At 29.3% G+C, this 139357-nt stretch overlaps 1 protein-coding gene and 1 long non-coding RNA gene across 2 annotated transcripts; one reads left to right on the forward strand and one right to left on the reverse strand.

The window, feature by feature from the left end:
- Positions 1 to 5798: 5798 nt before the first annotated feature.
- On the forward strand, positions 5799 to 72206 carry LOC147801111 (coatomer subunit gamma-1-like). The gene is made up of 10 exons (XM_087155852.1): positions 5799 to 5873; positions 24472 to 24652; positions 27229 to 27358; positions 28668 to 28730; positions 31558 to 31658; positions 35962 to 36017; positions 41758 to 41817; positions 47035 to 49068; positions 50157 to 50216; positions 70142 to 72206. The coding sequence occupies exons 3-6, from the start codon at positions 27322 to 27324 to the stop codon at positions 35980 to 35982; spliced, it is 222 nt and encodes a 73-aa protein (XP_087011978.1). The 5' UTR covers positions 5799 to 5873; positions 24472 to 24652; positions 27229 to 27321; the 3' UTR covers positions 35983 to 36017; positions 41758 to 41817; positions 47035 to 49068; positions 50157 to 50216; positions 70142 to 72206.
- A 31976-nt stretch (positions 72207 to 104182) lies between these two features.
- LOC147801112 (uncharacterized) lies at positions 104183 to 117514 on the reverse strand. The gene is made up of 4 exons (XR_015430769.1): positions 117391 to 117514; positions 114282 to 114357; positions 109755 to 109868; positions 104183 to 104288 (listed from the first exon to the last, which is right to left on the reverse strand). It is a non-coding gene; the product is annotated as an uncharacterized LOC147801112 (long non-coding RNA).
- Positions 117515 to 139357: the final 21843 nt, after the last annotated feature.

Below are 139357 nucleotides of genomic sequence, written 5' to 3' on the forward strand. Positions count from 1 at the left end.
AAACCGCTCATTTAGGACGAAAATACTTACACACACATTTGTAAATTTTAAATGTAAATATCTATTCTCAGGTGGTTGCGGCAGACAAACCTCAATTTTCTCATTGAACATTTTGTGTGCTACTATGTAAGTTTTAATACCAACCTTTTTAAAGTTTTATATCTTAACAATTAGATATCTGTTGCCCATAAATTGTTTATACATGGGTGCACGCACATTGAAGTTATTGTAGCCCGAACTTTTTAATATGCAATTAAATATTTTTAAAAATCTACTTCTTATTTTAATTTGCAATTCTTATTTATTTTAATTTGTAATTCTTTTGTTGTGTGCAACTTGGTAAAAATCTGACAGTAATATTTAATATTCCTACAAACATAAGAGAGTCCTACATAAAATTTTGATAAAGTTGCGGCCCGCCATTTGATTTGTGTTTTTAATTGCGGACCCCGGCCTCATGTAAGTTGGAAACCCCTGGTCTACAGCATATGAAAGCGCCAATCATTTTACATGTCTGATAAAAAAAATAAAAAAAATTGCGAAACCGCATGTGCCCCTACTGATCTTGGTTCGGTGAGTTTCTTGCACTCTCACGTTCAACTCTGCTGTATTTTGTAAAATATTCTCAATTTCAGTTTCCACCTTCTGAAATCGAACCGAAAAATCTCTCAATCGTTCTATAGTGGCTAATATTATCAAGAAAAAAGTTCTTTGTCAGGAACTAGTTATTTTATCATGATCATGTAATGTCTTATTTTGCATTTTATTAATGTATATAGTGCTTAAGAGTGCTTAAATAGTACTTTGAAGGTGCTTATTTTTAGTTGAAAGATTTGGTTTCGCACCCTGCGATAGCTTCACGTCATCAGATTAACAAATCAAGTTTTAACAAATTCATTCCATCAAATTAAAGCAAACACTCTATTTAGAATCATTTGGCATGATGCTCGAGATCAACTTATGCTAGTCGAAATTTAACACCATCGAGAGATCCCTTTAAAGAGATCCAAAAAAACTTTCTTTCCACAGCATCTGTATTAAAGCTTCCCAGTACTGATGCCCTAAATCTTCGTGCATGTAATACCTATTAAAATTGCATCAATTAACATATTACATATAATATGTCTATAATTAAAATTAGGCATCATTGGTATCAATAATGATATGGCGGTTTTTTTACATTTCTCCACAACTAATTAATGGCACTTCTCTATTAATTTTGCTTAATTGTTCATAAAAAATATAGTCCCGCAGTGGACTGATCGTTAAGACAAGGTTCCCAGTAGATCACCGAAGTAGAGCATCACTGCCTGCGGTCAGTGTGCGTAGGGTATTGGTACTCGTTAAACTGTTCTACCGTAAAGTGCTCGACTTCGCGTGCAGGTCGTCGGGCTACCGAAGCGGGGTGCCATCCCGTCTGCAGAGGATCAAAATTGTGATGGCATGCCTTCGGATCATCCTGAGGGATGTTTTCCAGACAGTCGCCAGTAGCCCAGTGTTCAGCTCTATTGCGACGTAAATGAACTACAACAACATAAAATATATAGCTTATTTTATTAATTTCATTTTGTTCTTACTACCGGAATTTTTGGTTTTAGTGCACAGTTTATTTTGTTTTATTTAAATTTGTACAAATTACCAAAATTAACCTTCTTTGGAGTCGATAATAGTATGGCGATTTTTCACCAATCCCTTTGAAGAACAAGTACCTTTTCTTACGACAAACTTTTTTTTAAAATTTCAATTAGAACCTATTACCAAGTGCGTCATGGCATCGTTCCTGTCAATAATAGTATGGCAATTCTTTATGCCTTTCCTATATAAATTAGTAGATTCTCCAGTAATTTTGCTTTTCAATGCATATTTTTCATTTTAATTACTATTGATTTTAAATTATTTAGTTACATAGATTCACGTTTTAAAAACATAGCAATAAATAAAATAAACATGAATTAAATTTTGAACTTGTAGTTTATTATTCAAGGTTTAAAAAAAAACTCATTTCGGCCATTTCTTTTTTAACGCTATCACTTGTAAAATTTAAACTTTTTTGAAAAAAAGTGGGCTAAAAATTATTTTGAATGTTACTCTTTTACCTATTAGCAAAATGGGTCTTTAGTTTGGATTTCATGGTGTCCGCACTTTTCAACTGCAATAATCACTGTGCGCATACAGGGGTCTGTTTAGAAGAAATTTGAGTCCGTTAACGGACCCTTCACAAAATATCTTTTCATAAAAACGAACCCTTCTCAAAATATCTTTTCATAAAAACGGACCCTTCACAAAATGATTGTTCTTTTAATCGGACCCTTCACAAATTTGTTTATCTTCATTATTATTTTGTTAATCGAATAAACCCTTCCAAGGGCAGAAAACAAGAAAGATGAATGTAAACGAATGATGTTTTGTCTTCGGCAGACGATTCTTCCATTATTAGGCCGAAATGAATATTCTGCGTTCAGCAGTATAGGCTAAATACGAAATATTTGTATGTTGCATCTCTAATTTAGAAGCAGCAATAGCTGTTTATTTTTGAAAATTTAATTTTTTTTATTATAATTTTACAGTGCCGAGCATAATCTTGCATCTATTTACAATTTAAAAACTCATTGAAAAAGTTTTTTGCAATAACCGGACCCTATTTGCACAAATTCATAAAAAGGGACCCTGGTTGAAAGAATGTGAGTAATTTTTTCCCAATTTCACGAAAAACGGACCTTTCACAAAATGTCTGGACAGACCCCTGGCATGCGTTGCTATGGCGACTGCTGCTGTTTGATAATTTTTTTAGAATTCTTTTTTCACTTTTAATTTTGTTATGCATTAAGTTGGTCAGTTTATTTTTGAAATATGGGACCAGAGAGATCCCCTAAATACTTTTTGAGTTGTGAATAAAAAATAATTTTTATCTTGAACGATATTTTTTGTTTTATTGTTTTAATTAAGAGTCAGAAATTCTAACCTACAGTTCAAATTGGATCGTTCTCAATACTAACTCAGATGGATAGGTTAACGATTTTCTAGCATAGTCTAACGTATTAAAACAATATTTTAACTTTGTGGTTTCCAGGTCAAAAGTTCGTTAAAAGATTTTTATAAATTAAACTTTTTTTTGTCTCTTTTCTTAATAAAGTTGGCTGGAACTAATCGCATTCCTTTAAGCAGTGCGAACCGTACTTTTTTTGAGCTGGCTAAGAAAACATTTTTTAAGTGCTTGCGCTGGCAAACGATTTACTACAAAATTTGAGAGCGAAATTCAAGCCTTTTACTTTTTCTGTCGCTCTTAAAAATTTTAGCTAAATTTCGACTAACTATTTATTACAATTGGCCAATATTTGGAAATAGAATTCGGACTTGTGAGTCTCTGTTACAAAAGTTATCATAAATATTTTTTTGACCCTAAATTATTTTGGCGAACGGACGAAGGAAAATTTATCATTGGCTGACGATTTTATATCATGGTCTAACGTTTGAAGGCCATTTTCAAACTTTCAAAGCAAATGTTAGCTGAAACTTGTTTTTGCAATACCTTTTTTTGTTTCTAGATTAAAGAAAATATTTGTTGAGCTAACAGTTACGTTCATTGAGCTAAGGTTTTGAAGGCAAAATTTAAAATTGTTTTATCAAAGTTAAAATATATATAAAATTTGTTTTGGTTATATTTTTAAGCGATTTAGCGTAGAAAAGTTTTGCGACTTAAGCGATTTAGCTAAGAAAAAAAATTTGTTTGGCTAACGTGGACAACGATTTGGCTATAGTAGGCTAGAGTTTATAGCAATTATTCAAACTTGTAATTTCAATGTTATGCTTAACTTGTGACGAACGAAAATGTTTGCCCGAATTATGTATAACTGCAATTCTCTTCTATAGGCCAACGTGTTACCCAATTCAGAAGTCAAGGGAACTTCTGGATCAAGTATTAGAAGAAATTTGTCTTCGTGGAGGACTTTTTTAAGGGAACTAACCCGCATTTGCGTTACATAAAGAGGAAGACCACGAGAATCTCCCACTGTTAGCCTCACGGCAAGGGGACTCTAACCCATGATCCGTCTACCACTGAGGATATTTCTCGTCAGCACTGTGGTCCTTGCAAGCTGGATGCGGAATTCGTATCTACCATCCATTACCGGGGTTCGAACCCGGTTCACCTCATTGGAAATCCTTGTCTTCTAGATTGGTTCAAAATTACAATGCTACGGAGTTGAACATTAGTAATCGTAAACCAAAAATTAGGTCGGCTGTTCAACGACGGATATAAGAAGGGGAAACGTTTTGTAGGGATAATGGTTTTCAACAATAGTCTTAAGTTTGGTGACAAAATTCAAACACGCGATTTCTATGTAAAACACTACTTTTTTCGCTCATAACATTTTATTGGTGATTGGGCTATCTAACATTTTAAGAACGAACGATTTCCTATATTGGGCAAACGTTTGTTAAAATTCAATGTTGAAATAAAACTGCTTTCGATATCTTGAAAATTCAAAAGTAAGCAAATTTTAAATATATCTGTTTTCATAATAGTGAAGCATCACCATAAAAAATTTTAAACATTATATCTTATTAAGTTTTTTTAATGAACATACCATATCTGCCTACTGTCACTGCCATTAGTTGGACTATGTGCTTTAATTTTATTATTATTTTTAAGTGATGAAATTTTCCGAAACCTTACAGCTATTACATTTTTTTTTTATTTGGCCTGCAGTTTCCTATTATGGGTTAGTTACGGGTTAGTATTATGCGTTATAAAAACGAAGGTCAAACTTGCAGTTTCTAAATCATAAACTAACTAAAACTTGATTCTGTCATGACTTTTTTGGCGGGTGGGCTACCAGAAAATTCTCTAGATTTCTCACAATGCGCTCTTATTTGGAGTAAAAATGAATTTTTCTAAATTAAAAGTAAGCTAAAAATTTATTTAACATAACTCCTTGATTTAACAAAAAAATTTTATTGGACTACTGATTTCATATAATGGCCTAGAAATTGGTAATTTCGTACAAACAATTTTGATGGGCTAACATAGTACTAACGTTTTTATGTAATACTTGAACTCTTAAAAGAAATATCAAACTTGCGACTTTTAGATCATAAATTAGCTTTCATTGTTTCATTATGTAATTTATAAATTGTTTTAGCCTTCTTTCGGTGTTTAACTAACGAAAATACTTGCTGGACTAACGTTTGGTAGAACAATTTAAATTTGTGCTTTCTTGTTCGAAAGTTAGCACCCAGGCTCTTTATAATACAATACCACAATAAATTCTTTAAAAAAAATTATTTACCATGGGCTACGTATGTAAAAAAATTGCATTGGTTTTAAGTCAAACGGTTATTAAAACTTGATTTTGCTCTAGTTTTATTTAGTTTGATGGTTCAACACTATTTATCAGGACTAACGTGTGCTAAAAAATCTATTCAGTAGCCTAACGTCTGAAGGCAAAATTAAAATTCTCTAACTCAAAAGTTAGATTTGACCTTTTTTGGTCGGTAGGCTTACAAGAGTATTTTATTAGGTTAACGATTTATTACTACGGGCTAACCATTGAAGACAAAATTTTAATACTTCTTATTTTATGCTATGAATTAACTAAAACTTGTTTTTCTTAGTGTGCTAATTTTGGTTATCAGAGGTATGGGAGTGTAAGTGCTTCATTTAATTATATTTTTTTCCCTATCAAATAAAAAATTCTTATTGACATTGTATAAATTAACAGTGGTTATTTCTATTTATATGTTTCTTTAGAAATGTTGATAATTTCATTTGGAATCTTATTCTTTCTTGCATTTTACAGGAGAGTTTGTATTGGTCTTCGTGAAGAGTCATGGCATTGACTTCACTGGTATTTTGTGATACACCACTAGTTCTGGTAAGAATTTTACTATGCTTCAGCAATTGTAGGATCTTCAAATATACAGTGTACTTCAAAATAAATATAGCAATTACAAACGGCTCTAACTATTTAATAAAAAAGAATTTATCGATAAACTTTACACAAAATATAGAAGTAACTTCAAATTTTTGTATACTTGCGGCCCAGATTTTCTATAGGACTTCAATTGGTCACACGGACAAAATCTAGGCCAGGGGTCCCCAACCCTATGTCCGCCGGCACTATGGCGCCCGTCGATCGATCTAGGTGCGCCCGCTGCTTGTGCCCAACGATAAAATAATTCCATTTTCCCTTAAAATGCTATACAAATACATACTGAAGTACGCTGGCTCATTAAAGGCAAAGTACTTGATAGATTTCTACATTTAATTGAAGAAATAAAAAATTATATTTCAACCGAAAATCAAATATTTTTAGAGCTAAGAGATCCTCTTTGCCTCGCAGATTTATCTCTCCTGACCGACATAATGGAAAAACTAAATAATTTAAACTTGGAGCTGCAGGGAAAGGACAGACATATAGCAAGAATGACAGGGGCTATAAACTCATTCAGAGATAAGTTATTTTTGTGTACATCTCATTTGAAAATGAAGTCTCTTGTGTATTTTCTAAACATGAAAAAATGATAGGTGACAGTGAAATTGGCTTAGCAACGCTTCAAGAACAATTTAAAAAGCGCTTTCAACAATTTAATATAATCGAGCCTTTGATCACCTTTTTTGTAAATCCTTTTACTAACCAAATAAACATACCGTAATAGCAACATACATTTCAGAATTTCTTCAAGTAAGGCGAGAAGAAGGGGAGATCGAAGTTTTGGATCTTCAGGATGATATTATCCTCAAAACTATTGTATCAGATGAGAAATTCTGTAATATAGTTGACAGAAATAAATTCCATTCTTAAAAGGAACAGCGTGGTGCGTTGCGACTCAAAGAATTCTAATCAACGGTGTGATTAAGAAATTTTAATGGGACAAAGGGCATAAAATTGTAAGTTACAAGTCACAAAACATCACAAAATAAAGCATTAATACAATCAGTGAGAAAACAAAACTTAAGTGGGGGGAATTTTAAACCTACATGTTTTCGGTTCGAGAGATGGAGTTAAACTAACTTAGAACTGCTCTATTTGAGTCTCTTTAGTGTTTATAGATGGCGTTTCTAGTGAACTGGAGTGTGCTTTGATGTACCGTCCTTTATTTATGTGTGAGACTTCTTGAGAATACCATCTGAATTTACTGATAAGGGTTGGGAGACTTAACTTTGTGAAAAATGCACTTAATTTTTAGTACGGTAAGTACTGATTTTCCTGTTTTGACTATATTTTCAAAATTTTCTCCAGAAAAAAAAAATACCCTCAAACATAACTTTAACACTTACTTGATTCTTGTATATCCTCAACTTTCATTCTTTGGGGATCTTACCGGCATGGTGCTTAGCTTTTTCAAAAAGTGCTTAAAGGTGCTTATTTTCGATTTTCGTTTCTTAAAAGCCCGTAAAAGTGCTTTTTTCATTGGGTGTATTTAAAAAGTGCTTAATTTTTCCCTTTTCAAAAATGAGATTTTTTTCCTTTACCATGTCTCTTTTCACCACGTATAACAAAACCGTGCTTTCCACATTGTTCTATTCAACGTTTTCACAATTCATTCAACCACAATCTATTTCGGCTTACCGTCGTCCATACCTTGAGAAAGCACCAATCATTTTACATGTTTGATGAAATACTCGCGAAACCGCATGTGCGCCTACTCATCTGGATTTGGTGAGATTCTTACACTCTCATGTGCTATTGCATTTTGCAAGATAATCTCAGTTTCAGACTTCATTTTCCACCCTCTGATATTGAACTGGAAAATCTCGCAATCATAATGGCTAATATAATCAAGAAAAGAGTTTTTTGTCAGAAAACTAGTTATTTTATCCTGATCATGTAAAATCTTTCAAAATTATTTTGCCTTTTGTTAGTGTATATAGTGCTTAAAAATATTTTTGACTGCTTAAAAAGTACTTAAAAGGTGCTTATTTTTTGTTGAAAGATTTGGCTACGAACTCTGACCGGCTTTCGCTAATCCACTTGTACAAACAATTTATTTTAAGTGAGATCAGTAGATGTACAGATTCAGTAATTTATGACAGTGATGCATAGTTACCGACTCCTTATTTCTTTTTATTCATTGAAGAACGTGGAAACTTAAGTATGCTATCAAATTAGAGATTAAACGAACATTGGGCCACTATTCTACATTCGGTAAAGCTCATTTTTTTGGTTGGGGGGAGGATGATTTGAATAGATTTAACAAAGAATACTCTAAAATTATGTGTTTTTATACACCATGGAAATACTTTTTACATATATTTTTTAATTTCTAAAATTTGTTCATTTAATTTCTTAAATGCAAATGGAAAAGCGAAATTTGAAGGATTCAAACTAGATTAATTTATATAGAATCATGAGCTTTGTATTGCTGATTTTTTTAAAAATATATTCAGACAAGGTAATTTCGTCGTCTTTTCAACACTTTTTTGTTTAAGAATTGAGAACCTTTTTTTTTAATCCTGCTTTTGTTGTTTTTTATGTTTTAATTATAGCGCAGCATTTTAACACAGCATTTTTACTTTCAATTTTTTTCCTGTTAGATAAGACAGATAACAAGTAATGCAGGAAATTGTGATTCTCAAACTTTAAGTTAAATTTCAGAACTAATAACTTTTTTTCTGTTTCTTTCTTACATGGTAGAAAAGAATGTCTTGCTTTTTCTTTTTTTCAGATTAATAATTTTGGGTCTCCCTTGCATGTCAGAATAGTTTTTTTAAGATCTTAGTTGAAAGTGATAATTTAAATGAATTTCACCTCATTATTTAACATTCTTATGATGCAGTCCTTAAAACGTATAAATCGTTTTTAGGAAAATAAAGCTATCGAATATTTTTTACTGTCATCCATTTATAATTTATATCTGTTGATTAAAAATTTTATATTTTTCATAATCCACTTTAAACTGAAGAATTTTTTTTTAAAAAAAAATATGTAAATAATGCAACAAAAGATTACATTATTTTATGATACAATTTTTGCGCAAAAAATTATATTGCTTTACTTTCTTTCCACATCATTATTATGTAAAGAATAAATTTCAATTAAAAAAATAATACATCCTGTTAATAATACGTAATGTAATCTTTTCCTGCTAAAACTATAAACCATATGAAGCAAATATTTCTTAAAATTAAACCCATACAAAGATACTAAAGATTGGAAAAGTTTTTATTCACAATAATGCTGATAAACTGTACAAAAATAAAGATTTTTGTACTATATTAAAAAATGCAATACACATAAATAAAAATGAAAATATTATCCTTTTTATGAATGACAATCCACTGTTCTGGCAGCTTCTTTTCAAAATTTTATGTAAAATCTTCATAATCTTTAATTTCTTCATCAGCAGACCATTGCTTAAATTCTTCTTCCCTTCTTTATTCAAGAGCAATAATTCTTCCTTCTGTTGCTTTTCTTTTTGGGGGCCTTAATTCCTTAGTTAAGTAATGATGAGGTAAATTTGGAAAAATAGAAGAGAAGGCATCAGAAGTTAAGTCTGTGCTCTTTCGTGGTACAACAAGTATCGAGCCATCTGCTCGTACTGCTTTATGTTCTCTTTCAATAAAGCGTTCTTCAAAGTTTTTGAGACAGATAACTGTAGAATCACTAGCTGGAAAGTCTTTTCGATGAGAGAGTTTCTCCCATTGATTCCTTCATTCTAAATCTTTTGGGAAACTAGTGATATTTGTATATGCGTCTCCTTCGTAACTAGAACGGTACCCAGGTACACAGCATGATCGTGGCATCTGCAAAAGAAATACATATAGCACGTTCCATTAATTTACGAAAAAATAAATATCTAATTTGAGATGAATTTAAGAAACAAATAAAAAATAATAAAAAAACTCAATTTTATATACTTCTAATTGAAAAGGCATCTAAAATTATAAATTAAATCTCATCATTATAATCTCATATTATAATTCAATATATTTATAAACAGTTTTAACAAATTCATAACATATGGGTCAAGCTAACGCTTGAAAAGTAAGAAATAAAAAAAAAGTATATGAAACAGATTCAAAATATCATGGCAAAATAGCCACATAATTTGTTTTAAAATAGTCACTTTCTGTAACTAAAATGGTGAAAAAATATCTTATTGCTTTTCATACTTATTTCATGTAAAATTATGAGCAAAACTAGTTCCTGTAATAGCTTTTATAGTCAGTGATATCTTTTCTTGGTGAGATTTATTTATTACAAGTAAAAAAATAAATTTTAAAGATTTTTTACTTATTTATTGTAAAAACAACAATAACAGAATTACTGTTATTTAATTAAAATTACGACTTAATGTCTGTTAATTTTTTACACAGACAATTACACCTATGGATATTAGTGTAGTAGATAATATCACTTGATAGCATGTAAGGCATAAAATAATTGAAGAAAAAAATTTTACAAGTTGACTAAGTTTAAAAAAAATTTACGGCTTCATGCGCATAATGTTTTGAAATAAACTAAAGATGCAAAGTAATATTAAACCTATATTTAAATATTTAGCAAAAATATATAAAGTCATAGCACATCATAAAATAATATGCTATGTTTAATCTATTGAAATTAGTTTTTATTATTTTCATTAAAAAATTATTTTATTGTTTTCACTGTCATTTATAGTACAATCATATGTGTTAGTCTTCATAAAATGTATATATAAATTTCAAAAATATTTGCTAGTAAAACAAAATTAAAACTATATGTATTTCTAGTTTTGCTTTATTGTGTATTTAAATTATTTGAAGTACTAGAAACAGTTACTTTATTGTTTTTTAATGTTATTAAAAAAATGTCAGGTAATTAAAAGAAAAGCAAAACAGTAATATAAGATTTATGTTTACAAAATGCTTCAAACCAAAACTAATATGCAAATCAAAATAAAGCTGCTTAAAATTTTAAATGTAGATAAAATTAGGTTTTAAGTTAGTAAAATCAGAAAATTTATTAATTTTTGAAAACTGGAAATAGACTAATTAAGAAATAATTAAACAGCAATTGGTTTGATGTTTAAAACACTTTTATGCACATTGATAAATACTTGCTTTTTATTTTAGAAGTTACGTAATAAGAAAATACTCAATAGAAAATACTTAAAAATTAAATAATACCTGATGTTTATATAATGTTTCAAACCAAACCAAATGGAAAATCTGAACTAAAACTACAGTATAATTTTAAGAACATAAATTAAAATTTTGTATGTATGAGTAATCTGTGTTTCAAGAATTTAAAATTAGAAAAATTATACTAATAATTCAAAATTGAAAACAAAAATATATAAAAACAATTGTTTTTATATGCATGTGTAAAAAATTAAATTTATAGGTACCAGACCTTAGTAAATATTTATGGATCAAGCATTGCCTACTATATTACATACCTGGTAACAAATAAAACTATTTAATAAAAGATACTTAATAATAAAATATGACTTCATCTTTGCTTAATGTACTTAATCGAATTAAAGCTGCAAAGAATTTTTAAAAATTTGAATTAAACAAGAAACTATAACAATTAGTCACTAATGAAAATTTAAATTAAAAATTCAAACATTTAATATTTTATACATATAATTTATATAAATCAATTGAGAGATACTTATGTAAATATTATTAATATTTATTCATTACTATGTTAAATGTCAAATAATTATAAAAAAATCAACTTAATACTAAAACTGCAAACCAAAATAAAGATGCTATAATTTTAAAAACGCATATTAAGTCTTAAAGGAAGGTATAAAAATGATATCTTCTCAATGGAAGGTATCTTCTCAAAATTTAAATCTGAAAACTAATTATTCAAGACTGGAATTAGAAGAATAAGAAAATTTATAAAAAAATTATTTTAGCTTATATGTAAATGAATAAGTATTATTGCTTGATCTTCAATATTGCATGCAAGATTAGTAAAACAGTATGACATAAAATCTCATGTTTATGTTTCAAAGCAGAACTATTTTTTATTAACATAACTATTTGTCATTGATATGTAGATAAATAAGATATTCAACCGAAATGTACTGTAAATTTTGTTTGTACTTAATATATTACAAACAATAAATTATACAATATGGAAAATATTGTAAAAATAAGAATTACAGGCTTTTTACATCAAATAAGAGAAAAATGCAATATAACATCGAATAATCCAATATTTATACGATGTAAAGCTAAAAAATAGATTTAATGTAATCTAAAGTAATTTAACTAATCTCAATTACTATGAAATCTATAAAATATCTATCTAATAAATCATATTAGCAACTTTTATACAAAATAAACAGATGGAGTTAGCATTTTAGTAACTTGAAAAAGGAATGAACAATTTATTTAGAATAAAATCTAGAAGGGTAAACAAACCAGTGAAGGAACAACCTTTTAAAAATTCTTATTAATTTCAAAATTCGTAATTTTAGTTAATTGACAGTGTCAACATATTTGTTACTAATTGCAAATTATGTAAACGAAAATGTAGAGACCTTACATAATATTGTTTTAAAGTTTTGGAGGTTCAAATAACAAGTAGTAAGAAGACCAAGTGAAGGAACAGCTCTTACCAGTGACTGAACACCCAGTAAAGGAACACTTAATTTTAGTTATTTTTTAATGCTCTTCATGAATTTATAAGCCATATAAATATTTAAAAACAAGCCTATTCTTGAAATTATAACATATAAATACTTGGAAAATGTTAACTTTTTTTCGTAATCATGAATTGAAAATTAAAGTGTCAATATATTGACACATACTGTTCATTGACTGGGAAATTTATGCCCAGTAAAGGAACATGCCTGTTCCCTCACAGGTTAGAAGTTGTTTTTTGTATTTTTAACATACTTTTAATGCGGAACATCACTAAAGGTACAAGAAAATTAAAGTTTATTATTTATTTTCATTAACTTAGAAAAAAAAACAATAAAGGAACACTTGTTCCTTCACTGGTTTTTCATCGTTTGGTGATCCAGTGAATAAACACCCCCTTATCTCAGTACTTTATTATGCTATGATGCTTAAAAAATGAAACGCAACTTCAATAACTATATTTTGAATTCTCTTTTTCACAGTGAGAAAAATAAAACTACTACATGCAATTAATTCAACTTCAAACATATAAATACAAACACTCCCCTTATAATTTTTTCAAAGAAAGAAGGTGTTGCAGAGATAATAATAAATTCAAAACTTTTTCCAGAGAAGTCTATTTGACCAGGTAAACCGAAACATTGCTAGATGATTACTGTTTGGCAGTAAGCTATCGTTACCAATCAATCTAAAGAAAAACTTTCAAATTCATATTTTTAATCAATATATATGAAATGTTCCTTCACTGGGTAGTGTTCCTTCACTGGTTGGTTTACTCTACGTAACAAAGAATAATTTTTTTCGATAAGTTACTCATTGTTACAGGGTGTGATTATAATTAATAAGCTTTTAATTTAAACATTAAATTTGATTTAAACAACACAATCTCTCTAATACATTAGAAGAAACATTTCAATGTATTTAAATAAGATAAAGTGAACTTACTTCTCAAAAGGTTTGCTTTTCAAAGATGAACACTTTTCAAATAGGTCGCTTCCTATCGGTTTAAATGACTACCTCAGTCCGCTGTCTTTCTTTTCGACCTTCGTCTACTTAAAATCTAACCCCCCAGAGAGTGACATCACAACTAGAGAGTAGAAATAATATTTCGGCTGGAACACCCTATCTCGGAGGCTTTGAGCTAACCCGCAGTTGCGTTACATGGAGAGAAAGACCGCGAGTACCTCCCACGGTTAGCCTTACGGCAAGGGGACTCTAACCCATGATCCGTGTACCGCTGAGGATATTTAACGTCAGCACTGTGACTGGGGCAAGCTGGATGCGGAATTCATATCGCCTGGGTTCGCATTATTGGAAAACGAACGCTCTGTCTCCTGAGCAATCACGACTCGTGATTTTCTCATTTTATTTTATTTTGAACCCATCGTTGAACAGCCGTAGCCTTGTAATTTTGAACCCAATCCAGAAGACAAGTGAACTCCTGGATCGGTACCCCCGTAGGTATGGATTTGTTATAGGAACATGGAGGACTTTAAGACTCGACATATTTAACGTGCATCAGTCACCATATACTACCATTTTCATTCATTCATTCTTCAGCTGGCGAGGATTGAACCCGCGACCTCTTGGACATCAGGCCAGCACCCTACCGACCAGGCTTTCCCGATGTTTACACTGGCCAGGATAGCCTGGTACTCCCGGTATAGTAAATGGTTACTGCTATACGTTAAATCTGCCGGGTCACAAAGACCTCCATGTTCCCATAACAAATCATACCCCTAGGGATACTGATCCAGAAGTTTCTTTGTCTTCTGGATTGGGCTTAAAATTATAAGGCTACTGAGTTGAACATTAGTAGTCGTAAAACCAAAATTGGGTAGGCTGTTCAACGACTGTTTTATAATTATAATATAACATTTAACGTTTACGCAATTCGGTCGACTACGATCCATTTCGACTTACCGTCAGTCTGCCAATCATTTTACACGCTTAATAAAATATTTGCTTGTCCGCATATGCGTATGCTGAGCTGAATTCGATAGGAAGGATTCTCGTACTCTCATGTATAGCGGCCTTTTGAAAGAGATTCTCAATTTCAGAATTTTCAGGCTTCATTTTCCGACCTCTGAAATTGAATCGAAAAATTCTCTCATTTTTACTGATCACTGGGATTAAATAAACATAGCCATTTTTTCTCCCAATAGCAAAGGAAAAAAATTTTTCTCTTGTTAATTTCATCGTTGATGAAGTGCTGTCGTCTTCCTCACTGGCAAGCTAAATGGCCTTCTCGCGCTCATTATGTATAGATCAGTACCATAATCCTTGACTCTGACATGGGGATCATTCACTAATTACGTATTTTGATGGTTATCCCCAGAGCAATCAAGAATTACAAAACTTTATTGCCTCTAAATTCCCGTCTTGTATTTATTCCTTAATTTAATAAAGATAAAAATTGATTGAGATTTTTAGTTACAATATTTTTATCTGAGGGACCATCCACCTATAATTTACCACATTTAAAAAAAAATTCTTGCATTTAATTAATTTTTTTATTATTTTTTGTTGTTGTATTAATACTTTTAAAAATTTTCAGTGCTCTTAATTTGGTTTATGAAAAAACTCAATAATACTTAAAGCAGGGGTCTGTTTAGAAGAAATTTGAGTCCGTTAACGGACCCTTCACAAAATATCTTTTCATAAAAACGAACCCTTCACAAAATATCTTTTCATAAAAACGGACCCTTCACAAAATGATTGTTCTTTTAATCGGACCCTTCACAAATTTGTTTATCTTCATTATTATTTTGTTAATCGAATAAACCCTTCCCAGGGCAGAAAACAAGAAAGATGAATGTAAACGAATGATGTTTTGTCTTCGGCAGACGATTCTTCCATTATTAGGCCGAAATGAATATTCTGCGTTCAGCAGCAAGGGCTAAATACCAAATATTTGCATGTTGCATCTCTAATTTAGAAGCAGCAATTGCTGTTTATTTTTGAAAATTTTCATTTTTTTTATTATAATTTTACAGTGCCGAGCATAATCTTGTATCTATTAACAATTTAAAAACTCCTTGAAAAAGTTATTTGCAATAACCGGACCCTATTTGCACAAATTCATAAAAGCGGACCCTGGTTGAAAGAATGTGAGTAATTTTTTCACAATTTCACGAAAAACGGACCTTTTACAAAATGTCTGTACAGACCCCTGCTTAAAGGCAAGATTTAAAAAAGTATGGATTGTTTTCCGCAGCATGTCCTTATTTAGAATTTGTGCAATTAAACCCTACATTCAATCAATAAATCAATCAATTAAAAAAGTATGAAGTTAGGGGCTTTCACTATTTTAAATGCAGCAGAAAATCTTATGTTATTCCAAAAAACTCTAAATTCATTTCTTCATTATTTGATTTAAAAACAATTGAGATAAAAAAATTCAATCATCTCAAGTTTGTTAAATATTATGAATTTAGGGGGGCCACATAATAATTTACTCCTGACAAAAATGTTTTGTTTCAAAACTCGTTTATTTACATTTCAAAATTATTATTTTTTAATCATTACATGAGAGAAGTGCTTAAACCAAGTAACAAATTTTAATAAAAATTATTAGGGGTCATACTCTAATCTACATTTGTAATACCAATTTATTTAAATTTTCTTAATTTGCTTAATTCTTTACTTATCTCTATAAATTCGATATAATCAATAACATAATCTTGTCAATGTTTTGTTGAATATGCTTTTATAAATAACTTATATTTAAATCTAAAAAATACACTTGTGATCCTTTATGAATAATAGTTAAATTAATTATAATTTTTAATAAATTTCTTTACCTTATTAAATAAAGTAATTAGTACTGATTTAAGAAATATAATGGGTCGCTCAATATTAAATATGCTTAAAATTGGGAATTAGTTTTTTTTATGGTGGCAAATGTAATCAAGAAAAGAGTTCTTTGTTAGAAACTAACTATTTAATCATGATCACATGAAGTTCTTGAAAATTATTTTGCATTTTGTTAATGCATATGAGGAACTTCCAACAATAGGAAGAGAAAATTTTTATTAGTGCTCATATCCTAATTATGATATTTTTTAAAGTGCTCACAAATATTTTTTGAGCACTTAAAAAGTGTTTATTTTTTGTTGAATTTGGCTACGCACTCTGGTTTTAGCACATGAAAATCGATGATTAGATCAAAATCATTAAGGGTGTACTCTTTTTAATTTTTCGCACTCTACATGCCATGTACACTTAATTTTTAAAAAAATTTTATTAAAACAATAAAAACTTTTTATGAAAGTTTTCTTCAAAATTATAAGGTCATTAATGCTAATTTCACCCTTTGCGTATTTCGTCAGATCTCGAAAATATTTTAAATCCAACAAAAATTTTACCCACATTAAAAAAAGGGTTAGATTCAAAACACATTTTCACTGACCAAGAAAACACAAAACCACAAACGTAGGCGCAATGTGAGAAATCGTTAGACCACACGACAAAAAGTTCTGTCTAAAACAAGTTTTAACATATTTATGATCTAGAAAGAAAGGTTTGAGTTTAACCTCCTTATAATTTTTCTCTTCAAATAAAATTTCTGGCCGCAGCTGTCAACTGGTAGGCTCCTTAAGGATCAAGTACAGGGCTGCTGTTATTATTATCTAACCTCCTTATTTTGAAACAACAAAACTATTTGTTAAATATGAATAAAAATATGTCTTAGCCCATTAACCGACCAAACAACCACGTGTTTTAATTTTTCTCGGAACATTAACATCTAGTGAGCGATTGTCAGCCTGTGAAAAAATTTTTGTTATTGCAAGCGCCAAAAAGGTTACGACCCAAAACATCCTGTATCCAACTTCTAATAAATTGATTATTTTGGTTAATTAAAAGTTTTTATTTGAAAGTAACATTTGAAATTATACGTTATCCTAGCAGTTCACAATTTTTTTTTCCGTTTGTGGAACCCTTAATAATCAAACTTCTATCTGTGGAACCCCGATTTCATAAATTAAGTTCATGAGGTGAATGTACAAACTAATTATTAAAAATTACTAACATGAAAGACTGCTAATTATGAAAAACTACTAAAAGACAATTATACATTTATTAACCAATAAAGTGCGATTTCAATTTCGAAATATTTAATAGTAGGAATAAAATTTTTTCGTTTCTTAAATTAGGTTTGTAATCCGACAGTTGAATTAGCAAGCTGAATCTAATCTAGGCATAGATTTGTTTTCAGTCTAAAAATGAATGAAATAGGTCGTTGAAATGAAAATTAAAAGGAACTTAAGTTGAAATTAGTTGTTAGGGAATTGAATTGAATTGAATGTAGGGTTTAGTGGCGCAAGGTCCAGATGAGGACTTAGTTGTTAGGAAAGCACATTTCTTTATTACCGACTTTAGTTTTGATTTGAAGATCGCAATGGGACATACTAATGCAAATTAGTGTAAGTCCATCAATAAGTTGTTTGTATTTATTTTTTCATGAGTATGTGCCTTTTCTTTTGTCAATTTACTTTAAATAATTCAGTAAAGACATCCGAAATATTAAGTAAATAATGATTGTAATAATGATAATGATGATGTAAATAATGATTAAGTAAATAATGATTAATGTACCGAAATATAATTATAGGTTTCAAAAATGTTATAAAGTTCAAAGTCTCGGTACCCCTTTAAATCTTCTACGGAACCATAAGGTTCGGCGGAACACCATTAGGGAGCAGCAACTTTAGCCCATCGAAGAAAATCGTGATCGCTCTAAACATTTTCCTCGATCATCATGCAGACATAAGTTACGGTCATAACAAGCGAATTTCTTATCTACGTGGTTTTTAAAAAGCGCTTTAAGGTGTAAATTTTTAATTTTCGTTTTCCAAAAGCCCTGACAGGTGCTGCTTTTGTATTGGGTGTTTTTAAAAAATGCTTAATTTTCCCTTTTCGAAAATAAGATTTTTTTCTTGACCATGTCGATTTTCGCCACGTATTATGCAAAAGCGTGGTTTTCACATTGTTCTATTCAACGTTTTCACAGTTCATTCAAACATAATGCATTTCCGCTTTCCGTCGGTCCGTAGCGTATGAAAACGCCTATCATTTTACATGTTTGATGAAATGCTTACGGGTCCGCACGTACCTTTACTGAACTGGATTTGGTGAGATTCTTGCACTCTCATGTGGAACTCTGCTGCAATTTGCAAGATATTCTCACTTTCAAGCTTTCATTTACCACCCTCTGAAATCGAAACCGAAAAATCTCTCGATTATTTTTTAATGGCTAATATAATCAAGAGAAGAGTTCTTTGTCAGAAACTAGTTATTTTATCATGATCATGAAAAGTCTTTGATAACTAGTTTGCATTTTGTAAATATTTTTAGCTCTTAAAAAAAGATTTCTAGTACTTACAAAGTATTTAAAAAGTGCTTATTTTTTGGTGAAAGATTTGTCTACCAACCTTGATCTAATAAACAAAAGAACAAATCGCACATAGAAAACTGGAAATTTACACAAAAAGAAAATTTATACAAACCTGTAAGTCAGCTTGTCTTTACCTATTAAATAGTAAATCGCATGCATGCATTGTGAGGGAAAGAAAAAGCAATATTTAAGTTTAATGATTTTTAATTCATTAAACTTGTTCAGTGTATATCTTCTAGAAATAATTAATCAAGTCTTATAAAAACGCAGTAAAAACTTATGCCACCTCTTCTATATTACTCACATGTTTTTTTTTTTTTGCACCATGCACATTCGTTATTTTAATTAAAAGTGTTGTGAACATATTAATAAATTTTTATTTCATTTTGTGATTTGAAATGCTTAGTAAAACTTTGCTTATGCTTTTTGTTATCTTTTCAATTTAAGCAGGACAATTTGTGGCCCTTAATTTTTGGACAGGGAAGTTAGGGTGTAAGATGAGCTGTCGAATGTGGAGTAACATAATTCTGGAAAAAAAATTTCCTCTTGTTTCATAAATTAAGATGTCCAAGTAACTTTTATTTATCAATCATGGTTCTAAAAAAAATTTAGTTTTGTTCTACTTGCAATGAAAATATTTTTTTTTTGATTTTTTAAAAGATTTTGATGCTACTTGTCAACTTTTGATGCATGTTTCTTTTGCTAGCTTTCTTTTCATCTCAAAACTGCAACACAAACATTTTCTCTGAAACTACTTCTCCAATAAACTTTAATTTTGTTGAACGCATTTTTTATATTCAATGAAAAATTTCTGGAGTGATATAACCTATAGAAAATTACTAAAGATAATTGAATTAATATTTTGAAAAACACCCTCGCGTGCGCGTTAAATTAATGAAAAGCGTATACTAATTACTAAAAAACAGCGATCATTCATCTAGTGAGGGATCTTAAGTGTAAAAATCTTAAAATGTGCCTCTTTATTTTAATTTTTAAAATCAACTGAAATAAAATTTGCAGTAAAAAAAATCAATCAGGTTTAACCATTTGACTCAGATAGAACATTGGTTTCCCTTTTATACATTTTTTTCTGACAATCTAATTACAAGCAAAAATATATTTTGGTATTTTTTAATTATAACATATCAGTCTAATGGTTACTAAAAAAATCTCTTACTTTATCGGAATTATATTTGTGCTAAAAAATACAATCTGAAAAAGTAGTTTAAAATTTTTTATCCTTGATATTCAAAAATTTATCAAAAATTGATTTTAAAATTATATTTCAATGATGAATAACTGTTTCTCTTCGATCTGAATAACTGCGAAGAAACGAAAATTTGAAAAATTGTTTGGACTTGAGCCATCCGACATTTCATGCTGTATTTCATAATCATAAATTGTTAAAATGCTAAATATGATATTTTCACTCATTTTGATCTAAATAAATACAAAATTTTATGAAAAATGTGTTTAATAAAAATTCTGCGTCATTGCTAAATTTTAAAGAAAGTAGTAATATGAGACACGAAACTAAGAAATAGTTTATTTTTTATACTTAAATATTACAGATTTTTATTTTGTTACTAAACATTTAGTTGAATTATGATGGAAATTAAAATGTAAAATAAGTGTATAAATCATTTCCAATGAGCAAGAAAATGTGATGGGCTGATTCTTACTTTTTTTAGCAATTATTTAGCGTGTACAAATAACAAAGTTGAAACATTTTACACCGATGACTTTTTTAATTTTCATCAATTCTTCGATGCATAATCTGAAGTTGAAAATGGTTAAAGGATTTTAAGATCTTCATCAATGAATAATGAACGGTATTTACTTTTAGCAATGCTTATTATGAATTAGCAATAGGTAGGTGACGCATATTCATAAACTGAAATTATTAATAATGATTTTATAATAAACGCTAAAAAATTTAGCACCCCAGGCACTAAATATATTTATGACCAAAAACAAGTTCAGCTGATTTCTGACCATGAAATTGAACGGGAAATTGGACTTGGCATTCAAAAATTAGCCTATCGTAGAAAACAATTAATGAATCTTTTTGATACCTACCCCACCAAAAAAAGTTATTAAAAAAATATTAACTAAACTAGAAGGCCTGGATAGCTTTGTTGGTGGGGCACTGGACCCATATCCAAGAGGTCTAGAGTTCGATCCCCAACGACCCAAGACTCCCCGTGTAGTAAACGGTGACTGATGCCAGTTAAATCTGTTGAGTCACAAAGTCCTCCATGTTCCCATAACAAATCAATACCTTTGGGGGTACTGATCCAGGAGTTTCCTTGTCTTCTGGATTGGCTCAAAATTTCAAGGCTACGGAGTTGAACATTAGTAGTCGTAAACCCCAAAACTGGGTCGACTGTTCCTCGACAGTTATAAAATAAAATAACTCAATTAAAGAGAGCAGCGAAAACAGTTTCTTAATAAATTTTTTGTTAACTAAAAATCCAAAACTTTTCAAGGGAAATTTCAAGTTTAACAACGCAAAGTTAGCCCATAACAGTAAGCCTATATTTGGCATCAAAAACTTTAATTTCAAGAACGTTAGTTTTTGTAAAAATAAAAAAAATTAGAAGAAAATATTTTTAAAAAAACATTGCTCCAAAATCTTTGGTTAGCAGCCTCGCCAATAAAAAGTAATGGCCAAAACGTTACTCAAGCATCAGTTTTAATTTGGCCCCAGTTTTGAAGTACATTTGAAAAAACAACGTGAAAAGTGGCTTCGCAACTATTTTTCTTTGTATTGCTATAAACGCTAAAATAGAATTTTCGAAAATTGATAAAAACAAAATTTATTTTTGAAAATATTTCGTTGCAATATGTAGCGTATCATGCGAAGATGCCAAATATAACTCAACTTTGATTTTTTTTTCTTTTGCACTTCAGAGTTGGGTTAAAATTTGCTTCAATAAGAACATGCACCGAGGGTTGGTTTAACATTGGGATGTCTGGGTTTTTAAGTATTGGTCCTAGAAGGACTTCCATTATTGAAACAAGATTCCTTTCTATCTAGGACCAATATTAAAAATTATAGACACCCCAATATTTAACCAACATTATAAGCCTATAAGGGACCTAGATAGAAATGATATTACAAAGCTTAAACACTTCAAACTCAGTTCAATATCGGAAACTATTCTAAGCAGGGTATCTGCGCACCTGGAAAATCTTGAAAGTCATGGATTTCAGTATTGAACAAAATTTGTCCTGAAATGTCGTGATTTTTAACTATTTTTCTTTTAAAAAAAATAATGGATTTAGGTCGCCGAAAAATCTTATTTTTAAAAGGGAATTTACACCCCTCCCCCTCCAATTTCATGAAGTTCCGAATATCTAAATTCGTATCAAAATCCCCATTCATAGTTATATCTTATTAAAATATAAAATGTTTTTATCCTGTTCTTTAAAAATTATGGTGTTCTTTCAAAAAATGAAAGAAAATACATTATTTCTAGAGTGAATTTATCTTTTAAATTTGTGTGATTTCAAAATTTTTGTTATTTTTTATTTTATCAATTTAAAATTCTAGCTAAAACAATATTTAGTGGTTGCTCTTTGTGATATTCTCTCCATTCAGCTCTTTATTCAAATTAAGTAATCTTTTTAAAAAGGAGTCATCTCGATTTACTTTTCAAAAATATTAAGAAATCTTAGATGAAAAATCATCTGCTGGAGGGTCTCTACTACTGGGGACATAACTGTAGAAATTTTTCCTTAAACGTAATTGCATAGTTAAATTTAATTATCATTTTAATTTATAATTTGTTAAACACGACAAGAAGAAAAATCAATATCGCTAAGAATAATTGAGCAAAACATTTTTTTAACCTGTGAAATAAAAATCAAGAAACTAAACTGGAAGATAAGTTTAAAACGGAAGATAAGTTTAAGGATAAAAACTTTTTACTTTACAAATAAAAATTGCACTAAAACATAAGCAGAGGAACATTGTTTGAGCCAGCAGTGACTGCTAGTTTTCATCTCCAACCCAGTTTGTAGTTTGCAGAGTCTGCTTATTGGTTTGGTAAACTGCTACACTCATTGACTTCAGGAAAAATAGACAGCTTCTCTTCTTTGGCTCCATGGTCAACCTATCAAACATTGTTTTGCTAGTGTGAGGGAAATTCGTGTTTTGTCTATCTACGAATTAAAAAGTACCAAAATAATTAGTGCAAATTAATAAGTGTAGATCATCGTGGAATAAAGTGTTTGATACCTAACCATCACATTATTGTTTAACACTACATATATTAAACATTTTTATTAAAGATTTAAATGTTTACAACTCGTTTCATTTATGAGCATGGTAGCTAGGTTGAGATATTGATATTTTTTTTTTACAAACTAATATAACTTTATTAGGAACAAAAACAAACACATAAATACAAAGAATATATATTCGTCGTCAAGAGGCCTGTCCAGGCGACAAAGAAAAGTAATACAATAAATTTAAATTAGAAATTTAAAAAAAAGGGGGGGATATTACAATTATGAATTATTTTGCTCATCACAAGACCTCATATATTGTTGAACACTGTAATAATAGAAAGAAAACATGAAACTATATAAAAAAATTCATTATCCATGTACATTAAAGCATAATAATATTTATAACTTTAACATAAAATTATTTTTATAAACTTTTCGAAATGAAAAAAAGAATGAACAACCTTATTTAATAATTGTGTTTTTTGTTCTCACTGCCCCTTATCTCTTGTGAAGCAAAACGATATTTTCGAATTTTATTATTACCATACCTGCCAAGTGTTTTGCTTTACTCCTGTATTTTACGACTATAACCTGTCAACCCATATATTCTAAAATTTCTCGGTATTTTCTGAAGAAAGTTTTTTTTTAAAAATTTTACCCAATAAAATATCCGCTGATGGCAAAAATATTTCTCTTATTCCTCAACAGATAGTGCTATTGCTAGCACTGCAGTACGTTGAGTGTTAATAGTTTAAGTACTCCTTGTAGTCAGGCTAATTGTTGGACGTTTTCGTGGTTTTCCTCTCTATGTAATGCAAATGCGGGTTAGTTCCTTCAAAAAGTTCTCCACGAAGGCAAATTTTGCCCAGTTCTTGATTGATCTAGGAGTTCCAATGTCTTCTAGATTGGGTTCAAAATGACAAGGATACAGAGTTGAACATTAGAAGCCGTAAACTTAAAATTGGATTGGCTGTTTAACAAAATAATTTATAAATAATGGTTTAAAAAATCATCTTTAGATTAAGATTTATATACATATCATTTTGCTAAATGTAAGTTCTTATATTATTTTCAATTTTAAATCTCTCGTTTTGACTTACATGATTATGCATGATGTATCAAAACTTTACTCGTAGCCTAATAAATGTCGATAGTAAAATATCTGTTATTTTATTTGTTCAATGTTGTCAGGTATGTATTACATTCATGTGATTGATCATTGTTTTGAAAGTATATACAATTTATTTTGCAGCTGCTGTCAGTTCCTTGGCTTAGTTTGGCACTCACTGTGAGGAGTTTCTCCCAAATATTTTAGTCCTTTCTGCAGAGGAGCCTCCTGGATTGTGATGATGAAGTGAGAGACAGAGCAACCTACTATTTAAATATCCTAAATCAGAAGCAAAAAGGAATTTACTCCTAATTCATATTAAATGGTACATCTCTTTTCTTTATTTAATTTATAAATAAAGCTTTGAAATTTATATTTGCAATAGTTTAGTGGAAGTAGGTATGAAGTGATGTTTTAAGAAAAGCTTAATTTTTTAGTGCAGAATCAACTATGCCAGAAATGGTTTCCAAATAGTAAATATGTACAGTTTCCTAATTATCCAGGGTTTCCACTTCACAGGGGAAATACAGGGAATTTTAAAATCACCTGAAATAACAGGGAATTTTATTTTTTTATCTACAATTTTGGAAAATACAGGGAAGTTAGTTTCTTTTCGTCTCTGACAAAATGGTGACCCACTCAATGCATAATCTGTGAGATAGGATGATATTCCAACTATACTAAACTATTTCATTTACTATAGCATTATTTAAATATGTTCATCTGTTCCTTTTTTTATCTTAGTTTTTCCAGCAATTAAAACTAGCATAGTTAAGACTAATATAGCTCACACAAGAGCACAGTAATTGCATTTCCTTTTATGATATTGTCTATAATGCATGGTGCATAGCGTTTTTTTTAAAGTTCTTAAAGGTGCTTATTTAAGATTTTCGTTTTTTTAAAAGCAATTAAAACTGCTTTTTTCATGAGGTAATTTTAAAAAGTGCTTAACTTTCCCTTCTCGAAGATTTTTTCTTCTTTACCATGTTGCTTTTCGCTGCGTATTATGTAAAAGCTTGGTTTTCACATTGTTCTATTCAACGTTTTCATAATTCATTCAGCCACAATTCGTTTCGGCATGCTGTTTGTCCGTAGCGTATAATAGCACCCATCATGATGACATATTTGATGAAATACTTGGGGGTCTGCATGTGCGTCTACTGAGCTGAATTAGTTGAGATTCTTGCACTCTCATGTACAACTCTGTTGCATTTTCTCAAGATATTCTCAATTTCAGGCGTCATTTTCCACTCTCTGATGAAATGAAAAATCTCTCAATCTTTTTATGGTGGCTAATATAATCAAAAAAAGAGTTCTTTGTCAGAAACTGGTTATTATGATCATGTAAAGTCTTTGAAAATTCTTTTGCATATAGTGCTTAAAAATATTTTTTGAGTGCTTAAAAAAAGTAATTTAAAGATGCTTATTTTTTTATGGGAGATTTGGCTACGCATCCTACAATGTGCACAGAGAATTTTTTTCTTCCCAGATTTGAGTGGAAACCCTTTTAAAGTTTTGAAATTTAAATTAGCAATAGTTTAGAGAAAAAAGATTTGAATATACAAGGTTATATTTTGAAAAAGCACAATTGTTTAGTTTAAAGATGGTTCCCAAAAATGGTTTCTAATGTGAACAGTTACCTACTAATGCTATATTGTTTCAAGCTGATGTTACTAAATCCACGTAAATGCTGTTTGTCTTCTTTCACTAACACATGAAGTACACATCTGTACAGTTTCTATTAAAAAGAAATTAATCTTAAATACAAAAGTATGGTTGAAAGCAATAGATAGGGTAAAAGTTAACTGTTGGTTCTTCCCCTGTTAAATAAGTCACATTAAGGTTTCAGTTCATTTAAACTAACAATGTGGGGATTTGTAGTTTAATGGTTAGGCTATCCACTTTCAGCAGTTGTGGGGGGGGGGGGGTCAAGTTTCAGATGGGCATTTGATTTTTATCTCTAGATTTCTGTTCTGAGATCCATTTGGTATATTTTATTCAGTTTATATAATATTTTAATTTAAATTATTTAAAAAAAATTTAAAATTCCAAAAGCAAAAAAAAAACTAAGTATTTAATATGTGGATTTTTTTTTAAATTGTCGTCTAAAATTTTTTGATAAACTAACTGAATTTTTTTCAATTTTATAATAAATAATTTAAATTTTTATTAAATTTAATTATGAAAATGTAGACAAAAGTATGTTGGACTAGTTTTTAAAAAAAGGGAAACTATTTGTTACATAACTAGAAAATCATTCTATTAAAAATACAAAATTTATTTCGAATGCATTCTGATTATTTGAAATTCAATGGATTATAGTTAAGTAATAAATAGTCCTTTTTATCTTTTTTAAACAAGCGTGATAATATAGTTTTGTTTAGATTTTCATAATTAAGTTTAATGAGAACTTAAATTTATTATAAATTTAAAAAAATTTAGTTATTAAAACATATTTATTACAACTTTTTAAAAAAAATATAATCCTTAGGTTTTTAATTAAAAATATTGAACATCGATTCATTTTTTTTGCTCTTATAAATTTTAAGTTTTTAAAAAAATTATTTAAATTCAAAAATAACTTATAAATTGAATAAAATATTGTAAAAAAATATCCACTTGCGAAATGATAGTTGATAAATTCTTTCTCCTCAGGTGTGATACAAACCCCCGACCTCTCTTGTATAACTTGAACAGACTAGCATTTACACTACAAACCATAATGAGCTGGAAAGTTTGTTAGCTTAAGATTAACTGAAACTATGATGAGGCATATTTTAACCTAGGGGCAGAGCTGGCAGCTAATTTTTACCCTGTCTAAGGTTTTCAACTCTGCTCTTTAAATGTTCCACATGATTACAATAGCTCCCTTTAATTTCTCATCAACACATTTTTTTTAAGGTTTGTCAATTGCTATAGTTGGTTTGGAAAAATCTTTGCATCAGTACACATTTAGAACCTTCAGAATTGCCCTTCGATATCAAAAGTGTGCCCATGGCTACTCAACCTTTGATAGAAAATAAGAGAGCTGGTAAGTTTCTTTCAAATGGAATTTAAGTGTATTTATTATGTGTATGCAGGGTATCTGAGCACCTGGAAAGTCATGAGAAATCATGGAAACTCATAAAGTACGTTATTGAACAAAATTTGTCATGAAACTATTTTTTTACAAAAAATCATCTAAAGTCATGGTTTTTGGTCACCAAAAAAATCTAGTTTTTGAAATGGAATTTACCCCTACCCTTCTCCAATTTTTATGGTGCTGTGAATATCTGAATTTGTAACAAAATCCCTACAAACAGTCATATTTTATTAAATTATGAAATGTTTTCATCATGTTCTTTGAAAATTATGGCGTTTTTTTTTAAAAAAAAACAGAGATGATTGTGCTCCGGAAAAATCCGTATTTTCGGATTTTTCGATAAACGCGATCCTGAAGTTTCCGGAAATCCAAGGTTCAAAAGTTTCAAGAAATTATTGATCACATTTATGCATAAAAAAAATTTATGTTTTATTTAGAAATATTAGAACTCGAATTTATACTTGGCATCACTTTCATTTGTAAGTATTCTTTCGGGTAGAATAATAAATGTGATTATAGATAAAAGTAAACTTATTCATTTAAATTATGCTGCATATAATTATTTAGAATTTCATGTTTTGAAAATAACAATGATTTAAACGCATAAAGACGTTAATTTTTTGAAATATGTAATTAATGACTTAATTGGAGAAATTTTCAGGATTTTTGAGTTGAGCTTTTAATTACCCCTTAAAATATGAAAGAAAAAACATCATTTCTAGAGCGAATTATCTTTTTAACTTCTGTGATTTCAGAATTCTTGTTATTATTACTTTTTTTATGTTATCAATTCAAAATTCTAACTGAAGCAAGCCAGTCATTGACGATTTTTTTTTATTCCGAGATGAGAGCAGAAAAATTATGAGTCCTTTCTTTCAAGTATGAGCAAGAAAAGTATCTTTAGAATATAATTCTGCAGAAAAAAAAAGAAATATATATATTTGCTTTTTATACTTTTTTCAGCTATTTTATTGTTTCAACACTTTCAATTATCTGTTTTATTAAATTTGAAATCTATAAATATGAAGATGCAGAGCATAACAGTTTTGGCTATACCTATAATTTCAAATAATGTTATTGTAATGCTTTTTTAAATTTATTGCTGCGTTTTTTTTTCGGAGAAAATAGTAACTTGGTTAAGTCATGAAAAACTCTTCCAATTAGTCATGGACAGCCATGAATTTGAAAGTCTAAAATGTTGAAGATATCCTGTGTATGTAAGTATGATTATTTGATATTGTTGATTTGTTATTTTCAGATGTTCCCATCATTGGGAAGTCCAAAGATAAAGTTGCTGCTTCACGTCAAGATATATTTGCAGGTGATGTATTTATCCTTATCTTTATTTATTTTAACACTATTTTTTAAAGGTCTTGCTCCAAGAAAAATAAAGCCACAGTATAAGTGCCTTAAATTTTATACTGCATGTGAAACATTCTCCGGTTAATCCGACATTTGTGCCCTTCTCCTTTATTGAATTATTATTTCCACTGCAAGTGATGCTGAAAAAGTTAGTTAATTTGTTTTTCAATAACAATTAATAATTCTGCATACAGCTTGATGCTTATTTTGGCAGCCTACTGCTTCGTAGGAAATAGCTGTCTAATTTGTTTTCCAGATAAAAATTGTGTTTTTCTAGAGCGTCTGGAGTGCATGGTTTCTAAGCTCAATTTAAAGCATATGCCAGTGCACCGGTATAGCAGCTATCATCTTTGATGCATCGGAGCTCTGATTAAGCGGCCAACATGAAAAGACGCACGCCATGTAGCGTTATAAGGGTTTAACTTTTATTTTTTCTGTTTTTATTGTACTTTTTAACGGAACATTTCTGGTAACCAATTGATTTATTATGATTTTGTTTAATGTATATTGATATATAAACCTGTCACAATGGGTTATAGACAACTTAAAACTTGAATGTCTAATAATATGGTAATAAAGAATGAGATTTTTGAAATCTCGTTGAAAAGTTGTAATAACTGCTTAAGAGTCATTAAGATTTACGATAACATCAGAAAAAACTCGTGAAGAAGCTATTATTTAAAATCTCGTGGAAAAGCGTGGAAATAACTATTTGAAAAAAAATCCGTCATTTTAACGATAAAGCTTACAAAGAAAGTGTAGTGAAATAAGATTATTTGAATGCGTGATTCAACTTCAGGATTAATAATATTATCACATTAAAAATTTCAAGATTTTTAAAACTTTGTGAAAATACGTTGTTATAACTGCCGAATAATCCAGAGATAATCGATGAAATCGACAGAAGTAAATCGCGTCAAAAAATGATTAATCAAATATGCGATAGATAACTGACTAGACAAAAAATTGTATTAAACGTTTCGGGATTTTAAAAAATGTAACGATATAGGTAGAGTTGTAACTGACGAAAGAAGGATCGAAACGTCACTTGGATTTACGATGTAAAAAAATTTTTTTTTTAAAAAGCTAGTTTAGAAATGATTACTAAAATTTAAAGTTCGTGTATCGTACTATCGTGTTAAAAATATTGGGTTTCTTTTAGCAATTACAAAAATTGTAATTGTTTATCTTTTATTCACATAAAGGTCCATGTAAGTCTTAATTATTGCAATCTGTTAACATATATAAAAGAAATTCTAATTGCAACTTATTTCATATATTAAATACATTGCTTACATTTCTGTTCTAATTTTATATATAATTTTTAAAAATAATTATCAAACATCTAAGTGACAACATCTAAAGACAATTCCCTTTTTTTTACAAGATAACAAATTTCTGGTATGTTGGGAGTATATGTCGTTTGCGGAAAACGAAACCTAAGATAAAAGCTTTTGAAATTTAAAAAGCATGAAAAAATATCAAGTCTCCAAAATTTTCTATTCAAACCGTTACAGAGTGGGACACTGCTAACTTATTGATTCCAATGCATGTGATGTCCGTGAATCTTAAAATTTCTAGCTTTATGGTATGTTTAAAACAAACATTTTCATCATTTTTTATTTTTTTAAAATACTCTTGAAAAAAATATGTTGATTTTTTTTTTAATTTTTTTCATGTTTTTTTCTGGTTATGAGTATTGTTTTTTAAAAGAAAACTTTAATATGTAAGAAAAATATTATGAAAGAAATGAATATCTATTAATGTCCATCAATTAATGTCCATCTTCACTACTGGTGTATAAATAGAGGCCCTGATTTTTGTAAAATTTTAGGGGTTCAAAAATTCGATATATACAATTTGATATATGGTATTTTAATAATTCTACTCTTGTGTGTTTCTTTAAAAGACAGCACCTTAGAGCGTCCCTTTTATTAATAAGTACTGGTCACATGACTTAGACCTAGTCATATTTAGTTAGTTTTGATAATTGTTACATTTGTGTTTGGTGCAGCATGACCAATTCTAATTCTTCTGTCATTAAGTTTTACATATATTGTAATCCATAAAAAAATAGTTGGTATTATCGACTATATGGGCGTTTATTTTATTTTAACAATTTTTTAATTTTTATTCTCTCCTTTATTGAATGCATTGTATCATATTTCATACATTCAATGGTTTGTGTTACTTTCATTTCATAAGTAAGGGGAAAATTTTCTTGTGGAGTATGATTAAAAATATACACTAAGTGCAAGTGCAGAAAAAAAATTCCATACTTTTTAACTATTAAAATTCTTTTATGAGTCTGGACTTTTCAACTTTATTCGATGTTCAATCTTTTTTTCATGTTCAAAAGGTAGTTTTCAAGTGTTTACTGTAATCAACTTGAAGAAAATAGTGAATGAACTATGAAGTATTCGATATAATCACTTTACTATTTCACAAATGTGCAAGAAGTGCCTGACTGCATCAGAGATGTATAAAAAATGTGTTTTGTTTCAAAAAGTTAGTTTTCAGTTCATACATCATTTAATCCCTCTTCTAGAAACAAAAATGGTTTATATTTCTCAGAAAATATTTGTTTATACAATGATATTTATTAAATTTTTATTATTGTTGTTTTTTGTTATTGAATTGGCAGATGTTAAATTAGTTGGATTATACAAAGTCTTTTTTTAGAGTATAGAAGTTTTGCCATCAGCGATTTACCTGAGTGTTTTTAATTTTGCGTTAAAAAGCAAGTTGTTTTGTGTACTTATATTGCAACTTATAATGTCTTTCAGTACTTGGAACATTAAGTAACACATTAAAGTACTTAGTTAAAGATTGTGATCCAAATAGTGGGGAACAAGATGATGAAGAAGGCTATGAAAATGAATATGTAGTGAGTATTCTTATTTATCTTAAAATGATGGCTCAAGGAATGACTCTATAACAGTTGTGTACATTCCTTTTTGCTGCAATGATGGTGTGTGTATGAATTTTCTATGGAGTGTCTGAACAATATATATCTATGCACGTAAGTTAAAAATGAACAGAAAATATGGAAAATATTAAAGATTAATGAAAAGTAAAGAAGAAAAAATAATGGAATAAATTAAAAAAAAAAAATTTTTAATCTAAATTTTATAGGAATGAATTGGTTATGAGTCTTATTAATATTGGATGAGCTATTTGTTTCGAATCTCGCGCCTAATTTGACTGATTTTTTGAAGAAAAAATAATGAATAAAAATATCGCTTCATCAGCTCACACGATTATGTCCGCAAAAATAGCAAATAGCCTCCTTTTTTAGGATATAATTGTGAGAGCTGATGAGGAGACTATATCCTTTTTGTTTTCCGGCTTTTAAATATATATATATATATATATATATATATTTTTAAATATTTTATTGTAATAATTTCTCCTCTTCTCTTTTCATCAATCTTTAATATTTTCCCTGTTTTCTCTATATTTTGAAGTTATTTTATGAGTTCTATATAATTGCAGCTTATGCGCAGCAAATAAAACTTATTAGTTTTCTTAATTTTCTCTTTTTATCATTTTGTCTTTATTGGGCTATTTATACATATGTATAGATGTTTAAAAGATAAAAATGCGAAGAAAAATATGTTTTAAGAAAGAAAACATTATTAAATAAATTTTAAAAAGAAATTAAAAGCCAGAAAATAAAATAATGAAAGGATATAATTTTGCCATCAGCTCACATGATTATATCCGTAAATGACAGTATTTTATTGTATTAATATAGCCAAAGAAAAACAAAACTTTTTTGTCTTGTTATTGTAATTCATCTCCAAGTAGAATTTATCGTCAGTTGAAATGTTGACAATTGATTAAACTAGATGAGGTGCGGGGGTGATTGTCATCTAGATATACTCCAGATTTCAGGGTTTTTCGTATCATCCCTCCAGGTCTAAACACTAGGAGCAGGACATGTGATTTTTTCAGGGAATTTTCGCATATCTGAAACCCATTGATTTTGAGAAACTTGTATTGGCCATAAGTTTTCCTGGTGGGAGTGCTAGTTTTGTTATAAGTTTTGTTAAAGCAGCGTATGCTCTAACAATTTTGTGAAGTGAGCCTATGTTTTGAGGCGAAATTTCTTTCTAGATTAAGAGGTTGTGAAAGCTTGTTTTAGCCATGTTTTTTCCTGGGTGGGATATGACATCCGTCGTTGAACAGCCAACCCAATTTTAAGTTTAAGACTACTAATGTTCAATGTAATTTTGAACCAATCCAGAAGACAAGGAAACTCCTGGATCAGTACCCCCAGAGGTTTTGAATTGTTATGGGAACATGGAGGATTTTGTGACTTGACAGATTTAACGTGCGTCAGTCACCATTTACTACATGGGGAGTTTTCGGCAGGTGGGGATTGAACCCACGACCTTTTGGACATGGACCCAGTGCCCTACCAACCAGGTTATCCCGGCTAGGTGGGATATTGAAATTTTTTGTTGTGCCAACAATTTTCTACAATTTTGGGCAACATTTTATAGTTTTTCTGTAGTAAATTAGCTAAACCTTATTTTGGCCATAATTTTTTTATATTTTTGGTTGGGCTAACAAGACTGTTAGGATAACTATTTCCTACAATGGATGGATATTTGAAAGCATTATTCCAAAATTTTAAAGCAAAAGTTATCTTACTCTTATTTTTCCTATAACCTAATTTTGGTTGATGTGATAATGAAAATTTCCGTTGGGATGACAATTTTGTTCAATGAGGTAATTTCTGGAGGTGAAATTAAAACTTGCGTTTTCTAGGTGAAAATTAAGGTAAATTTTGCGTTGATTGTTCTTAGAGTCCTGCAGTGGACTGATCGTAAGGACTTGGTTCCCAGTAGAACACCGAAGTCAAGCATCACTGGCGGCGGTCAGTAAGTGGGTGGTTGACCACTTTAATCAGTCTGCGTAGGGACCGAGGGTGTGCGGTATTGGTACTCGTTAAACTGTTCTAACGTAAAGTGCTCGACTTTGCGTGCAGGTCGTTGGGCAACCGAAGCGGGGGTGCCATCTCCTCTGCAGAGGATCAAAATTGTGATAGCTTGTCTTCGGATCATCCTCGGAAATGTTTCCCAGACCGTCGCCTATAGCCCATTGGCAGCTCTAGTGTGACGTAAATGAACTGAATTCTGCGTCTTACAAAAGACAAATTATGACAATCAACGCTTATAAAAAATTGTAACGATTAAGAGAGAAAAAACTATCATAGTTTTCCCTAAATATTAAGTAAATTAAATTAATAGAAATTATTAAATGGCTGGAAAAAAGTAAGAAGAATATACAAATACTTTACTTGATTTTCGTCTATATTTATTAAGCATTTTAGAGCAAATTATCAACGTTTCATGTTAGCTTACATAACATACTAAAAAACAGTACGATTAAGAAAAAAGTTTACATTTATTGAAGTAGATAGAAACAAAAAATTACAAGTAAAGAATTTAAAAAAAGAAAAAAAAACAATTCTAAGAATCTCAGTTTTTCATATTACCACAATTTCAGGAAAAACTAGCCATAAAAGATTAAAATTCTAGTATAAACAGTTAAAAAAACAGCGTCATTATATAAACAGACATAATAAAAAAATTAAGGAAAAAGAAAAAATGGAACAAAATAATTCTTAATTCTTAAAACAAAACTTAAAAGTAAAAAATTTTAGAAAAAAGCGATGATAGAAAAAGTTTATCAAAAATAAGACCTAAAAAATGCGCTTGAATAAAATCGCCGTTGAAAGTAGTAATTTAGAATTTAATTCTAATAAAAAAAATTTATAATTCTCTTAAGAAACCTTAATCACTGTAAATCTCGCTTTTCGTATTACCACAAGTGGGGAGGATTAAAAAAAGAATAGTTTTATTCGTCATTAAATTTTTTTTATGTAATCTTGTAACGTTTACGAATGAAGTTGATAGAGCGTTGAACTAGGGCTCGAAATACCGCCCGTCCTCGGCAGTCAAAAATTCCCAGCTGACAACGAATTACTCGAATCCGACGTCCACGTGGACTGCCATTTTCCCGTTAATGTTCGTGACACATTTTCAAATTTTATTTTCTTGGAAGAGTCTAGCGCCTCACTTCTAAAATGACCCTCAAATCTAGAAATCCCGTTAATTCCTTCGTCAGACCAAATGCACATGCTCACGTAATCGGTAAACAAAAGAAAAGTTGCTTGTGATTGTGCATTTGTACTTCTAACGATGAACTTACAAAAAAACACAATACGTACTGGTCTTAAGCAAAAAGCGTTAAACGCAATCATGAATATCTACCTAAATGGAAAACCGATTTCAGATTTCTGTGCAGAAACCCCTGTAAATCATTGGAGAGTAATAAATAAGAGAAAATTATATTTTTATTTATTTAGAAGCTACGGGTTAGTTTCAAAGGAGGACGGGTACATTATTGGACAAGCCGTCCTCGGGGACGGGTAAAATTTCTGAGTTTTTTCGAGCCCTGAACCCATGTCCAAGTGATCGTGAATTCGATTCCTAACCACCAAAGGCTCCCCGTACAGTAAATGGTGACTAGTGCACGTTAAATCTGACGGGTCACAGAATCCTCCATGTTTCCTTAACAAATCATACTTCTAGAGGAACTGAATTGGAAATATAGTTCTCTGGTTCAGGTCAAAATTATGATCAGTAGATGTATGAATGGATCCACCCTTCAAACGGGCTTCGACGTGTGTGTCTGAAGTCGCATTCTTGATCATAGATGGCTCCCTGTGCTTTAAAATTCATTTAGTTTCACCCAGCAGGCTTTCTGGTATACGCACTTTGCATTAGATACAAAACCAACAAGATAGCTTGGAATGAAAATTTCGGAGAAAATAGCATCTCTCTCGCGTTATTACAAGAAGTCGAAATCATTGGTTTTGGAGCACATGGCGCAATTTTGGTGAAAAAAAGCTCCAGGGGCAGGCATTCGTTCCATCGCCATATTTTATATATTCAGTTTCCCTATGGCTGGTGGCGACTGATCTTTATGTTTAGAGGGCTAACTTAGATTGACAGAGGTATGGAAAAAAATTGAACGCATATAGCAGTTTTGTAATGAAATTTTTCTTCGAACAATTTAATAATAGTGACTACATATTCATATGTGTTGCAAATTTATTATTATTTTAAAAGGCTGATATTTTATTCATATCTTATTGATTACTTTGCATTTTATAGGACAGGATGTTGTCTTTATAATGGAGAGTAGTATTTTGGGATTCATCATAGATCTGGTAAGAATTATACTCTACAACTTCAATATATTTTCGGACCGTTCAATTATAACGAAAGCATCTAAAGTCAGAAAGGGATTTGCTCACTTTTTCGGGCAGAGTTTGAGAAAGATTATGAGCGATGTCTTATAAAGAAAATTGAAATTATTTCATGCTCAAATTTACTAATATAGCATAACTTACATATGTTATGAATATTTCAAATGCATCTTGTATTTGTATAACGTGTAAATTTGGTTTAAAGGTGCGACAAGTAAGCCCCCTGACAGTTCCTACACTCTTCAGATTTCTAACTCTGTCCCTAATTATGAGCATTGTTAACATGCGGCACTAAAATCCCATTATTTTTATAGTTTGTACTCCAAGAGTTGGCACTTGGTTCCGCCTTCTTCGCGTGGTATCCGGCGATACTAATTCGCTTTTTTTTGGGAGAGGGTTGTAAACAATCCTGAAAAAGGTTGCTATTTGGCGATAATATGACAAAAATATTTCTTTCGCAATCTTTATGTGCATTTTTTTCACATTAATATTTCATAAATTTGATGATATTTCTCTCTTTCGAGTGAATAGTTTGACCTTTTTGATATAATAGCAAAGTACAATAATAACGTATAATAGCAGAGGATAAAGCGAATTAAGTGACTGAAAAAGAATTCGATGTTTGCGTTTGGGCACGCTTTAAGGTTCGTTTCAATTTCAAGCGCGGTAATGTTTCTCCTCTTACTCTCACCCGAAAATTAACTCTCCATCCGAGGAGGTAGAACTAAGTGCCAACTCCTGGTGAACGAACTGTAGTTCGGATCACAAGTTTACTACAATCGACTTTCGTTGTAGTGAAAATTTTCGTTGGGATGACAATTTTTTTAATGGGTGAGTTTTGGAGGTAAAATAGAAACTTACTGCTTCTTGGTATAAAAATTAAGGTAAACTTAGCTTTGATTGTTTTTGGAATCCCTAGTGGTCTGATCGTAAAGACACGGGTCCCAGTAGAACACCGAAGTCAAGCATCTCTGGCTGTGGTCACTAGGTGACCACTTTGATCAGCCTGCGTAGGGACTGAGGGGGCACGGTACCGGTTCTCGTTAAACTGTTCTACCGAAGAGTGCACGACTTCACGTGCAGGTCGTTGAGCTACCAAATCAGGGGAGTCACCCTCTCTGCAGGGGATCAAAATTGCGATGGCACGTCTTCGGATCATTCTCAGGGATGTTTCCCAGACCGTCGCCAATAGCCCATTATGCAGCTCTAGTGCAGCGTTAAATAAGTACCTACCTTGTTTTTGGATTATTCCTATAATTTTCTATAATGGGAAAACATTTGAGCGCGAAATTCAAGATTGAAGTTTCTAAATAATAAATTGGCTGAAATTTGTTTTAGTTAAAACTAATTTTGCAGATGTTTTTGTAATTGTTGTTTTTATAATTTTGTCGCTAACAAATATTTACGTTAATGTTATGATTTTGATGAAGGGACAAATGCGTAGAGGTGAAATTTCAACGCGTAGTTTATTGATCAGGAATCAGTTAAAGCATGTTTTGACCATAACTTTTTTATTTGATAATTTTGCAAAATTCAAGTTTTATTTTCTATGCTATAAAATAGCTAAAGTTTTCCTTACTTTTGTTGGATGAGATTCCGTTACTTTTTGGTGCTAACGTGTGTTAACGAATTTGTACAATGCGCTGACATTTGGAGGCAAAATTCTAGCTTGCGATTTTTAGAACATAAGTTAGCTATAACTTGTTTTGCTTAGCTGACAAACTTAGGTTATCGTAGACTTGTCATAAAAGTGCTCATGTAATCTAATTCTTACAGTATTTGTTTTCAAACATATAAATTATACCAGTAGACGAATATTAATTATGCAAATCAACGGTACTAAATTTATTAATCATTTTTTTATTTAAAATCCTTTTGAAATAATAATTACTTATATGAAATCTAATTGTTTCCCATACATTTTACAAAATCGATTGTTTTTATGATGAGATTAAGTTACGTAATAGAATTGATCGGTATTTTGTAAGACCGATAGTTTTATGGAGAATTTCAACTTCATGCTACATCAATTTTTATCTTTTTACAAATATAACGAAAACTTCTAAATTTATTTTTTCTGACAAAGAGGGAGGAAGATAACAAGCAATGCTTATGAAAGATACAAAATTTCCCCTCATTTTTACAGACTAACGACTTACTGCAATGAGCTAATGTTATACACTTGCCGCCGGGCCGTGGTTTTCTTCTCCATGTAACGCAAATGTTGGCTAATTCCATCAAAATTTCTTCACTAAGACTAATTTGTCCCAATGCTTGATCGTATATTGTAGCTGAGACTGGTAGTGAATTCAATGTTCAACGCCGGACTTTAATATAAATTGAGATAATGTTTAAAGGTAAAATATTAACTTAGGTCAAAAGTTATCTAAAACTTATTTTGACAAGAACCATTTTGTCACTTATCGTTTGACGATAAAATACAAATTTGTTGTTTTATGTTTAAGTGCTATAGGTTCTTGTCTAGTTTATAGGTTTTGTGATTTATTTTTTGCGAGAAAGAATAGCTAAAGCACTGTTCCCTATTATATATTATACCACTAAGCCAAATATTCGATTTGTACATTGGATACCGAAAACTATCCTAACAATTTTATCCTTCTTAGAAAAATATATATATAGTTGATTCTGTAGATTGCGTGATTGCCATTATTTAAAAATTGAAATATGAAATATAAGATAAAAAATTTTCTTTAAAAATATGTAAAATTTTATCTAAAGGTAAAATTATTTTTAAACTCCTTAACATTGGTATACATTACAAATGAGAAAAATAGTCTTCATATATTTAATATTTGTTTATTAAGACCTGTTAATAGAATGTCACTATATTTTAAACCACAAGGTTTATAAATTTATTAAATTACCAGTATTTATATGTTTATCATTTTATAAAGAAAATATTTGGGATAATATAGCAACAAGTTACACTTTATTTTTTCCAAATGTGACATTTCTGCATCAAACTGTTCCTATTAATTGTTTGGGAAGATTCTTTCAACATATTTCCCGAAGTTCCATTTAATGACAACAAATATCGAATATATCTTTTCACCTACACAGAAAACCGCAAACGTTACATCGCGAGAAAAACCATGAAAACCTTTTATGATTAGCCCAACGGTAAAGTGATTTAACACATGACCCATTTACAGGGATGATATTTTATTTAAAATTTCTGGTCGGTGGAAGCCGGCAGTAGAACCCATATAAACCAGTCATCGAACCCAAGAAACCAAGAGGAAATTCTTTTTTTTTTTGCTGAGCCAACGTGACTCGTTTTACAATTTTATTTTATAACCATCGTTGTACAATCGACCCAATGTTGGACTTATGAACTAACTCATGATTCGTCTGCCACTGCGGATACTTTACGCCAGCACTGTGATCGATGCGAGCTAGGTGCGGAATTCGAATCGACTAGCCATCACCGGGATTCGAACCTTGTTCACCTCATTGGAAGGCCAGCACTCTATCCCCTGAACCATCACGGCATTAAAACTATGTCTTACATATTGCCTTTAAATATACCAACTGTGCGATTTTCCTATTAATTTTTTAGTAGTAACATATTTAAACACGCCGTGAATAACTGGAACTGTGAGTAACAATTAAGTATAAAACTATACTTCGCAAGAGCTTAAAGTTGGTAATGAGTAAAAGCCAACATGAGAGAAAAAATATAATTAATTGATTAGATCTTAGGGTCCTAATCAGCCACTTAGCAAAGCAAAAATTTTCAACGCCCTTTAAAAAAGAAGTATTTGAATTCTTTTTTGCAAATTGTTTACTAGATTTGATATGATAATTTTTTTATACTGTTAAGTGTTATTAACTAATTATCTCACATAAACATTAATTTCGTGGCTAATTGTTCCTTACTATAAGGCTATAAATTTTTAACAAAAAATTGCACAACAGTTTGTTTTTCAAAAAAAGATAAAAGCGTTGAAATTCAGAAGTAAATCCTATTCGGTTGCGAAGAAATATTTACAAAAGTTGAAGTATTTGGGACGTTTTCGTTTTGTAAATTTTTCTCTAAGGCCATATTGAGAAGACAAATTTTAGCTTGATCATTAATTTTTTTTCTCCAATGCTCACCTTGATAATGGCCTAGGTCATACAGGCACCTGGCAGATTTGTTGGCTACTCTTTCATGGGTACCTTATTAGGTGGGCCAACGTTGTTCCTTCAGTAAGGACCGATAGTACAGAGAAGGAAAGAACTTCCATGCCTTGTCCGTGATTCGAACCCATAACCTCTCTGATGCAACGGTAATTCCCTAACTCTTACACAGGCCGGTCGGCGCTTGATCTTTAAATAACGTAAATAAAAATTGCAATTTCTAATTCTTTTCAAAATAACGTGGTTCTAGAAAATAAACCTACTTTAAGTAATAAAAAGCTACTTTAAGTAATAATTAGGCTCAATGTGATGTCAAAGTCATAAACTCAGCTAATACGGTGAAATGCAGGAATTTTAAACTTTTTCATTTTTTTTTTAAATGATTCCGTCTTTGAAACGTTTGATACCTTCTTTTTTCATGATATAAATCGTTGGGATAAAATAAGTACAAAAGCAACTAAAAATTTATCATGGAAAATAATATTTGGAGAATAATATCTCCATAATGAACCATCTTTAGAAATAAAAAAGAAAATATTTTGATTTACTCGTATATGGAGACATATACAAATAAAGTATTGTTTTTTTTTTCTTTCAATTTTTGGCACCCCTTTCTCTCCCCCCTCACTCCTAGTCACAAAAATCAAGCAAATCTTATCCTATGATTACGTAAGAAAGTAACAACACACCACCTGGATCTAACTTTGAGTTTTCCTGAAGTAATATAATTTTAGCTAAAAACATTAGGTAGGGTATTTCAATTGATTTTATAAAAGTTTGGGAAGAATATTCTTTAGAAATATTTCCTGATTTTCCTGAAATGGTTATAAATGGTAACATAAAAGTGATTTGAGTCCAACTTTTTCCTTATTCGTACTGAACTTCTGTTTTAAATGTGATGTAATTTTAATTGTAATTTTCCCTCAATCATTGTTCTACTTTTTATATTTTTTTTAATTTTTAAAAATGATGTGATTTAAATGCCTTACGTAGGCGTTGCTCGTTTCCCGCGTGCTACTTGTCACAAAAAAGAAAGTAAATCACAAATCTACATCCCTCTTATATCATAAAGTTTGAAAGATCCCTATGAAGCCGGGATGAGTCAGGGGATAGAGCGTACGCCTTTCAGTGAGATGAACCGGGGTTCGATCCCGGCGATGACTGGTCGATACGAATTCCGCATCCCGCTTGCACCGACCACTGTGATGACGTGATATATCCTAAGTGTTAGACAGATCGTGGGTTAGATTCCCCTTACCGTCTGGCTAACCGTGGGAGGTTTTCGTGTTCTTCCTCTCCATATAACGCAAATGGGGGTTTGTTCCATCAGAGTCTTCCAACAAGGCAAATTTCTCCCAATACTTGATCCAGGAGTTTCCTTGTCTTCTGGATTGGGTTCGAAATTACGAGGCTATGGAATTGAACATTTGTATTCGTAAACCCAAAAATTGAATCGGCTGTTCAACGACGGTTATAAAATAAAATATAAAATAGAAAGGTTTCTATAGTGTTGCATAAATATTTATATAATTTTAACCAATGTGTCGTGTTTTTTCAGGTTTTGGACACTATATGGTATACAAATCCATCTAAGAGTCGATGTCTTAGATTATTAAAAGTAAGTCATGTAAAATATAATCTTCATGTTCTTATTAAACGGCATTTATATAAGTTTTCAAAAAAATAAAAAGAATACGCAATAAAGATATATATTAATAGCGAACATAGTTTCGTATACATAAAAGAAATTACATTTAAGACTTGCCACATATCTGAAAAGAAGACAACATATATTAACGACATAAAAAAACTGTATTTTTAGTCAAGAAAATGTATGAGGCTTTCTAATTATGTTAAAACCATTTTTTAAAAAAACAAGAAATTTCATAACGGAAAAAAGCCACGATATAAGCAGATTAAAATAATTATTTTTTCTGCTGAAAGCATTTAATATCTTGACGTAGACTTAAGAAAAATAGGTTAAAAAAACTTTAATCAATGAATTATAAATAACAATTGTAACTTTAGCGTCGTGATAGGGAATAAGGTTTTCTAATAATGATAATAAAACCATTTCGTGATTCATCCCCTGTAGTATTAAATAATTTAAGTTTTATTGAAATGTCTCGATAAAAAATGGTACATTCTCCAATTAAAATAAAGCTGTTTCTAAAAAAATTGCAATGTAGCGAATAATAAAATTAATTGAACTTAATACTATCATAACTGTCCTAAAATGCGATAAAAAAATAAAGATAAAATCTTGTTTATAAATAAGCAGAAGTCATTTTGTCGTATCTTCGAATATGGGTTAATTTTGCGTGAAAAATGATCAATGAATTTCAGATGCAAATGTCTTACTACATCGTCTAAATAATAAATGATGCGTAATCAAAGTATGAAGCTAAGCGTACAATTAAATAAAGAATAAAATTTAATATTAAGCGCTAAATAAAAATTGCATACAATAAATGCATAAAACATAAAGTAAAGCGAAAATATAAGGTGTAAAATATTTAATGAAGTAAAAAGAAAGCTTAATATGAAGTAATACTTAATACATTGAGTAGCAATTGTAACAGAGAATAAAGAATAGTAAAGTTTGAAGTATCAGGGAAATTTAAAGCGTAATATATGAAGTATAAGATAAAGTGTTACGTAAAGAGTGAGATATAAAGTGAAGCAAAAAATAAATTTAAAAAAGAGTCACGCGTAAGTAACTGAAAGCGCAAAATATGAAAGTAAAGCTTAAAGTAAAAAGGTGATGGTAAAAATCTGAAAGAATAAAAAGGGAAATATAGAAAAAAAAGTAAAGCATAGTAGAAAGTATATCGTAAAGTAATGTGTAAAACATAAAGAAACTCGTAAAACGTATAAAGTGTAAACTCAAGTAAAGCGTGTAGTATATAGTAAAAGTGTAAAAAAACGTGTTAAATATAAAATAAAATAGAGAATAATATAAAGCAGAAGATATAAAAAAAAACAGCTATGTGTAAAAAATGAAATAAAGTAAATATTGAACTATAAAGCAAAGCGTAAGGTAGAAAGTATATTATATTTTTGAAATATAATAAAAAGGAAAGTGTAAAGTAAAGAAGACACAAAAATATAATATAGTAAAAAGTACAGCTTAGTACAAGTATTAAGTAAAACAAAATGTGGTATATAAATTAAATCATAAAATGTAAAGTAAAGAAAACAGCTAGTAAAGTATCGCGTAAAGTAAAAAGCGGAAAGCATAATGTGAAAATTGTGTACACTAAAATGTAAGTGTAGAGTTAAATGTAAAGTAAGATGCGTGTCAGGTAGAAAGTATAGCTAACGATAGAGTATAAATTATAGTGTAAATTAAAGTATAATGTAAGACTAAGTTTTGACTAGTCTAGTCTAATTTTGACTGAAACTAATGTAAGACCAAGATTAAACCAAGTTTAAAATTACGTGTAAAATATAAAGTTTAAAGTAAAGAGTAAAATATAAAGAGAAAAGTAAACTAAAGCAGAAGGTCAAATAAAACGTGAAGTATAATTTACAGCCTAAGATATAAATTGAAGTGTAAAATTAAGTGAAGTGTAAAATGTAAAGTAAAACGAGAAATATAAACTATAATGTAAAGTATGAAGTCAAGTGCAAAATTTAGCGTAAAGTCTGAAGAGTAATGTGAAACATATGAAAATATAAAACCATATATAAAAGTTCAGTAATAAGTAAAGAGATTGAAGAAAATATTAAGTAAACTGAATGAGTTAAAATAAATTAAAATTAAAATGTTACTGAATTGTCTTAAACCTGTAATGTTTGGCTTCATGGAAATTTTTTATAAGTATGTGAAGGAATCGGTCATTTTTTTCCTCATTGTAGAGAGTCGATGTTATTGGAATAATAAAGGAGTCAGAGATATTGAAATATGAGAGAATAATTTAAGGTAGAATTTTTATAAGAAGGTAATTTCAATACCACATGTTGAATACTTGATATATGAAACACGTTTATGAAACGATTCATCTTTCGACTAACAAGTCTTACGAAAAATGGTGAATAGCACTTTTGGGATTCATTTTCAAATTTCACAAATCAAGTCGCATCGAGGTATTATGAAATAAATATATCAAATTGAATTTAGTGAATAATTTCTTAAACATACAAAAATTGTTTGTCTTTTGAACAAGTAGTAATAATGCTCTTAGTACCATTTACAACATTTAATCAGGCAAACAATAAGTAAATTCCGTGCTGATAGAGAAGCAAAAGAAAAGGATATGTGTAAATATGACGCTTAATGGAAAGTAAACGTTTTAATGTATAAGAAGTATAACAGAGTAAGAGTAAAGCATAAAAAGTTATAAACATATAAGAAAAATAAATGTGAAACAAATTACATGATGAAAAGAAACACGTAAAATCTATTGCGTATAGCACGTAAAAGTAAAAGGAAGGTATAAGGAAAATTAACCCATAAAATTGCCCGCTAAAGAAAAGTGAAGCACGGAAAATTTAAAAAAGAAAAATAACGCTTAAAATTTAATTAAAATTTTTACAAAGAAAAATAAATGCCTAAAAACTATGCGTAAAGTAACGCGCTAAAAAGTAAGTTATAAGAATGATATGCACGCAAAAGTAACGCAAGAGAAAATAAACGCGTTAATTTAGAGCTGAGGAAATGTGAACGCATAAAAGATACGTAGAAAAGAGGAAAAAATAATGCGTGGACAGGAAAACTCGAAAAAATAACACGTTATAAAAAGTAAAGCATAAAATATTTTTTTAAAAAATCTATAAATGATATATATAGTACATAAAGTAAGCCTTACGCTTTACTTTTTTGTAAAGCATAAAATTTGCGAAAATTATTAAAAACACATCAGAGAAAAAGATGCATAATAAAATTTATTTAAAACCGCTTAATTAAACACTAAAGTTACGCTTCAGAAAGTAGAGGCTTAAATATAAAGCGTATTAAAATATTAAGTGACTGAAGTAGAAAAACGTGTAAAAGTAAAGTATAAAAAATAACCATGTAAAAATGACGCATAGAATAGCATGCAAAGTAAAGCATGAGAAATGTAATGAGATAAATTGAAGCGTAGAACGCGTAAATGTAACGCATAAAAAAGTAAAAGAAACTTATAAAAAATTAAGACATACAAGAAAAAGTAGAAGATATAAAGTAAAAAGTGCGTAATATAAGCAAATTGAAAAAAGGAAAGACGCTTCGGAAAATAATAAATAAAATTTACAAAAAACTTTAACGCATAAAGTGAAATAAAACTGTAATATATATCGTGCTAAATTAAAAATAATGCACAAGAAAAATAGACTTTAAAATGTAACGCACGGGAAAAGGAAAAGTTTCCCGCTGAGCAAAATGACGTTTAAAAGTTATGCATTAGAGTAAACTCGTAAAAGAAAAATAAAGCTTAAAAATAACACAGAAAAAATAAATGAGTGAAAGTAACACTTAGAAGTAAATTTATGCATATGAAAAGCAAACGCGTAAAGGAAACGTAACGCATAAAGATGTAAACGCATAAAAGAGGTAAGGCGAAAATTTGAATAATGGGCAAATTTAAAAGTAACGTCTAAGGTAAGACAACTTCTTAAATGAAAATTTAAGAAAAAAAAGCGTAAAAGTAAAGCAGAATTAAAGTAAACGTAATGCTCAGAAAAATAAAGTAACGCAACAAGAAAAGTAACTTGCAAAAAATACACATAAGTAAAGTCTTAAGAGAAAAGTAAGGCGTTGCAATAAACTTTAAAAAGAACGGATAAAAATGAAAGAATTATAGTAACCCATAAAGAAAAGTAAAGCGTAAAAATTAATTGATGCATGAGAAAAACACGCGTAAAATACAAAAATGCGTGAAATTAACTCCCAAGAAAGGTAAACACGTTAAAGTTATTGTAAAGAAAAGTAACACATAGAAAAAAAGGAGCGAGTAAAATAGAGAGTAAAGGAAAGCGTTAAATATGGAGTAAAAAATAGAGTAGATAAACGCATAAAAGTGAAAGCAGCGCATAAGAGAAGAAAAAAAACGTAAAAGTACTGCATAATAAAAATAAATGCTTAGATGTAACGCATAGGATAAGTAGAAATGAAGCAGATGAAACGTAAGAAAAATAAACGAGTAAATTTAAGGAAAGTGTATTAAAATATTAAGGGAAAAATGAAGTAAAGCAACGTGTAAATGCAACGTATCAAAAAAGTAAAAGTGTAAATGTTTTGCTTAAAAAAAAGTAAGGCGAAAAAGTATTGCAAAGAAAAGTAAACGCTTAAATTTAGTGCGAATTATATCATAAAGCGTAAAAATAAAAATAATACATAAGAAATATAAAAGCATGAGTGTAACGTTTAACATTGTAAATGTAACGCATAAAAGTAAATGTGTAACATAACGCATAAAGAAAAGTAACGCGTAAAATAAACGATAAAATTAAACATATAAGGAAAAATTAGACGTGAAATATTATGCGCAAAATTAAAAGTATCGTGAAAGAAAAGAAAATTGTTTAAGTAACTCATAGGAAAAGTTAGAATTGCGCATAATAAAAGTAAACACTCAAATGTAACACAAATTAGATACCAAATGAATGTACTAAATAGATACCAAATTTATATACTATGCATTATTAGGCAAACTTTGAAGGAATGGTGTAAACAGTCCTTGGTAAAGCTTAAAGATAAGCTTTACCACAAGAATAGTTAAATTATATTCTTTTATTCAGGTAAAAGTTTTATTGATATATTGTGTATTGTTTTATTAATTCCTCTAAGTTTTAATGAGTTATATTAAGTTTATTTGAAAGCTTTCAATTATATAAAAGGGTTGTTTTTCAGGATCCAAAGAAAAAAGTGTATCTGCTAGTATTTTAATATTAGAATAATATTGGTAAGTGTTAATTTCGATTTTATGATCGACTTGATAGGCCAGTTCCACTTACTGTTTTACGTATTCACATGAAGGTATGTATTTCCTTACATAAGGTAAGCTTTTACTGTTTGATGAGATAGGTTTCTTTTTTCCCTTTTTTTAAAGTTACGTAACGTACCTAATGCGATTCTATTAATTCGTAATTCTAAAGAAGTAAAATAGTTTTTGCGTTGTTAAAAACAATAGACCAAGTTTAGTCGAGTTTTTTTCTCCGGTTTTTAACATTTTTGTTCAAACGTTTATCCTTTCTCGCGTTTATTGTTGCATTGTCCCCCCTTTTTTTTGTGGATTCGTCTATTTAATTTTTTATAGTTTTCGTCTATTTAATTATTCGTTCATCTGTGTATTTTAACGGTAATTTACGTTCCTGTAAATTTTTGACTCGAATTCATCAATTTTTGTTACAGCCACTTGAATTATGCGTTTAGATTAATCTTTAACGCCTTTTCTGTAAAATTTTTATCACTGCTATATTTCTTTAATACATTTTTCCATGTTTTAATACGTTCCCGTGAAATTTATTTTTGTTTCCTTTTTCCATTCTAGTTGTTCCTCATCTTTTTATGATAGTAGTATTCTGCTTTTTAGAGTTCGATTTTTCACTTATTCATTTATCCGGGTTTTTTTTTCTTTTTGAGTTTCTCTTAAATTCATTTCCTTCCATTTAGCCATATTTTAGTTCGTTTCGGTGAGTTTGGTTTTGGTGTCTATTTTTCACTTTATCATTGGTTTTCCGAAGGTCATTGGTGTTTTTCTTTTCATCTCGATTTCGTGTTTGTCTTCCATTTATTCCTGGTGTTTTGTTTATCTCCTTTTCTTAGTGTTCATTTTCAGTGCTTCCATTGTTTTTGTTTTAATTTTTTTATTATGTTTATTTTCCATTTGTTGTTGGTATTTCATCTTGTTCGTCTTCCATTTCTCGTGGAGGGGTTTTCTATTGACCTTTTAATTGTATTTGGCTTTTCGTTTGTTCACGGTGCTTTGTTTTTCGTCTTTTCATTGTGTTTTCAGTTTATTCATGGTATTTTCCGGTTTTCAGTTGGGGAGTTTTTTTCTTTCATTTTTTCGTTGTTTGTTATCCATTTTTTTTGTTGTTGTTGCTTTTGTTCATGATATCTCGGTTTAATATTTTCAATGTATTTGTGTTTATTCGCAATGTGTTTGTTCACAGTGCCTTTTTTTGTTCACAGTTCTTGGTGTTTTCCGCTTTTTTTTTTTTTCTCTTTCAATATGTTTCTTTTCTGTTTGCTTATGGTATATTATTTTCACTTTATTCATGGTGCTTAATTTTTCGTCTTTTAATTGTGCTCGTTTTTCGGTTGTTCATTGTTTGTTTGTTTTTTTCTTTTTATTGTGTTCCCTTTTTCATTGTTAGTTTTAGGTTTTTCATTGTTTTCCATTTTTGCATTTTTTCCCCCTCGTTTTACATTGTTTTTTCCGTATTTTTATTGTTTATTTCTTTTTTTTTTTTCTTCACGCTGATTTCTTTTTCGTCTTTTCATTATATTTCTCTTTCAATTGTCCATAGCTGTTTATTTTTCGTCTTTTCTTTGTGTTTCTTTTATTGGTTTATGGTGGGTTTTTTAATGTTTGCATTTAGTTTGACTTACATTTCCTAATTTATTATTTCCATTTTCTTCGTATTGTTTTTCAGTTTTCCTTCCATCATTCGTTTTTGCATGCTTCTTGCACTTAATTTTTAAATAGTTTAATATTTCGAAGTTTGCTTCCCATCTTCTACGAAATGAATAATTTTTAACACTTTATGGCAAGGTGATTTTAATACAACATGTTTTAGTTTTTATAGGATCATTTTGCTCAGTAGTCCGAGTCATTAGGACCGGTTTGGATGATTTAAACATGGATAATCGAGTTGCTGTACATATTTAGATGCCGATCTATCGAATCGAATCACATTTGAAGACTCTAAAACTTTTGCTGTAAGTATAGAATTTTCGTTCGGTTTCATTTTTTTAACTGCTTTTGAAACCTGCAGACAATAAATTAAACTTTATACTTTTTAAACCAATTTTTCGCAACCTTAGGCGCAGTAAAATAGTTTACTTTTGACCATTCTTGCATGAGTGAAAATCCGAGATGATTGTCTGTATTATTCTGTTCTGATAAAATCTGCTCTAGTTCAAAAATAAATCTTACTTAGTTCCGAAAAAAATACGTACTCCAAAGAGTTTTATAAAAGTTTAAAGTACCTGCAGCATTCTCGTTTTTTATATTTTAATAAAGATCAAACTGAGAAAACAAACGATAATGTATTATTTAGTTTAATGAATAATTGAGTTGATAAAAATTGGAATTTCTAATTCTTTTCAAGATAACGTTGTTCCAGAAAATATTAAGCTGAAATGTACTTTCCTTTGTATGTTTGACACCTTTTTCAAATGGTAAGGTTAAGAAATAGTGCAAAAAAAACTTACAAATTATCAAGGGGGGAAATATAGAAAGAAATTATTACAATATTAACTTTTTTCCATAAAAATTTTTGACTTGATATTTTTCATTGTTAGTGTCACTGAAAATAAGCAAATCACATCCTATGCTTAAGTGAGAACGAAACAAAGCACTATCTTGCTCTAATTTTAGCTTTTCTTGAAGTAATCAAATTTTAGAATTCTAAAAAACGAGTTAACTATTCAAAAAAATACAATTAGTAGATATTTCAATTCATTTTATAAAAGTTTGTAAACAGTATTCATTATTTCTGTTTTTCTGTTAAAATTCCGAAACACATAATTAATGTTAAATTTCCGAAACACATAACAGCAATTATTGTCCAATTTTTTCTTTTTTCAAACTTCTTTTTATAATTTGAAGTTATTTCAACTGATATTTTTTAGGAAAAATTTAGAAGATAGTGATTTAAATGACGTAAGCATGGCTCATAAACTTGTCTGATAAAATTAGTAAATCACAAACCCACCATCTTATGTCCTTACAAAGCAATTAAAATATTCCCATAATATTGCATAAGTGTTTATGTAATAATAATCAATATGTGATATTTTTTCAGCTTTTGAAAACTTCATGAAAGACAAATTCAACCAAGACTTGACATCTTAGCTTTTTAAAGGTAAGCAATATAAGAGAAGAACTTAATAATTTTCACGTTCATACTATCCAGCATTGATATAAATTTTCAAGCAAACAAAAAGAGTATGCAATAAAAAGAAAGTTGAAAACATAAGCTCACCGGACAAAAAATTAGTCACCCAAGCGCCAATCACCGCGATGAATCTTTAGGTTTCGTTAGAAGACGCAGCGGTCAAATAATGTGCTCAACTGCTTGCACACTGCTTCAACGCAATCAAAGTCAAGCAGCTATCAGCGAGATATTTTTTCTGAAGTGAAATTATGTGTAAATATAGGTAAGTGTAAGGATGTAATAGAGTGGCAAAACGGAGCAATTGTGTTTGGCCATGCCCATGGTCATAAGGTGAATTAAGTGACTGAATTTTTTAGTTTTTTAATTCTGACTGTTAATGTGTCTACAAGCAGTGGTGTAATACATGTGGTCACGAAAAAGATCCTGCATGAAAGGGATCAGAAACGTGTTTCTTGACTTCTCAATCAAAATCACTTCCAAACCCAACAGGAATTGCTTCAGTAAGTAAATGAAGGTCCATTCCAAACTGTCAGTGTGAGAAAATATTGCGACGGGAGCTGCATGCGTAGAACATTTGGAGTCGAACCTCTTGTAAGAGGCCATTGTTCGCAAAGGCACTTGCTGACTGGCCGAATGAATTGTGGTATGACGAATCACGTTTTTGCCTTTATTCAAAAGACGCATGTCATCGAGTGCAACAGAGAGCAGATGAAGCATTTCATCCTGACTGTGCACAAGGTCAGTTTCAGGCAGAAGGTGAGTCTGTCATGTTTTGGGGGAGTTTTTCTTATTATGGATGGGGCTCCCTCACTAAGGAGGCCACTAACACGAGCCAGCCTGTTTGAGTATTCTGGATAATCAGATGATGCCTTTCAGTCAACATCTTTATGAAAAGAGTGTGCCGACATCCCTATTTTTCAAGATGAAAACAGCAAAGTTCATAGGGCTGGAAGAATATGTGACTGATTTTATGAACGAACACTCAGACACTCAAATGCATCTCGTATGGCACGCAAAGCTACCCGAGATCAATCCCATTGAAAATTTGTGGGACATGTTGGAACAACAGGTAAAACGCCGAAATCAGCATCCTCGCAATTTGGTTACTTGGCAATTTGGCTCGCAATTTGGTTTGGTGTTACATGCTATAAAATGACGTATTTCATGATTTCACTAAGATTGACTAATTTTTTGTCCGGTGTGATTAACTTCGTATACTGAAAAGAAATTGCACTTAAACATTTCAACAATAACTTAAAACATTTTCAACAATAAGACAGCAAATTCTTCAGAATTGAAACAAAAAACAGTAGTTTCGTCCAGAAAATATTTGCGGCCTTCTAAACGTGTTAAGGCGATTTTTGAAAACATGGGCTCCCTTTGTGGAAAAAAAAAATCACGATATAAGTAAATAAAAACAATTTGTCTGCTGAAAGCATTTAAAATCTTAACGTAAGTTGAGTAATATATAAAAGCAGCACGCAAAATACAATAAATGGTAAAATTAAACATAACCTTTTATGCGAAAGAAAAATAAATGCGTGAAGAAAGCGAAAAAATAACTCAAAAGAAAAATAAGGCAGATATTCTGTTAATTAAATAAAAAAAAAAAAAATAGCGGGAAAAATAATGCATAAAAATATAAAGTAGATATTGTGTTAATTTAGTAAAAAAAAAAGACAAATATAGCGGGAAAAATAATGCATAAAGAAGTAAACGTGGAAATAAAATGCTTAAGAAAAGGAGAAGCGTAAATATAGGGAGTAAAAAAAATAAAAACGTAAAATGTACGGTAAAGGATAGCAATATAAATGAAAGCAGTGCGTAAAATTAATTATAAGAAAAGGGAAAGAAAGTATTACATGAAGAAAAAAAAAGGTAAATTATAATAAGGAGTAAATTTAGTATTAAATAAACTTAGAAACGAGTAAATGTGGCGCATGAAAAAACGAAGAAACAAAAGCAGCGCATAAAAATGTCAGCCATGTACAAGACGAAAAAACGCTTCGAGTAAAGTATAAAAGCTATGTCCAAAATACAATAAAATGTAAAATTAAACGTAACTTTTTATGCGCAAGAAAAATAAATGCGTGAAGACAGGCGAAAAAATAACTCATAAAAAAATATATATATATATATAAAGTAGGTATTGTGTTAATTAAATAAAAAAAAATATAGCGGGAAAAATAATGCATAAAAAATTAAGCGCGAAAATAAAATGCTTAAGAAAAGGAGAAGCGTAAATATAGGGCGTAAAAAAAATGAAAACGTAAAATGTACGGTAAAGGATAGCGATATAAATAAAAGCAATGCGTAAAATTAAAGGTAAGAAAAGGAAACAAAAGTATAACATAAAGAAAAAAAAACGTAAATTATAATAAGGAGTAAATTTACTATTAAATAAACTATTAAATAAACGTAGAAACGAGTAAATGTGGCGCATAAAAGAACGAAATAGAAGCAGCGCATAAAAATGTCAGCCATGTACAAAAAGAAAAACGGTTCGAGTATAGTATAAAAGCTATGTCCAAAATACAATAAAATGTAAAATTAAACATAACTTTTTATGCGTGAAGACAGGCGAAAAAATAACTCATAAAAAAAATATATATATATATAAAGTAGGTATTGTGTTAATTAAATAAAAAAAAAAACAAATATAGCGGGAAAAATAATGCATAAAAAAGTAAACGTGAAAATAAAACGCTTAAGAGAAGGAGAAGCGTAAATATAGGGCGTAAGAAAAATAAAAACGTAAAATGTACGGTAAAGGATGCGATATAAATAAAAGCAATGCGTAAAATTAAATATAAGAAAAGGAAACAAAAGTATAACATAAAGAAAAAAAAACGTAAATTATAATAAGGAGTAAATTTAGTATTAAATAAACGTAGAAACGAGTAAATGTGGCGCATAAAAAAACGAGGAAATAAAAGCAGCGCATAAAAATGTCAGCTATGTACAAGAAGAAAAAACGGTTCGAGTATAGTATAAAAGCTATGTCCAAAATACTATAAAATGTAAAATTAAACGTAACTTTTTATGCGCAAGAAAAATAAATGCGTAAAGACCGGCGAAAAAATAACTCATAAAATATATATATATATATATATATAAAATAGGTATTGTGTTAATTAAATAAAAAAAACAAATATAGCGGGAAAAATAATGCATAAAAAAGTAAACGTGAAAATAAAGCGCTTAAGAAAAGGAGAAGCGTAAATATAGGGCGTAAGAAAAATAAAAACGTAAAATGTACGGTAAAGGATAGCGATATAAATAAAAGCAATGCGTAAAATTAAATATAAGAAAAGGAAACAAAAGTATAACATCAAGAAAAAAAAACGTAAATTATAATAAGGAGTAAATTTAGTATTAAATAAACGTAGAAACGAGTAAATGTGGCGCATAAAGAAACGAAGAAATAAAAGCAGCGCATAAAAATGTCAGTCATGTACAAGAAGAAAAAACGGTTCGAGTATAGTATAAAAGCTATGTCCAAAATACAATAAAATGTAAAATTAAACATAACTTTTTATGCGCAAGAAAAATAAATGCGTAAAGACCGGCGAAAAAATAACTCATAAAATATATATATATATATATACAGGGTGTCTATAAAAGAACTCCGGGGTTTTGAGGCAAAATATTTTAATGAAATAAAAAACATACATACATGTTTTATACATGACTGAAAAGCTTACATTTTCAAGTTTTTTTTAACACTTAGTAAAGTTCTATATGAGCCCCGTTAGTGGCACGACAGACGTCTAAACGGTATTCTACCTCTTCCCATGTCCTGGCGAGCATGTCTGGGGGGACGGTTGCCACACAATTCGTTCCCTGAGATGTTGAACATCACGAATTTTCTCTGCATACACAAGATTTTTGATATGCCCCCAGAAGAAAAAATCCAACGGAGTCAGATCCTTGGAGGCCATGGAATAGGTCCCTCCCTTCCGATCCACCTGTTGCCGAGCCGAGCGTCCAATACCTCACGCACACGTAAACTGAAGTGTGGCGGGGCCCCATCTTGTTGAAAGTAAACTAAACCCTTCTCCGCCTCAATGTCATCTAACTGAGGAAAAAGATACTCCTCCAACATATCACAGTAGACATCACCTACCCGGCGACTTTTGCTTCAAAACACTTCCTGTTTCCTTAAATGCACTGAACCATTGACGAATGGTTTTGTCAGAAGGCGGGTTAACACCATAGTTACGTCGAAAGTTTCTTTGTACGGTAACTAAAGACTTCGTTTCTATGAGCCAAATAACACATTGAGCCTTTTGTTGCGGAGTCGCCATCATTTCAAATTTCGCGAAGTCATTTCAAGGTCAACGCCCTGCAGCTCCGCCAACAGTTTATACAAACATTCCCAATTGGTATGAGTAAAACTTTTTGAGCTACTCTTTACAGAGAAATCGACTAAATTTTGCTATCTTTTATAGTTAGTGAGATATGAATTTTTAAAACCCCGGAGTTCTTTTATAGACACCCTGTATATAAAGTAGGTATTGTGTTAATTAAATAAAAAAAACAAATATAGCGGGAAAAATAATGCATAAAAAAGTAAACGTGAAAATAAAACGCTTAAGAAAAGGAGAAGCGTAAATATAGGGCGTAAGAAGAAAAAAAACGTAAAATGTACGGTAAAGGATAGCGATATAAATAAAAGCAATGCGTAAAATTAAATACAAGAAAAGGAAACAAAAGTATAACATAAAGAAAAAAAACGTAAATTATAATAAGGAATAAATTTAGTATTAAATAAACGTAGAAACGAGTAAATGTGGCGCATAAAAAAAACGAGGAAATAAAAGCAGCACATAAAAATGTCAGCTATGTACAAGAAGAAAAAACGGTTCGAGTATAGTATAAGAGCTATGTCCAAAATACAATAAAATGTAAAATTAAACATAACTTTTTATGCGCAAGAAAAATAAATGCGTGAAGACAGGCGAAAAAATAACTCATAAAAAAATATATATATATAAAGTAGGTATTGTGTTAATTAAATAAAAAAAACAAATATAGCGGAAAAAATAATGCATAAAAAAGTAAACGTGAAAATAAAACGCTTAAGAGAAGGAGAAGCGTAAATATAAGGCGTAAGAAAAATAAAAACGTAAAATGTACGGTAAAGGATAGCGATATAAATAAAACCATTGCGTAAAATTAAATATAAGAAAAGGAAACAAAAGTATAACATAAAGAAAAAAAAACGTAAATTATAATAAGGAATAAATTTAGTATTAAATAAACGTAGAAACGAGTAAATGTGGCGCATAAAAAAACGAGGAAATAAAAGCAGCGCATAAAAATGTCAGCTATGTACAAGAAGAAAAAACGGTTCGAGTATAGTATAAGAGCTATGTCCAAAATACAATAAAATGTAAAATTAAACATGCAGTGGCGTAGCGAAGGGGGAGCAAGGGGGGGCATCATGCCCCGGGCGCTACTCACAAAGGGGCGCCAAATGGTCAACAAAACAAAATTGTTGGATAATTTTTATTTTCATTATAATTTATTTCTGGAAAATATATTTTAAATTTAGTGCCAGTGAAATATAATAAATGTTAATTCGTAAATAAAAAGGAACACTAATCAAACTGTAATAATATATTAATAATAGAAATGACACGTCTTTTCTAATGGCAGGGCTGACTCGACCTGTGTCTGTCAGCACTTCCTTATGGCATCTACGCTGTGTGGTTACATATATTATCTCCAAATATTTGCAGGGTGGGGTGCTCCAATTCTGTTGCGAAATATACTAACTTTTAGTTTCATAACTTCAGTTCATTTCTGATATGAAATCTTAAGGAGGAATGATCGTGTGCAGCTCAGATTACAAGATCCTAGAATGAATTTTAGAGAAGCGTTCCATGATCTTGAATCATTAGCGACTGAACTAGCCGAAATTCGAGACAAGCTCTGTGAAGAGGCAATAGAAAAAGCGAAGTCTCTTTGTGAAAAATGGGATATTGATGCAACAATACGTGTAAGACGCCGCAAAATGCCCGGAGAATTGGCTAGAGATGTCAGTCTTTCCGCAGAAAGTGAAATTTCTCGCGTTATGAAAAGCGTTCTTGATCATCTCCAACAAGAAATATATACAGGATTTACACGATTAAGTGACCTTAATTTCAAATTTGGATTTCTACTAGAGGTTGAAAATTTATTAAACAAGGATAATGTTGATAACGACCTTGAAAATTTTTTTTAAAAATTTGGGGGAATTTTATAATACAGATTTCAATGAAATAGAACTCTTTATCGAAGTATGTGACTGCAAAATGCTACTCCTCAGTAGAAAAGAAATAGAACTTAAAACTCCATTACAATCTCTTACTTTTATAATCCCGTATGGAGAAGATGTTTTTCCGAACCTGAGAGTGGCACTTCAAATACTCCTGACTATCTCAGTATCAATTGCTAACTGCGAATGGTCATTCAGCAAATTAAAATTAATTTTGACATATCTATGATCAACGATGGGACAAGATCGCCTAAGTGACTTAGCATTTTTAAGTGTGGAAAGAAAAAAATTTGAAATGATCAACTTTGATGAAAAGGAAATTTGCTTAAACAAAAGCGGAAAATTTATACATAGTAATTAGTTTTATTAATGTATTATAATCATATTATTAAATATATGTGTCTCCTTAAAGATAATAAATATTTACTTTTTTATTGTTTTAAAACTGCGTATTTTTAAAATATTTCTTTATAAATATGTAAAATAAATAATGGGTATCTTTTGAACTAATTCTAGATGATCATATACATTTCAAAATCTAGTCTTGTTTTTTCAACTACATTTTTTGTCTCAAATTTAATGCCTAGCTTGAGCCTATGACTTTATTTATTTTATTTAATTTATTTATTACTTTGCGAGTATATTTTGCTTATAATATTAGATGGTTTTCGAGTGAGGGGGGGGGCGCTAAAAAGGTATTGTGCCCCGGGCGCGAGTTAAGCTCGCTACGGCACTGTAAACATAACTTTTTATGCGCAAGAAAAATAAATGCGTGAAGACAGGCGAAAAAATAACTCATAAAAAAATATCTATATATATATCAAGTAGGTATTGTGTTAATTAAATAAAAAAAAAACAAATATAGCGGGAAAAGTAATGCATAAGAATGTAAACGCGAAAATAAAATGCTTTAGAAAAGGAGAAGCGTAAAAAAAAAATAAAAGCGTAAAATGTACGGTAAAGGATTGCGATATAAATAAAAGCAATGCGTAAAATTAAATATAAGAAAAGGAAACAAAAGTATAACATAAAGAAAAAAAAACGTAAATTATAATAAGGAGTAAATTTAGTATTAAATAAACGTAGAAACGAGTAAATGTGGCGCATAAAGAAACGAAGAAATAAAAGCAGCGCATAAAAATGTCAGCCATGTACAAGAAGAAAAAACGGTTCGAGTATAGTATAAAAGCTATGTCCAAAATACAATAAAATGTAAAATTAAACATAACTTTTTATGCGCAAGAAAAATAAATGCGTGAAGACCGGCGAAAAAATAACTCATAAAAAAAAAATATATATATATATAAAGTAGGTATTGTGTTAATTAAATAAAAAAAACAAATATAGCGGGAAAAATAATGCATAAAAAAGTAAACGTGAAAATAAAGCGCGTAAGAAAAGGAGAAGCGTAAATGTAGGGCGTAAGAAAAATAAAAACGTAAAATGTACGGTAAAGGATAGCGATATAAATAAAAGCAATGCGTAAAATTAAATATAAGAAAAGGAAACAAAAGTATAACATAAAGAAAAAAAAAACGTAAATTATAATAAGGAGTAAATTTAGTATTAAATAAACGTAGAAACGAGTAAATGTGGCGCATAAAGAAACGAAGAAATAATAGCAGCGCATAAAAATGTCAGCCATGTACAAGAAGAAAAAACGGTTCGAGTATAGTATAAAAGCTATGTCCAAAATACAATAAAATGTAAAATTAAACATAACTTTTTATGCGCAAGAAAAATAAATGCGTAAAGACCGGCGAAAAAATAACTCATAAAATATATATATATATATATATATATATATAAAGTAGGTATTGTGTTAATTAAATAAAAAAAACAAATATAGCGGGAAAAATAATGCATAAAAAAGTAAACGTGAAAATAAAACGCTTAAGAGAAGGAGAAGCGTAAATATAAGGCGTAAGAAAAATAAAAACGTAAAATGTACGGTAAAGGATAGCGATATAAATAAAACCATTGCGTAAAATTAAATATAAGAAAAGGAAACAAAAGTATAACATAAAGAAAAAAAAACGTAAATTATAATAAGGAATAAATTTAGTATTAAATAAACGTAGAAACGAGTAAATGTGGCGCATAAAAAAACGAGGAAATAAAAGCAGCGCATAAAAATGTCAGCTATGTACAAGAAGAAAAAACGGTTCGAGTATAGTATAAGAGCTATGTCCAAAATACAATAAAATGTAAAATTAAACATAACTTTTTATGCGCAAGAAAAATAAATGCGTGAAGACAGGCGAAAAAATAACTCATAAAAAAATATCTATATATATATCAAGTAGGTATTGTGTTAATTAAATAAAAAAAAAAACAAATATAGCGGGAAAAGTAATGCATAAGAATGTAAACGCGAAAATAAAATGCTTTAGAAAAGGAGAAGCGTAAAAAAAAAATAAAAGCGTAAAATGTACGGTAAAGGATTGCGATATAAATAAAAGCAATGCGTAAAATTAAATATAAGAAAAGGAAACAAAAGTATAACATAAAGAAAAAAAAACGTAAATTATAATAAGGAGTAAATTTAGTATTAAATAAACGTAGAAACGAGTAAATGTGGCGCATAAAGAAACGAAGAAATAAAAGCAGCGCATAAAAATGTCAGCCATGTACAAGAAGAAAAAACGGTTCGAGTATAGTATAAAAGCTATGTCCAAAATACAATAAAATGTAAAATTAAACATAACTTTTTATGCGCAAGAAAAATAAATGCGTGAAGACCGGCGAAAAAATAACTCATAAAAAAAAATATATATATATATATAAAGTAGGTATTGTGTTAATTAAATAAAAAAAACAAATATAGCGGGAAAAATAATGCATAAAAAAGTAAACGTGAAAATAAAGCGCGTAAGAAAAGGAGAAGCGTAAATGTAGGGCGTAAGAAAAATAAAAACGTAAAATGTACGGTAAAGGATAGCGATATAAATAAAAGCAATGCGTAAAATTAAATATAAGAAAAGGAAACAAAAGTATAACATAAAGAAAAAAAAACGTAAATTATAATAAGGAGTAAATTTAGTATTAAATAAACGTAGAAACGAGTAAATGTGGCGCATAAAGAAACGAAGAAATAATAGCAGCGCATAAAAATGTCAGCCATGTACAAGAAGAAAAAACGGTTCGAGTATAGTATAAAAGCTATGTCCAAAATACGATAAAATGTAAAATTAAACATAACTTTTTATGCGCAAGAAAAATAAATGCGTAAAGACCGGCGAAAAAATAACTCATAAAATATATATATATATATATATATATATATAAAGTAGGTATTGTGTTAATTAAATAAAAAAAACAAATATAGCGGGAAAAATAATGCATAAAAAAGTAAACGTGAAAATAAAACGCTTAAGAAAAGGAGAAGCGTAAATATAGGGCGTAAGAAGAAAAAAAACGTAAAATGTAAGGTGAAGGATAGCGATATAAATAAAAGCAATGCGTAAAATTAAATACAAGAAAAGGAAACAAAAGTATAACATAAAGAAAAAAAACGTAAATTATAATAAGGAATAAATTTAGTATTAAATAAACGTAGAAACGAGTAAATGTGGCGCATAAAAAAAACGAGGAAATAAAAGCAGCACATAAAAATGTCAGCTATGTACAAGAAGAAAAAACGGTTCGAGTATAGTATAAGAGCTATGTCCAAAATACAATAAAATGTAAAATTAAACATAACTTTTTATGCGCAAGAAAAATAAATGCGTGAAGACAGCCTAAAAATAACTCATAAAAAAAATATCTATATATATATAAAGTAGGTATTGTGTTAATTAAATAAAAAAAAACAAATATAGCGGGAAAAGTAATGCATAAGAAAGTAAACGCGAAAATAAAATGCTTTAGAAAAGGAGAAGCGTAAAAAAAATAATAAAAACGTAAAATGTACGGTAAAGGATTGCGATATAAATAAAAGCAATGCGTAAAATTAAATATAAGAAAAGGAAACGTAAATTATAATAAGGAGTAAATTTAGTATTAAATAAACGTAGAAACGAGTAAATGTGGCGCATAAAGAAACGAAGAAATAAAAGCAGCGCATAAAAATGTCAGCCATGTACAAGAAGAAAAAACGGTTCGAGTATAGTATAAAAGCTATGTCCAAAATACAATAAAATGTAAAATTAAACATAACTTTTTATGCGCAAGAAAAATAAATGCGTGAAGACAGGCGAAAAAATAACTCATAAGAAAAATATCTATATATATATAAAGTAGGTATTGTGTTAATTAAATAAAAAAAAACAAATATAGCGGGAAAAGTAATGCATAAGAAAGTAAACGCGAAAATAAAATGCTTTAGAAAAGGAGAAGCGTAAAAAAAAAAATAAAAACGTAAAATGTACGGTAAAGGATTGCGATATAAATAAAAGCAATGCGTAAAATTAAATATAAGAAAAGGAAACAAAAGTATAACATAAAGAAAAAAAACGTAAATTATAATAAGGAGTAAATTTAGTATTAAATAAACGTAGAAACGAGTAAATGTGGCGCATAAAGAAACTGCTGGCAGAGTTTAGTGCGTTGTGGAAAATGCCCAGCAAGCATAATGAAAAAGTCATCTTTTAAATAATCATAAATTTTATTAAGCAAGTAAAATCATAACTTAACTTAAACATCATAAAGGAAAACAATCTTCTCCATAACATGAGGTAACGAATTCAATAACATACAGTCATGAAAATTAAACGAAACAAAACTCCCAAATCCAATCTTGATTTGTTATATATATACAAAATAACAGTTGCATAATGAGGGTACTTACACACTCAAAATTAATACTATGCAAATTCTGTCTTTAAACTATTTTTAAATGTTCGAACTCCCTCTTTCAGAGGTTTTTCGAACTCGTGATCTCTGACTCTTACTCGAACCTTGTTCATTGAAATCCATAGTCTGACATGCGGCCCCATCGAACATTTCAAAATAAGTTCCTTTAATTTTATTTAATTCAGTCTTAGTTAAAACCTTAGTCAAAAAATCAGTCAAATTACTTTTACTTTTAATATACTTAATTTCGAATTTTCCCTCATTAAGCAAATTTCTCACGAAATGAAATCTAATATCAATATGCTTCGTCTTTAAATTTTCAACATTATTTTTACAATAATAAATTGCAGATTGATTGTCACAATACAAAACAGGTTTTTCAATTTTTGATATTATGTTTAACTCATTACATATGTTTGTAAACCATAAAAGTTCTTTAACCGTATCTGTTAAAGCTATAAATTCTGATTCCATGCTACTTAATGCAATACATTTTTGTTTGCTACATTTCCAACTAAAAGGAATACCTCCTAAGCATGTCAAATAACCTGATGTAGAAAATCTGTTTGTTAAATGACAACCCCAATTTGCATCTGAATAAGCTATCAAAGAAGAATTATTAAGATTTGATAAACAAAGTTTATGTTCTTTAGTATTTATTACATAATTCATTAAATCTACAACTACAGTCCAATGTTGGTAATTATAGCAATTCGAGAATTGTGACATAACGTTCACAGCATATGAAATATCTGGTCTGCTACGATTTGCTATAAAAGATAAGCATCCTATCAATGTACGATAAGGAAATTTCTTCATTATTTTATTTTCAACAATTTCATTTACTTTATTTGGCAATTTAAAACCTACTTTAATTGGTAACGTAACATGAGTTTTAGGTAATTCATTAAATCGTTTATATAATTTTTCAATATAAGTTTTTTGATGTAAATACAAATTACCGTTTTTGTTCTCAAAGTTAACACCTAACAAATATTTGACTTTTCCTAAATTTTGAATATCAAGTTTACTCTTAATCAATTTAATAGTTTCATCTAAAATAGTTTTAGTCTTACAAAATAACACCATGTCATCAACGTATACTAATAAAATAATGTTATTCATTTTATACACACAATTACAACATTTGAATTTTTCGAAACCAATCGATTTTAATATAGTATCTAACTCAGAATTCCATTCTCTACCTGATTGTTTAAGTCCATATATCGACTTTTTAAGTAAACATACTTTATTCATTTCACCTTCGATTTCAAAACCTGGAGGTTGCTTCATATAAATTACCTCACTAAGATTTCCATACAAATATGCTGCTTTCACATCTAGCTGTGCATACCTCCAACATAACATAGACACAAGAATAATAAATAGTAATCTAATAACAGAAAAATTCACAACTGGTGAAAATACATCAAGAAAGTCAACACCATGCTGTTGTCTAAAACCTTGTGCTACAAGTCTAGCTTTATATTGTTTAACTTTATTGTTTTCATCTCTTTTTACTGCATAAACCCACCTATTTCCTATTACTTTAGCATTGGGAGGTTTATCAACTATTTCCCATACCTTTCTTTCGTTCATAATATTTAACTCTTTTTCCATTGCCTTATTCCACTGATTTCTTTCTGGTAGTTTTTGTGCATCAGAAAAGTTTTTCGGTATTTCTACATTATATACCTCACCCTCAAATATATCACTTATTTGATTATCTACAAAAGAATTAGATGGCGAATATTCACTTTCGCTATCAGTGTCACTATGAGAAGAAGTTAAATTTTGAGTTTTACTTAAAGCTTTAAAATTAAATTTAGAATGATCATACTCAATTTGGTTTTTATCGCAATATTCTTTAGCTTGGTTGTTTGATCTCAATCTAGTTTTATCGCCTAGAGGGTAATAGTAAACATCTATTCTGCTACTTTTATTACGCGGTCTCTCAACTCTAGTCCATTCTGTTATTTTTAAAGGTTTTAATTTTAAATCTTTAGATTTAGCATGAACCTTATCTATTTCATTTTCATTGTTATCATCAAAATTGATGTCTGAATTCAGATTTATAAATAAAAAGTTTTCATTACTAGGTTTACCAAATAGTGTTTTAACTCCGTTTTTACTTTCATCAATTTTTACATGTATAGTTTCTATAGTTTTCCTGTCTTTAGGCAAGTAAATTCTATAACCTTTAGTATTGACTGCATATCCAGTTACAATTCCTACTTTTGCATTTGGTTGTAGTTTGTTCCTCTGAACTTTAGGGATATGAGCATACGCTAAAGATCCAAATACTTTGAAATGTTTAACTGACGGTTTATAACCATAGAAAATTTCAAACGGTGTTTTACCATCCAGTAGTTTGTGTTCACTACGATTCTTTACGTGAACAAAACAGTGCAGTGCTTCTGCCCAAAATCTACCTTTTAAACCACTATCGGCTAACATTGAGCGTATTCCCTCTCCAGCTACTCTGTTATAAGATTCGGCTACCCCATTTTGTTCTGGAGTGTATACTGAAGTTCTCTCCATACGTATACCTAATTCATTAAGAAAATCTTGAAATTTTACATTACAAAATTCCATGCCGTTATCACACCTTACAGATTTAAGTTTAACATTTAATTGTCTTTCATATTTTGCTAAATACAGTTTAAAGCAATTAAAAACTTCATGTTTATGTTTTATAGTAAAAATTTCAACATAACGAGAAAAATCATCTATTACAGATACGAAATATTCAGCTCCACCAACTGAATTTACTGGACTTTTGCCCCAAACATCCATATGTACTTTCTCTAATACACTTTTAGTCATTATACCGTGATTTACTTTAAAACTAGTTCTAGTCGATTTAGTTATTTTACAAGTATTACAAGTATCAAATTTACCACACAAATTATCTAAACCATTCACAACATTGTTTTGACTCATATGATTTAACATTCCAATATTTAAGTGGCAAAATCGTCTATGAACCAATTCCCTATCTAGACCTGTACTAAATGCTAATTCTTTAGTTACTACCACTTTTTCAACATAGCCTTTAAGTATATACAACTTATCAATTCTAGGTACAGTAAATAAATAGTTATGGTTTTTACCAAATACAGTCATTTTGTTTTTACCCCATTTTACGGTAATCCCTGCTAAATCCATATTCGAACAGCTTATTAAATTTCTACGCATATTGGGTGCAAAATATACATTTTCTAATTTTATGGGAACAAATTTATCTCTATCTTTAACATTAAAATGTATATCACCAATACCAAAAATATCAGACTTACTATTTTTATCTCCAACAAGTACTTGACTAGGATTCAAAGTCTTGAAGTTACTAAAGTAGTCTCTTTGTGTACAGAAGTGAGCTGTGCTGGCAGTGTCAATCAGGAATTCAACAAACTGCTTGTCTTTCCTTTGGCGAATTTCAGCATCTCTTATCGTAGTCAAATCACTGTAAAAAGTTTCCTTGGAATCTTGAGTTTTAGAATTCCGTTTCGTGGTTTTCTTCTTCAGGAAACATCTTTCCGCACTATGTCCTTTCTTATTGCAGTAGGAACACATAATTGTTGTTGTTGTATCATTGCCCAGGACGCGACCACTGCTTTTATTTCCATTCAACTTCCGATAGGCTTGCTTTCTAGTAGATGAAGTAGTATAAGCATCGGCGACTATGTCCTCTCCTCTGTCTTTCTGTTTTTGTTGTATCCTTCCAGATTCGATTAGGAGCTCCTTTTCAACATTAGAAATCGAAAAATCTTTATCTTCTAGTCGATAAAGCATTTGAACTAAGTTGTCATAATCTGCTGGCAATCTTCTAATTAATTGGAAACATGTGAGCTTTTCTGGCATTTCAAAATCTGCGTCATGAATCCGTTTCCTTTTTTCATTTACTAACTTGCAGAAAATACCAATAGTCTCCTTCTCTGGATTAAACTTCAATTCAAAGAATTCGTCAATAAGTCCGGCTAACCGTGCTCGGGAGGTAGGTTCAAAGTTTTCCTTCAAAATAGTCCACGCTGTCTTTCCGTCCTCTGTGTCGGCTATCAGCGGTTGAAACTGCTCATCAATTCCTTGGAATATAGTAGAGTAACTTCTAGCTTTTCGCATTTCATAAGAGCGTAAGTCTCTGTCTGTTGCATCAGTTGGTAATGGCTTCTCTGTACCACCAACAAATTCCCAAGAGCCTTTATCGATGAGTAATACTTTCATATTTATTTTCCAACTACTGTAATTGAAACTGTTTAGCTTTGTAAATCCCAATATGGAGCTGCTGTCATTTTCGGCCATCTCCAATCTATCTAAACGGCCCCAGTAGCGTTATAATAAACTTGCTTCTAAAGACGACAAAAGCTTAACTAAGATGGGCAGGCATGGCCCATAACCTTGCTGGCAGAGTTTAGTGCGTTGTGGAAAATGCCCAGCAAGCATAATGAAAAAGTCATCTTTTAAATAATCATAAATTTTATTAAGCAAGTAAAATCATAACTTAACTTAAACATCATAAAGGAAAACAATCTTCTCCATAACATGAGGTAACGAATTCAATAACATACAGTCATGAAAATTAAACGAAACAAAACTCCCAAATCCAATCTTGATTTGTTATATATATACAAAATAACAGTTGCATAATGAGGGTACTTACACACTCAAAATTAATACTATGCAAATTCTGTCTTTAAACTATTTTTAAATGTTCGAACTCCCTCTTTCAGAGGTTTTTCGAACTCGTGATCTCTGACTCTTACTCGAACCTTGTTCATTGAAATCCATAGTCTGACAGAAACGAAGAAATAAAAGCAGCGCATAAAAATGTCAGCCATGTACAAGAAGAAAAAACGGTTCGAGTATAGAATAAAAGCTATGTCCAAAATACAATAAAATGTAAAATTAAACATAACTTTTTATGCGCAAGAAAAATAAATGCGTGAAGACCGGCGAAAAAATAACTCATAAAAAAAAATATATATATATAAAGTAGGTATTGTGTTAATTAAATAAAAAAAAAACAAATATAGCGGGAAAAATAATGCATAAAAAAGTAAACGTGAAAATAAAGCGCTTAAGAAAAGGAGAAGCGTAAATATAGGGCGTAAGAAAAATAAAAACGTAAAATGTACGGTAAAGGATAGCGATATAAATAAAAGCAATGCGTAAAATTAAATATAAGAAAAGGAAACAAAAGTATAACATAAAGAAAAAAAAACGTAAATTATAATAAGGAGTAAATTTAGTATTAAATAAACGTAGAAACGAGTAAATGTGGCGCATAAAGAAACGAAGAAATAAAAGCAGCGCATAAAAATGTCAGCCATGTACAAGAAGAAAAAACGGTTCGAGTATAGTATAAAAGCTATGTCCAAAGTACAATAAAATGTAAAATTAAACATAACTTTTTATGCGCAAGAAAAATAAATGCGTGAAGACAGGCGAAAAAATAACTCATAAAAAAAAAATATATATATATATATATAAAGTAGGTATTGTGTTAATTAAATAAAAAAAAACAAATATAGCGGGAAAAATAATGCATAAAAAAGTAAACGTGAAAATGAAACGCTTAAGAAAAGGAGAAGCGTAAATATAGGGCGTAAGAAAAATAAAAACGTAAAATGTACGGTAAAGGATAGTGATATAAATAAAAGCAATGCGTAAAATTAAATGTAAGAAAAGGAAACAAAAGTATAACATAAAGAAAAAAAAACGTATATTATAATAAGGTGTAAATTTAGTATTAAATAAACGTAGAAACGAGTAAATGTGGCGCATAAAAAAACGAGGAAATAAAAGCAGCGCATAAAAATGTCAGCTATGTACAAGAAGAAAAAACGTTTTGAGTAAAGTATAAAAGCTATGCCCAAAATAGTAGAAAGTAGGTAATGCGTTATTTAAGTAAAAAATATAAATTTAGCGATTAAAAATAATGCACAAAAAAAGTAAACGTGAAAAATAAACGCTTAAGAAGAGGAGAAGCGTAAATATAGGGCATAAGGAAAAAATACCGTAAAATGTATGGTAAAGGATAGCGAAATAATTAAAGCAATGCTTAAATTAATGATATGAAAAGGAAACAAAAGTATTACATAAAGAAATAAAAGCGTAAAATATATTAAGGAGTAAATTTAATAAAAGTATAAATGTGGCGCATTAAAGTAAAAGCCATCCAGAAGTTATAGCAGTGCGTAAAAGTAAAGTATCAAAAAACAAACCGCTTTAAGTAAAGAAAAAAAAACAACGAGTAAAGTACAATAAATGTAAAAATAAAAACGAATAAACAACGAATAAAGTACAATAAATTTTAAAAGTTAAACATAACTTTTTATGCATAAAATAAAATAAATGCGTGAGGAAAGGCGAAAAAATAACGCTTAAGAAAAATTATATATGAAGTAGATAGTGTGTTAATTAAGTAAAAAACAAATTTATCGAGTAAAAATAGTGCATAGAAAAGGAACGTTTAAGAAGATCAGAAGCGTAAATATAGCTTATAAAGACCCGTAAAATGTACAGTAAAGTATAGCGTAAATGAATAAAAGTACTGCGCAAGAAAAGTAAACAAAAGCAATGCATTTAGAAAAGAAAGCGTAAATTTATTAATAGAATAAACGTAGAAACGAATAAATGCAGTGCATAAAAGTAACACGTTATAAAAGCAAATAAGTTAAAAACAATTCGTACAAAAGTAAAAATCATGTATAAGAAGAAGAAAAAACGTTTTAAGTTAAGTATAAAAGCAACGTGCTAACTACATTAAAGTGTAAAAGTTAAACATAACTTTTTTATGGGTGTGAAAAATAAATGCGTGAGGAAAGGCGAAAAAATAAAGCATAAGAAAAATAGAATATAATGTTGATAGTGTTTATAAATTAAATTTAAAAAAATGGACAAAAAGTAACACTTAGAACGAGAAGTGTAAATATGCGTCATAAAGGAAAAAAATTCTAGTAAAATGTAGAGTAAAGGATAGCGCAAATAATTAAAAGCAACACGTAAAAGTAATGAGAAAAGAAAACAATAATAATGCATAAAGAAAAAAACGCGTAAACGAATTAATTCGTATTAAATCATAACGCGTAAAAGTACGAGACACGTAAGGAAAGTAAATGCGTAACTATAAAGAAGAGTAACGCGTAAAATATAAAGTGTGGAGAAAAGAATGAAAAGGAGCAACGCTTAAAATTAAGGCATGATAAAGTAAAGAAAGTCAAGGCGTAAATGCAACTCTAAATAAAAAGAAACACATAAGATAAAATGCATACATAGATCTTGTAAAATAAGGCATAAAAATTAACGCTTGAAGAAGTATACGCGTATAAATAACACATAAAAAAGTAAATTTAAACTTAAGAAAAGTTATGTGAAAGTATTTAATGTCTAAATGTAACGCATAAAGAAAAGTAATTCAAAAAATTAAATAACACTTAAAGTAATGCGGAAGGAAAGTAAAAAATAATGCAGAAAAAACGTAACGCATGAAAAAAAGGAATTCAAAAACTTAATGACAAGCAACAAAGTTAAGTAATAACGTTTAAAAGTCGCGTAACAATGAAACGTATAATGTGTAAAAATAACTCATTCGCATAGAGAAAAGCAACGCGTAAAAAATCGTATATGAGAAATCGCGTAAATTATAATGCATATTATAAGAAAAAAGTACCAAATAAAGAAAAATAATCCGTAAAATTAGATTACACGTGAAAGAAATGAAAAGCTTAAAGAAATTGGAAAACTGAAAAGTTACGCATTAAAAATAAACAAGTAAAAAACTCGTAGAAAAGTAAGAGTATAAATGTAACGTATAAAATAAAAGAGAGGAAAAAATGTACAGTAAATGGTGTTTAAAATAAGAAAAGTTAAGATAAGTAAGGAGTAAAAATTATAAGAGAAAGTAAAGTATCAAGAGAATTAGAGCCTAAAATATAAGGGGGACTGGAAAGTAACGTAGTTTTGGTGCATTTGATATTTATTATCAAAATTTTCTTTTTAATCAACAAAGTATTCACCCTCGTTAGCAACAAGCTTTCAATGTCGGGTCGAAATGAAACGGATTGCTTTTTAAGACTAACGAATATTTAATGCCCAGAAACACTACTTTCCGGTCCGCCTAATATAAGGAATGTAACCAGTAAAAGTGACGTCTGAAAAATGAAAACGCATTGAAGTCGCATAAATAAAAGTAAAGCGTGAAGCGTAGCAAATCTCGAAATTAAAAGTAATGTGCAAAATAAGGAAACTCGTTAAAGTTACAAATATCAAAAGAAAAAAAAATAACGCATTATAAAATTAAAAGTAACTCTTAAGGTAAGTAAGGCGTACGGAAAAGTAATACATAAAAGTCAATAGCGCATGAAAGTAAGTATAGTGCGTTATAGCAATGTGTAAGAAAATCATACTCTAATAGTAACACAGAAGAAAAATTAAAGTAGTTATTAAAAAAGTAAACGCGAAAAATATGAAACTTAAAAGTAAAGGTTAACTAGATACCGCTAAATGAAAAGTAACAAGTAAAATGTAGGGCAAAGGATTAAATGTTAGGTTTAAAAACATAAAAATGCCACGCATAAAGAAAAACTATATCTAATTAAATTTGGTGAGTAATTAGTTAAACAAACAAAAATCGTTAGATCTTTGAACAAGCGTAATAATGCTCTTCACTACATTCAGTCGGACAAAAAAAAATTATAATAAACTACGAATTTACATCTCTTTAATAAAAATTGTTTTAGTTTTAAAAAAAAACATCTCGAACTGATAGTTTAACAGTAAAATTTGTAAGAGCATGTTATAAAGAGGTTAAATAGTGCACTTTTTATTACAGGATCTTAAAAGATATCGATTTGTAAAAGTGATTGTTAAAATCGATAAGTAGCAGAACTATTTGGAAGATTATAGTACATTATGATTCAGCTTATACCATCCTCGTCGTGTTCGTTACAGTCTCCATCGTACCTTAAATTGGCTCCTATGCAATTATTCCTATTTATGCAAGAACAATTTAAAATCTTCAAGAAACTGAAAGGATTTCCAAGTGTTACGATGGCAAACAATTCAAGTCACTGGACAGATTTGAGCGAGTAAGTTTCGTTGAAAGAAGACTATTTTTGATGAAGTAATCGCATATCTTTCGTGTATACATAAAAAGGACTGAAATATGTTAAGTCTGCTAAGTTATCTTATTTAAATGTAAATTTATTTTTCAAATATTTTACAGCTGATTCTTGCAGATGTAATTAAAATGTATGGCGTGTGTGTATCTTTCTTTACCCCCAAAAGCATGAAATAAGGTTCTAAAAATAAGAGTAAAACACAAATGTTATATTCTTGAAACTAAAATACAATTGAAAATTCATATCGTAAACTATTAACAGAATCTTAATTTCATCGAAATCTCAGTTATAAGCTTTATACTAAATCTCAGCTTTATAAAGTAAAATTTACCTAATTTTTGTAAGATAAAATTCAATTGAAATACTCTTTCTCATTTTGTTGATTTATTACAAGTAAACATGCTTAGTCAGATAAGAGATGAAAATATTTACCCCGTCCTGCCCCAATTCAGGGCATACGGGTAAATGTTAATTACAACCAAGTAAAGAACATAAAGTGCATAAAATACATAAGTCTTATGACAACAGCTCGTAAACTTTGCGGGCGATCAAGACAGTTGAACCAAATTAGCCATCTACAATTAGTCAGAATATTATATCTTTAAGAAAACATGACAAATATATCAGTCATGAAAAGTTCAGTTCAGCAGATCCTAAAGTATGGATTAAAAGCACAATTAAATTTAAAACGCCAGCAATATTAGAAGCAAATTAAAATATAAATTGCCATTCTAGGTCAACAGACCCTTATATTGAGGCAATCAAATGGCATAAAATTTTTAAAAAATTGGCTTAGTTAGAAAAGAGAGATACTATTTCAGTCATTGTGTAATTACATCTGAGCATTGGTTACAAATTGACTTATTGTGAAGTAAAAAGTAGCACTCTAAACAGGCAATTAGTTTGGTAAATACTAATATTCTTGCAAGTGCAAACTGTATAATAATTATTAGAAAATTATGGTTCCTGTAAACAATAGTGAAACAGTAAGACACAAGCAAAACAGACTTAAGTGAAGTAAACATAAACGACTCGTAAATTAGCGAGAGAATAAAGTTATAAAGATAAGTAAAGCGTAATATATAATATCGGGCAAAATTGAAAGAAACTTATAAAAAGTAAATAATGAATGGGATAAATGAAAACACACATAATAAGAGTAAACACGTAAATTACAAATATTGATGCTCAAAATATAATCTGTAATGGAGACGCATGAGGTAAGTAAAATTAAAAGGAAGGGCAAGTACAACATCATGTATAAAGTACTGGTAAGATAAGAAATTATAATGCGTGTAACAAGTAAAAGCAAAGCATTAAAGAGTAAACGTATATATAGCCATTTTTTGTCTATTGATATATAAAAGTTTTTTTGTAAAGCGAAGCATCTCAATTAACGCGTGGAGTCTATCTTTTAAAATAAAAATCGCCAAAAGTAAAAAATGTCGTATAATTAAATTGTAGCATCATGACAATTAACACGTAATAAAAGTAATCATGTAAATGTAAGGCATAGAGAAAAAATATCCTTTAAAATAAGCTACGAATATTTTCATGCTTCAATTTACACCCAACTAATGCATAAAAAAGTAAGGCAAAAATTAACTCGCAATATAAGACAAATAATATAAACAAACTCAAAGAAAAGGAACTCCTAAAATTATGCATAAGTAAATCATAAAAAAGTAGCGCATAAGAATAAATTCGGAAAATATAAAACTTAACTCATAAGATAAGTATCGCTTAAGAATAATTAACAGATAACATATCAAAGCGCGAGAAAATGCGATTATTTCTTTTGCGCCGCAATTTGCTGACTTAATTTACTCTATCTTTCTCAATGAGTCGTTTAATATACACGTTACTTTTTTACAAGGTACATATTGTAGCGTATCTACCACTATAAAATTACAATTCACTAGTATATAAGACATGTTAAACTCGACTCTATGTTGGGGTTGACATGGTCTGTCGTTACTCTCCCTACATTGGTGACCCGGACGTGATGTGAACACGCCTACCTTGGCAAAAAAGCCCACTTTGATCTGGATACGCCTACTTCGTTGGATGGTCCACATTGAACAGTTGACTAGCTACTTGTGACTGCGACATTATCCACCTCCTCGCACTGTTGCTACTCAGTCACGTCTCGATCACGCACAACGTCGGCTTGCATACTTATGATTACTCGACTGCTAACGGCAACAGAGGAGCGACTACGACCGTGAAGTTAATACACCTCTCACATTCAGCACTCAAAAAATACGGTAATCTTAATACAGCTCTCCCGGCTTCTCACAAAACAGCAATGAATCAACTAGTGGTATTCGTTCATCGAATTCTATCAGAGATATAATTCTAGTGGAGTACTGTAGCGTATCTACCACTACAAAATTACAATTCACTAGTATATAAGACATGTTAAACTCGACTCTATGTTGGGGTACCTTTTCATAGATGACGGTTGACATGGTCTGTAACTCCACCCCCCACAATATATTGAATGCATTTTTTTCTCGCAATTTTCATTATAATCTACGAGTTGCTTTCCTCATGCAATATTTCTGCACGTTTAATTTCTTTATACGTTACTTTTAATTTTTCTCCTTTTACTTTTCTCATGCGTTACTTTTACTTATCCTATGCAATATATTTACGCGTGTTTTATTATGCATTACCTTTACGTTTCTCAAGAACTATTCTTTTTTTTTCATGTGCCTTACTTTTAATGTTTGATTGATTTATTCGTTATTTTTAAGCGCTTTTTTATCTAGCCCGTTGCTTTTAATTTCGATGGTTACTGTATTTTGCGCATTACTCTTTATGCATACTTTTACGAGTTTAATTTTCTTATGCGTTTTTAACATTACGTTTTGTGAGTTACATTTCTTTATGCTTCGTTTTCACTCGGTTACATTTCATGGGCTATTTTTACTTTACCTATGCGTTGCTTAAACATGTTTTTTTTCTTACTCGTTACCTTTAATTTCGCACAATATTATATGTGTTTCATTTTCTCTTCAATTTTATACGTTACTGTATATTTATGCCTTGTGGCATAATTATCCTTAAGCGTCTACATCATTGCAATTTTTTTATGCGTTATTTTTACGAGCTAACTTTTTATACGTTGCATTTACGCGTTTATTTTTCTTACGCATAAAGATGCTATGTTCAACTTTCTTTTTACACGTTATTAAATTTTGCACGTTACTCATCTTATGCATAACTCATATTCTTCCATGTTTTATATGTCGCATTACTTTTCTTACACGTTACTTCTACTTTTTAAACATATGTCAGTTTTGCGCTTTATTTCTACGCCTTACACGTTTACTTCCTATTGTAATACTTTCATTTTACATATGATCCTTAGCTTTGGTATCCAGGTGACCTGCATGCGAACACTTTAAGGTAGAAAAATTCTGATACCGCACTCCCTATGCAGGGTGATCAAAGTGGTCACCCACCCGCTTGCTGACAACAGCCTATTAAATACGGTGATATGATCTCAGATCTCGGGGTTTCAATCATAACAAACGCCTTTTAACATAAAATATATTTAATAACAAGAAGGATGATGATAATGGTACAGTGTCATGGAGGAAACTGATTAGAAACTAATGATTTTACATTACTGCGCTGAGCGCCATCTATTGAGTATTAGAAATAATAATTAATATGGAGAAATATTATTAACACAGCCAGTGATGCTTAACTTCGGTATTTACGATCAAGTCTACTGCGGGACTAACACGCGTTAAAATAGGGTGCGGTAGACGCTAAATGAAAAGGAATGCATAGAGAACAGTAACGAGTAAAATATAAGGGAAAGAGTTAAGTATGGAGTGAAGAATCGAGCAACTCTTAAAAGTGAAAGTAAGGTATAAGTAAAGTTACCGCGCAACTAATGCGTAATAAAAATAAACGGGCAATAAGTAAAGCATGAACAATAAACGAGTGAAATTAAAGGTAAAAGAAAGTGCATTAAACTATGGAGTGGAGAAAGTAGGAGAACAATGTGCAAAAGTAACGAGTAAAAAAAATACAAGCGTAAAAGTAACACATAAGAAAAGTTACACGCAAAAGTAGTGCATAAGAAAACTAAATGCTCCAAAAAAAGTAAGGCGTTACAATAAAGTATGAAAGTAACACATAAGAAAAGTAAATTTAACATATAAGAAAATTTATGTGTCTAGTTAAAGCGTTTAAGCTATAATTTTCAAGCTCGGACGAAAGTAGGCCTCTATGGCTCTAACCACCGTAAAAAAGAAAATTTTTATAGAAGAAAAAAAAAATTTTTTATTCGTGAAATGGTTAAAACTGGAAAAATCCGGGAAAAATAATTTATTTATTATTATTTTATATTATTTTTAATCTTGTTTTACAATATTTTCGATACTTTAGAGCAGGGTTTCTTAACCTGTGGTTCATCAACCCCTAAGAGGTCCATGAGTCATATTTTGGGGGTTCGCTAACTACTCCTAATTTTTAAAACGTTTGGAAGCCTACCCATTGCCTGCAAAGCGATCTATGGCAGCTATAATTCCGTTTGCTACTGTATATCTTTGAGAAGCGGGATTTTCCACACTCGTGGCAATAAAAACAAAACATCGAAATCGATTGAATGTTGAACATGATATGCGCGTTGCTTTGTCGAAAACTATCCCCCAATTCAATTAGTTAATTAAGGAAAAGCAGCAGCAACCTTCACATTAAAAATTTTAATTATAAAAATTTTGTATACTATTAAAATAATAAGGCAGGTCGTTGGGCTACCTAAGCAGGGGTGCCATCCCCTCTGACGAGGATCAAAATTGCGATGGCATGTCTTCGGATCATCCTCATGGATGTTTCCCAGACCGTCGCCAATAGCCCATTGTGCAGCTCTAGTGCGACGTAAATTAGCTACAACAACAACATTAAAATAATAAAATTAAATGTTTTCTAATAATGGATGGTTTTTGCAATTATTTTTTTCACAGGGGGGTGGTCCGTGACTTCTTAAAATTTTTTAAAAGGGGTCCATTATACGAAAAAGGTTAAGAAACACTGCTTTAGAGTAATGTTTCAACTAACCTAATTGTTTAATTTACATAGTTATTGTAATTGATTTTATGTTGCTTATTAATCCAAACTAATTTCTCATGAATCCGTTAACTCCGAATTTCTATATCAAAATTTTCGAAGGACATCAAGAAGATATAAATTTTTCACATTTGGAGGTAAGCAAATGTTTTTATTAAATCATCTTTGTGGTTAGGGAAAACCTATGGAATGTTTGCACAGTTTTTCATTTATACATTTTTTAACATAATAATTTTCAAAGTTGAAATTATTAATTATCTAATAGCTTATTATATTTGCCCCTGTTTACATCAATATTTTTTACTTAAATTGAAAACTTTGTCAAATTGAAAAATATGTTTTATAAATAATTTTTAAGAGTTGAGGAACCAGGCCAAAACTTCTTAATAAAGGATAACCTGACCTACTTTGTTCTAAAGGATGAGTATTTAAAGAACCAACAAAGCAATATATAAGTATCTAAAATATGTGATAATTTTGTTTAAAGAAACATCAAATCTAATTATTTACTGTTGAAAAGTAAGAAATCTGAAGCTACACTGTTAAATATTAATGCTTATTAAGGAATGAATGTTAAGATTTATTCAGTCATTTGAACTTAATAGAGGGAAATATATATTTTTTATTTATTTATATAGTTTTTTACTTATTTATTTAGTTACCACTATTCACTTCCCTCTTCGATAGGCCTATTTACCAAAATTCTTCATTTGGTCTATTTTGAAGGAAATTCAGACAACAGATGTGACTTTATTTTAATTTTACTTATTGCTAAAAGACGGAAGCAACATGTGATATTGCTTGATAGAGCATTGAAGTCAAGTGATCATTAGATAAACAAATTTTTAAATATATATGTGGAAAAAAATTGTTCAATCCTCCTATCTGACCTAATTTTTATGTTTTGCCTAAATATGAAATATGTTTAATTTGTAAAATATTATATTTCTTACACAAATTTCATTTGTTTATATGGCTTATGGTTTTATTGTTTATCGATCATACTTGTTTCTATTTTTAACTCCTTCAGTTTTCTTGTTATTATGTGTTTAAAGTAAGGCTTTTAAATCAAAGTCGAAACAACTTCTTAAAATCCTAAATCAAAACTATTTGTGAAGTTTTGACAGATTTGTTTTAATTTTAAGCCTGTGCATTAAATTTAATAAAACAAAAACAAATAAGATGTAAATTAAAAAAATATAAATAAATGACTGGATAAAATAAAAATAAAAACTTCGTTGTCATTAGAAAGGAACATATCATCTCTTAAATAATTTGAGTATTAATAAATTGCTTAAAAATAAACAATTTTTTTAATTTAAGAGGTAAAAGATTTTTTTGATTTGTTTAAAAGGTAATTTTGACCCATCATTTGCTTATGAAACTATTTAATATCTATTTCTAAGGATCGTAACTCCTTTTTATTTCAATTTAAAATTGCACAAATGTTACATTTAGTGCTTTTATATGATATGCTGCAGTTTCAAATAGTACCTAAAAAATGACTGAAATTGTCAATTCAAAACACAATTAACTAATACTTTTGAATATGAATTTAAATAACTCCACACGTTTTGTTTTGCTATCTCATTTTATGCTCGTATTATTTAGAGCAGACAGTTGCGTGTGGGTGTGTGGATGATGTAAGTAAAAAAGGCATACAAAAAAATCCAATTTAATTTACGTCCATGCCCTCGATATTATATTTTTAAACTCCTTGAAAAAAATTAAGTAAAAAAGGTATACAAATTAATTGTCGCTAACAAATTAATATTAAGTAAGAACGAAACAAAAAAGATATCGAAATATGCTGAATCAGTAATGAGACAGGCGGGTGAAAGACATCGAAACCAATTTGTTTAAATTGTAAAACTAGAAGGTGATTCGGAAATCTATCCGGCTTTAATTTTTTTTCCTGTCTCAAAATTTATCAGGGGCAATTCGTAAGAGTTCAATATGGGCTATGTTTTTTCATTGATTTAATATTTATCATTAACAGATATTTGTCTTTTAAAGCATTTCATTCTAAAATAAAAATAATTATTCTATAATTGTAATTATCTTAAACTAATTGATATAAAGCTTTAGTGCATTCCATTGATATATTGAATGCTTGTTTTAGCTGAATGCCCGGCGCTAATGCTCTTTCATATCCTACCCACTGTACACCTGTAACTGATACTTCTAACCCGTCACATTTATTCTCTCTGATATTTAATAAATCTTAAAAATGTAAGCCAAATATTTACATAAATGATAATTTTTATTATTGCACAAAAATGTAACAAATGCTCTTAAGACAATTAAGAAGAAAGCAAAAGTAATGAAGAAATATTTTTAATATAAACATCAATTAAATAATATCAGCTTATAATATATGTATATATATATATGTTTTTTTTTACAAACAGTATTAATATAATCGCCCTCACTTGCTCCAGGGTGTAGGGCATTTGTATATTTCCTAAAATGGAAAAATTTGCTTCGATTATAAACTGGAATAAGGAGGTATTAAACAGCTGGGGGTTGCTGGTTGCATTCATTATCATCCTTGTAGCAATTAGCTTTTTCTCTATATTGCTTCTTTAGTCAACATGGCTTATTTTTTACAAGTACATCATTACTAGATGATTATAATGTATTCTTATCTAATACATTAGAAAAAGCGAAAACTTGCAGATTGAGAATTGTACCGAAATCAGGAATATATACAAAAACTTTTCTTCTAAAAATACACACTTTTTATGTAAATAAAATGTAAGGTATTAATTACTAATTGCTCACTATTTCTAAATTCATAGTATTGAAATATTTATTTAGATATAGAGAAGAAAGTTATATGAATTTGATATACTTAGTTTAATTGTATTGTTTTTTAAAAATAATTTATCTGCAATATTAATATTTAAAACAAGTGTAGAAGTCAAAGTGTAAGAAAATCGCTTTATTTCCAAAATCGGATTTGACTTGCAATGCTAAAATCCATTTTTAGTATTTATGTCTAAATAGTTAAGGTGGAAGTAGTAGAACACAAAATAACGCCTTAAGAAAAAATTACGACATTTCTCGCAAAAGAAGGAAAAATAAAAAGAGCTATTTTGGTAATGAAATCAAAATATATGGTATTTAAACCATTAATTTGGTAGTTTTTTCCGTTCGCATTGCAACAGTTTATCGAAAATTCTGGTTTTAAAAGCTCTTATTACCACACATTTAATAAAAATGCAAAACGGAAAAATGATATTAACTGAATTACTGCTGCCATGCTCTAAGTCAGCGGTTCCCTCGTATTATATAGGCTTCCCTCTACGGAGCCCTAAATAATCGTTAAAGTACGGAACCCTAAGTAATTGTGAATGTCATAACCTTAAAAAAGACTATCTTAAAAATATTTAGTTAGAGGAATGAAGATTTTTCATCGTTTTATCATTAACAATATAAGAGACTTGTTATAAACGTTAAAAATGGTAATTTAGAAAACATTTTTCTTTTCAAAAGAATTTAGTTATTTTAATTTGATTTGAAAAGAGAAGTATGAAATGCTAATGTAATATTTTATAAGAATTTTTCTTTTCCTAATTTGTTATGCATTCAACACATTGTTTTCAGAAATATATTTTCATTTAAAAAAAATGTCATTTCTATTTAATTGGTATTTTACTTCAAATAATTTAATGAAGGAAACCGAAAGTTTATATAAGATATGATTTATAGGTTGGATCTAAAAATTATCAGAGATTATGAAAAGTACTAACTAGAAGTTATAAAAGTATTTATCCCTGGTAATAATAAGTACTAATTCGCAAAATCTCTTAAACATTCCCGAAACCCTAAAGTTCCATAGAACACAGTTCGGAACTGCTTCTCTAAGGTATCATGATAAAATTTAAAAAAATTACCACATTTACTACCGAACAGCACGGTAAAAAAAAAACTATATTTTTATGTTAATTTCATGAGAAGTTTTGATCAAATCGTTACGGAATAAAATTATCCTGTTTTTTGGTGATCCCATAAATTTTACTATATTCTAATAGTTTTGACCATGCTTTTTTTTTCCTTCCTCAGTGCGGTCAGTACACTCTAAAAACTGTACCTCTGATTTCAGAGGCACATTTGGATCATTTGTGCCTCTGAATTTTAAGGGCACAACGTACCTTTAAAAATGAAAGGCACAATGTACCTCTGATTTCAGTGGCACATTTGGATCGTTTGTGCCCCTGAATTTTAAGGGCACAACGTACCTTTAAAAATGAAAGGCACAATGTACCTCTGATTTCAGAGACACATTTGGATCGTTTGTGCCTCTGAATTTTAAGGGCACAACGTACCTTTAAAAATGAAAGGCACAATGTATCTCTGATTTCAGAGGCAAAATCAGATGTACCTCTTAACTTGAAAGGTACACTGTACCTTAGATTTTGCTTTTGTGTACCGCTCATTGAAACAAGCATTTAGTGGTTCCAAAACCTGTTATTTACCAGATTTGAACACATTTTTTTTTTTTTACCTATTTGTAATTTGCTAGCACTTCATATAAAAAGGGACTTTCTATTTGGTTTACACTATTACCAAGATATTAATTATAATAATTCTTAATGAAAAATATTTCTCCATTCTTTGAATATTGGCCACTTGAAAGTGATCATTTCAAGGGATTCCATCTAAGGCTTTTTCACAGACAATTATAAAATATGCAAATTTATACCATTTCTTTAATTATGTAGCGTTTAATGATACTTCAACAACTAAAATGGTGCTTTTCTGATCAGATATAGGTACAAAAAGATAATATTTATCTCTGTTAAGCCAAGTCAATAATAATTCATGGATTTTTTTTTCAAAAAGCATCCTCAAAATGGAAATTTCTTATAAATTTAGATATTTTTTAAATATTTAGAGATTTAATAAAATAGTTTTATAAGGATCAAAACTGAACACTAAATATCATGAAATCTAATATCTTTTATTTTCACACATAAAGAACAATTTTACATAATTTAGTAACAGTTGCAATATGATGTATACAGTTGTACAAATATGGAAAAACATAGAACTTACATAGAATATTTTAAAATGATGGATGTAGATTTTGACAACTTGGATATTTTATAACATAAAATATGTTTAATAAAATGACTTAACAAGTGTAAAATGAAAGATTTCCTTCCATTGACATGAATTTTTTTAAAATCCAGATTTTGGCGAAGCATATTAACCCGTTAGGCGCCATCATTCCCATTTTGGGAACATTAGCTTTCAATTTTTTTAGAACTAACTGTACTTAATATTATTTAATCGATGATTTTATTTCAGCCCAAAATATATGAAAAGCCTTCTGCAATTTTTTTGGGAAAGCTTGTTTCAGAATTTTTTTTATTGTATTTTAAAAAACGTGAAATTCTGTATTTTTGTCCCAATCATTAAACATGCATTTGTTTAATAAATATTATTAAAATAAGAATTACTTTCGTGCTTCAACTTATTTACAACAATCGGATTATAGTCGGATTGAGGATTAATAAACTTCAAACTTCTATCTTAATTCTCTTTTTTATAATCCGAATTTCGATGTCTACAGTATTTCTTAAAATGTCCTATTTCACTACAATAGAAACATTCACTTTCAGATCTAAATTTCTTCACAATACTTGGCGAATTCCATTTCTCATTAAAATGTTCTTTCTGGCGATCGTTATTACACGGAATATCTTGTGGATTATACTGAAAATTGGCAATGAGATTTTCTTTAAAGTAATAATAATTATAATCATAAATTTCTGACCTTTCAGCAGGAATAAGCTGTAAAGCACACGAAAACCAAAGATCGAAATTCACACTAAATCTCTTCGCTTTCTGTTCAAAGAGTTCGAAGTACCGTCGAATTCCACACTTCTTGGCATCAATTTTAAACATCTCATTCACTAATTTTTTCTTAAGTAGGAAATCCATAATAACAATAATATTTGTCACCAATTCTTTCAAAAACTTAATAAAACATTTCTGGAACGGATCCCAACGCTGCCACCAATTAAATACATAGCTGTAGCGTATCAAGCCATATTAAAGAACTGTTGAGTTTTTTTATATAAACATTTATTTCACACCACAACAAATACAATAACAAATATAAAGTACCCGTAACGGGATAGTTAAATCTCATAAAGGAAACTAGAAAAAGTGCCCGTAGCGGGATATATGAAAACTCACCCGTAACGGGATAGATAAAATATCAAGGCACTCTAGATAAACCCGTAACGGGTAATATGAAAACTCAAATTCCGCACTAAACTAATTCTAAAAAATCAACAACTTTCTGGTGTTCTAATTTTATCGTCTGCTTTTATTATTTGTATTTCGTCATAAAATATTTCATTGATGTGCGCATGCGCTTCTTCTCCGTTACATCGTACCGAAGAAAAAGAATTGAAGCCCATTTGAGAGGCACAGGGAACCGGTAAAATCCTTTCGTACCGCGCATTGACTCGCGTTTGTTTTGGTGCCTTTCATTTCTTGTGGTGCCTCTCATTTTTAAAGGCACATTAGTTATGTGCCTCTAACACGAGAAAATGAAGGGTACATTTAGCTTGTGCCTTTTATTTAAGAGGTACAGTTTTTAGAGTGTACCATGGATCACATTTCATAAAAGATACTGTATTGCAGCATGCGAACAGATGCGTTTTTCACAAAATTTCAGAAGGTCTTCTATTCTGACATTTCAATTTTTTTCTTCTCTCAAAATTGAAAGGGGGTGGGGAAACACGTGTCTAATAGTTTAATGTAAAGAACATATCGAAAGTTTTTAGCAAAATCAGGAGCGTCAAGTATTCAAATGACTCTTAATTTATTAAATTAAAAAAAATAAATAAAGCCCGCAAGGCAGGAGTGTATATTCGGGGCTGATGATCATGAAATCTAACGCAAAACTTAGAGATCGTGGGTTCTATTCCAGCTGATGACAGCTTTTTAACTTTTATTTCCTAATAGAAAAACATGTTTTTCTTATTTTTTTTAAAGTATGCTTGTTAAAAAACTAATAATTTAACAATTATTTAAAAAACTAGAAGGCTCTACCTTTGCTCTCCAACCCTCGTGGTTGTTTCTCATTGATCATTGCAGATTAAGAGGAGGAAAGGTTTACCTTCCATTTTTCTTTTTTTTTTTACAAAAATTACGATTGAATTGTAATTATGATAGTATATTATATCATAATATACTATCACCAATAATATTATATGATATACAGTTTTATATCATCTACTATTGTCATATAATTTTACATTATCATATAAAATTATATGATAGTTTTATATCATATAATTATATATGCGCACTAGAAGTGCACATGCGCAATTAATTAAAATCTTACTCACGGGAGCGTTCGGAAGCTAACGTGAATTTGCGAAATCTCCCTATTGGTCTTGTTGTAGTTCATTTACGTCGCACTAGAGCTGCGCAATGGGCTATTGGTGACGGTCTTGGAAACATCCCTGAAGATGATCCGAAAACATGCCATTACAATTTTGATCCTCTGCAGAGGGCAAAGCACCCCCACTTGGTAAAATGACGATCTGCTCTCAAAGTCTAGCACTTGACAGTAAAACTGATTAACGAACGAGGACCGCACACCTTAGGTCCCTACGCATACTGATCCAAGTGGTCACCTACCTGCACACTGACCGCAGCCAATGATGCTTGACTTCGGTGATTTGCTTGGAACCGTATCTTAACGACCAGTCCTCTGCGGGACAAATCTCCCTATTGAGTCGTATTTCAAAGTAGATCTCTAAACATAGTTTCAGTCTCAAAATTTTGAAATAATTTTTTTCAGCTGTTTTTTAATAAAAAAAAAACAATTTTATAATATTTTCTTTTTCAGAATATCTGTGATAGGTCGACATTAGTCATTGGTCCATTTAACTTGAAATAAGCTCATGTGTCTTTTTTGTTTGTTTTTTTTTTCTTTCAAAATGAGAAAATATTGCCCATGATATTAGAATGTGAAATTTTTTTATGTTTGGACGAAAACAATGAATACGAAATGAGATTTTTTAGCTAATCGCGATGTGTGATTTTCAAATTGCGAGAAGAATCAAAACGTATGATTTTTAAAATGCGTAAATACGAATCGCGATATAGGATTTGTCAATCATGTGACTACAAATAACTTCATTTGCTACAAAATCGGCTCAAGTAAACCACGTCATAACTGGATGCCTAAATAAGCGATTCGTAATAATACCGAAATTTTAATAAAATCGTGAAATAGGCAGCAATAGTCATTTAAATTTGAGATAAAGTTTGCGCAAATAAAGCACTTCGAAAACGAGTTAATTTAAATGCCCCATTCCAAATTTTCAGGGCGTAAAATATATTTTTTTAAAAATCGCGATTTCAGATACTACGTGAAAAAGGGCAGCAATAACTACGGAAAAGTCATTGAATTTACGATTAAATCACACACATGAAGAGCGTCAAAAGTGAGAAGAATTTGAAAGAGTTCGTCTAGAATTCGAAATTCGCGTATAGTAATAATGTCGTATTAAAAATATGGTATTTTCAAAGCTATGCGTAAATCCGTAGGGTTAACCATCGAAAAAAAGAGATCGAAAAACGACATTGATTGAGATTGTGTGCGTTAAAAACCTTACTAAGCAATTACTGATTTTTTTTTATTTAAAAAAAATTATTATTACTTTCTTTTTTTTTATTATTTTGTTAGATTGTTGCAGCAGGCCGCTCATCGACAGTTGGCGGGCATTTATGAAACTAAACATTTTTGAAACTTAATCCCTTAATTACGCGGCCTTGCCTGTTTTCGCAGCTGACTATTTCACCAACTATTTAGTTGTATTTTTACATTTTTCAAGATCTTATTATGTACGCAACCACGCAAATTATATTTTCAATAACATACTAATCAATTGTGCTAGTCATTTAATTTAGGTCTTTCTTTAAATTAAAGGTTCGTTTTTAAATTATTTTATTTTATAATCGTCGTTGAACAGCCGATCCAATTTTTGAGTTTACGACTGTTATTTTTCAACTCCATAGTCTTAGAATTTTGAAACCAATCCAGAAGAAAAGGGAAAACTTAGATCAAGTATAGGACGAAATTTTGCCTTCGTGGAGGACATTTTGGTGGAACTAACCTGCATTTGCGTTACATGGGAGGAAAACCTCCCTCGATTAGCCCGACGGCAAAGGGACTCCAACCCATGATCTATCTACCACTGAAGATATTTCACGTCAGCACTGTGGTCAATTCATGCAAATTTAGAGATTTTACTCTCGCTTTTGGACTCTCCACCTACGCTATAGCACTGAACTTCTTATATGAAAAGTTAAAACAACTATTGCTTATTTATTATTACTATTACTACTATCACTAACTATTATAACTAAAACTCTTCTTTAGATAAAATTTATTAACTTTACTATATTCCTAAGTTGAACCCGATCCAGAAGACAAGTGAACTCCTGGATCAATCGGAAGAAAATTTGCCTTCGTGGATGCCTTTTTGTGAAACTAACCTGCATTTGCGTTACGTGAAGAGGAAAGCCACGATTTTTTCTTAATTAAAATTATTGTCAAGTTTATAATAAAAGAAAGCTTTGAATTATTGCCAGTAAATTGAAAATTATACTTTACTAAGAAATTAAAAACATCCTGCTGCTTTAAAATTACTCGATGCAAAACAGCTGACTATTTACTAAGCATAACTATTTTTTCGAAAAAATTAATATAAATTATTGATTGTCTTTCTTATTGTTTTCTATTTGAGTAGAGTAATGAAAAGTAAATGCAAATATGCGCAACGTGTATATATATATATATATATATATATATATATATATATATATATATATATATATATATATATATATATATATATATATATATATATATATATATATATATATATATATTATATGTCGGGTAGCCCCGCCCAGTTACAAAAATTATGCTTTTTGACTGTTTTTTCAGGTGTAAATGAATATGACCAATGCATTGACAGTAGATAAACCTCATTTATCATTTTTATCACAAAATTATTTTATTTATTACATATTTATATACTTTTAGTGAATTCTATCATTCAATAACAACAAATGTCATAATTTTTATTATTATTAATGTATATTAATATATTGAAATATTAATACCTATAACATTCAAATTTGAAGTAATAAAATAATAATCTTTGCAACCGTACATTTATCGACGAAATAAAATTGGGCGGTGATATCCGACATTCATGTGAGCGGTCTACCCGAAATCCATTTTTTTGTAAATTTGTAATTACTGGAACAATTTTTCACATATAAACTTCTTTCTTTGTGCAAATTAAACTTAAGACTACATACTTTAATGCTGTATGTATAGAAAAAATTATGTTTTTAGTATTAAAATGAAGTTTAATCGAAACATTCAACCAATTTTTCTTAATTACATGACTACTGCATTCAACATATTTTCAAAACTATTGTTTACCATGTTACCAGCTGTATAAATACTTGAAACTTTGAAAATAATATTTTTTTAATATAACAATTAATGTCCGATGGCCCATTGACTTGAAAAAATAATCTATACATATGAAATTGACAGTGGGCGGAGGTACCCGACACTCCCCTATATATATTTTTATTTCATAACCGTCGTTGAACAGCCGACCCAATTTCATGGGTTTAAGACTACTAATGTTCAACTCCGTAGCCTTGTAATTTTGAACCTAATTCAGGTGACAAGAGAACTCCTGGATCAGTACCCCCAGAAGTATTGATTTGTTATGGGAACATGGAGGACTTTGAGACTCGACAGATTTAACGTGCATCAGTCACCATTTACTACACGGTCATCATTAAAACCACGAGAACCTCCCACGATTAGCTTGACTGCAAGGAGACTCTAACCCATGATCCGTCTACCACTGAGGAAATTTTACATCAGAACTGCGGTCGGTGCGAGCCAGATGGGGAATTCATATCGACCAGCCACAGATGGGATTCGAACCCGGTTCACCTCATTGGAAGGCGAACGCTCTATCCCCTGAATCACCACGGCTCTGGTTGAAGGAATTGTGAAAAAGTTGAATAGAACAGTGTGAAAATCACGCTTTTGCATCATTTGTGACGAAAATCGACAAGGTAAAGAAAAAATATCCAGCACCGACCACAGTTCTGATGTAAAATATCCTCAGTGGTAGACGGATCATAGGTCAGAGTCCCCTTGCTGTTAGGCTGACCGTGGGATGTTTTCATGGTTTTCCTCACCATGTAGCGCAAATGCGGGTTAGTTTCATCAAAATGTTCTCCACGAAGGCATATTTCTCCCGATACTTCATCCAGGAGTTCCTCTGGATTGGGTTCATACATACAAGGTCACGGCGTTGAGCATTAGTAGCCGTAAAACCTACATTGGGTCGACTGTTAGACGACGGTAATAAAATAACCCTCCATCCCCTTGTTAGTAGCAATAAGCAAATCACAAAACATTCGCCCTCTGCGGTACTCTCATATTATTTCACCGATCACAAATTAATTATTTAGTTTCGCAGAAAATGCAACAGTTTTTTTTATCGTTAATCGATGCATTTCATTGCGATGGATCAGGGATAAGAGTGTTTGGCTTCCAATGAGATGAACCGAGTTCTAGTCCCAGCGATGGCTGACTAGAACTCGGTTGCTGACCAGAAACACAGTGCTGACCAGAAATATCCTCAGTGGTAGACGGATCATGGATTGTCGTCAGGCTGACCGTGGGAAGTTTTCGTGGTTTCCCTCTCCATGTTACACGAATGCGTGTTAGTTTCATCAAAAAATCCTCAACAAAGGCAAATTTCTCCCGATAATCAATCGGAGAGTTCCTTTGTCTTCTGGATTGAGTTCAAAATGACAAGGCTACGGAGTTGAACATTAGTAGTCGTAAACCCAAATAATTGGGTCGGCTGTTCAACAACGGTTATAAAAAAATATGAATTGCCTTTAAATGCAATTTCATTTACAGTTTATTTTCTTCTTTTTTTTGTTTATTATAGTAGTTTTACAATTAAGTAAATAGAATCTAAGCTCTCTAATGTTAATAATAAAGCAAAGTTTAACTTCATATTTTCAATGTAAAAATTAGATCTAAACTTTTACACAATTTACTCTATAAATATTGCATGTGAGATTTTCCATATGTAGAAAAAAAACTATAATTCTCAGGATATTGGAATAAACTGAAGACAAAAGAGAAAAAAAAGTAGATTAAACGTAAAATAGACAAAGCAAAGTGAACTAGCACCTATAAAATAACATTAATCTTCAGAATAATTTGTATTAAATTTTAGAGGAGGTCGCGCTTTCAAAATAACATATTCAATTTCATTCATTCATTCATTTTACAATAGATTTTTCTTATAAAATTTATTTAAGTTCAAAGTTATTTTCGTTTCAGATTTAATATGTTACTAATTAAAATCTTTCTTTAATTCTTTCATAGTTATTGTTTTAGCATTTTTTATTATTGTTTCTAAAATCTGTTTGAAGTAATTGATATAATAACATGAATGCGTTTGAATCTTCATCTTAGTGCATCAGAGCTATCGCTATTTTTTTTGCAAAAAAAGGTCTCTTTCTTTATAATAACACAAATTAAACTTATGATTAAAATAACATTTATGATACACGCACAAATGTTTTCGAATTGTATTAACAGTCATGTGATTGGTGGACAAAAAATTATATGAAATCTTTTTTCCCTCAATAAGCAGTTTTTTTTTTTTTTTTTTTTTTAAAGTACTTCATTCCTTTTCTTCTTCTTTTGTCAATAGAAGAGAAATGAAAGACTAATTTTTATGCACGAAAGTAACATTTATGAAATTTAAAAAACTTTTATTCAAAAGAAAAACGATTATTTAATAAAATTTTTTCCTATCAAAGCGTAAAAGAATATATACATTGAAAAAAATCACATATTTCTTCGTTTTCTCACTTTGCGAGTCGTCATCGCATACGAAAACTAATAAAATAAAATAAAAAAACATGGAACCTATGACAATAACTAAAAAGAGATTTTTGATAAAACCGCGTGTATTTATGATAAAATCGGACGCGTCAAAAAGGGGTTCATTAACTGTACGTTTCGAGATTCTCGTTTGTGATAAGGCATTTAAGGCATCTTTAAGAATTTTCAGCACAATTTTTTCTGGTCATACAAATCAGACAATATCAGAATTACTATATACATATTTGAATTTAATAGTAAATTTTTTAAACCTAAATTTATTATTTCGCTTAGAATAATATATAATTAATTACAGCTACAGATAAGAAAAAAGTGAACCAAAAGGTTTTTTTCTTACCTTTTTTATTATTTTTTTTAAAAAAGGAAAATAGTAAGCTTTGAAATGAAATTCCATTAAATATGAAGAAAAAAAGAAAGGTATGAATTTCCATTAAATATAATTTGTTTTTAAGAAGTTTTATGCAATCAAGCAATATTATATGTGGAACATTTTTAATATTCAGTGCGAAATAAATTTAGCAAAATAAATAAATAAAAGGAAAAATTATATTATGTAATCTATATGAATATTTTTTAATTTTTATTAATATAATTTATTTATTATTATTTTTGCATTCAGAAAAATTTATTTACATTTTCTAAACAAAAAAATGTTAATTTCTAAAAAAAATATGGAAAAGAGTTAAGTCATTTTATACAATGTCAAGAACATACTTATTTCACTGATCAAAAGTTGAAACTGGTCCAAATAACTTTAGCCATCTTCATGCACACAGTTAAGCCTAATTTACGAATACCTCTGTGAAATTTCTCAGCTCTATCAAAGAGATACTGGAGAAAAATATTAAGTGGAACACTCTTTTTTTCCCATAATTAAATTTCCAACACAAATTAAAGTGCACTAAAATGGAATAACAAGGTGAACTTTAAATGAAACATTGCTAGCCAATTTAAATTTTATCTAGAAACACACAAAAACTTAAATTAATAACAAAAATAAATGGATGGGATAGATTTTAAAATTTCACTAATTGTTCGAGGAAAACCTTTTGACCATTTTGATTCTTGTTTTCTCTTAAATCCTGTCAAAGGAAAAGAAATGTAAACAAAAATTATGTCATTAATTAAACTACACACTAATACTGAAGTAAAAAAATATTAATTATTTAATTTATTACATAAGTACAAATTTTTTTAGATCATTCTTATTGTAAAGACAAAATAGTAAAAAAATTCACCCTTTATTAACCCTTTGACGGTCAGGGAAATGAGCAGTTTTCGTTGACTTAATACACGCAGTATTACTAGTAAACAGCATTTGAAAGTAGCAGCTGTTTTCCACCGTCGTTCTTCCGAAAATGTCTTCCTTCTCTGGCGATGCTGTTGTTGTTAATTTACGTCGCACTAGAGCTGCACAATGGGCTATTGGCGACGGTCTGGGAAACACCCCGGAGGATGATCCGAAGACATGCCATCACAATCTCAATTCGATCCTCTGCGGAGGGGATGGCACCCCCGCTTCGGTAGCCCGACGACCTGAGCGCGAAGTCGAGCACTTTACGGTAGCACAGTTTAACGAGGACCAATACCGCACAACCTCGGTCCCTACGCAGACTGATCCAAGTGGTCACCCACCCGCACACTGACCGTAGCTAGTGATGCTTGACTTCGGTGATCTGCTGGGAACCGTGTCTTAACGATCAGTCCACTGCGGGACTTGAAGTACATAAATAATAGTTTTTACGTATTTTAAAATAATTAATAAACGATACTATTTAATAGTAAATTCTGAATGATAATCAATTATATAAATAATAATAGTTAATTATAAATATAAGACAAATATTAAATTGAAAGGGCTCAATAAATACAACTAATGTAAAACTTTATGAAGCATTTAAATACAGTAATTACCTAAATACTGTGAACAAAGTCTTCATCAGACTCAAAACTTGATAAGCTTTCTGTATCATCATTATCTAGCTTTCGTTTATGAGCCATTTTACTTTACAAGCACCCTAAAAAACGTGACAAAATATGCATAAAAATGACAAGGTAAAAAGAAAAATTCCCGCTTCATTATGAAAAGAAATTAATGGAACCCGTACTGCCATCTGTACACAGTAAAATTAACTAAATTTCGCGAGTAGGATTCGTTTGCAACATAATGAATGCAGAATAACAACGGCGAACGAGATCAACTCGTCAGCATTGAGAAAAATTTCACTACAAGAGTACTGCTCGTTTCTAAACATTTTGGTCGAAATCTTTCTCCCGAGCAGAACTCGTTTGCACGCATTATGAAGCACGATTCGATTGCGAGCTGAACTCATTTAGAACCATCAAAGGGTTAATCTTACTTTGATGTGCTCATCATAAAGAAATTAGGAAAATATTTGAAACTTTTCCTCAGAAATTAGTGAACAAAATTTATCTAAAATTAAACAATAACATCATGCAACTTTAATTTTAAAAAAATTATATCATATTAAAAAATGTTTAAGTCGCTTACTGTTGAGTTATTAACATAATGTTGATTAATTAACATAACACCTATTCCATGAGTAGGTATAGAATTGATTATGTGGCCAATATTTATAGTACTCAAATGCTTATTACTACTTGAGCGTTCAACAAATATCTTTAAAAAAATAAGAAATATAATCGACACATAATATAAAATCTAATTACATTATAGTTAATTAATTTAAATGGAAAGCGTACTTTTGAAATAAACAAATGTAATCTTCATATAACAAAAAATTTTATGCCACCAAAATATAAACAATTGACTTTAAATAAATTGTAAAGAATTTCATTAGCTTTACCAGCAGTTTTATTTTGTTCTGAATTTCAAATTTTTTTTTTTTTTTTTTTTTTTTTTTATTTTTTTTTTTTTATTCATGATCTATTTTACAAAACTTATTCACGTACCATGTTAAAGAATATCAAAATAATATCAAGCATGTTAACTATTCCAAGTCTATTCCTGTTCATTTTTAACTATCATAATTTTGGACAACAGGCAGATTTTTATAATTTCCAGATAAGTAGCTGACCTTTAAATACTACACTCTAAGATACATTAAATCCAGAACCTTATTAAACATGAGAACTTTATAAGAGGATCTTGCAGTAATAAATTACCGTGCGTTTTAACAAAAGAAAAACTAACACCATAAGTGAGCCACATTGAGAAAAGTGTTAAGAATGAGTAAAATACAACAATATGGTAGGGCAGCGAGTCCATGCCCAAAAGTTTGTGGGTTTGATCCCTGCTGGTCGAAGACTCCCCACGTAGTAAATGGTGACTGATGCACGTCAAATCTGTCGAGTGGCAAAGCCATCCATGTTCCCATAACAAATCAATACCTCTGGGGCATAGACATAAAGGAGGAAGATGAATCACTTCACCTGAAGGGCGTCACGGTGAAGTTGAACATTGCAGTCTGTACTATAGGTTCGCGCCATCTAGTGACCATTTATACAACATTTTGTTCTCAAATATTTTTAAAGAATTATCAAAGAGCTTATGTTTGAAACATAACGATAGAATGTAAATACAGTGGAGCATCGTTTATACGACGCCGAAGGGACCACCGAAAAACGTCGTATAAACGATAACGTCGAATAATCGATTTTTACTTCTAAAACTGAAACTAACTCTGTTTTCAGTTAATTTTAATGTTTAACGTATTGATTTACATAAATTTCTAAATTAGACAAAACAAAACAAACAAATGACCAAAGAAGAAAAATTGCAGTGAGCAATTTGAATGTATGTTACCTTTAATTATATTTTCTTGCTATTAGTCTCTACAATGCTTTGAATAGCGAGTTGAACTTACTGCTTTCTATGATGCAATTTTAAATTTCTAATCACGGCTAAATCTAATGGCTGAAGCGCACTTGTGCAATTTGCAGGAAAAAAGAGAGCTTTTACATTTTCCAAAATAATTAGTATCGATGGATGCGTTGGACATTGGTCGATGAATAGCAAAATTTTTCGTTTTTACCTCTTCATAACATTTTCTAGTTTTTTCAGTCATCTAGTAAAAATTACGGTCGTCATCCAAGCATTCTTGATGACACCCTTTTCTGTATCATTCATGTTGGCGAATTCCGCCCTTTTTTAAAATACACAAGAAAAAATAAAAAATTAAATAAACGTGAACAAAATCTAAAAACCAACGCATAACCGATTCTGCGCATCGTATAAACGATATATTTTTACATTAAAATGAATAGGAATGATTTGGGACCACACTAAAACGTCGTATAAATGTAAACGTCGTATAAATGTAAACGTCGTATAAGTGATCGTCGTATAAACGATGCTCCACTGTAATATTTAAAAATTGAGTCTTCAACGATATCAATGCTAAAAAAGATATTTATTTATAAGAAGCGACTGTGCGAAATATTATTTTATTAAATATTTCATATTTTTACATTTTCTACAGTAACTTTCGAATAAAAATACCAAATATAAAGGATTTTTTGTTGAAATTTTTTTATAGAAAATTATTTTTTTATTTTCAAAGACGTTAAATTGTGATTCTTTTCGTTCAAAAATAAAAAAAAACGTCCCAATATTCTAAAGTCAAATCAATACATTCATAAATCAAGGAATACATAAAAAGTTTCTAGATTAAATAATCATCTGTATGAAAAATAAATACGTATGATAAATATTTGACTCAATTTTGTCTATTTCTTTGACTTAATCACATGAGTTTGAATAATACCAAAAGGTTACATGGATAGCATACAGGGTTAAAAATCAAAAATTAATGATATAAAATAATTTTTCTACTAAAAAGTAACTAAAATTAAATTATATTAAATATTATATGATTATTGAATACATACCTAGATTTAAGACCAGGAAGTATCAAAAATTTCTAATCTTCTATACCAACCTTTTCAATAAGAACTCTACACATAAAACTCATTCGGCTAGAATATAGTATACTCGGATTCACAATTACACTAGGCAATAACTCTTGTTTCACTGTCCGCCATTTGGTCAAGAAGTAATCTAACCAAACGTTTGAACTGTATTGGATCTTCTCAATTTCACTTAAACCCTAATACAGTTCAACATTTAGTTTACGTTTGAATCTGTTAAAAATCTGAAAATATAGCTTAAACGTTCTGAGATTTTAAAAATTATTTATAAGTTGAAACTAAATAATAAATAAAAAAGATTAAATTTACATGAAAAAAATACTATGTAAAAATATAATAAAATATGGGACAAAATTACTAAAAAAATTTAATAGTTTTAATAAAAAAATATTTTAAAGAAATATTGGAATTTATTATATCATCTAAAACATTCATTTTAGAATAAACTATAAATATTATTAAATACATATCAAAGTGAAACATCAAACAGGAAAGTAATTCTCATCACACTCTAGAAATAATAGCAAATAACAACAATACTAATTAATAATATCAAAGTTCCAGATATTAATAAAAGCATGCATTGAGAACAAAAATATTATAAAATACTTAAAAATAAATAACAAAACTGCATGTAAACCTGGAAACTTTTCCAGCTTCAGCTTGATGCAAAAATCACATGCAACATAAAATTAATTATTAATACATTTATATATAAAAAAAATCCTGACGAAAAATTTTAAAGTTCTAGACATTAATAAAAGCATGCATCAAAAAAGAAAATATTATAAATTTTTTTTAAAAGAAAAAAATATATAAATTAAAATAACTGTATGTGTAGATATCAGTAAAAGTTTCCAAACTCCAGCCAGACGCTAAGATTACATGTGACACAAAATTAATTGTTATTACATTTATGCAAACTGAAATCTTGATGAAAAATTGCAATTATAATTAATAGCATACATTGAATTAAAAAAAACTGTACATATAAATTTCTTAATAAATAAAAAGGGTACATTAAAGTACGAAAATGAAATAATTTAAATATGAATACGAACTGAGCCATCGGCCAATTTTACTTCAAAATGAGTTTCAATATCACTTGTTTTGAAGTATAAAGCACAAACAAAGTCCTTGGAAGTTAATTCTCGATCACTTCGTGGAATAGATCTCTTCCACTTATCAAGTAAACCAGTATCCTATAAGAAATGTAATAAATAAAATGTTATACCACAACTACTTCTCAGGGAAAACATGAAATTTTATACAATAATTAGGATGATAAAGAAAGAGCCTGAAATGCTATGCCAATGAGAATATTTTTTTAATCTCTTTAGTATTGGCCATGAAGACTTGACACTCAGCTTTATCCTTTTTTCCAAATTTGAAATCCTAGGATAAGTTTTGCCGTCAGAATAAAAGGAACTAATTTAATTAATCAACTACTCAAAATAACTAAGCTATTAAAAATCATAATAATTATGCACTTTATTTATGTTACTTGCATGACTTGAACAATATTTTTAGTAGTAAAGGTTATAATCACTATTGATTGATTTATCTATTCTGATTTTAAATACAAAAAAAAAAAAAAACTACTGAAATACATAAAATAAGTATTTATTTTTAAAAGAGGGTTAACTTAATATATAAAGTTAATTCATTTTAACAAATATGAAGAAACTTGGATTAACTGAAGATTGAAGTCAAAAGGTGTAATAAATTTAAACTTGTCAAAATCAAATTAATTAATTCAACAATTAAATTAACAAATAAACAGATTTAAAATTTTGATATTTAACAAATAAATTTGTCAAATATCAAAATTACATTAAATAAATTAATACATAAATGAGGTAAAAATGCTGTGTTTTGAATATGAATGGTTTAGGTTAATTTAAAATATAAATAAAAAATATGAAATGAAATTACATTTAACAAGATTTACTGAGATTACTAGAAAAGTGGTATTAAAATTTAAACAGATAAATAAATTATTATATAATAAATATTAAATGGTAATGGACTGAATGTTTCATGTGGTCAGAACAATTTCAATTGTGATGTAATCACGAAATTTTTATGAAAACATTTTTCAACAACATATGTTTACAAAAAAAGTTAATAAAAATTTTTTCAACACTCAGCAGAACATAGAACCAGAGGATATAAATATTTTAATGAAAGAAGTTTACGAGGATAAAATCATAACAGCCATTACCTTATATCATCCTTTAAGAAAAGGCAATATAAAGAAAGCAAATTCATACTTAACCAATTCAAGTGATAAATCTAATATTGTACAGAAAGAATGAAAATCCTATCAATAAACTAAATTATATTAAATGAGCTATTAACTTTTATCATTCTGCGAAGTTATTAAGTTTTATTATTTTTATTATATAAGTTAGTACAATTAATAGTAAATTAAATATAATTATTAAATTTCAATTAATTTCAGCTTTTATACATACAAAAATATTCATTTACATACAAATGTTTTAATTTAAATAATATTTATTCTATGTGCATAGTATATATTTTCCTTAATTAATCACTTCTTCATTATTTTAATTTTGAATCTAAGACATCTGATCAGTTTATCATTATATGTAACATATTTATAATATTTAATATTGTATTTTTCAATTTTAAATTATATTATATTATATATATATATATATATATATATATATATATATATATATATATATATATCGTATTGTATTTAACGTCAATATATATATTTTATTTTTCAAAGAAATTTATCACAGAAGAATCATTGCAAAATTTTAAACAATAGCTTCATTTCATCTCCAAATGCGATACAGCTAATAAAAACAGTTTTGAAATGGAAACTATATAATGATTAATGATCATCAATTCATGACGTATGTACTATATCAATATATGACGTATAATCATAACTTAGATACATATTTAAATAGCACGTGCACATACCATTGGTGCTTGAAAAAGACTGGGTACTTTTTTCCCATCTTTTATTGTTTCTCTTCATTGTTTCACATACCCGGTATTGCATCCTGTAGAAAAACACACTCTTGGCATTCTAAAATTGTGAATTTTATTTCAAAATTTAAAATTTTTTTAAAATTAATACAGAAAATATATAGTAACACAGCGACTATTCAACTCTAACGCATGGAAAGAATGTATGGAATGCACTTTTTTTTATCCCTGAAAAGTAATCAGCGCCACGTTTTGAGCAACAAACCGGTTTATAAATGGTCAGCTGCTTTTCAAACTTCCAGAGGGGAAAGTAAACTGTCCTTATCCCCTATTGTAGTCCCTGCTCTGGGGGTACTGATCTAGGAGTTTCCTTGTCTTCTGGACTAGTTTAAATTTACAAGGCTACAGAGTTGAACATTAGTAGTCGTAAACAGAAAATTGGGTCAGCTGTTCAACGACGGATATAAAATAAAATATGTAAAATAGAGTTATAATGATGACTATAACTCTTTAATAACACTTAAGAAAACATTAAATTAATTCAAGATTAAGATGAATAAAGAAATTATTGAATAATGTGTACATTGAAATAGTGAAGAAGCTTCACCTGATTATAGAGATCGTAGAGGTAGAGATTATAGAGAGAGAGAGTTTGGATACAAATTTTAAATGAGTATTCCTCATAATTTCAAGAACATCTAAACCCTAAAATAATGATTTAAGCAGAAAAAATGTTAAAATTTTAAAACAAACCTGTTCTAAATTTTGACTAGGAAGGTGGGCAAATGACAGCTTCTAAGCGATACTTATATGAAGTTAAGCTCCTCATTTCACCATATGTTTTCCAATCGTGAAGGGCAACTGTTGTTAAATTATGAAATATTTTGTCAAGATAATATTCACACATATATATTTTAGATAATGTTTACATATATAAGCTGGAAAACAATACTTACATTTAAAAAAAAAAAGAATTATAAACATACAACACACTTTTTTGAAAAATATATTTTATAATTAAAATTTATAAATGAAATTCCCTATTGAAGACTGAAATTAAAGCAAGCAAGTTCATACATATTCTCACATTATATAAAATATTCCAGTATTTTAATTCTATTAGTTTTTCTTCCCTAATATAAAAAGAGGCATACAAATAGCTGTAAAAACAATTGTTAGAATTTTTTTTTTTAAGAAAAACTCCAGCCATTCAATTGAAACAGAATAATTTTTTAAATTTCGTGTCACTCGAAAACTGGAAAAAGAAAAAACACCTTTTCATTACATGAAAATTAAAAATAATACAGAGTGTATAATTTTTAAAAATACAAAAGTAAATAAACTTCTTTATTACGTAAATGTTTTTCATATTTTTTAAAAGTATTTTTAATTAATACATTTTCGGTTAGATACAATAAAGATTGGCAAGTCTGTTGCCATAATACCTATTATTTTTACATATTCTTGACAAAAATATTTCTTGCATAATTTTAATAATATTGAATGCAAACAAAGTTAAGTTTTTTAAAAAAAAACTTTCCAAAAAGAGTCATCTGTAAAAAAATGAAATTCAGAAAACAGTATTTTAATTCTTAAAAAAAAAAAAAATCAGAAAACAAAAACAATAAATTTGATTTAATTTAGACGAAAAAATTAAAAAGCTAAATTATTCAGTTGAATAAATAAACATTTTTAATACAAATAATTATGATAACAGACAAGGCATAGTAAAAAAAAAAGCTTTATCAACTAAACAGAACATTCAAAGTAGATGATTTCCTTTCGAAACAGTCTTCAATCATAAACAAGTGTTGCCATCCCCGAATTTCTATTGTGTTGCTTAAAAAAAAGTAAATGAGTCCTGACAAATATGACATCAATTTAAGGACAGCGGTTATAAGTTAAAAAAAAAAAGTTTATATTTTTATTAGTTTATTTTTACAATCTTTATAGAATCTTTTAAGAGTATTTAACACTTAAGTTTAAAATATGACAGAGCAGAAGAGAAACATTTTAGGGTTAATTTCAAGAACCACTATTCTGTTCCTCAAACTTATCACTTTAAATACTATTTTTCTAAAATACTATCAAAACTTATAAATAAATAGTATTGGGAATGCTATTTTTTTTCTTTCTTCTTATGATTTTATATTTTTGAACTTGGAAAGTATCTACCTAATGTTCATTTAATACACAAAAATTATGTTAACTTTGACATCTTCAAAAAAAATAATATTTTTCAGACAGACACCAAATTATGAAAACGACTAAAAAAATAGACACACAGAAGAATGAATTTTGTGAATGATAATAAAACTATAAGCTACAAGTGTAAGATTTCTTTCTTTTTGGAGACTTACATATTTGAAATAAAAGGTGAAGTTATTTTTGTCTTATGTATTACAAATTATACAAACATTTATTGTATAGCAATTTGGAATTCAAAGATTAAAACCTAAGCTTCATTCATAAAAACGAAATATATGAACTGATTGAGATACTTACACTTAACACTAACAAAGTGCTTAAACAAGTGAAGTGATGGAAGTATGAAAAGACAATTAAATTCTTTTCTGCCAAATTTGAATGGATTTCTGTAATCTAATTGCAAATGATAATGGCAGTGTGTAAATGGAGCTCAGTTTCAACATCACTACAAGCAATTGTTAGAAAAATAATATTGATCAAATTAGCTTCAGATTCCTCATTATATTAAAATAGAAAAGCTATAGATTTTAATTTCAATGTTTTCACTGCTAACATAGAACACTGACAAAAATGAACCAAAAAAGGGTGAAAGTTGCAAAACGTTTTTATATGAGCATGATATTTGCATGTAATCTAGTGAATAAATAGTTCAGTTAAAATCAACAGTGTGCTGTTTTTAAAAATATTTCATGTAATTATCAAATTTCAAAAGTTAATAGAAAGTAAAGAAAGGTAAAGGAAATAATTGTAACTAGTTTTTTGAGTTAATTAAATCAAAATTACTAAAGTTATTCTAGAAGGAAAAAAATTCAATTTTTAAAATAAACTCTTATTCTCATATACAGAAGCGATAGCGTAAATTTGATTTTTTTAAATAAAAAAAGAGAATGCTTATTTTTTTTCAAAAAATATACAAATTAAATAACTATTCCTTTAATAAAAACTTGAGATATTGTTAAATTTAAGATTTTAAGAGGAGATAGTTGAAACTAAATCTATTCTGTACATAATACAAGATAAGTCAGCTCCTAAGTTTTACTGCTCAATGCACAAACTAAAAAAAAAAAAAAACCTAAATTATTTTTAATGTAATCATCATATTATCACCTAACATTTATTCCTAATGATTTAAAGGAATAACCTTAAATATGCTAATTAGAGCAGATAATATTTAAAGTAACTAAATCAGACATAAAAACTTTTTGTCTGTTAAAACTTAACTTCTCTGAATCTCTATGCATTTTTTTCCCCTCACAGATTCAAATTCTTAATCTTCAAAGTGGACATCTGTAAAATATGGCCACAGTAATTTAGTCTGAACAGCCATTGAAAGTTAATGTGTTAATTTTAATTTTTGCATATTTGATCATAGGTTTGGAACTATTTAAGCAAATCAAAATTTTTTTTGAAAAGATATGAAACTCATTCAATTATTGTAAGATAATATTATACTCATAATTTATTGTAAGATAATTTCATTGAAAATGTAATTCAATATAATTTTTTTTAACAAAATATTTTAATAATGAGCAAAACATTTTCAATTCTGAGCTACAAAAAGTTTTTCATCATTTTAATCTAAGTAATTTTAAAAATGAAAAATCCAAAGATCAATTAGAATCAGTGAAAAAGTATAAAATTTCGAAAAAAGTCTTATTTTATATATTCTTTCCTATATTAGTGATTAATCCTGAATTTTGCATTTCATTATTAAAAATTATAGTTTTAAACAATGTCAAAATTTATATACCTTACAATTCACACATTATACAAAGAAAATTATTCTGTTTTACAATACAGAAAGTTATGAACCTCGTTACGAATTCGTTATTCAAAAGTTAAAATTTTTTTCTTTATATAAGTTTTACGAGTGACAAAATTTTTCTTTTGATTTGCTTGAATGGTTCTATAAATACAAACAAATAAAATGACAATTAAGGCGACCAAACTTATGCCTACTCTCCTGGTTTAGTTAATTTCCAGATAGCAATTCCCACTATTTTAAGATACAATAATCCAAATCCATTGGAAGAAAAGATACCTTTATTCAAACAAAAAAAAAAAAAAGTTTACTGGCTTTAATTAATTGTCATTATTAAAATTCACCTTTTCAAACATTAAGATTGCATGTAAATAAGTGAAGTTTGATTCACCAGGTAACAAAGTATTAAATTGTTTTATGCATAATGTACAGGCATATTGGTATTGCAATTAAATACGTATGAGTCATTTCTAGTAACAATTGTAAATTGAGCAAATTTATTAAAACATAATTTAATGTTTCAAATATCCTTCTAAATTCTGATTAGTCACTATTAATTGTTCATAATAAGAAATTTTTTTCGCAATTTCATAGGAAAAAGAATGCATTAATGATCCGAAAGTAAAAATATATACATGCAATCAATCATATGGAAATATTTGTCACAGCACAAGTTGGGAAAATTGTCAGATGAATAACAACAAATAATATATAGCATCTAAATGCAAATTGTAGAATAGTCCAAACTCACTTTAATAATTTTAATTTTTATCTAATGATTCAGGTACTAGCAATAGGATTATGAAATAATAGCAATAGTCTATATCAGTCTTCAAAAGCAATTTTTCTATTTGTCATAAATCTTTACATACATTTTTGCTTTGCTTTTTATTGCTATGCTTCTGTCTTATCTTTACTCAATATTTCCCGTTACTACATATTTTCATATTAGGGGTCTATTTATGAAAGCATAGATGTAATAACATTTTCACAGTAGTTCAAAATTATTTCAAAATTGTAAAAAGTAAGCTTGCTTAAAAAGTATTTGTTTTGCAGTATATTGATTGTAATTATAGATGTTACTTCAAAAACATATCTTCAGCCAATTTTGAAGAAATTGTAGCTCTTGTTACAAAAAAAATTTTTTTTACATGAAACAGCATTAGTTCTACCTCATATTACGATCAGTGGCATAGTGATAAATAAATTTTAGGAGAAATCAATTTCATTGAAGCAAGTTCCAACAATGTCTGCCTAAAAAATAATTTATTTTAAAAAATATAACAGGGTTAACATACGAAAATTTATTTGTTTTCTTAAGATTTCAGTTTAATTATTTTATATTTAAAAATATTACGCACTAGAATGATTGTGAGGAATGCAATGTTCTCAAAAACCACCTTGGATTAAGCTCTCCTATTCATTTGAATGCCCTTTAAAACTTCCTAACATATAAATTACAATTGTTTCTAAAATAATTTTTGAAAAATATATATTTATTGAAGTTTTTTTAAAATTAAACAATGATGTTAATACAGGGATGAGAGTAGTCAGAAAGTAAAAAAGAGGAAATCCAAGAATGAATAAATATATATATATATATATATATATATATATATATATATATATATACACACAAAAATTTGACAAAAAGAGTGAGATCTTTAAGCTTGTAAACCATGTGATTATAAATCCTGATGATTAATTTTAAAATTATATGAATATATAAATATTAATCGCATGCCTTATTTTTAAATTGAGACAATGTGAATCCCGATATGAGGCTTTTAAATCACGTGAATATGAAACTCTATATAGAATTTTAAAGTATGCAGAAATACAAATCATGATGCGTAATTTTTAGAACACGTAAACACGAATCACGATGCATAATTTTCAAACCGCGCAAATACAAATCACAATGTCTAATTTTTAAAGCACGTTTAAGCACGAAAATCGATGTTTGATTTTACAACCGCAAAAACGTATCACGACATAGAATTTTAAGCTCGCATGCATACCAATCGCTACATAGGGTTTTAAAAAGCGTAAATACAAATTATTTTATTGGATTGGATTTCGTATAAATACGAAATTCGATGTTTGATATTACAACCGCAAAAACGAGTCACGACATAGGATTTTAAGCTCACGTGAATACGAATCGCTACATAGGGTTTTAAAACCGCGTAAATACATATCGCTATATTAGATTTTTAAATCTCGTAAATAAGAATCGCAATGTACGGATATTTAAATCGCCTGAATAAGACTCGCAACGCTCAACTTTTAAATAAGGCAAATACGAAAATCGATGTTTGATAATAAAATAGCGATTTTAAAAATGCATAAATGCAAAACGCGATATTGGATTTTTAAATCTCGTAACTAAGAATCATAATGTGCGATGTTTGAATAGCGTAAATAAGAATCGCATAGCGCAACTTTTAAATCAGGTAAATACGAAATCGATGATTGATATTAAAATTGGAGAGACTGGACTTGGGATTTCTAAAAGGCTTGTTTGTATTGTTTTTGTTTAGACATAATAAATAAAAATTTACAAGATTAAGTGAATGAGCAAATAAATATTTTCACCCCAAATCCACCTCTATTTTTTTTTTTTTTTCCGTTTGCTTTCACGCCAGACAACAGGGTCATGACGTCTGAATTGCAAAAATACGAGCTATTCGGCGGACGAATAAAAATACGGTAAATCTTATTTTCTGTGAAGAGAAAATAGCTAAAATAAGTAAAAATACGGAAGGGTTAGCAGCTAGGATGTAGTTTGAATTTTTTGTTTATCTTTGAAAATCGTAAATAAATATGATTATTTTATTTTAACAATTGAATTTTCAAAAAAAAAAAAGCGGGATATTTATTTAAAAAAAAAAAAACGAATCTTTTAGAGAATCCGAGTTTTTGATAAAAAGGCTAACATTCGAAAGGCAAAAGCGAAAAAATATCATCTCTGTATAAAGGTCAACCAGTTTTATCCGAAGGAAATGATTTTTTGAGAAACTTCAGAGGGAAGAATGAGGATTTCAATGCTTTCGCTCCGCGGAAAATTAAATTCCTCATAAAATATTTTAACTTGTTCAAAAAAAATTTCGCGGAATATAGCGGGAAAAATGGAAAAATCTTTAAAAAAAACGGAAATCCGCGGAAGAATCTCATCCCTGTTAATAAAACAGATAGAACACAAGTGATTTCGTAATTTATAACACATGACACAAATAAAATTAACTTGAGCTAATCTTTATAATATTGTATTTAAGCAATGAAACTTTTTACAAAAATGGTTTCAAACTATTTTTTTTAATAAAATTTTTGAAGGCACATATTAATGAATTTCCTTAAATCAGTAACCAAATCGAATTTTTATAAAAATGTGAAATTTATATACATCACATCATTGCCAAATTTAAAGAACTTTCTTATAAGTTTTCAGTTTTTTTCCCCAACTTTTAGTAAGTCTCTTTAAAGAAAATTTTTTATTACCCAATTTATTTTAAATTATCATTTCTAAGCTATTAACTACTCAATAATTATTGCTACTTATTAAAAAATAGAAGATTAACTATACGTTTCCTGAAAAAACAAAATAAGAGTCAATTTTTTTTAAAAAAAAAAGTGATATTAAGACAAGCACACATTATATTTTCTAGCAAGAAAAAAGGTTTGGAGAACAAAGGAAATGAAAAGTGAACAATTAATTCATTAATAAAAATATTTGAATTTTGAACATTCTTTTAATTTAAAAGAAAAAAAACTTTCAAATACTAACTTTCTTTATAGTAAGGTAAATTTTCTTCTGAAATGCAAACAGCCGAGCCTCAGGAGTATATTCATGATGAGATGATAATATTGACCAGACACTGTCATGCAATGCTGATACCATATACTGGAAAAAAAATTTACAAGTGAAACAAAACTACATCAACATTTATAAGATTTTAAATCTAATATACAAAGCAAAACAGATATAATATAAATTACTAAATAATAAAACAAAATTGCAGTCAATTTTGTTTGTTTGTTTGTTCTGTTTTGCATTATTTACATTTACATCACATATACGAAACAGATTCTACAACAATGTTACATATTTCAAGTTCAAGCACTCCTTAAACCTAATCTTAGAAGATAATCAAAATGCACCATTTGTCCAGTTATGGTCATAAACTACTTACAGGTGTCATTTATGTTCAAAACTTGAGCGGTAACCTTCATTGGTGGAAGTTTATGAAGAAAAAAAAAACTAGACGTGAAAAGTATTTTTAGTTATTTTACTTACATATGATTGCTTATTGGTATATTTTCGGAATTTAAATTATGTCAGCATATTTATAATCATTAATGAAATATCTCAGCACACCACTAACTACAGAACTGTAGTGAATGCAACTGTAGTGAATCTACCACTACAAAAATACAATTCCATTTCACTAGCATATAAAACATGTTAATTCGATTCTATGGTGGGGTGGCTTTTCATGGGCGAAGGTTGACATCTGCGATAACTTCTCCCCCACATTGGTGACTGGGTAGTTGTTCTGTTGTAGTGGTAGATACACTACACAACAAATAGGGGTGAATTGAAATACTTATCAGGTAAAAATTACTATAAAATTTGCATAATAATCATTGAGGTTTTATTAACTAAGGAAGAAAAGAAAACTAGAAATAAATTGTTACATTTTATTCATTATATTTTGATATAGAATGCTCGACATACTTTTAAAAAAACTGAAGAGATAAGAACAATTAATAAATAAACTTGTAGATCTGTATCCAGATCTGGACAGAACTCTATAGATCTTATTCCCAATCAGAATTTATAGATGAATTTGTCTTACAAAAATTTTAGCTATTATTTCTCTTAACGAATTCATCAGTAAGAGTTGATTGGGCTATGAGCTACGCTGAAATTATTTTTAATAGCATAAAATTAAATTTGCTGGGATCAGTTAACTAGTTGCTACTGATTATTTTTTACACACTTTTACACTACTCAGTTGCAAAAAGGCACGATATGAGTAGACTTGTGCATTAGCAAATTATAATTTTTCTTTTGGCATGCAGATGATCACTACACAACAGATTCCCGAGCAATGCTTCCAACATACAACACTGCAGTCTCATCACATTTTAGTTCTATAAATTTTTTCCCTGATAAAAAAAAAATTTCAAGATTCCTATAGACTGTAAAGGTGACAAAAAGAATAGTGGCATACGAGCATTAATGATCATTTCAGGAATCATTTAAGATCTAAATCCATAAAAAATATTATTTTAAATTTTAATTCATAAGTTTTTTTTTTTTTTTTTTAGTTCAAAATGTAGAGAAAACATGGAAAAAATTATAGAACAATTAAAAAAGGGAAAAAGAAAAATTTTAATAATAAAAATCCAAGAGAAAAAAAATCCAAAAAAAGGGGGGAAATTAATAAAACGCCGTAAATAATCTTTTCATCAGCTCACGCGATTATATCCGCAGAAAGGAGTGTTTTCCAATATTGTATCAATATAGCCAAAGCAAAATATATCAATACAATAGTGTGAGGAGCAATTAAAAGAAAAATTTACAAAAAATTACAACAAATAAAATAGAACACATTAAGTAAAAATATCACGCAAAAACAGAAAATAAAATGAAAAACAGAATAAAACATAAAACAAAATCTATAAAGCAAATATCGAATTCAATTGAACTTACATGAATGGGAATTTTTTCAAGAATGATTTAAAATATTTTTACAATAAGATTGCCAGATTACAAAATATGAAAACAAAAGCTCAAATTGAGGTAAAAGCATAAATAGAGGGTTTTGTTTTATAGTGGATTCTTACTGCAGTAGTGAAGTGCGTTTGATTTGTTAGTTACCAAGGATGGGCCCGAAAACAGATATGCACAAGGTAATATTATACTGGATAATTTAAAGAAGTTAATAATTAATAATTTTAGAAAATTAACTTCTATTTAAGAAAAAAATAAAAAAGGAAAGAGAAAAAAACATGAATTGCCTGTTTTGCAAATAATTTTTGTCATGGATTTGCACATGGTAAAAATTATATAAATTAACAAAGAAGTTTTTTAGTAAATTTATTTACAATAATATACAATTAACTAAATGATTTTATATAGAATTACTTTAGTTGTTGTCCATTGTTTTTTTTTCTAATAAATTTTGAAAGAGTTTTTCTATTTGTTTTTTGGATAAATAAACATTACTGCATATTCATTCAATTCTATTCACTTGATTAAAAATGGTATTTAAATAGATGTTCTTAGAATTCTAAGTAATTAGTTTATTTATATTAAAGTTAAAATCATTTCTTTTATTTTACAAATCCACAAAGCAGATATTTTCTTCTTTTATAATACCCAAATCCAAAAAATTGAAATTAATATTATCATCATTATTACAAAGCAAAAATAATTCCTCGGGGTAAATGTTGTTTAATAAAATAGTATAATCTTGAAAATTATAGATAATTAAATCAGCAATAAATCTAAAAACAAATTTAATATTAAGAGTATAATTTTTTTACTAACAGTGCAAAAATAAGTTAGATAAGAGAGATGAAAAATTGGATCCTTGTGGTATTCCATCAATTTAAAGAAAAATATCTTTGTCATCGCAAAAATAATTATTAAAAATACAAAAATTAATTAGAATTTCCCAATGAACAAAATCATGACTAAGGATATTTTTAAAATCATAGTAAAAATTCAAAAGTACATCTTTTAGTTTAGAAAGGGGAATGCTATTGAAAAGATCCTGGAAATCAAAAGTCACAATATAATTAATTTTAATATGTTTAATAAATTCTAAAATCGGTTGATTGTTAGTGATAATCCAAGAAAAACCTTCTTTAATAATATTTTTAATAATTTTATTTAAGTGGAGTTAGAGAAAATGGTGCCAGATTTAATTAGGTAAGTATTAGTGACATGGGATTGTTCTAAGTTTTATAGGAATTTTATGAAATTTAGGATTGATAATTAAGTAAGGAAATTGTATATTGCTAATTTTAATTTTTAATCTCTTATATAAAGCCAAAAATTTTTACTATTTTTCAACTCCGTATTTAAAAGTGCAATATAGAATTTTTTACAGAAGATTGGATAGTTACGGTTAGCTTTGTCTATGGGGAAAATATAAAATGTTTTTGTAGTTGCTTTATTTATTGAACAATTATAGAAAAATTTGTTGAATTGTTACAGTTATTTAAATTATCCTTATTATTAAAAACAAAGTTTTTAAAGTAATAATAAACAACCTATTTCCATTCTGTTAACATACTTAAAGGTAAAAAGAATCTATTTGATATCTTTCAACAAAAACTATTGAGATCATTAAGAAAGTATTTTAGAAATTTATTAATTGATATATGGTAAATGGGTCTAAATTTTGTGCCTTTTATCATTAAATTCCTAAGTTCTCTATAATATTTAAATTACCAGTAATAATATGTTTATGTTTATCAATAAAATTTTAATCTTTTTTGATAACATCATTATAATTAAATATAGTTCTACCAAGAGATTATATTTAAAGGTTTCAATTATGTGAAATTCTTTTAATGGAAATTCATTTTCAAAAGTATTATGAAATTTGATCTTATTGAAAATAGAATTTTGAAAGTTAGCAAAATATTAATTATCTAAATTTTTCTTTTTATTTGGGGAAATTTTACTCATTTTAGCTTTTACAAGTTCGAAACAAAGTAATGTAAATTAATAAAAGAAAAGCTAATAATAAGATCTTGAAGCTTATATACATCATTATTTTTAAGGGGGAAAATAAAATCTTTAATTGGTTTAATATTATAATGTTTATTAAAATCTTCTTCCATTTTAGAAATGAAATTTAAATTTAATTTGTCACTATTAAGAGAGTTTCGATTACGTCTTGATCTCCGTTTACCTCGATTTGTACGCTTATCTTTTATATGAAGAAGTTGAGGAGTTATTAAAGTTAATCTGTGTATGTTGGAAGGTATCGTTTAGCCCATACAGCAAAATTGTTTTGTATAAAAGTCTGTAGTAATTTTCTTTTTGTAGTCTTAAATCTAAATCTTCTACTATATCTAAATTATTAATCTTGACACTGTGAAAATTATGTTCCCTATAATGATTCAATTCCAGATTATTGATAATTTTATTACTGTTATCAGAAGGGTGTTGATTAATTCAAATATTACGAGAGTTATTGGTTTGTCCAACATATTTCATATTATAAAAACCACAGGTTTACATATAAATAAAATTTTTACTTTTACAAAAAGAATTGGAGCTATCGTTATTAAGAAGCGTATGTTTGTGGTCAATATTAGGGCAAGTTTTGCACCTTTTAACACCACATGCTTTATAAGCCAGTAAAATTTCAGACATTGAATGTCATACCTGCCAACATTGGTGAAATAAAATAGCAGAGGTTTTACTAGGGACATATTTTAGGCTACAAATAAAGTTTTGATACATCATGCAAAATCAAGTAACTCAAAAAGAGAAAGATATAAAATTGAAAATATTAAAAGCAGTTACTGTTAGTTGAAATAAAAAATTTGTATATAATTTTTAATCTCAAAATAAGATTTTTTTTAAAGCAATATTTATAATTACTTAAAATACAAGCACTCAACATACTGCCTGGCAATAGCACCATCTGTTGAGGAATAAGAGAAGTATTTTTGCCATTATCAATTATTTTATCGGCAAAAAGTTACTTTCAAAATTTCTTCAACAAATATGGAGAAATTTGAGAATATACAGGTAAACAGGAGACAGTTATAAAATACAGGATTCCTCATTAAAAAACAGGAGACTTGGCAGGCATGGAATGTAATTCAAAAAATCTTTAGCTTCCAGAGTAGCAAGATGTCTATCCAAATTTCCCCTCTGAATTAGGCTCTTTGTACTGGGTACAACATGAAGAATAATTTAAATAGTGAAAAATATTTTTTTAAACATTGAACATATTTTTTACCAGGCACAAAATTGTTATAACTGTTTCAATCCATAAAAATAGGCTCATAGAGCAACGCCCTAAACACACACAACATCCCAAGCACACGAAATTAGAAAAAAGAATTAATAAACTGAAGCAGAAGGAAAATGAAAGTAAGTTAATAGTAGATAACATTAAGAGCTAAGCTGCATTAAATATGATCACTAAAACATAGCATAATAAATTAATACAAAAAAGGCAACAAAAAAAACGTATTAAAACATAAAACTTATTGTTTTTCTTAATTTTCTTTGTTTTTTTTTTGTCCTTTTTGTATTTATTTATTATGCTATATTATATAGACATATATACACATGCAGAGCATTAATGAAATAACAACAAAATCTACATGCCTGTATCAGGTTTGATCATATGTCAGTGCCATTGTCATACAAATCAGCAACATAAGTAGGGAAAACTGCACAGTGCCAGTATAAGAAACTGTAGTCAGAAGCATCCTCTTTAACCTGAAATGAAATAAATTAAATTTAGTAGAAATATTTTTAATTAGCAAAAATAAGTTTTAAAAAGCTGACAAAAAATAACTTGAAAAGCATAAGCTACAAAAAATGCTTATGACTTCCACTAATACTAATTACTTATAAAAGCGAGAAGAGTTTTAAAACTTATTAATTTTTGCTAATAAAACTGATGGGCTCAAGATACATGGTAGCTAAGCCCTTCAATTCAATCATTTATAAAATTTAACAAATAATTTTAAACATAATTTACCCTTAAAACATAAGATTTTCAAGTAGTTAAAAAAGAAAAGATACTTTTTCTAAATGCATAAAAAAAAACTTGGATAGACATACCGTAATTTTGCAGAGCATACCATGGCATTTATGATTTATAAACATTAAACTTTGGTATGCACTGCGTACTTAATGGGGCAGCCTGTACAGTATTTGTTTGTTTTTTTTAAACTACTTGAGCTAGAAAATTCAATTTTGTTCAATTGATTCTCCAAAATTTCATTATTTTTCTTCATCTCTTTATCTTTTGCAGCAATCTATTTTAATATTTTATGATCAATAATAATTTAAAAAATTAACAATGGATGTGTAAAACAGTTTGCAAGAATGTATCAATAGTGCAACATACGTTCTACCCTTCACACAAAAAAGTCGTCGGTGAATTCCCCTCTCGCAATCACTCTGCTAATAGTCTCTTATAAAGCTCAACGGAAGTATGATTCCACCTTTTTTCTGCTGCAGGTGTGAAGAAAAAAAGTGAAAGAAAAATATCCAATCAAATGAGTTGGGTGAAATGGTTAAATTTTAAAGGTCAAGTTTTTTCCCACTTTCAGGTGAAGATGAACTTTATTATTAAAAGAAATAACACATTCACGATCATTTAATGCTTTAATTTTGGGCAATTATTCATCTATTTTTAAAACTATTTTTTTTAAAGTTTTTAGCTGTTATCATTTGATAGGTTAAAATTTTAGAAATTTAAAATTAGTAGTAAAAAAAGGGATGCTTTCATGATTGTTTTATTGTACAATTTAAGTCAAACAGGACTTATTTTACTTCATTGAATCATTTGATTTAATAATATTTAGGTACTTCAAATCAGATTATTACATTAATTGCGATAAAGCGACGTGAGCAGAAATTTATTGTATTTTGACAACTCATTTTAATTATATTTGGGTTCTTAATCATTTGGCTTACATAAAATAAGAGTATTTTAAATTGACATTTATTAACGTAATACATTTGTGATTGGGTTCAATTTAAATTGTAAACAATTGTACCTGGTACAATTTTGCATACATTTGAAAAGTTGTGATGAAAATTATCAAATTACATAATTTCTAGTTTTAAGTAAGAATGCATATATTAATTTATAGTAGATTTAGTAATTATTTTAATGATTTTCAAAAGTCTAATAATTTATTTTGCTTATAACTTTTTATTTGAAACAGATGCGTTAATTTAGCGATCGATTGTAATACAATTTTGTGCGGCGTATCAGACGGTCTGGCCTTTCTGATGAAAAAACCGTTCCTTCATAGTCAAATTTTACACATATACCAGGTGCAGGGTATATACCAGGGCAGTGTATCTCTGCAAAATACTGGTATTTTTATTTTATAAAATACTAATCATATACCGAATATACATTACAAATCATAAAATATACAAGGGGTGAATAAATAAGTTTTACATTAAATACATGCATATAAAAACATTCCAATCATGTCTAAATGCAATAAGAATTATTACAGTATGCAGCATAAAAAATTTATATTAACTTTTCTTTTAAATCACACAAGAAATCAAGTTTTTTCACCACATTGAAAAAATTGGCCATTTCATCATCTTTAAATAAGCTTAAAGTAAATGTATACAAAACAATAAGTATATTCATTTGTAGCATGATACTAGGCAAACATTAATGAAATTTAAAATAAGTATTAAATAACTTTCTTTATGTTACAATGTTAATTCGGATAGAAGAATATAAATAAAGATGCTAACTACCTAGCAAGATTTAGCTCTATAATTTGTGCAATTTAAATTCTTGTTCAACATATTATTTAAAATTTCTTTGGTAAGTTTAATTTCAAGTAAAAGGTTAAATTTATTATTTATTTTAGCAATCAATATTTTAATAAGGAGAAAAATTATAATACCTTAACCAATGTACCTCTTATGCTGAAATTAAATTTTTAAAAGTCAAAAATATGGTAGCATACAACTACATTTTTAAAAAATAAAATATAGTAGCACACTATTTTTCACTTTAAAACAAATAGCTTTTAAAAACAGACATTCTATTTTCCAAACCAAAATTTTTAAAAAAGTTATTAAATCTCTATAGAATAATAAAGATATAGAAAGCCAATTGAAAAAATATCAACTGCCATTTATTTTGTCTTAAATATAGATACATATTCTGTTTCAACTTTATTTAGAAATAATCTATTTCGTAAATTACATTGCATAGGAACAGTAATCATTAAAATAAATTGTATTGATTTTATTGTATCATTATATTAAACTTATTTTACCATGAGAATTTTTATGAGAATACTTTTTTTTTTCCAATGAGCTGCACAATCAGTCAGGGTTGCCACTCAAATCTGAAAAAAAAATTCCCTGTGTTTTCCCTGTACATATTATACACAATATATTAAGAGGAAACAACAATTACTGTGCTCTTGTGTGAGTTATATTGGGCTAACTATATTTACTAGCTTTAATTGCTGTAAAAACAGCTGAACACACTTAAATAATACTATAGTAAATTAAATAATTTAGTATGGCTGAAAAAACATGATTAAATATCCCGCATAGAGTGGTCACCATTTTTTAAAAGACAAAAATAAGAAACAAAATTCCCTGTATTTTCCCAGTTTGTAAAGAAAAAATTAAAATTCCCTGCACTTTCCCTGTTATTTTAAATGATTTTTAAATTCCCTGTATTTTCCAGGTTTTCCCTGTTCTTCCTGTGCTGTGGCAACCCTGTCAGTCTTGCCGATGAGCAGACCTAGTGCGTTCTCCAGAAGTGGTATCCACTTTTTCAGGACCACCACAATGGGTGAGATACCGTTGGCCATGTTAATTTGGACGTCTAGTTTCTGCCACACTAGATGGTAGCACCAAGACTCTATTTGGATGCTAAAGTGCAGTAGGAATTTAATTTTGCCGGGAATTTTATGAGATAACCATTCTGAATATTAGTGTACACATTCCCATTATTACAAAATTTTCATTTTAAAATATAAAAAGATTTCTTTTTTATTTCACATATTTTGCCAATATAACTTTTGAATTTATAAAGTAGGAAGACAATTAATCAATATATTAACAATATATAGCATTACTTATCAAAAGTAATGTAATTTTATTAGCCAGAAAGAGTATATATGCAATAATATATCAAAACATACTGATGGTAATGCAACATTTGAACTATGTTCAAAATACTTTTAGAGGAATGGGTGTCACAAGATATATTCTTTTTTTTTCTTCTGTGTGTTAACATTGTGTTCAAAAACTATTTTTCAAAAACTATTAATTTCAGAAATGCATGCTCTTTGAAACTTTTGACCAAATAAAAACATTTTAATTTTAAAAAAATGCAATTTTCAACTAGACTCTTAGTGCACCAACTACTAATTTTGTGAAAGATATCAGTGTTTTAATTCAAATAATATGTTAATTAAAGTCATTTGTATATTAAAATCCAGTAACTGAAAAATGCAGTTGTTATGGAATTATTCATCATTTTATGTAATTCAAATAAAATAAAACATAATAACATGTTTTTCTTTTGACTGAAATGTGAAATAATGCTACGATTTGCACTCCTACAGACATAAGCAACCAGTCTTCTTTCTTTTGCACATTTAAACTCACACTTTATAATCAAATAAAAATAATATAAAACTTTGCAAAAGTTTTTTTAATTCATTCTTATGCAAAGCTCTTTGCAATATTTTTTTCTTATTTCCAATAGGCATTGTAATATTTAACACTAAACAGGGCATTGTAATATTTAACACTAAACAGGGCATTGTAATATTTAATACTAAATTATTTTTAAAAGTTTTTGAATGAGTTCAAAACAATTAATTCAAAGGGGAAGAGAACTTATTTAGCAAGATGGAACTGGACTTTACAAATGCTTTTTTTTAATTATATGAAATAATTCCACTGCATAAAATGTAATCTATCATACATCGGAATAATTTTAACAATATACATATAATATATAAATAAATATATTTATTATTGTCAAAAAAATACCCTTGAAAAAATTATGAAATATTTTTAAATATCATGATCAAATTCAACAAATTACTGAATTTATAAAGGAACTCAAAGCATAAATATTCATACAATTTGATATTTTAAGGAATTGCATACCTGGACCATTAAGAGCAGATAAAACAAATATATATAGTCGACACTCACTATACTTTTTGAAAGATACTAATCTTTTCTGTAAAAAAAATAAGTACATTAAAAGATATCGTAATTTCTAAAGCCTAAATAAAAAAGTAACTTTTAATCAGAAAATAAACATTCATGATATTTTAATGTAATTGGTTTAGCAATTTTTTGATTGACAAATATAATTAAAATAGCAAAGATACAGTAGAGTAAAACAACAACATTATTATCTTAAAAGCTAAACTAAACTCAGAAGTACAACAGCTCAAGGAGAACAAAGACCTACTGTACCCATCCTGGTTTTCTTGGCATCTGGGCTCTGGGTTACAGCAGCAGATTTTACAATTGAGTTGTCAACCAAATGTGGAATCCTCAGAGTTTAATCCTCACGCATGTTTGGCACTCATTTTATCAAGCAACTGAAAGCAATGAAAGGCTTAGTTAACCTTACCTGGACTGAAAATAGAACCCAGGACTTTTGACGTGCTACCTCTAAACCATTGGGCATGGGCATTTACTATAGAAGCCACATTATTATAATTTAGTTTTTTTAAGACTATATTTGAAAGAAAAACCAGAAAGACAATTTAAAGCTGAGCTCCAGAAAATGTTGAATTGAGTGAATATAATATAAAATACTATAATACTAAATATTGAAAGGTCATTTTTTTTGTAGATATAGCTATAGCTGCATTGAGAAATACAAATAGCAAAACATTCTGAATTGAAGTACATATATCAAACTTACTAATAAATGAACAAACTTGATTTAATGATAAAAACTTTGAAATGCTTATTTCATTTTTATCACTGTAATTTTGATTAAGTTGATAATTAAAAATTTCAAGCATAAAAAAATCCTAAAAAATTTATATCCTTTTTGAAGATCTAATAAATTTAAAAGAATTAAAACAATTTAAACTGATACAGCATTGAAACCCTCTTTTTGAAAATAAACGATTAAATTACGCATTATTAAGAATTACGACTGCATTATTAAGAATTCGAGTAGAACAGCTGATGGCGAATTGAAGCCTACCCAGTTTCAGATTGATAGATACCAGTTTGTCTGGGATGTAAAGACGACTGGTATAGTAATGCTGACCACATTGCTGCTATCATGCTGTTGGTTACAAAATTGTGAAGTCTTAATCTCCACGACCCCTTTGGCCCATAATGGGCTGTTGTGAAAATGTTTTACTTTGTAGTCATGGAGAGTAAATTAGGTAGCTTCTACATCAGTGTGTTGGAAATAAAAATATATTCTATTTTTATTCTAGGTTATTCAGGTATGATTACCAGCAAATTTAGATAAGTTGACTCAGTTATTTTTAAAAATATATGAATAGAAATATTCTAAAAACATGTGTCATTTAAAAATAATCTAATTATATTATAATGAAAATTTTAGATAATTATTAGATGAAAATCTTATACAAGTTTTGCGCAAATTAATTTAATTTTTACTTGAAACTATCAAGATAATATCACATCATGGTTTTCATTTAGCTATATATAAAATATAAAAACCAAATTTTCAGTAGAGTTAGTTTTTTTAAATTAAGATTTACAAAACTTAAAATAGTTCATACCTTTCCAATGATGATTATTTTCAAAGCAAGGTGTTCTAAATATTCTACTCCCCTCCCAATATGAGTAATTGATTCATTAATAACAACTGAATGACGGTGGAATATTTTTTCAATTCCTTATAATTGAAAAAAAAAATTTGTTTTCATTGGAATTTTTTTTAAAAAAGCAGCTTTAATGGCAATTAATAAACAGAAAATAAAAATTGGATTTCTTAATATTGAGTAGAATTAACAACTTAAAATATACATATAATTAAAAATCCATATGGAGCTTGCTTGAGTACGCAAATTATAAAAATTTATGCCTACATGCTATATATCATACAACTAGATTACACAACAAAAACAGACTATGTGAACTGATCAGCTCTTTCACAGCAAAACAAAGAACGTGAATAGTATATAGCTATAAATTATTAGATATAATATAAACAAGTGGTTTTGCAGTAATATGGCTTCCTTTAAAATAGACTAATGGTAATTGAGGAAAAATTTACGGTTTCCAAAAAAAAGTAATGTTGAAAACGTTAAATATGCAATACTCATTAATTAATGCTTATGCATACTGCTCTGTTTTTTGCAGGACAAATCAAAAAAGAAACTTTGTAATCTTTTCAAAAGCAATTTATAAACCACAGCTGTCATTATTGTCTCTGAAAAGGACAAGACATTTAACCATGTCAGTTGTACTCTATTATAGGTTGTTTTAAAAATTAGAGAAATTAACAATTCCAGGAAAAGTCATAATAATGAATAGCGTCTAAAAATATAAACAATCAACTGAATAAATTATAGAATATTGAGCTGATAGCCAACTTATTAAACATTGGCCCAAAGTTGACACCAGAATCGACTGATATACAAGTTTTATAGATGTAATGTTATAAAATTAGTTTTCTTAAAATACATGCAAAATTTATCTATTTTGTTTCTTTTATCAAATAGGACCATTCTTTGTCCACATTTTACGATTTTTTACTGAATTAAAATGAGCATCACCTGTTGCAAATTTCATTTGGTGTATTATATTAGTCAGAATCTTGACACTATACAGAATCTGATAAAGTATTAATAAAGTAAATTCACAATGAAAACCAAATTTTCTATAGAAAATACATTTTTTAATTTAGCCATTAGGTATAAAATTCCATAGTTAAACAAAGGTATTGCTAAAATCATATAAAACAAAGGAAAAAAAATTAGATTCAGAAATGATGAAAAAACTCTTTACAAACATAATTTGCATAATCCATATCTAAATCATAATATTTAATTACAGTCCCAGGAATAATTAGTTAATAGTCATTTCAATAAGAAATAAATTACCAAACAAAACTTTTGGTAAGATCAACTAAAGAACCAGATAATAATGCCATCAGTGAATTGTTAAAAGATTAAAAACTAATCTTCAGTTTTCTGTTAACTATTGGGCTGATTATAACCATCGCTATGATAATGGAAGAAAAATCTGAAGAAAATATTATACCCACAGCAAAACCACACACACACATCATCCGTCTAAAAGCTGCTCCAACTTTATTTTTCCTTGAAAGTTTTTCTTTAGTGGATATAGATTCCTCAGCGAAATTGTCTGAAAAAAAAATAGTACATTAATATGGCTTCAATCTTTCAAAGAATTTTGTTTTAAGTTAGCAAAGAAATACAATATAAAAAGAAATTATTACCTGAGAGGAGGTAACAATGACAAAAAAAATTTCTCCTATGCCCATTTTTTTGGATCTCATAAAGCAGGACCAAATGTCCAAAAGCTATATAAGAGAAAATATACAGAAATTATTATGTAGTAACATAATTTATAAAAATGCCTTATTAAAGTAGAGTTTATTCAATGAAACTTAAACACTAACTTTGAAATACTAAGTACCTTCTGATAAGTTTTTTGAGAGGTTGTTAATGACTGAATCAAATTTTGATACAGCTGATATTGCATATTCAGAAAAATTTTCTTCTTTACACAAGTCAAAAAATTCAACTAACTCATCTCATCAAGATTAAATGAAGCAATTTGATGGTTACACAATTTAATGAGGAATACATTTTCATACATGCTACAAAAATTATTATTAATAGTTATTGAATTTATTTGCAAATATCAGAAAAAAGTAAAACAATCAATTGAATAAAGTCAAATACACAAGAAATAGACAAGGCATAAGACATATACAAGAATAGACAAGACACAATGAATTCAATAAATATTAAGACAAATTGTTAGGAGACTCTATCAGGAAGTAAAATATCTTGTCGTTCACTACTTCTAATCTAAATAATAAATCTGACTAAATAATAAAACTTCTGGTAAAAAAGGAACAACATTTTATTTACATAATAATTTTCAGACGATTATTTCTTGTTCCACAAAGACCAATAAAAACGTTGCCATGACAACTCGGCAGTTTTAACAGAAAACAAAAGTTAGCTTTTAGCTTACATAAACAGTAATGAACAACTTTTAACATCGCCCCCCCCCCCCTTTTTCATTTAGAGAAAATCAAAATATTAAATATTTTTAAAATTATCTATCTCTGAATGATGAAGATTTATAGAAGCAAACAAATAATAATATTAAAAAAAATAATAATAATTGTCTATGACGTGAAGAAGGGTGTGCGGTATTGGTTCTCGTTAAACTGTGCTACCTTAAAGTGCTCGACTTCGCTCGCAGGTCATCGCGCTACCGAAGCGGGGGTCAAAATTGTGATGGCAAGTTTTCGGATCATCCTCTGGGATGTTTCCCAGACCGGCGCCAATAGCCCATTGTGCAGCTCTAGTGCGACGTTTAAAGAGCAAATAATGGCTGAAAAGGGGACAGAAGTCATAACAGGAGGCACGCGCACATCACACCCCGGAATTCCCTATAATATTAACCTATAAATTTAAAATTCCGCCCAAAAATAGAATTTAATGTATCGAACAATTGTACTGAAGGATTTTTTTATAGAGCAATTAGTGGATCCACAATGGGCCAAAATAAGTTTTGTTTACTAACCGGGAGGAGGTGCTTTAAGCTAAATATTTGCGGGGTAGTCATGTGAAGCAAGGCGCTGTTGGAAAAGCAGTGTGGCAAGATAGATTGATGTCCCGGGGGCCATGGGTTCGAAACCTTGCAACGGTCGAACTCAAATTTTTTCTTTTTTCTTATATTATTTTTTTAAATTTTTTTTGTTGATATTTTAACGTGAATCAAGTGTTCTGTATATAAAAAAAAACTATTTTTTCTTTGGGAAATAGCAAATAATAGCTAATAAACGGATAAATTTCGGATAATTTTCATTTATTTTTGATTTTAATTTATATTATTTTTTTAACTTCTTTTCAATATTTTAAAGCGAATAAAGTGTTCCATATGTGAAAAGAAATATTTTTCTTTGCTAAAGAGCGAATAATGGCAGAAAAAGGGACAGAAGTCATATCAGGAGGTACGCACACATCACACCCCGTAACTCCCTATACTATTTACCTATAAATTTCCAATTCCGCCCAAAAATAGAATTTAAAGTATCGAATAATCGCACAGAAGGATTTTTTTATAGACCAATTAGTGGGTCCACAATGGGCCAAAATAAGTTTTGTTTACTAACCGGGAGGAGGAGTTTTAAGCTAAATATTCGCGGGGTAGGCATGTGAAGCATGGCGCAGTTGGTATAGCTGTGTAGCAAGATAGATTTGATGTCCCGGGGGCCATGGGGTCGAAACCCTGCAACGGTCGACATTCAAATTTTTTCTTTTTTTTATATATTATTTTTTTATATAATTTTTTTTTAAATTTATTTTTTGATATTTTAACGTGATTCAAGTGTTCTGTATATAAAAAAAAAAACTATTTTTTCTTTGGGAAATAACGAATAATAGCTAATAACCGGATAAATTTCGGATAATTTTTATTTATTTTTTTATTTTAATTTATATTATTTTTTTAACATCTTTTCAATATTTTAAAGCAAATAAAGTGTTCTATATGTGAAAAGAAATATTTTTCTTTGCTAAAGAGCGAATAATGGCTGAAAAAGGTCAGAAGTCATATCAGGAGGCACGCAGACATCACACCCCGCAACTCCCTATAATATTAACCTATAAATTTCAAATTCCGCCCAAAAATAGAACTTAATGTATCGAATAATTGTACTGAAGGATTTTTTTATAGACCAATTAGTGGACCCACAATGGGCCAAAATAAGTTTTGTTTACTAACCGGCAGGAGATGTTTTAAGCTAAATATTCGCGGGATACGCATGTGAAGCAAGGCGCAGTTGGTAAAGCTGTGTGGCAAGCTAGATTTGATGTCCCGGGGGCCATGGGTTCGAAACCCTGCAACGGTCGACATTCAAATTTTTTCTTTTTCTTTATATTATTTTTTTAAATTTATTTTTTGATATTTTAACGTGAATCAAGTGTTCTGTATATAAAGAAAAACTATTTTTTCTTTGGGAAATAGCAAATAATAGCTAATAAACGGATAAATTTCGGATAATTTTCATTTATTTTTTATTTTAATTTATATTATTTTTTTAACTTCTTTTCAATATTTTAAAGCGAATAAAGTGTTCCATATGTGAAAAGAAATACTTTTCTTTGCTAAAGAGCGAATAATGGCAGAAAAAGGGACAGAAGTCATATCAGGAGGTACGCACACATCACACCCCGTAACTCCCTATACTATTTACCTATAAATTTCCAATTCCGCCCAAAAATAGAATCTAAAGTATCGAATAATCGCACAGAAGGATTTTTTTATAGACCAATTAGTGGGTCCACAATGGGCCAAAATAAGTTTTGTTTACTAACCGGGAGGAGGAGTTTTAAGCTAAATATTCGCGGGGTAGGCATGTGAAGCATGGCGCAGTTGGTATAGCTGTGTGGCAAGATAGATTTGATGTCCCGGGGGCCATGGGTTCGAAACCCTGCAACGGTCGACATTCAAATTTTTTCTTTTTTTTTATATATTATTTTTTTTAAATTATTTTTTTTAAATTTATTTTTTGATATTTTAACGTGAATCAAGCGTTCTGTATATAAAAAAAACTATTTTTTCTTTGGGAATTAGCGAATAATAGCTAATAAACGGATAAATTTCGGATAATTTTTATTTATTTTTTATTTTAATTTATATTATTTTTTTTAACTTATTTTCAATATTTTGAAGCGAATAAAGTGTTCTTTATGTGAAAAGAAATATTTTTCTTTGATAAAGAGCGAATAATGGCTGAAAAAGGGACAGAAGTCATATCAGGAGGCACGCAAACATAACACCCCGTAACTCCATATAATATTAACCTGTAAATTTCAAATTCCGCCCAAAAATAGAATTTAATGTATCGAATAACTGAACTGAAGGATTTTTTTATATACCAATTAGTGGGCCCTCAATGGGCCAAAATAAGTCGTGTTTACTAATCGGGAGGAGGTGTTTTAAGCTAAATATTCGCGGAGTAGGCATGTGAAGCATGGCGCAGTTGGTAAAGCTGTGTGGCAAGATAGATTTGATGTCCCGTAGGCCATGGGTTCGAAACCCTGCAACGGTCGACATTCTAACTTTTTCTTTCTTTTTATATTATTTTTTTAAATTTATTTTTTGATATTTTAATGTGAATCAAGTGTTCTGTATATAAAAAAGGAACTATTTTTTCTTTGGGAAATAGCGAATAATAGCTAATAAACGGATAAATTTCGGATAATTTTTATTTATTATTTTATTTTAATTTATATTATTTTTTTAACTTCTTTTCAATATTTTAAAGCGAATAAAGTGCTCTATATGAGAAAAGAAATATTTTCTTTGTTAAAGAGCGAATAATGGCTGAAAAAGGGACAGAAGTCATATCAGGAGGCACGCACACATCACACCCCGCTACTCCCTATACTATTTACCTATAAATTTCCAATTCTGTTCAAAAATAGAATTTAAAGTATCGAATAATCGCACAGAAGGATTTTTTTATAGACCAATTAGTGGGTCCACAATTGGCCAAAATAAGTTTTGTTTACTAACCGGGAGGAGGAGTTTTAAGCTAAATATTCGCGGGGAAGACATGTGAAGCATGGCGCAGTTGGTATAGCTGTGTGGCAAGATAGATTTGATGTCCCGGGGGCCATGGATTCGAAACCCTGCAACAGTCGACATTCAAATTTTTTCTTTTTTTTTTTTTATAATATTTTTTTTTAATTTATTTTTTGATATTTTAACGTGATTCAAGTGTTCTGTATATAAAAAAAGAAACTATTTTTTCTTTGGGAAATAACGAATATTAGCTAATAACCGGATAAATTTCGGATAATTTTTATTTATTCTTTTATTTTAATTTATATTATTTTTTTTAACTCCTTTTCAATATTTTAAAGCAAATGAAGTGTTCCATATGTGAAAAGAAATATTTTTCTTTGTTAAAGAGCGAATAATGGGTGGAAAAGGCTAGAAGTCATATCAGGAAGCACGCACACATCACACCCCGTAACTCCCTATAATATCATCCTATAAATTTCAAATTCCGCCCAAAAAAAAAACTTAATTTATCGAATAATTGTACTGAAGGATTTTTTTATAGACCAATTAGTAGGTCCTCAATGGGCCAAAATAAGTTTTGTTTACTAACCGGGAGGAGGTGTTTTAAGCTAAATATACGCGGTGTAGGCATGTGAAGCATGGCGCAGTTGGCAAAGCTGTGTTGCAAGATCGATTTGATGTCCCGGGGGCCATGGGTTCGAAGCCCTGCAACGGTCGACCTTCAAATTTTTTCTTTTTTTTTATATTAGTTTTTTAATCTATTTTTTTATATTTTAACCTGAATCAAGTGTTCTGTATATAAAAAAAACTATTTTTTCTTTGGGAAATAGCGAATAATAGCTAATAAACGGATAAATTTCGGATAATTTTTATTTACTTTTTATTTTAATTTATATTATTTTTTTAACTTCTTTTCAATATTTTAAAGCGAATAAAGTGTTCTTTATGTGAAAAGAAATATTTTTCTTTGATAAAGAGCGAATTATTTCTGAAAAAGGGACAGAAGTCATATCAGGAGGCACGCACACATAACACCCCGTAACTCCCTATAATATTAACCTATAAATTTCAAATTCCACCCAAAAAAAACTTAATGTATCGAATAATTGTACTGAAGGATTTTTTTATAGACCAATTAGTAGGTCCTCAATGGGCCAAAATAAGTTTTGTTTACTAACCGGTAGGAGATGTTTTAAGCTAAATATTCGCGGGATACGCATGTGAAGCAAGGCGCAGTTGGGAAAACTGTGTGGCAAGCTACGTTTGATGTCCCGGGGGCCATGGGTTCGAAACCCTGCAACGGTCGACATTCAAATTTTTTCTTTTTCTTTATATTATTTTTTTAAATTTATTTTTTGATATTTTAACGTGAATCAAGTGTTCTGTATATAAAAAAAAACTATTTTTTCTTTGGGAAATAGCAAATAATAGCTAATAAACGGATAAATTTCGGATAATTTTCATTTATTTTTTATTTTAATTTACATTATTTTTTTAACTTCTTTTCAATATTTTAAAGCGAATAAAGTGTTCCATATGTGAAAAGAAATATTTTTCTTTGCTAAAGAGCGAATAATGGCAGAAAAAGGGACAGAAGTCATATCAGGAGGTACGCACACATCACACCCCGTAACTCCCTATACTATTTACCTATAAATTTCCAATTCCGCCCAAAAATAGAATTTAAAGTATCGAATAATCGCACAGAAGGATTTTTTTATAGACCAATTAGTGGGTCCACAATGGGCCAAAATAAGTTTTGTTTACTAACCGGGAGGAGGAGTTTTAAGCTAAATATTCGCGGGGTAGGCATGTGAAGCATGGCGCAGTTGGTATAGCTGTGTGGCAAGATAGATTTGATGTCCCGGGGGCCATGGGTTCGAAACCCAGCAACGGTCGACATTCAAATTTTTTCTTTTTTTTATATTATTTTTTTTAAATTTATTTTTTGATATTTTAACGTGATTCAAGTGTTCTGTATATAAAAAAAAACTATTTTTTCTTTGGGAAATAACGAATAATAGCTAATAACCGGATAAATTTCGGATAATTTTTATTTATTTTTTTATTTTAATTTATATTATTTTTTTAACATCTTTTCAATATTTTAAAGCGAATAAAGTGTTCTATATGTGAAAAGAAATATTTTTCTTTGCTAAAGAGCGAATAGTGGCTGAAAAAGGTCAGAAGTCATATCAGGAGGCACGCAGACATCACACCCCGGAATTCCCTATAATATTAACCTATAAATTTAAAATTCCGCCCAAAAATAGAATTTAATGTATCGAACAATTGTACTGAAGGATTTTTTTATAGAGCAATTAGTGGATCCACAATGGGCCAAAATAAGTTTTGTTTACTAACCGGGAGGAGGTGCTTTAAGCTAAATATTTGCGGGGTAGTCATGTGAAGCAAGGCGCTGTTGGAAAAGCAGTGTGGCAAGATAGATTGATGTCCCGGGGGCCATGGGTTCGAAACCCTGCAACGGTCGAATTCAAATTTTTTCTTTTTTCTTATATTATTTTTTTAAATTTTTTTTGTTGATATTTTAACGTGAATCAAGTGTTCTGTATATAAAAAAAAACTATTTTTTCTTTGGGAAATAGCGAATAATAGCTAATAAACAAATACATTTCGGATAATTTTTATTTATTTTTTTATTTTCATTTATATTATTTTTTCAAACTTCCTTTTTATAGTTTAAAGCGAATAAAGTGATCTATATGTGAAAAGAAATATTTTCTTTGTTAAAGAGTGAATAATGTCTGAAAAAGGGACAGAAGTCATATCAGGAGGCACACACACATCTCACCCCGTAACTCCCTATAATATTTACCTATAAATTTCAAATTCCGCCCAAAAATAGAATTTAAAGAATCGAATAATTGTAAAGAAGGATTTTTTTTAATAGACCAATTAGTGGGCCCACAATGGGCCAAAATAAGTTTTGTTTACTAACCGGGAGGAGGTGTTTTAAGCTAAATATTCGCGGGGTAGGCATGTGAAGCATGGCGCAGTTGTTAAAGCTGTTTGGCAATCTTGATTTGATGTGCCGGGGGCCATGGGTTTGAAACCCTGCAACGGTCGACATTCAAATTTTTTCTTTTTTTTAATATTATTTTTTATATTATTTTTTTTTAATTTATTTTTTGATATTTTAGCGTGAATCAAGTATTCTGTATATAAAAAAAGAACTATTTTTTCTTTGGGAAATAGCGAATAATAGCTAATAAACGGATAAATTTCGGATTATTTTTATTTAGTTTTTTATTTTAATTTATATTATTTTTCTACCTTCTTTTCAATATTTTAAATTGAATGAAGTGTTCTATATGTGAAAAAAAATATTTTTTTTCTGTTAAAGAGCGAATAATGGCTGAAAAAGGAACAGAAGTCATATCAGGAGGCACGCACACATCACACCCCGTAACTCCCTATAATATTTACCTATAAATTTCAAATTCCGCCCAAAAATATAATTTAAAGTATCGAATAATTGTACAGAAGGATTTTTTTAATAGACCAATTAGTGGGGCCCACAATGGGCAAAATAAGTTTTGTTTACTAACCGGGAAGAGGTGTTTTAAGCTAAATATTTGCAGGGTAGGCATGTGAAGCATGGCGGAGCTGGTAAAGCTGTTTGGCAAGATAGATTTGATGTCCCGTAGGCCAAGGGTTCGAAACCCTGCAACGGTCGACATTCTAATTCTTTCTTCTTTTTAATATTATTTTTTTAAATTTCTTTTTTGATATTTTAACGTGAATCAAGTGTTCTGTATATAAAAAAAAAACTATTTTTTCTTTGGGAAATAGCGAAAAATAGCTAATAAACGGATAAATTTCGGATAATTTTTATTTATTTTTTATTTTAATTTATATTATTTTTTTAACTTCTTTTCAATATTTTAAAGCGAATAAAGTGTTCCATATGTGAAAAGAAATATTTTTCTTTGCTAAAGAGCGAATAATGGCAGAAAAAGGGACAGAAGTCATATCAGGAGGTACGCACACATCACACCCCGCAACTCCCTATAATATTAACCTATAAATTTCAAATTCCGCCCAAAAATAGAACTTAATGTATCGAATAATTGTACTGAAGGATTTTTTTATAGACCAATTAGTGGACCCACAATGGGCCAAAATAAGTTTTGTTTACTAACCGGCAGGAGATGTTTTAAGCTAAATATTCGCGGGATACGCATGTAAAGCTGTGTGGCAAGCTAGATTTGATGTCCCGGGGGCCATGGGTTCGAAACCCTGCAACGGTCGACATTCAAATTTTTTCTTTTTCTTTATATTATTTTTTTAAAATTAATTTTTTGATATTTTAACGTGAATCAAGTGTTCTGTATATAAAAAAAAAACTATTTTTTCTTTGGGAAATAACGAATAATAGCTAATAAACGGATAAATTTCGGATAATTTTTATTTATTTTTTTATTTTAATTTATATTATTTTTTTAACTCCTTTTCAACATTTTAAAGCAAATAAAGTGTTCTATATGTGAAAAGAAATATTTTTCTTTGCTAAAGAGCGAATAATGGCTGAAAAAGGTCAGAAGTCATATCAGGAGGCACGCAGACATCACACCCCGCAACTCCCTATAATATTAACCTATAAATTTCAAATTCCGCCCAAAAATAGAACTTAATGTATCGAATAATTGTACAGAAGGATTTTTTTATAGACCAATTAGTGGATCCACAATGGGCCAAAATAAGTTTTGTTTACTAACTGGCAGGAGATGTTTTAAGCTAAATATTCGCGGGATACGCATGTGAAGCATGGCGCAGTTGGTAAAGCTGTGTGGCAAGCTAGATTTGATGTCCCGGGGGCCATGGGTTCGAAACCCTGCAACGGTCGACCTTCAAATTTTTTCTTTTTTTTTATATTAGTTTTTTAATCTATTTTTTGATATTTTAACCTGAATCAAGCGTTCTGTATATAAAAAAAACTATTTTTTCTTTGGGAAATAGCAAATAATAGCTAATAAACGGATAAATTTCGGATAATTTTCATTTATTTTTTATTTTAATTTATATTATTTTTTTAACTTCTTTTCAATATTTTAAAGCGAATAAAGTGTTCCATATGTGAAAAGAAATATTTTTCTTTGCTAAAGAGCGAATAATGGCAGAAAAAGGGACAGAAGTCATATCAGGAGGCACGCACACATAACACCCCGTAACTCCCTAAAATATTAACCTATAAATTTCAAATTCCGCCCAAAAATAGAATTTAATGTATCGAATAATTGTACTAAAGGATTTTTTTATATACCCATTAGTGGGCCCACAATGGGCCAAAATAAGTCGTGTTTACTAATCGGGAGGAGGTGTTTTAAGCTAAATATTCGCGGAGTAGGCATGTGAAGCATGGCGCAGTTGGTAAAGCTGCGTGGCAAGATAGATTTGATGTCCCGTAGGCCATGGGTTCGAAACCCTGCAACGGTCGACATTCTGATTCTTTCTTCCTTTTAATATTATTTTTTTAAATTTATTTTTTGACATTTTAACGTGAATCAAGTGTTCTGTATATAACAAAAACCATTTTTTCTTTGGGAAATAGCAAATAATAGCTAATAAACGGATAAATTTCGGATAATTTTCATTTATTTTTTATTTTAATTTATATTATTTTTTTAACTTATTTTCAATATTTTAAAGCGAATAAAGTGTTCCATATGTGAAAAGAAATATTTTTCTTTGCTAAAGAGCGAATAATGGCAGAAAAAGGGACAGAAGTCATATCAGGAGGTACGCACACATCACACCCCGTAACTCCCTATACTATTTACCTATAAATTTCCAATTCCGCCCAAAAATAGAATTTAAAGTATCGAATAATCGCACAGAAGGATTTTTTTATAGACCAATTAGTGGGTCCACAATGGGCCAAAATAAGTTTTGTTTACTAACCGGGAGGAGGAGTTTTAAGCTAAATATTCGCGGGGTAGGCATGTGAAGCATGGCGCAGTTGGTATAGCTGTGTGGCAAGATAGATTTGATGTCCCGGGGGCCATGGGTTCGAAACCCTGCAACGGTCGACAATCAAATTTTTTCTTTTTTTTATGTATTATTTTTTTATATTATTTTTTTTAAATTTATTTTTTGATATTTTAACGTGAATCAAGCGTTCTGTATATAAAAAAGGAACTATTTTTTCTTTGGGAAATAGCGAATAATAGCTAATAAACGGATAAATTTCGGATAATTTTTATTTATTTTTTTATTTTAATTTATATTATTTTTTTAACTTCTTTTCAATATTTTAAAGCGAATAAAGTGCTCTATATGAGAAAAGAAATATTTTTCTTTGTTAAAGAGCGAATAATGGCTGAAAAAGGGACAGAAGTCATATCAGGAGGCACGCACACATCACACCCCGCTACTCCCTATACTATTTACCTATAAATTTCCAATTCCGTCCAAAAATAGAATTTAAAGTATCGAATAATCGCACAGAAGGATTTTTTTATAGACCAATTAGTGGGTCCACAATTGGCCAAAATAAGTTTTGTTTACTAACCGGGAGGAGGAGTTTTAAGCTAAATATTCGCGGGGTAGACATGTGAAGCATGGCGCAGTTGGTATAGCTGTGTGGCAAGATAGATTTGATGTCCCGGGGGCCATGGATTCGAAACCCTGCAACAGTCGACATTCAAATTTTTTCTTTTTTTTTTTTATATTATTTTTTTTAAATTTATTTTTTGATATTTTAACGTGATTCAAGTGTTCTGTATATAAAAAAAGAAACTATTTTTTCTTTGGGAAATAACGAATATTAGCTAATAAACGGATAAATTTCGGATAATTTTTATTTATTCTTTTATTTTAATTTATATTATTTTTTTTAACTCCTTTTCAATATTTTAAAGCAAATGAAGTGTTCCATATGTGAAAAGAAATATTTTTCTTTGTTAAAGAGCGAATAATGGCTGGAAAAGGCTAGAAGTCATATCAGGAAGCACGCACACATCACACCCCGTAACTCCCTATAATATTATCCTATAAATTTCAAATTCCGCCCAAAAAAAAAACTTAATTTATCGAATAATTGTACTGAAGGATTTTTTTATAGACCAATTAGTAGGTCCTCAATGGGCCAAAATAAGTTTTGTTTACTAACCGGGAGGAGGTGTTTTAAGCTAAATATACGCGGTGTAGGCATGTGAAGCATGGCGCAGTTGGCAAAGCTGTGTTGCAAGATCGATTTGATGTCCCGGGGGCCATGGGTTCGAAGCCCTGCAACGGTCGACCTTCAAATTTTTTCTTTTTTTTTATATTAGTTTTTTAATCTATTTTTTTATATTTTAACCTGAATCAAGTGTTCTGTATATAAAAAAAACTATTTTTTCTTTGGGAAATAGCGAATAATAGCTAATAAACGGATAAATTTCGGATAATTTTTATTTATTTTTTATTTTAATTTATATTATTTTTTTAACTTCTTTTCAATATTTTAAAGCGAATAAAGTGTTCTTTATGTGAAAAGAAATATTTTTCTTTGATAAAGAGCGAATTATTTCTGAAAAAGGGACAGAAGTCATATCAGGAGGCACGCACACATAACACCCCGTAACTCCCTATAATATTAACCTATAAATTTCAAATTCCGCCCAAAAAAAACTTAATGTATCGAATAATTGTACTGAAGGATTTTTTTTATAGACCAATTAGTAGGTCCTCAATGGGCCAAAATAAGTTTTGTTTACTAACCGGCAGGAGATGTTTTTAGCTAAATATTCGCGGGATACGCATGTGAAGCAAGGCGCAGTTGGTAAAGCTGTGTGGCAAGCTAGATTTGATGTCCCGGGGGCCATGGGTTCGAAACCCTGCAACGGTCGACATTCAAATTTTTTCTTTTTCTTTATATTATTTTTTTAAATTTATTTTTTGATATTTTAACGTGAATCAAGTGTTCTGTATATAAAAAAAAACTATTTTTTCTTTGGGAAATAGCAAATAATAGCTAATAAACGGATAAATTTCGGATAATTTTCATTTATTTTTTATTTTAATTTATATTATTTTTTTAACTTCTTTTCAATATTTTAAAGCGAATAAAGTGTTCCATATGTGAAAAGAAATATTTTTCTTTGCTAAAGAGCGAATAATGGCAGAAAAAGGGACAGAAGTCATATCAGGAGGTACGCACACATCACACCCCGTAACTCCCTATACTATTTACCTATAAATTTCCAATTCCGCCCAAAAATAGAATTTAAAGTATCGAATAATCGCACAGAAGGATTTATTTATAGACCAATTAGTGGGTCCACAATGGGCCAAAATAAGTTTTGTTTACTAACCGGGAGGAGGAGTTTTAAGCTAAATATTCGCGGGGTAGGCATGTGAAGCATGACGCAGTTGGTATAGCTGTGTGGCAAGATAGATTTGATGTCCCGGGGGCCATGGGTTCGAAACCCTGCAACGGTCGACATTCAAATTTTTTCTTTTTTTTATATATTATTTTTTTATATTATTTTTTTAAAATTTATTTTTTGATATTTTAACGTGATTCAAGTGTTCTGTATATAAAAAAAAACTATTTTTTCTTTGGAAAATAACGAATAATAGCTAATAACCGGATAAATTTCGGATAATTTTTATTTATTTTTTTATTTTAATTTATATTATTTTTTTAACATCTTTTCAATATTTTAAAGCAAATAAAGTGTTCTATATGTGAAAAGAAATATTTTTCTTTGCTAAAGAGCGAATAATGGCTGAAAAAGGTCAGAAGTCATATCAGGAGACACGCAGACATCACACCCCGCAACTCCCTATAATATTAACCTATAAATTTCAAATTCCGCCCAAAAATAGAACTTAATGTATCGAATAATTGTACAGAAGGATTTTTTTATAGACCAATTAGTGGACCCACAATGGGCCAAAATAAGTTTTGTTTACTAATCGGGAGGAGGTGTTTTAAGCTAAATATTCGCGGAGTAGGCATGTGAAGCATGGCGCAGTTGGTAAAGCTGTGTGGCAAGATAGATTTGATGTCCCGTAGGCCATGGGTTCGAAACCCTGCAACGGTCGACATTCTAACTTTTTCTTTCTTTTTATATTATTTTTTTTAATTTATTTTTTGATATTTTAACGTGAATCAAGTGTTCTGTATATAAAAAAGGAACTATTTTTTCTTTGGGAAATAGCGAATAATAGCTAATAAACGGATAAATTTCGGATAATTTTTATTTATTTTTTTATTTTAATTTATATTATTTTTTTAACTTCTTTTCAATATTTTAAAGCAAATAAAGTGCTCTATATGAGAAAAGAAATATTTTTCTTTGTTAAAGAGCGAATAATGGCTGAAAAAGGGACAGAAGTCATATCAGGAGGCACGCACACATCACAACCCGCTACTCCCTATACTATTTACCTATAAATTTCCAATTCCGTCCAAAAATAGAATTTAAAGTATCGAATAATCGCACAGAAGGATTTTTTTATAGACCAATTAGTGGGTCCACAATTGCCAAAATAAGTTTTGTTTACTAACCGGGAGGAGGAGTTTTAAGCTAAATATTCGCGGGGTAGACATGTGAAGCATGGCGCAGTTGGTATAGCTGTGTGGCAAGATAGATTTGATGTCCCGGGGGCCATGGATTCGAAACCCTGCAACAGTCGACATTCAAATTTTTTCTTTTTTTTTTTTTTTATATTATTTTTTTTAAATTTATTTTTTGATATTTTAACGTGATTCAAGTGTTCTGTATATAAAAAAAGAAACTATTTTTTCTTTGGGAAATAACGAATATTAGCTAATAACCGGATAAATTTCGGATAATTTTTATTTATTCTTTTATTTTAATTTATATTATTTTTTTTAACTCCTTTTCAATATTTTAAAGCAAATGAAGTGTTCCATATGTGAAAAGAAATATTTTTCTTTGTTAAAGAGCGAATAATGGCTGGAAAAGGCTAGAAGTCATATCAGGAAGCACGCACACATCACACCCCGTAACTCCCTATAATATTAACCTATAAATTTCAAATTCCGCCCAAAAATAGAATTTAACGTACCGAATAATTGCACAGAAGGATTTTATTATAGACCAATTAGTGAGTCCACAATGAGCCAAAATAAGTTTTGTTTACTTACCGGGAGGAGGTGTTTTAAGCTAAATATTTGCGGGGAAGGCATGTGAAGCATGGCGCAGTTGCTAAAGCTGTGTTGCAAGATAGATTTGATGTCCCGTAGGCCATAGGTTCGAAACCCTGCAACGGTCGACATTCAAATTTTTTCTTTTTTTTTATATTAGTTTTTTAATCTATTTTTTTATATTTTAACCGGAATCAAGTGTTCTGTATATAAAAAAAACTATTTTTTCTTTGGGAATTAGCGAATAATAGCTAATAAACGGATAAATTTCGGATAATTTTTATTTATTTTTTATTTTAATTTATATTATTTTTTTTAACTTCTTTTCAATATTTTAAAGCAAATAAAGTGTTCTATATGTGAGAAGAAATATTTTTCTTTGTTAAAGATCGAATAATGGCTGAAAAGGGACAAAAGTCATATCAGGAGGCACGCTCACATCACACCCCTTTACTCCCTATAATATTAACCTATAAATTTCAAATTCCGCCCAAAAATAGAATTTAATTTACCGAATAATTGTACTGAAGGATTTTTTTATAGACCAATTAGTGGGTCCACAATGGGCCAAAATAAGTTTTGTTTACTAACCGGGAGGAGGTGTTTTAAGCTAAATATTTGCGGGGTAGGCATGTGAAGCATGGCGGAGCTGATAAAGCTGTTTGGCAAGATAGATTTCATGTCCCGTAGGCCATGGGTTCGAAACCCTGCAACGGTCGACATTCTAATTCTTTCTTCTTTTTAATATTATTTTTTTAAATTTCTTTTTTGATATTTTAACGTGAATCAAGTGTTCTGTATATAAAAAAAACTATTTTTTCTTTGGGAAATAGCGAATAATAGCTAATAAACGGATAAATTTCGGATAATTTTTATTTATTTTTTATATTAATTTATATTATTTTTTTAACTTCTTTTCAATATTTTAAAGCGAATAAAGTGTTCTTTATGTGAAAAGAAATATTTTTCTTTGATAAAGAGCGAATTATTTTTTAAAAAGGGACAGAAGTCATATCAGGAGGCACGCACACATAACACCCTGTAACTCCCTATAATATTAACCTATAAATTTCAAATTCCGCCCAAAAAAAACTTAATGTATCGAATAATTGTACTGAAGGATTTTTTTATAGACCAATTAGTAGGTCCTCAATGGGCCAAAATAAGTTTTGTTTACTAACCGGGAGGAGTTGTTTTAAGCTAAATATAAGCGGGGTAGGCATGTGAAGCATGGCGCAGTTGGCAAAGCTGTGTTGCAAGATAGATTTGATGTCCCGGGGGCCATGGGTTCGAAGCCCTGCAACGGTCGACCTTCAAATTTTTTCTTTTTTTTTTATATTAGTTTTTTAATCTATTTTTTTATATTTTAACCTGAATCAAGTGTTCTGTATATAAAAAAAACTATTTTTTCTTTGGGAATTAGCGAATAATAGCTAATAAACGGATAAATTTCGGATAATTTTTATTTATTTTTTATTTTAATTTATATTATTTTTTTTAACTTCTTTTCAATATTTTAAAGCAAATAAAGTGTTCTATATGTGAGAAGAAATATTTTTCTCAGTTAAAGATCGAATAATGGCTGAAAAGGGACAAAAGTCATATCAGGAGGCACGCACACATCACACCCCTTTACTCCCTATAATATTAACCTATAAATTTCAAATTCCGCCCAAAAATAGAATTTAATTTACCGAATAATTGTACTGAAGGATTTTTTTATAGACCAATTAGTGGGTCCACAATGGGCCAAAATAAATTTTGTTTACTAACCGGGAGGAGGTGTTTTAAGCTAAATATTTGCGTAGTGGGCATGTGAAGCATGGCGGAGCTGGTAAAGCTGTTTGGCAAGATAGATTTGATGTCCCGTAGGCCATGGGTTCGAGACCCTGCAACGGTCGACATTCTAATTCTTTCTTCTTTTTAATATTATTTTTTTAAATTTATTTTTTGATATTTTAACGTGATTCAAGTGTTCTGTATATAAAAAAAAACTATTTTTTCTTTGGGAATTAGCGAATAATAGCTAATAAACGGATAATTTTTATTTATTTTTTTATTTTAATTTATATTATTTTTTTAACTTCTTTTCAATATTTTAAAGCGAATAAAGTGCTCTATATGAGAAAAGAAATATTTTTCTTTGTTAAAGAGCAAATAATGGCTGAAAAAGGGACAGAAGTCATATCAGGAGGCACGCACACATCACACCCCCTAACTCCCTATACTATTTACCTATAAATTTCCAATTCCGCCCAAAAATAGAATTTAAAGTATCGAATAATCGCACAGAAGGATTTTTTTATAGACCAATTAGTAGGTCCTCAATGGGCCAAAATAAGTTTTGTTTACTAACCGGGAGGAGTTGTTTTAAGCTAAATATAAGCGGGGTAGGCATGTGAAGCATGGCGCAGTTGGCAAAGCTGTGTTGCAAGATAGATTTGATGTCCCGGGGGCCAAGGGTTCGAAACCCTGCAACTGTCGACACTCAAATTTTTCCTTTTTTTTAATATTATTTTTTTAAATTTATTTTTTGATATTTTAACGTGAATCAAGTGTTCTGTATATAAAAAATATACTATTTTTTCTTTGGGAAATAGCGAATAATAGCTAATAAACGGATAAATTTCTAATAATTTTTATTTATTTTTTTATTTTAATTTATATTATTTTTTTAACTTCTTTTCAATATTTTAAAGCGAATAAATTTTCTTTATGTGAAAAGAAATATTTTTCTTTGTTAAAGAGCGAATAATGGCTGAAAAAGGGACAGAAGTCATATCAGGAGGCACGCACACATCACACCCCGTAACTCCCTGTAATATTAACCTATAAATTTCAAATTCCGCCCAAAAATAGAATTTAATGTATCGAATAATTGTACTGAAGGATTTTTTGATATACCAATTAGTGGGCCCACAGTGGGCCAAAATAAGTCTTGTTTACTAATCGGGAGGAGGTGTTTTAAGCTAAATATTCGCGGAGTAGGCATGTGAAGCATGGCACAGTTGGTAAAGCTGTGTCGCAAGATAGATTTGATGTCCCGTAGGCCATGGGTTCGAAACCCTGCAACGGTCGACATTCAAATTTTTTCTTTCTTTTTATATTATTTTTTTAAATTTATTTTTTGATATTTCAACGTGAATCAAGTGTTCTGTATATATAAAAAGAACTATTTTTTCTTTGGGAAATAGCGAACAATAGCTAATAAACGGATAAATTTCGGATAATTTTTATTTTTTTTTTTTTTAATTTATATTATTTTTTTAACTTCTTTTCAATATTTTAAAGCGAATAAAGTGTTCTTTATGTGAAAAGAAATATTTTTCTTTGATAAAGAGCGAATAATGGCTGAAAAAGGGACAGAAGTCATATCAGGAGGCACGCACACATAACACCCCGTAACTCCCTATACTATTAACCTATAAATTTCAAATTCCGCCCAAAAATAGAATTTAATGTATCGAATAATTGTACTGAAGGATTTTTTTATATACCAATTAGTGGGCCCACAATGGGCCAAAATAAGTCGTGTTTACTAATCGGGAGGAGGTGTTTTAAGCTAAATATTCGCGGAGTAGGCATGTGAAGCATGGCGCAGTAGGTAAAGCTGTGTGGCAAGATAGATTTGATGTCCCGTAGGCCATGGGTTCGAAACCCTGCAACGGTCGACATTCTAATTTTTTCTTTTTTTTAATATTATTTTTTTAAATTTATTTTTTGATATTTTAACGGGAATCAAGTGTTCTGTATATAAAAAAAGAACTATTTTTTCTTTGGGAAATAGCGAATAATAGCTAATAAACGGATAAATTTCGGATAATTTTTATTTATTTTTTTATTTTAATTTATATTATTTTTTTTAACTTCTTTTCAATACTTTAAAGCGAATAAAGTGTTCTTTATGTGAAAAGAAATATTTTTCTTTGATAAAGAGCGAATAATGGCTGAAAAAGGGACAGAAGTCATATCAGGAGGCACGCACACATAACACCCCGTAACTCCCTATAATATTAACCTATAAATTTCAAATTCCGCCCAAAAATAGAATTTAATGTATCGAATAATTGTACAGAAGGATTTTTTTATAGACCAATTAGTAGGTCCTCAATGGGCCAAAATAAGTTTTGTTTACCAACCGAGAAGAGGTGTTTTAAGCTAAATATTCGCGGGGTAGGCATGTGAAGCATGGCGCAGTTGGTAAAGCTTTGTGTCAAGATAGATTTGATGTCCCGGGGGCATGGGTTCGAAACCCTGCAACTGTCGACATTCAAATTTTTCCTTTTTTTTAATATTATTTTTTTAAATTTATTTTTTGATATTTTAACGTGAATCAAGTGTTCTGTATATAAAAAAAATACTATTTTTTCTTTGGGAAATAGCGAATAATAGCTAATTAGCGGATAAATTTCTAATAATTTTTATTTATTTTTTTATTTTAATTTATATTATTTTTTTAACTTCTTTTCAATATTTTAAAGCGAATAAATTTTCTTTATGTGAAAAGAAATATTTTTCTTTGTTAAAGAGCGAATAATGGCTGAAAAAGGGACAGAAGTCATATCAGGAGGCACGCACACATCACACCCCGTAACTCCCTGTAATATTAACCTATAAATTTCAAATTCCGCCCAAAAATAGAATTTAATGTATCGAATAATTGTACTGAAGGATTTTTTGATATACCAATTAGTGGGCCCACAGTGGGCCAAAATAAGTCTTGTTTACTAATCGGGAGGAGGTGTTTTAAGCTAAATATTCGCGGAGTAGGCATGTGAAGCATGGCACAGTTGGTAAAGCTGTGTCGCAAGATAGATTTGATGTCCCGTAGGCCATGGGTTCGAAACCCTGCAACGGTCGACATTCAAATTTTTTCTTTCTTTTTATATTATTTTTTTTAATTTATTTTTTGATATTTCAACGTGAATCAAGTGTTCTGTATATATAAAAAGAACTATTTTTTCTTTGGGAAATAGCGAACAATAGCTAATAAACGGATAAATTTCGGATAATTTTTATTTTTTTTTTTTTTTAATTTATATTATTTTTTTAACTTCTTTTCAATATTTTAAAGCGAATAAAGTGTTCTTTATGTGAAAAGAAATATTTTTCTTTGATAAAGAGCGAATAATGGCTGAAAAAGGGACAGAAGTCATATCAGGAGGCACGCACACATAACACCCCGTAACTCCCTATACTATTAACCTATAAATTTCAAATTCCGCCCAAAAATAGAATTTAATGTATCGAATAATTGTACTGAAGGATTTTTTTATATACCAATTAGTGGGCCCACAATGGGCCAAAATAAGTCGTGTTTACTAATCGGGAGGAGGTGTTTTAAGCTAAATATTCGCGGAGTAGGCATGTGAAGCATGGCGCAGTTGGTAAAGCTGTGTGGCAAGATAGATTTGATGTCCCGTAGGCCATGGGTTCGAAACCCTGCAACGGTCGACATTCTAATTTTTTCTTTTTTTTAATATTATTTTTTTAAATTTATTTTTTGATATTTTAACGTGAATCAAGTGTTCTGTATATAAAAAAAGAACTATTTTTTCTTTGGGAAATAGCGAATAATAGCTAATAAACGGATAAATTTCGGATAATTTTTATTTATTTTTTTATTTTAATTTATATTATTTTTTTTAACTTCTTTTCAATACTTTAAAGCGAATAAAGTGTTCTTTATGTGAAAAGAAATATTTTTCTTTGATAAAGAGCGAATAATGGCTGAAAAAGGGACAGAAGTCATATCAGGAGGCACGCACACATAACACCCCGTAACTCCCTATAATATTAACCTATAAATTTCAAATTCCGCCCAAAAATAGAATTTAATGTATCGAATAATTGTACAGAAGGATTTTTTTATAGACCAATTAGTAGGTCCTCAATGGGCCAAAATAAGTTTTGTTTACCAACCGAGAAGAGGTGTTTTAAGCTAAATATTCGCGGGGTAGGCATGTGAAGCATGGCGCAGTTGCTAAAGCTGTGTTGCAAGATAGATTTGATGTCCCGTAGGCCATGGGTTCGAAACCCTGCAACGGTCGACATTCAAATTTTTTCTTTCTTTTTATATTATTTTTTTAAATTTATTTTTTGATATTTCAACGTGAATCAAGTGTTCTGTATATATAAAAAGAACTATTTTTTCTTTGGGAAATAGCGAATCATAGCTAATTAGCGGATAAATTTCGGATAATTTTTATTTATTTTTTTATTTTAATTTATATTATTTTTTTAACTTCTTTTCAATATTTTAAAGCGAATAAAGTGTTCTTTATGTGAAAAGAAATATTTTTCTTTGTTAAAGAGCGAATAATGGCTGAAAAAGGGACAGAAGTCATATCAGGAGGCACGCACACATCACACCTCGTAACTCCCTATAATATTAACCTATAAATTTCAAATTCCGCCCAAAAATAGAATTTGATGTATCGAATAATTGTACTGATGAATTTTTTTATAGACCAATTAGTGGGCCCTCAATTGGCCAAAATAAGTTTTGTTTACTAACCGGGAGGAGGTGTTTTAAGCTAAATAATCGCGGGGTAGGCATGTGAAGCATGGCGCAGTTGGTATAGCGTGTGGCAAGATAGATTTGATGTCCCGGGGGCATGGGTTCGAAACCCTGCAACTGTCGACATTGAAATTTTTTCTTTTTTTTAATATTATTTTTTTTAATTTATTTTTTGATATTTTAACGTGAATCAAGTGTTCTGTATATAAAAAAAGAACTATTTTTTCTTTGGGAAATAGCTAATAAACGGATAATTTTTATTTATTTTTTTATTTTAATTTATATTATTTTTTTAACTTCTTTTCATTATTTTAAAGCGAATAAAGTGCTCTAAATGAGAAAAGAAATATTTTTCTTTGTTAAAGAACAAATAATGGCTGAAAAAGGGACAGAAGTCATATCAGGATTCACGCACACATCGCACCCCCTAACTCCCTATACTATTTACCTATTCATTTCCAATTCCGCCCAAAAATAGAATTTAAAGTATCGAATAATCGCACAGAAGGATTTTTTTATAGACCAATTAGTGGGTCCACAATGGGCCAAAATAAGTTTTGTTTACTAACCGGGAGGAGGAGTTTTAAGCTAAATATTCGCGGGGAAGGCATGTGAAGCATGGCGTAGTTGGTATAGCTGTGTGGCAAGATAGATTTGATGTCCCGGGGGCCATGGGTTCGAAACACTGCAACGGTCGACATTCAAATTTTTTCTTTTTTTTTTATATTATTTTTTTATATTATTTTTTTTAAATTTATTTTTTGATATTTTAACGTGATTCAATTGTTCTGTATA

Source organism: Parasteatoda tepidariorum, chromosome 12, assembly GCF_982258835.1.
Source record: "Parasteatoda tepidariorum strain Cologne lab strain chromosome 12, Ptep-v5.0, whole genome shotgun sequence".
In the NCBI taxonomy this organism is placed as follows: Eukaryota; Metazoa; Arthropoda; class Arachnida; order Araneae; family Theridiidae; genus Parasteatoda; species Parasteatoda tepidariorum.

Bases quoted from the DNA above. Each gene is read 5' to 3' on its own strand.
- LOC147801111 (XM_087155852.1), top strand. From the start codon at position 27,322: ATGGCTACTCAACCTTTGATAGAAAATAAGAGAGCTG. The intron at 28,731-31,557 runs GTGATGTATTTA...AATGTCTTTCAG, and splicing joins ACGTCAAGATATATTTGCAG to TACTTGGAACATTAAGTAAC. The intron at 31,659-35,961 runs GTGAGTATTCTT...TGCATTTTATAG, and splicing joins GCTATGAAAATGAATATGTA to GACAGGATGTTGTCTTTATA.